Below are 144179 nucleotides of genomic sequence, written 5' to 3'. Positions count from 1 at the left end.
GACGGCTCTAAACAGAGTGCTTCCAGACCATACTACTTGCTGTAGTTTGGTCTGGCTTTGCGAGACTAGACAGTTCTTAACAAGATTTTAGTAGTTTCATCTTTTCCTGAGTAGTTTTCTTTGTTTAATGCAGGCCAATAATTTCACTCCACTGAAACAAAGTTACATCTTTTCCCAAACCACAGCATATGTCATCCTTATAGCAGATGACAAAATTACAGGAATTGATTTCTGTATTATAATTATAGAATATTTACACAAATAAATACTACAAAAAAATCAGAATGTTACATGTCAATAAAATAGAAAATAGAAAAATATGATAATTAATAAATAAAAATATGATCTATTAAGGCAAATTCTGATTTAATTTACTTTTGATAACCTAATAAAACTGGTATGTTATAAAATAAACAATTTCATGTGAAAGAATTGAAGTTCCCTCTAAAAAAATGTGCTGGTGTTTTGTTTCATTTTGGTAGTAGGAGGATTTCTTCCTTTTGAGCCAGAGAGCCTGAGAGACAATAAAAAATATTTGTTTCCCTTTTATCAGGCTAGGGTGAACAGATTTCTAAAATCTTTGCATATTTATACTACACTGTGTGCACAAGTATTAGACAAGTGAGTATTTTGGCCATATCATAATTTGTATGCATATTTTCCAACTTTAAGCTGTATACAATTGAGTGCTTATTCAATTTAAGCATACCAGGTGATGTGTATTTGCGTAATGAGTTAAGGTGTGGCCTAAGGAGTTCAACACTCTATATCAAGGTGTGCATAGTTATTAGGCAGTTTCTCTTTCTCTGGCAAAATGGGACAAAAAAGAGATTTAACGGACTCTGAAAAATCAAAAATTGCATAAAGTCTTTTAGAGGGATGGAACACTCTTGAAATTGCTAAGATATTGGGGCGTGACCACAGAACCATGAAACGTTTTGTTGCAAATAGCCAACAGGTTCGCAAGAAACATATTGAGAAAAAAATACGCAAATTAACTGCCAAAGATTTGGAGGCCCGTGGCTGGATCAGTAACGTACACAGAGCTCCACTTAGACTCAGACGGCAGCAAGGTTGAGGTGGGGTATTGGTATGTGCTGGTATTATTAAAGATGAGCTAGTTGGACCTTTTTGGGTTGAAAATGGCATTAAAATCACCTCCCAAACCTACAGACAGTTTTTAGAAGACACTTTCTTCAAGCAGTGGTACAGGTAAAAGTCTGCATATTTCAAGAAGACCATGATTTGTATGCAGGACAATGCTCCATCGCATACATCAAAGTACTCAACTGCATGGCTAGCCCGTAAAGGCCTTAAGGATGAAAAATTATGACATGGCCCCCTTCCTCACCTGACCTAAACCCTATTGAGTACCTGTGGGCCCTGCTTAAACAAGAGATTTACAGTGAAGGAAATCAGTACACCTCTCGGAACAGTGTCTGGGAGGCTGTGGTGGCTGCTGCACAAAAAGTTGATCGTCAACAGATCAAGAAACTGACAAACTCCATGAATGACAGTGTGACAGTTATCGAAAAGAAGGGTGGCTATATTGGTCACTGATTTTTTTTTACATGTCAGAAATGTTTATTTGTAAATGTTGAGTGGTTTTATCATTCTCACTTTAACAGATGCAAATAAATAAGTGAAATGGGAAAATGTTTATTTTTTCATTTAGTTGCATAATAATTCTGCACACTAATAGTTGCCTAATAATTCTGCAAATATATGTATTCACTTAAAAAAGACAAAACCTCACTTTTAATTTCTTAAACATTCAGGTTTAGGTTAATTTACATTTTGGATTGACCGAGAACACTGTAGTTGTTCAATAATAAATACATCCTCAAAAATACAACTTGCCTAATAATTGTGCAGACAGTGTACATAGGTTCCCAGAGTTCACTGAAACGTAATGTTTCCTCCAGTGAAATAATTATTTAAATAATTTTCCATCTTTTGAGTCTTTGATTAATATTTTTCTGGATTGCTTTTATTGGGATCATTCATTTAATAAAGACATATTACTTATACAGACTAACTTTCCATTGATGTGAAAGGTCACTCTCTTGTCCCCCACATACATACCTGCCAAACCATGCCCTTGCTGGCAGCCCTTCAACCCCCACCCCTGGCCTGCATTGTCTCTATTCAAAGTAGGCACTTCACACATTTTCTACAGCAACACTGGCAGTGAGTTGGACTTATGTTACAAGACTGTGATGCTGTGTCTCTCCCAGAGGCTGCATACATCTCCTTGCAAACATAAATATAGTGGATTTATTAAAAGAGGTATGGTAACAGTTGTATGCGCCAACATGTTTAAGCTAAACTTAGTTGGATATCTGGTTCCTTTAGTAACTTTATTTTAAGCCTAGAGTAGCTCCCTAAAAATATCCAGCCATGTAGGAAATCATTTATTTACCAACATAATCAATTGATGGATCCTTACAAGAGAAACATGTACAAATATGGAATTTACCTTTCAAATTCACTTTGAAGCCCATTAACCCTTCTAGTTTCACAAGGAATCCTATTGTGCTATCTACTCTGAAGATTTGGTTCCAGTTTAGGCGCCATTTTATGTTTTCCTCTGCATCCACTCTGATGCCCATAGTGAACAATCATCTATTCCCCCCATCTGTTGGGAATATATCCTACATGTTTTGGCAAAATAAAGGCATTTAGGTATTCAGACCTTCATAAGGATGGGCACTTTTCTACTTTTTCAGACTTCCCAAAAGGTTTTAATGTACCTACATCCCATTTATTTATGTACGTTCAAATTAGACATTGTGCCTCTTCTCTTTTTTCGTGTTATCCTTCTCTCTCTATAAACCAACCATGGGAAGACCTTCTGACCTTTAAACCCCATCAGAAATTGCTAATTTCTAAGATGTATGACAAACTCATGGCTCTGGAAAACAATTTGGCTGTCGAAGCTAAAAATGCTTGGGAGCGTGAGCCTGTGGTAAATTTGACAGATCAATAAGGTGGTACATAGTATAAGCTCATCTTCTCCTTGTGTCAGGCTGCATCTTATACAGTGTTAAAGTGTTACATAGAGTCCATTTCAGCAAATCTGAAATGTATCCAAATGGTGTGGACCAGTGTGACGTATGCCACGCCTCCTCATGTAAATTTAGTCATAATTTCGCTCCTCTGAAACAGAGTTACATCTTTTCCCAAACCACAGCATATGTCTTCTGACGTGGTTGTTTAGGAAATAAGAAGCTATTCACTCCATCAGTGAGAGTTGCACTCTTACAGTAAATGCAAAATTGCAGGAATTGTTTTTTGTATTACAATTATAGTATGTTTACAAAGATAAATACTACATTTGAAAATGTCACATATCAATAAAATATGAAATAAAATATAATAACATTTTGAATTATTGAGGCAAACTTCTGATTTAATTTATTTTTGTTTACCTAAAAAACTAACATGTTATAAAATAAACAATTTCATGTGAAATAATTTCACTCTCCTCAAAGAAAATAGTAAGATCTTTGTGTGAAGTAACTAAAATTGTTCAAACTGTATAAAATTTAAAAAAAAATAGTTTGCTGATTTTCCATCTTTTGAGTCTGTGATTAATATTGTTCTGGATTTGTTTTATTGGGATCATTCATTTAATAAAGACATATTACTTATACAGACTAACTTTCCATTGATGTTAAAGGTCACCCTTGTCCTCAACATGCATACCTGCCAAACCATGCTCTTGCTGACTGCCCCTCTACCCAACCCCCGGCCTGCATTGTCTCTATTCAAAGTAGACACTTCACACCTTTTTTCCAGCAACACCTTTAAACCTCACCAGAAATTGCTCATTTCTAAGATTTATGACAAACTCATGGCTCTGCAAAACAATTTGGCTGTCAAAACTAAAAATGCTTGGTAGCGTGAGCCTGGGGTAAATTTGACAGATCAATGATGGAATAAGCTGGTACATAGTATACGCTCATCTTCTCCTTGTGCCAGGCTGCAGCTTATATAGTTAAAGTGTTACATAGAGTCCATTTCAGCAAATCTAAAATCTATCCAAATGTTGTGGACCAGTGTGACAGATGCCACACCTCCTCATCTAAATTTAGTCATACGTTTTTTTATTGTCTCAGACTACATACATTCTGGACTGCCTTTTTATGATTTTTGGCGGGCAACAACTCCACATTTACTAGTTGCAATCAGAAATACTAGCTTTCACTTCCCTTCTGGCAAGACGTCATAGTTTACTTATGTGAAAATCTCCTTAACCCCCATTTATTTCTATCAGGCTTAAGGACGTTATGTTTTTCCTTAAATTAGAAAAAAATAAACAACAGTGAAAGGCTCTTCTAAAAAAGTCTCACAAAAATGGGAATAGATCTTTAAATTCTGTCTGTGGTCAGAAATAAGCTGCAGTGTATACATGTGTGTGTGTCAGAGAAGTGAACATTTTCTAAGGTATATTCTCCAAACTGAATAAACAAACTTTCCTCACAGGAAAATGTGATCCCTGGAACACTGTTTGAAGTTAGAAAGCTTCCTGAAAAGTTACTGTTTCACTGTTGTTTACAGCAGCAGGGCCCACAGTTTGGTTTACAAACATATTCTAGTTGGTTCCAGGTTCCTCAAAATAATATTGTTTTGATATGTGATGATAGAATTGAATCACATTTTATTATAAACATTGAACTTCACAAACATGTTTTAACTTCACCTAACAATATAAGATAGATAAAAGGATAAATAAAAGTTAAATGAAAAAATGAAAAAGATAGCTTGCCTTGTAACCTATAGAACATAATGTTGATTACAAAAAAAGCTTTGACTTCTAAACTTAAAGATGTAAAATACAAATTACTGGTTTTACTAGAAATTTCTCGCTAGACTCTCTTCACTCTTGCCGAGGTGACTACACATGGCTCTCCTCTTTCCTTGCCGCTGGAAGCTCAAACATGCACGTCACACCAGGAAATGGGCGTGCACTTAGACAGGAACAGCAAAAAGTACAATCTGACTGGCTGTTGAGTTTATTTCTGCTTTGGCTGTTTGGTAAATCCATATCAGGACTGTTTTTTTGTTTTGTTTTTCATATCAAGCATTTATGTCAAAAGCTTATCGTCATAATCAACGCAAGTTTTATCGCAATTAATAATTGTAATCAAATGATTGCCCAGCCCTACTCTACAGTATGACTTTAAAAGGTGTCCCTTTAATAAAGATCCTGTTTGCAGTATGTGAAATTATCATGATCTTAAAAGGAATCAAGATGTGGTCTTGCAAATATGAGATCTCCTGTCTCTGTAAAAACTTCTAGTCTGAGAGTAAAATATAAGAGACTTGTGACAGGTTGTCTTGAGATATGAGACGTGTCAGACTTTTGCTTTGTGATGCATTTTTGAAAATAAATAAATGTATTTCTTGATATTTACCTGCCCTCCACTCACTAAGGCAAGAGCCTGCAACACGTTCACATCAGGCAGTCAATCTCTAAAGAGCCTCGGCAGGGAAGAATAGCCTACAGTTAATGTAAAAAATAAAGTCACAAGCCAACTATAACGTTTGTGCATATTTTTTAATATATTCTCTGGTAAGTACTTTTATTTATTCATTTGTTAAGTAGAATTCATTTAGGCTTTTTATCTTATTTCCTTACTATTGCTTTGGTAAAGTTAACACTTATTTTCCATGCCAAACAAGCCCCTTTAAATGTAATAGAAATTGCATTGCAAAGGTAAAGAAAAAAGTGCCATTTTAACATTTGGGGCTTGAGGCTTTAGGGATTGTGCCTCAGTGACTCGGAGCAGGCGAGTGCTGTTTCTATCTGTGACAGCCTGTGTCACTCTCTGATCGTATGCAGTGTGGGGGATGGGTACCTGTGTCTGACGACGGTCGTTAGGCCTTCAACAACAACAGCTAACTTCAATAGCCAAGATGTTATGTTGAATTCAGAGTGACTGTGACATGGGTCATTCTCCTTCCGCTGTATTGGAGAAGATGCTTTGATACAAATTACATTTAAAATAGGTTGAGTGCAATCAACATTTAACTTTTGTTGGAAATCAAATCCTTTAATACAATATACTCAAAAAAGGATCTTAACAAGGTAGTAAACTTGGAAAAAATTTAAAATATGCAACTCTTCCTTGAAAGCTCTTTTAAGCAATAAAAGTCCACTGAAAAAGTTAAACTTTCATATATTCTAGATTCATGACACAAAGTAAAAAATGTGAGGCATTTCTTTTGTTTTAATTTGGATGGAACAAACATGGATTAAAAAAATCCAGTATCTCGCCGCAAATCAAATACAATGCGCTGTAATGTAGGGATCTCAAAGTGATCTGCACAAAACAATTTTGTTTTCCGGTAAATCTTTTAGTGCCAATGCTTACAGATCAGTCATTTAAGAGATGGCTACATAATACAAATGTAGCCTACTGAAATGCAACATGATTGGACTGTTGGAAATAAACAAATAGGCCTTCAGCTGGAAAAGTACAGGTTCTAAGCACCAGTTCTAAGCACCAGTTTGATGGAAATGTTGTGATGTTTGAAAGAGTTTTTGCGGAATAGTGAATGTAAATACATCAGGGAAGGGCTGACAGTGAATCGTGAGGGCAGCATATTCCATCGGTTCGTCTCTTCTCCACCATAAAAATATAATGTATTTAATTTAATTAGAAATGGTTCAGGTTAAATAAAGATAATACAAGCAGGAATATTTAACTGAATGAAATTGTAGTCCTTGATGTGGTACATGATCATAGAATAACTGTTGAAACAGCATGAATTCAGAGTGACAGCTGACTGAACCAAGGATGCAACTGAATAAGATAAACTTTTGTGCAACTGAATCATGGCTTAAGCAAGCCAGGATAACAGAAATATCCTAGGTAAATCTTATCTTGGTTTTGTGCAATAGGCCGCAGGAAGCACACAGTGAACTGCCAAACTGTAAACAATCATGGAAATATTCCATACTGCGATCTGTTTAGTGATTTGGTGCCATCAACAAAAAACTGTGTCATTTACATCTTTAGGCTATAAACTATGAGTCATTTAAATTTTTGAGAGAGATTAAGAGAGAGAGAGACACACAGAGAGAGAGAGAGAGATAGCGAGAGAGAGAGTAAAACTACTGCCTGATTATATAGAGTTCAAAATAATAAATAAATACATCTAGACCTATACATTAAAAAGAAAAACATCACATTATTGTTGTTTTATATTGTCTAAATATGTATGTCAATGTCACGTTTTGTGGCTTGTAGTCTACAATGTGAAACATTATTTTCACTGTATTTTTGCTGCTGGACGCACAGCTCACAAGAAGAATAGGCTGGAGCTGACACACTGTCAGATGTGTGTCGCGCCAAACCGACAAGGGACAGTTGGCCCATTATCGGTCGAACCTGTTACCATCAGAAGCAAAACACTCCGGTTAGACACTCCCCTCTCTTTCATCTGATCATTGAACACAGCGTTTTTACTCATCCTCACTATCAAATGTAATAGGCCTGAAGCCTATTGGCTCAGGGCTCCCGGTCAAACCAAAACTCATTTTCTTAATGATGGCAACAACAACACTTTCCCGTGATGTTAAGCTGACGGCGATTTATTAAAAAAGAAAAGAAGGAAAATGCACAGTGCTTCCTGCATTAGGGTCGGGTCCAGTGGCAGAGCAAGGACATTTTCATTGGGGTGGCTAGGATGGGGCCAGTGATAATTTTTGGGTGGCAAGCACAAGGGCTTCGGTTTCACTTCAACATAAGTGGGGGTCTGGGGGTAGTCCACCATAAAAAAATGTGCTTCAAACATACCATTTTGTGCATTCTGGTGAATTTGGCCGGACCCAACTCGGGTCCGGCCAAATTCACACCACAAACAAACTGCAGCAGCCTGAGAGATGCACACTGAGTTTGTTCAGGTGTACTAACACGGCAGGTGTGAATACGCCCTAGCATCTCTGCCCCATTTCAACTATGTCTCTACACTATCAGTAAAGCATAACAATGCCAAAAAAATTAAGAAATAATCCAGTTTGGTTTATTCCTCTTAAATTCATCCACGATGGAGTGTGAAAGTCGCACCATCCCAACCAACAGTGGACTTCAGTCATTAGATACAGTGGAAATGTGGACCTTTCTCTGTGATTGTGAAATAAACAAAATAAATATAGATTGAAGACACAAGAACACTGTCAAATTGATTGAAAACCTCTTCTTATAAAGATTATTAAAGGGAATCTTGAGGGACTGAATTACTCTAAAGGTCTAGGCCTCTAAAATGTTCTGATTGTAGAATTATAGTCTGATGATCAATCTGTTTTTGCAATTAATTAAAATACAAAGAACGTATCTTTCTCTTTTAACTTGTCACCCATAGTCTGACAGGAGAGAGTAGACAGAGAACCAAATTGGCAGCTGAACTGTCTTCACATACTGCAGGCTTTGGGTAGCTGTTCAGCCAGGTCTGAGATGGTCCAGAGACAATCTCCTTAACTCTCCGTTACATTTGGAGAATGTAGTACTGCAGGTAGGGTCAATTAGTATGACACACATAAGACATTTTAGACCACATTGACATTATTATTTCCCCTTAAGAATTATCCAGTTTGGCTTATTCCTTTTAAATTCATCCACGATGGAGTGTGAAAGTCGCACCATCCCAACCAAGAGTGGACTCCAGTCATTAGATACAGTGGAAGTGTGGACCTTTCTCTGTGATTGTGAAATAAACAAAATAAATATAGATTGAAGACACGAGTACACTGTCAAATTGATTGAAAACCTCTTCTTATAAAGATTAATAAAGGGAATTTTGAAAATAAAGAAATAATCCAGTTTGGTTTATTCCTTTTAAATTCATCCACGATGGAGTGTGAAAGTCGCACCATGCCAACCAACAGTGGACTCCAGTCATTAGATACAGTGGAAGTGTGGACCTTTCTCTGTGATTGTGAAATAAACAAAATAAATATAGATTGAAGACACAAGTACACTGTCAAATTGATTGAAAACCTCTTCTTATAAAGATTAGTAGTAAAGGGAATTTTGAGGGACTGGACTATTCTAAAGGTCTTGACCTATAAAATGTTCTGATAATAAATAATAGTCTGATGATCAATTTGTTTTTTGCAATGAATTAAAATACAAAGAACATACCTTTCTCTTTTAATCTGCCACACGAGTAGTCTGACAGTGGAGAGTAGACAGAGAATCACATTGGCAAGAAAATAAAGGATCTTACTGCTGATCTTTTTTCCCATGTTTGTTTATATCTATCTTTCGTCCTTTATAAAACTTTTATTAACACTTCAACTCAACATATATATTTAGTTTCAAAAACAAAATACAAATCTATTTTCAAGAGACTGGTGTCTTCAGTAAGTAGCCTGTCAACAGCTCTTCACAGCCTGAAAGACTCCCTGGGGCTCAGACAATAGAGGAGTGTTTAAACGACGTGTGTGAATGGGCCAGGCCAGGGCAGGCAGAGGCTGTCCCAGATATGAAATAAACACTCACACACTTCCAAGTCCCCTGTTAGCAAAAGTTATGAAAATTTACCAGAAGGTATTATACATGTTTTTAAGATGATTTAAAGCATGTCCAAGAGGGGACTTGAAAAATGTCCCCTGTTAGTTTTGGAGTCCACTGTTAGTGGATGTGTTACGATCTTAGGTTCCCTGTTGGATAGGTCGGCACACTCACACACACACACACACACACACACACACACACACACACACACACACACACACACACACACACACACACACACACACACACACACAGATATAAACTAAACCATTGTATCTCCTTTCATAAACGGGTCCTGAAGCACACAGCTCTTTCCTGCATCGGATACCTAGCGTCTGGATTCTAGAAATCAGTTTTTGCTGGCACAGGACCCTTCTGCCCACACAGCCCTCCAGCTCAGGATCAGGAACACACACACACACACACACACACACACACACACACACACACACACACACACACACACCACTCTATTACACAGACACACACTAATGTGCACATATAAAAACTAATTACTTTTTCTAAGTACACAAGGATCCAAAAACAGAAATAAGGAGGTGCACACATCTACTGACACACACTCCTTTTCTTGCCTGGATGATTCATGCCTTTTTTAGGTGCTAGTTGTTTTGGGTTACATTAATGCAGATGTTTCAAGAAGTGAGTTGGCTGGAGCAGGACCAAAAAAAGTGCCACGAGTATTTACCTGTGGCACTGCAAAGGCACCCAAACAGATTTGTAATATTTAAAGTAGAGCTGTCAAATTAACGCGTTAATTTCGATTAATTAATCACAGAAAAATAAACGCGATTAAAAAAATTAACGCAGATTAATCGCACTTCTATAATGCCCTTTGACCCGGTGCAAAAGTGGTGCGGAGCTGCACCATGGACATATGAGCTGCACCTGTAGCTTGCCGGCCCGGGCGCGCGGTTAAAAGGGAGAAAAGTGAAGAGAGAAGCAGGGGAAAGGGGCCGACTCGAGGGCTCTATGGATGGACGGTTTATGCGATGCTTCGGGCAAATAAGCATGAAGGTAGGAAGACATCTTACTTTATTCTCCGCAGTGTCTGTGCATTATTGATTTAGTGGGTGCAACAATGTAGGCTAGGTTCAAAACAGTAGGCCTATCTCTCAATCTTATTTTGTTTGCTAGCTGTCTCGCATTTAAACGGACACCCGCCCCATGTCTGTTTGTGTGTGTCAATATTTTTGCCTATGAGTACGAAAATGGTGAATGAATCGGCATAGGCTATGCCGAATCATCGGTGGCAGTGCAGCGCTGTCTGTTGTGGGAGATAGAAAGTCGTAATTTAGTCTGCTTGTTTTTTTGAGAAAATTTGGCGCTAGTTCATGTATAAAGCTGGCTGAGGGGAGGAGACAGAAGTTAAGAGAGACGGAGAGCGAGAGAGAGAGAGAGAGAAACAAACTGTAGCAGGCTATACAGCTGTTTATAAACAGGTATACAAGTGTCATAAAAGTATGCGATTCATTTAGATTAATTAATCACAGAGCCTGTAATTAATTAGATTAACTTTTTTAATCGCTTGACAGCCCTAATTTAAAGACTTCACGTTAATCAACAGCTGACAATTCAAAATAATTAGCACGGAACAATCAACGCCCATTAAACCTGGAAGTCTTGCTGTGCTGACTGTTGTTGACTGGCAACACAGGCTGGTTCAGATACTTTCACATTCCTTCTATCTTGCAGCATCAAGCATAAGATTGACAGCGCTGGAGTGATGTGAAACTGACAGAAGACTATACCCTAAGAATCCTCAGTAATAAGAACAAATAATAACACAACCATTGGAATAGGGGTTTTATCTTGTTTCAATTAATTGGATTTTTTAATTGAATTTTCCTGCCTACAAGTTACAGGGATCAAAAGCAGACTAACACAACACGGGATATCTCCTTTAAATGCTATTACCTTCCGGATGCAATTGACAAGTATATGTGCTTTTTACTGCTGGTCACATTAATAACAATCATGGCAGATTCAAATGTCCCTTTTCCTCCTTCTCTATCCTATTCTCTCAGCTTCCTGCAGTTTCCAATGCACTAATTACTGTGTTTTATGCTTACTTGCGTCATGCGGTCCAAAAATATAGCCTTTCTGGAAGCAATTATGCGAAAAAAAACAAAAGGACAAATGTCCTGTCAAACAAGTGGAGCTCCGTACAATGAAAGTGTAATTCTTCCCTCAAAAAGAAATAAGGGCATTTTTTTGTTTTTTTGTTTACTCCTCTGAGCTTATGTCCCTGAGCTCAGTTGTCTTAACAGTATTTAAAACCAAAAAAAATAATAATTTAACAAAATCCAGCGTTGAATACATGTCGGATGTACTTCAGGAAGTGGTAGGCACATACTAGTTATTCAGGGAAACTTGGTATTTGGTAGTCTGTGACGCACACATTTGAAGTGCACCCCGGCTAATTTTGTCTTTGTCAAACCCAATGTTGATGCTGCTGGTGCAGGTAATGAAAAGGATCGGTGGTTGATAGTAGTGCAGTTTTTTTTCTTCACAGACAGTATGCCCGCGGTGTAGGAAATTAGCTTGCATTTCATTTCCTAGGGCAACATCTTTTTTCATTTCTGGGGCCAATTTCAATGTTTGTGTATTATTCCAATGTATTATTCCGATTTATTTCCACCAGCACCAGCAAACACAATGAGACAACAATAGAAATACTTCATTTAAAATACGAAAGAGCAAAGGCTTTTGACTATACTCATTAATGAAACTAGAGAAAGATACATCATAGTGGGGGCGAAAAAATGCTTTTTTCTCTCACAAAAAAGTTAGCGTATTGTACTGCAGCCTGAAGAATCATTACGTTGCATTTTAAATAAGGCGTTGGACTATACCTTTCCCCTGGAAAAGCCCTGACTCTGCGTTACGTTTCAACCTCCTGTCAAAGATTCAACTGGTGTGTTTCAGAGGTTTCTGTGAAATGGAAGAACTTGTTAACTCAAGCACTGCAGGTTGAGGAAAAGAGAATACATCAAGAAAAATATATATATACTGTATATATATATAAATAAAGAAGTTTTTCTATATTTAATACAATGAAGTGCTGAGGCCCTTTTCTTAAACTTTTTCACTTCCTGTGCATACAAGACTATACCAGCAGTAATCCAAATATAACACTGGATTCTTACTTGCCAATACTCTGGCCCATACTGTAAATGAACCGTCTCCTTTATTGGACACAGACTTCTGGAAAACATCACTTACAAAGGAAGTAGAAGGTGTGCTGAAAGGTCCCCAATGCAAACACTGATAGAATTGCTTGATCGAAGCTAATGGGAACAGAATCTCTAACCTAGAAACACTTAAAGATGTTCCTTATCATTGCAGTGAGGACCATTTGGCTCGGCTTAAGCCAGGTGTGGCCACTGTTTTTCAGCTTGTGAGCTACTTTTAAAATGACCAAGTCAAAGTGAGCTACCACCTACTATTAGGGGTCAAAAGTCACGGTTCGGTACGTACCTCGGTTTTTAAGTCACGGTTCTGTTCTGTATGGTACGGTTCTCAGTTAAGAGGAAACATGTCTGCAGAATTGCAGCCTAAAGGTATTTTCCAGTATAGAAAAGAAAAAACTGCTGCATACAACCAAAGTCTCCAATAAATATCAGCGGAGTGAGAAAGATAGGCAGACAGACTTGCCCAAATTATTGCCTAGTTAAATGTCATTCACACATCCAGTGCCACGCTAGTACCTCCAATGTCCTGCTGGAGGAAAATAGTAGCCAGCAGAGAACCAGACCCTCCTAGGGGGGTCCGGGGGCATGCCCCCCCGGGAGATTTTTTTTCACCTTTTTAAAGTGAAATGCATGAATCTGGTGCACTTTGAGAGGAAAATTAAGAGGCTAAATATGAGGAATTTTGTGTGAACAAATAATTTGGAGACACTGGGTCTGATGAATTAGAAGCAATTGAAGAAGGACACATGGATTTTCCATAAAAATATTAATAAAAAATAAAAAAAATGCATGCAGGGTCCTCTGGGTTGGGCTTGGTGCTCTTTTTCTTTAACGAGACCTATTTCTCTGTAATATAATGAATGCATTTAAATGCAGTGAGAGGAATGAAGCAGAAGAACTCTTGTCCAGCTATGCCGTGATCTTAATATAAAAAACACAAACTCACATATTCATCCGCGCCCCCCTGCCATAACCCCGCGTTTGAAAATCACTGGCTTAAGCAATTCTAATTTAAAAGAGCAAGAAATATACACAAATGTATAGGTTTATCTTAAACGCAGACTTATAGAGTCATACAAAAAAAATCCTTCTCAATGATCACTTCTGCCCCACTAGAATATGTGGTGGTCTGTTTGTCTGAACAGTCTTCCTCTCTCTGGCTGTATTTTACATAGTAGAATTTGTCACAGTGTAGAAGCCTCTCCACTTCCTTGACTTGGATTAGCTGTGGTTAGCTCACTGGCTAACAAACTGATATGTACTGTATGTCAAATTAGAAAGTGGTGTCCTCTCTCCCTCCACCGAACGTCGGCGCATGCTCACACGGCTCGTTCGCTCTTTCATAGTAAAAATATATATATTTTTTTTTTTTTTTTTTTTTTTTTTTTTTAATTAAGAATGCCACGCGATCGACCCACACTAGTGGCCACCCCTGGCTTAAGCGAACACCAGTGATCTCCAATTCATGTAAAGAAGTAGGGGGGGTTTGCTAAACCCAAGTTCAAAAGAGCCACATGTTCCCTCCCAGAGTGAGATCCTGCTCTGTGGCCCACTGGTTAAATCTGGAAACAAAACCAGCTCCTGAGGTGGCAGACATCACACTGAGAAAAGCTGTTTTTGAATGAATGCTCTGAGGTAGAGAAACAATAGACATAAGGAGTTCCCATAGACAGACATGCACCTTCGCATATATCCAGGATTAGTAGAGGCTACAGCGGCCTAGGTGGCTAAATGACTGGTAAAAGGCCAGCGTTCCTTTTAAGCTGCAGCAGTGGGGATTCAAAGAACTTAATGTTGGATTAAAGCTGTAAAGCAATGATAATGAAAAAGAACCACCTTTTCCCTGAATAACTCTGCAGCAGCTACAGCTACACAAGCCCTTTAACTAATTATGAGTGAATTGATGCAGCACTTGCTGTTCCCCTAATCTGATGAGTGGCTAGTCATCCAACATGTTTAATGGTACAGAAGTTGCTGTGAAGTAGGGAAAGTTCACTGATGAGACCTCCAGGGAAGCTGCCTGGACGTTCAGACTGCTCCTCTACAGTTTTAACCAATTAAGCCTTTTTGGAGTATGCTAAGCTCAGTTTCTAATGATTTCATGTGGTGGGACTGTGCATAAATGCTGAAAATATAAAGTGAAAATGATACTAGACAGAGTAGGAAAGAAGTCCCTACAGGCAAAGTTTCCCCCAGGGACTTAGCACTCTCCTGGCTGCTTAGTGTCACCGCTCTGGGTGAAGGCACAGTTATACATGGCCTTCCTTGAATTATTTTAGCCTCTTAAAGCTTCTTTGGGACTGTGTTCATATCTTAGATTAGATCAAAATGCGCAAGTATTGCTAATAGATGACATTTGTACATGGTCAATTATTTGAACCTCCAAAACCTAAAATTACAGTTTTTATATACTGTATAGTGCGTGTCAGTCTGAAATGCACCTGTTCGAAGACGAATAAGTACATACCTGAATGCATCTATGCTCATCACTTGATATATTGTAGAAAGACTTGAGGTAGTTTCTTGTCCTTCAAGGCCACCGTAGCTCCTGTAATTTCTCAGAACGGGAGGGGTTAGCAAGGGTGTGTGGCCATCTAGAAACAAAATACAAATCACACAATGCACCTTTAAACTTGGTGATAAAGACCGATATTAAAATATACAGCAGAAAAGCAATTTGTTGTGAATCAAAAAATATATATAATAAAACCCCCAGCAAAAAATAAAAAAGCTATTCAATTATTTAAATTGTGTTCTGTTATTCTTGTCAAAAGAGGACTGCACATATCCTACAGTGATTCAGTTTTTATTGTTTGTGTGGCTCATTATTCAGGTATGTATGAATGAGTCAGTGTAATTATCACTGACTATAGTGTACAGGTCAAAGACCACATTCTCTAAAAGAATGGGAATGTTTTTTTCAACATAATACACAAACAACATGATATTCAATTCACACAAGCTCACTGAGTCATGTCTCTGACAAATGAAGGTCACTTTGACACACTAAAAGAATATTTTCATTGAGGAACGCTGTCTGCGGATTTAATAAGATACACATGAAAGCACAGTATAATCGCTTTGGTTTGCATCTGTGTTTTTTTAAAGGAGTGCTTTCTCTCTCTCTCTCTCTCACACACTCACACACACATAAATATAAAGCAGATTGTGTTAGAAGGTAACAACTGTCAAGTGTCCTGATAAGGAACATAGGAGGTGGATAATGTTTGACAGGATAGTTGTGATGATGGGTCAAAGGTCCAAGTCTTTTTTTCAGTCAGATCCACCTTCCCACTTCAAAGGGATCTCTACATGGTGAGTGTGTCTCTGAAAATACTCTCACTAAATACTTCAGTGGAGCTTTTACAACCTACAGCACTTTTCAACACATACATTAAATCTAAAACGCTTTCCAGTGCATTGGAGCCTCATCCTGTCATCACCATGGAATTGGCCTTCTACCCGGCGGTGGCGCTGATCTATTTTTTCCGAATGGTCCAAGTCACAAAGGACGACCGGGTGGAGCTGGATGACCGGGCGTCCCTGAACGTGTTCTTACTGTTTGTGCTAGCACAGCCACTGTGCCTGGTGCTGGGATCATACACGGGCATGGTCACCTACCTCATCACAGCTCTGGTCTCCTACAACTTCCTGCCTTGGAGGAGCGCAGAACACAACGCAAAGGCTGACGAATCAAAGAAGAAGACAAAGTGAGAACAAGGAATGTTGCTTACACAGTGTGGAGATGAAAAGACAGTGGTTTCCAACAGGTTGCAAAAGAGAAAGTTATTTATGTTAACAATAAGCGTTCAGTGTGATAATCTATTTCTATATTGAATAAATATGTGTTGCTACCTTTCTGAACCATGAAGTAGTCATTTAAACTGTTTCCAATAAAAGTGTTTTTCATCTGCGGTTGAAAAGAACCGTGTGAAAGGACATTAACCATGGACTTTCAGTCCTCCTCCACTGAGGACATGAGTCATATTATGAAGCCCAGTGCAGCAATACGGGTTTATTTAAGATAGAAATGGAAGCACCACTGTAGTTTCCATAACACTTAATAGCCAATGCCATAGCCTACCGGATGAACTGAAAAACAGAGGAGCACCAAATACAGAAGAAAAACAACAACAAAAAGCTATATAGAATTTGACCTATCTTATCCTATTGAACAGAGGCTGAGAATGGTATAGGCTATAGTGTTTTCAATTATTTTTGAGGTGTGGTTTTTCACAAGGTTGGTCTTGTGAAAACACACAAAGGCCGTTTTCTTGAGGTTACAAAATAATTGTGTTGATCTGGTACTGAGGAAACAACCGTTTGTTTTTCTTGTTATTATAAGAACACAAGCTTTGGTTTTCAGCTTAGTTTCTTGTTTTGTCTTTGTTTGAGATAAGGTATCTGCAAAAATGGGTTTGATTGTTATAAATAATAATAAGAAAACACCTTTTTTTCCTCGTGGATCACAAAATAACAGCATTAAAATATCATTGCAAGAATGGCGGTTCTCATATTCTGTTAAAAAGCATTCAATAGTGAAAAAAGGAAATAACCTTCTTTTCCCAAGATCACTAGATAACTAGTTCGCAATCACAGGGGAAGGAGGGTTTTTTTTCTCGATATCACAAAATAATGTAGGTGGCATTTAAACTGATGATCAAAAGCCTGGATGGACAATACGTCTTTTTTCTAATGAAGGGACATTACACTGGACTGTAAGGAGTTACACAGTAATATATGACAAATAAGTGCTGCCCCTTGTCATCCACACTGAATGCGTCACTGACTTTTTACTCGTCTAAAATGACTCATTCCTTTGGCCACCTGAACAGATAACCAGCTTGACGTGAATGTGACTGATCTCTGAATGAATGAAATGTTAAAACACATTATAAACATTCATGAACACTGCCAGCAAATCTCCCTCACACAAAAAAAAACCCCACAATCATTGCAAAGACGTTGGCATTGTGTTTTTTAATTATCCGCCCATGTTCATGACTGCGTTGTGTCCCTCTGATATGCTAGTGAGGAGGGAGAGCTTGTGTGCGTGTGCTGTGTAAAACCGGACTCAAAGAGAGAGGGTATAATAGGATTAGACCGAGCTATTTAGATGATAGTCGGAAGGCTTTGTTCAGTGACCATGCAGATGCTCCATCTGACAAATAGTGGGGATTTAGATTTTTTTTAAGCCGTCCATGACTTCCCTCAGCATTAAAATCCTCTCAGAGTTCATGTTTTGTATGAAATCATTTTTCCAAGACTGAATTTAGCTGTCTCTCACCGTGATGCTCCCATATTACTTAGAAGGGACTAGTAGGCTAAATAATTACAAGCACAAGCACTTTGTGAGAAGCATTCACTAGAAATGTTGTGGGGCTATTTCCACATTAGCTTCAATATTTTATTTCTGGGTTAGACCATTCTCTGATGACATGTTTAAGTGTCACTCTTCACATGTTTCTTCCATCTCTTATATATATAAGATGTATTGTGTGCACTATGTTCCCAGTTTACCTCGCCTATTTTTACTTCAGAGCTGCTTTCTGTACCCTCCATCATGTAAAAACAGCATAAATATTGCATCTATCCATCCCAATCCTTTTCTGCTCCAAATTATCAGTCAACTCAATGTATTTACCTTTACATGTACGACACTTTATAATAAGCCCATCAAGACCTTTGTATCTGTGAACAGTGTAATGTGGTGGGATCAACTGACACATTGGTTTCGACACCCCCTTTTTTTCTCACCAGCAAGAATAATGAATATAGGGCATTTACTATTCGCTCAGAGTATTTGGTTGAAAGTCCAATTGATTTTTGTCCTGACAGGAAGATTGATGGACTAGGACAGAGATTGATGGATCGGCAAAGTAAAAACAGATTTACTGGAGCGTTGTAGTCTTATCAAACATGGCGAAGACATCCAGTTGAACTTTCAGGAGTTTATCATACGGAGAGATAGCAGATGCAGTTGGCGTATGGCTGCAGGGTTTGTGTATGGATTTTCTTTCGATTGTGACTGGCATCTTCAAATGGTTGTTTGCCTCCTCTGGAGGCGGTAATGGCCGTCGTACATCACAATGCTTGAGCCTCCCGTCGATGCAGGGACAAGCGCTGCCCGACACAAGTTAATGATCAGGGTTCGCAAAGGACATGAAGATTGAAGATGTATGACTTTTGGGTCTGTATCTTTAGCCGTGAAGTAGAAATAAATACAACTGGAAGGGAAACATCCCCCCCATTTACAACCTGTTTATCCCTTTATCTTACACTCCTCGTCCATTGGCAAAGAAGAGTGTGATGTTTAAAATCCAAATTACATATGAAAGAAATCAATACGCAATACGATCTGATGTGGATTCATCACACCAGAAGACAGGCTGTTTTTAGCTCATTTATTTTCTTGAGGAACTCTTGGGTCCTTCATTAAATATTTACTTACATTATTTACAGAGAGATATTTTACACGGCTTGGTCGCAGCATGCACATTGTCAAATGAAAAAAAACTAAAAACTGTACACACATTTACACTTAATTAGGAGGGAGTTTAGTCCGTGCAATAAAAGGCACAAATGACCTTGGACCCTGCACTTTATGTCCCAGGAGTACATCATTCACACTGCGGCGTATTGCATTACCATGATGTGAGCTCAATACACCTGGATAGAACAAAACTACTGGACCGGCTGCAGAGAAGCAGTGTGTAAGAGTGTAATTCTCAGGCCAACAGCCAAAGCAGCAAAGTGCCCTCTCGATCAGCAGCCCTGTTTATTATGTCTAAATGCCATTCCCATCCCCTCAGAAGCCTGAGGCAAAGTTGAAAGTCTTTTCAGCCGTACTGATAAAGTGAGCAGAGACATTGTGTAACTTACAACAACAACCCAATTCTACTATCTGTAGGACAATGAACACACCACAGAATAAGTCGGTTACAGATTCAAGATATTGGTTGAATGGTCATTTGTTATCCTACATACACATTCTGTTCATGTAAGGCAGTTTAAGGCCTGTTGGCTGAGGCACAAGGCTGAAGCTGAGACACTGACTAGGCAATAGGTTGAATTTCCTAGCAGTGATAGATGGTTGGGCTAGGCTGGACTGGACTGGACTGGAAATACTTCAGGTGGTCAATCTGTTCTCTTGACCAAACAGACAGGTTACAGTCACTATACATTGGTTGTCTGTTGTTTGACTACTACAACTTGGTTCAATCTGTGCATTTGTTTTCAGCAAAAGGACCATTCTCTAAGCCCTGCCCCAAAACGTGATTGTCTGATCATAGTATGGTAATTTGTAACTAAGCCCCTGGCAAAGTTTGGATTATTTATATCTATATCTAATCTAATATATTAAGAGTTTTGAGGGTGATGTTTTTTTTAAGCTTTTCCAAAACCAAAACATAAGAGCAATCTTTTTATTTTTATTTAAGTGAAGCATAGTTTAAAAAAAGAAAACAGGCATAAATAACACCACCATTTCAGTAGTAGTCTGCGTAAGTTTAGTTCTATGTGAAACAGAGGGCGCGCTGTTCAAAAAATGACTGCTCATTTCGAGTGCCACTGTCATCCATGCGAGAACGGATGACGAGCTTGAAAGGCGTAGCAACTACAGTGTTACCATGTTAGGGCAGGGCTTATTGAATGGTCATTTCATACCAAGTCCCAAGGTGAGATCTGAAGGCATGCAGAATATATTGTTGTTTACTTCCATGTTTTTTTTTAAAACCACCACTGGGGAAAACCAAAGTAAGACATTTGACTGTTATCTTACATACTGTATCAGCACACATTAATATTGATTTCTAAACCTATTGTAGAGCTTGACAGAGGTGTCCTTTTCAGTACAATATCAGTGATTTAAGCCTCATTTGGGACTCATAACTCTTCGTAAACTAAGTCTAGAACTAGGCTTTATACATAAAAACACAGTATTCACAGCAGTGTTCATGAACCGAAAGTGTAGGTCATTTTCTAACTTGTAGAGATTCTTTCTGAGGCCAGCTGATGAGAAAGAAGTCAGTTAACCTTGACTAAATCTCCTCAGTTATATATATATAAAAAAAAAGGTATGACATCTATTTACACATTGTCAATTCATGTGCTGACATCGGAAGAATACAAGGCTCAGAACTCGGGAGACAACTTTGAGTGGGTGGGGCTGATCCAAGATCAGATAATCAATTTTACAGCTTCTGCCTGGCTGTAAAGCATTTTCCGAGCAAGCATCTTTTGTGAAGCACATCAACGCTTAAGAATCCAAACAAATCCTTTAGAGGATTCCAATAGCAAATCCATTCCGGTGTTATTGGCAATACAGGGAGAGGATGAATTGCCTACTGAATGTACAAGTTTAGTCCAATTAACCCATTACGTAGAAACCAGTAACATAATGCATCCTTCATCATTTAAACAAGCACACGGCACAAGAGAGCGCCTGAAGCTACAGTACAACATCTTCTCAAGCTAATAGTCGGAGTCCGGAGAAGGGAAAACGATAAAAAAAGAGATAAGGGCTGTCTACAATTAGCAATGTTATCACATTAAACACACCACAGAACTGGTGATCAGGGGTCAGTTTGGCTAATTAGCACAGATGAATACATAGTGGAGAGTGAAAGATCTTGTCTGATTCAAAGTCTTAATAAATACCAATGATGTCGTTATAGTTCATTTCCCTACCGAACCATGTTTTGTACCGCTGAATCCAGTTTAATGGACAAACTACTGTACAAATCACCTTATTCATACATATTTTAAACAAGTTATTATGGTCCAGGTGCAGGGCATTCTGCTTTGGGCAAGATGACATTTAAGTTGAGCACATTTTGTACAGAAAAGCACAGTACATGGATTATAAGTAAAGGGAATCAAATGCAAAAAGCAAAAACATGGAAATGATCTATTTTTACAAAAAGGACTGGTACAATGATAGTACCGTTTCTTTCTCAAGGTAAAGAGAAAAACTCTAAAACAAGGCATTTGGTCAATTCAAAGAGCTACCTCAATTCACAGGGTCAACTACTGATTAAAGTAAAGACTTATATCATCATTCTACATTTACCTGAGTTTCTAACTCCACCCCACCCAAATCATAAAACCAAACCCCATATCATTGCTTTTGGAGAATGGAAGCAGCTTCAAACTTATGGCAACATTAAACATATACTCCCTCTAAAAAAAGGGAGAATTTGCAGGAAGTACGCTGAAAATACAGGTTTATTTGGCCACACATGTTTGTGGATCTTTAATATAATAAGAAGTGAACTGAATTTAAGAAGTTATTACAGAGCTGAAGAAAACTCAACTGTGATATTGTGACACCAACAGTCACAAATTGTTTGTTTTTTATATCAAGCTTTCAAATCGTTTTGGAAGGTTGTGCCAATGCTTACTATTATATGGAATCAAAAGCGACTTGAAAAAAGATTATGGAACAGTCTTTTATGACTCGATTACTTTTACTACTGCGGCGTGTATGTATGGGCATATATGTGTGTGTGCAGGCGGAGTGCTGCAGTGCTGAGTTTGTTTCATTAAAGAGACACTAAATCATCACAGTGAGGGATGCCAGGACCTATCAGGCAAGATGGAGAACCGAAACAGCCACTGAAATCTGTTGTGAGTGGCCACGGCTAGTGCATAAGTGTGTGTTGCCCAAACACATAAACAGATTTGTACATCAGTGCACGGGTACGGGAAGTTTCTTCCCGCCTTTTAAAGTAGCAGCAAATGGTGGGTGGAAGAAAATTGGGATTTAACCAAGAAATTCCTCTCCGTTGTGACCTACTTTCACCCAAGTAATCTTGCCTGAAAAGCAGCCGGTGGAGCTGCAAAAAAATTCTAATTAAATTGGCTTCCCAGAGAAGTTCAGTGGCTGGGAATGAGGTGGACTCCTCGGTGAGGCTGATCAGGCTGACACAGTCACCAAACCTTTAAGATGAGAGTGGAGCAGAAAGCAGGCAGGGGTGAAATGCGTAGGGCTCCTATTACCATCTGTGTGGAGGATAAATGGCAGGTACGGTGGGATGGTTGAGATAATGATCCGTCACTTTGGCCTCAATGGAGCACCTAACTCACATACTGTCTAAGAAGTGCGTACTGCAGGTGTGTACTGTTTGGGTCATGTGCATCTGCAGGGGTGTTTCCTAGTTTTTTGCAGCAGTTAGCACTTCAGTAGTTAAACCCAGTCAGATTCCTCAGGCTGTGCCAGTGCTACCTCACTTGTGCAAGTGTGCTCGCCTTTTTGCAAGGTCAGCAGCTAGACCGTCCGATAGCTTGAAGGGCCACAGAGGACACATCCACACAGAGATGAAGAGCCAGGCCTTAAATAAAGAGCACCAGGTTTTTGGACACACAGAGACCCGTAAAAAATGTTCCCTCCCACCTCATGCCAAAATAACTGAGGTAGGGGAAAAAAATAAATTAACAAAAGTAATCTAAAAACTATTAACACGAATTGTGTAACACAAAAAAAAGGTTTCAGTGATAAACCGAGAGCGACTTGAAATGAAAGTGATTGGAGGACGTTTCCAAACAAAATGAAAATTTCCAGCTATGTTGAACCCAAGATCATAGTCTGTTGATCATCCGTTGTGATGAACATTGTGATGACCGTCCAAAGTGTTCAGTATCAGCACAGTCACAACGCTAATGAACACTTACAGTCCTGAATGGAAGAACAGAGCTCCCAGTTGTTAGTCGAAGTCCCTCTGGGATGTGTCAATCTCCCTGACTTTCAGACAACAGAAATAAACATGTCTAAGAGCAAATGTATCTCTCGCTGTTCCGCAAGGGTTTTTACCTTGGCGAAAGAAGCTGAAGGACACTTTTTTTTCTTCTTTTAATAACAGGCTGCGGTAGTTCTCAAGAGAGAAACTGTTGTGCCTGGAGCATCCACGGCCGGAAAGATGCGGCTTATCTAGTCCAAGTGGCATCACACCTTGAATGGCACTTTAAAATTGGCAGTAAAAAAAAATAAAAAATAAAAAAAAATCCAAAAAGGCAATTATTTTGGTTTGCCTCTGAATACATATTCTGCCTTGCCTTTGTCATTTTGCACCTTGGCAAAGAAGACAAACACCTTGATTGCCTTTGGAGACTGTGTTTTTCATCTCATTGCTAGAAGTGAGCAGGCCACAGATGTCGTGGCTGTAGTTTCAGCAGGATGGCGGACAAAGGACCCGACGTCACGTCGGTTGTCACCTCTTCCTCCACACCTTTGACGACCAGATCTTCACTGTCTTGTCGCTGGAGAGAAACGGAGAGAAAGAGGGGGTGGGATGATGAGCAGAGGAAAGCAAGGAAAACACAACAACAAAGGCATCAATCAGGCAGTCTTCCCTTTCAAAACAACCCCATTGTACATCAGACACAACCCCCAAAGAGACTGACTTCAAAGCACAAATCACGCAGGCAGGCACACACATGCGCACACAACACAGTTCATTAAAAGGCCTTTCTCCGTGGTGTGCTAAGTATATGAATCATACTCAGCAACAAGTCAAGCTAATCAACTTGCCAGCAACTCTTCTCCCAACTGACCAGGCAATTTCATTTTCACTTTGTTGCACATTCCCGCTTTGCTAGTCACAACACCTGGCACGGGACAGCACACACTCTTTCATTTACACTAGCTTAAGAACTTAGCAGTGCTCTTTGATTGGTGTTAGGGGACGCTAAATGTAAATTTTGAGATTTTCTTTCTAAAGCGAGAATGCTGTGAGTGTTTTGAAGAATACATGCAATACATATGCTTATGGATTTCTCGCTCAGAGTTAGATGAGAACATCAATACCACTTATGTCTGTACAAGAAATGAAAAAGCTATCTTGGCAGAGCATTAAGATTAAAGAACCTTGGGGGAACCCGAGGTGACAAGATCCAGCTGCCAAAAACTCACAAATTCACTTATAGTATCTCATTTGCGTCATCCGAACTACATCTGAAGTGTTCCAGGTTCTATGCTAAAGTAAAGCGTTTACTGGCTGTAGCCTTATACTGAATGGACAGCCATGGGAGTGGTATCGATCTTCTTATCCAACTCTTTATTGGACAGGAAATTAGGTTCATTTCTAAAATTGGTTACTAAGTCTTTTTTAAAAGGCCCAGCTAGGGACAGGCATCCGAATAATTGGCCTAAGCTATATGCTGTGGTGTGTGGCATTGGTGTATGCTACACAATTGTTCTATGTAAATAAACATTAAATAAGACATAATCAAATGTCAAATTATTATTTTAAGTAGAAGACATTAAAAAAAATATATATATTAAAAACAACCCAAAACATTATAGAAAATGAAACGTAAGATAGAAACAGCAAACAGAATAGTGCAGGTATCACCCAGGTTACCCAGCTAAAGCAAATGCAATAGCTAAGGGGGGGGGGGGTAAGAAACGAAGCATGGAATAGATAGAAGGTGGAAATGAGTGAAATAGAGAGTACCAGAGGATAGGGAGGGTTGGTGAGCGGAGAAGAGGCAAATCATGGGAGGCTGGTGGCTCGGCCCTTGATGGCCAGGACCCGTCGAGGGAGACACGGGGTCAAGCCTGGCACATAGCTCCACAGCTTCACCCTGCAGTCACTGGGATCCACCACAGGGAGGGGTGGAGGGGGAGGGGGGGGACAAGAGGAGAGGAGGAGGGCAAAGGGTTTAAGTTTGAGAGAACATTTTTGTCCACAGAAAAAAGATGACAGAAGGAAAACAGCAACACAGCCAGATATGAGATTAATAATGACGCGATGAAACGAGAGAGTGAGAAGACAGGAAGGAGAGAGAGAGAGAGAGAGAGAGAGAGAGAGAGTAGAAAAGTTACAGTAGTCAGCTCCAGTTAAGCCCACCAGTGGAATCTGAAGTGGAGAAAATGAACGCCGACGGACTGAAGAGGCTGCACAATGTGCCACTCAGAAAGTCAACAAGCATCATCCCTGTTCTGGAGCGGCGAAGAGCTCAGAAAAACAGGATTTAGTTTTGATCCTCTCTGAGCTAGACAAGGCCGACACGCACCTGTCCAATCATCAACAGCAAAAAACAATAAGCTCATCCATGGCACTCAGCTCCAAGCCCCCTTGTTCCCATTGATGAATTCAAATCATAAAAAGTTCATAAAAAAAAAATTGTTTGCTTTTATTTCAGGTTAACTCCTAAAACAGCTAGAAACTGTAGTTTTATGCAAACGTTACTCAAACAGTAGTAAACAGTGCTGCGGATTAGAGTAACTTGTAGCTAAACTCACTACACTTCCCTAGTTGCTTGCTCAAAACTGATTATCTGCAAAGGAAATCATTCTTTCCGCCCATTAATCTCTATGTGAAGAGAATGCCATTTCATTCATAAAATGAAAACCCTTGGATGGATACTTCTATTTTAAGACACAGTTTGAGTAATGCGGTTCATAACATTTTTCTTCTTACCTGGATGCAGTGAACACATGTCTTGCGTTGGCACATATGGCGTTGATGGGGCTGTCATGACCTTTGACCTCTCCGATGGGGGTAAAGTTGTCTACGTTCCACACCTTCAGCATGCCGCCCCGACAGCCGCTCAGCAGCATGGGCCGGCCGGGGACGTACGCCAGAGCGCAAACCCAGTCCTTATGGGCATTGGGGATTTGCTGTATAAAAGGTCAAGGCAGGGAGACATAATGTCAGAGAAATGCAGTTATTTTACATGAAACATACAACAACACATAATAAGTCGCTGTGGAAGGGTGACAGAGGTATGTGAGTCATTGCGTTCCTAAAATAACAGTAGAAAAACATGAATGTTCATTTGAAATGAGCCATCCTCAATAAGGCAGTATATTTCTTAAGCGGATAACGCACATTGTTGCTAGGCAACATACAAGTGAGGCTTGAGACTTACCGCTGCTGTATTTAGCCTCAACCTACCGTAGTTATTCTTAGCTCATGTATCTTTATGTTCAGTATTTTTGCACTGGCTTCAAACGTGATTCATGAACTGAGAATGGATCTGTCTGCCTTGGGTTTACTGAGATAATAACACTGGCATATGCTGCTATTTCATAAAGCAACAAGAGAAAAGTGACCAACTAAGGCTAAAAACAAGTGTTTCAATTGTCTTCATTCTAAATTGCAGAGGAGGTATTTGCCAAAGTGTGAGGGTTGATTTATTAGTTACTTGCCCCTTTAGGTTTTTGTGTACAGATACATTTTAGGTCACGCTATTATTGTATCTGTAACTCAACACGACAAAACGTAACACACGGACAAAACGCATCACACTTTCTATCAAAGGTTTTTGAGCTAGATAGAAAATTGACGAACACAGTGAACCCTGTTTATGATGAAGCATCACTGCAGAAGTGAGATGTATACATCATCAGTCTGAACACCGCCTTCAAATCACAGACTGTATAGCTTAAAATACAGAATACATGTGCAAAAAGCCGTTTGAATTCAAGCAAACTTTAGGTATCACACCTAAACATTGGGTTTCGCCATTGTTGTTTTGTTTTTGTTTGCCTCAACCCAACTGGGCTGCAGATGAATTTCCCTCTAAACATGGAACACAACTCTTTCCAGTTGTGTGTGTGTATGTGTGTTTTTTGTGCTGCTGTCATTATTTGTTATATTTATGTTGCATTTAGAGATTAGCCTTATTACACCGGTCCGCTAATAGCATTTATTTCCACTGTAGCTACCATCAGATTGTTCTTCAGGTTATCCACATTAATTGAAGTTACCTCTTTTTTTCTTTTCTCATTTGCGGGCAAGAAAAAAACAAACAGTATTATTTTACTGTGAAGGGGATTATATCAGGAAACAGAGCTCCAAATAGGTTTTAATGTTAAGTGACTCCCACTGAACAATAGTCCACACTGAGATCATTTACTGTGAGTGACATTATCGAATCTAATCAAAATGGCTATAACTTGCAATGTAATCCACTCAACATAGACATAATTTTAATTTAACCTAATTGGGTGCAGACATAAATGTAATTGCTTTGTGTAAACAACGGTGTGTATTGAAATACAGCATGACTCAGTAGCTCTCAATAATGTGTGATTCACAATAGAACAAAAATAAGTACTATTTGAGACTGGACTGGTACAATCCATTTAGAAGCAGAAACAGTAATCTGTTGCCACTAATAGATACAGATGGACACCCAGCAGAGCTTTCTGCTGCTGTAACATCTTGGAGGTGTGAATGTCCTTTAGAAGAAAACAGATGCTTTTAGCTAGTGTGTGTTTGTGTGTGTGTGTGTGTGTGTGTGTGTGTGTGTGTGTGTGTGTGTGTGTGTGTGTGTGTGTGTGTGTGTGTGTGTGTGTGTGTGTGTGTGTGTTTGGCCTCCCTGTTTGCCACATACAAATTAGAAATCCCTCTTTTAAACAAAAGGAAAATGGAGGAAGCCTTGGGAATTTGTCTGCCTCGCTATCTGTAACAACTTTACAGCAGTGGGTACAATAATGTGCAAATGATTTCCAACATCTAATAGAGCGCTACACCACCCTGCAGTAATGGTTGCGCAATGACGTTGACAAACCATTAAAACACATACACTTGAAATTGTTTGCAGGAGGTATAAAAATATATCAAGCAACTGGGAATCACTAAACTACAGGGTTGGGTAATTATGAACAAATTGCAACGCATAAGAATAACAATGGTGTAAGCATTTTACCAGAGGGGTCAGAGCTCGGCAGCTATCCTGAGGGAGTTTCAGAGTCCACAGTAATATATTTTATTATACCCTAAGCCACAATTTGTACCTATTTACATAATGAGACAAGAGATTGCAAAGTGGATTGTGTTGCCTGCTTCACAAAATGAGGTTAAGGTCGAATGCCACAGACCACAGCCCTGACTGAGATTGAATTCAGCCTTTGAATGAAAGTAATAACATCTTTCGGATTTGTTTTCCCTGTTCTCCGGATAAACAAAGGCTAAACAGAACTTATGCTAACGACTTGAGAAAGTGCTGCTACATTTGCATAGTACTGAGATGGACATAATTAAGCCACATCCAGCCACACAAGGTGCATTTGAATGAATTAACAACATATGCAAGCAACAGAGGATACACAAGATGCACTTCAGAAGTCAACACATGCAACCAAACACACTTATCTTTTTACAAACTGGTTTTAGGCCCTTTGGTCCTGATGGATGTTTCCAAATTTCATGAATGAAAATCTTAGTTTAGTGCTGAGATATTAAACCCTGCTTACATTTGAATAGTTGTTTGCTTCTATCTACTGTCTGCAATAAACAAATGGTTATTATTATTTTTTTTTTTAAATATTTAGTTCTTCGTTTATTATCTTAAAACATGTATTCCATTTAATGTTTGAAAACTCAAACATGTCTTCAAATTGTTGTTTTTTTCCCATTGGTTGCAGTTGTTTAACAGTTATTACAGGCTGAGATATCTCAACAAATATTGAGTTGACTGCCATTATCTGGTCTTGCTTTATCATACCAATACCAAACTAATGACCCATCAGCCTCAAGCAAACGTTGTCCTGTTTAGGTGGCCAATAAAAAAAATGAAACACGTGAACTAAGATGATGAACATGATAAACAGTATACCTGCTAAACATCAGCATGTTCACATGTCATAGTGAGTATGTTAGCATTCTGGCATTAACCGGTGCCTAAGTACACCCTCACAGAGCTCCTAGCATGGCTATGGAATCTGGCTTGAAAAGTTACTTACCTATCAGTTGATTTTCAAAATACTCTACTCCACACTAGTAGCAACAGCCCTTCAAGTGTTCCACCCTCACTGACAAGAAGCATTTTTCCCAAAATAATCTCCAAAAGCCTTTTTATACTGCGCTGGCACTCTATCTTCCACACTTTCACCTTATGGAAAGAAAACTTTTGCTAATAAAATTACAAGGGTCAAGAGATGAGGAATGAACAGCCAGAGAACCATGGACTCTGTTGTTGTTTCTAGCTGCAGGCTCGGCACATAGTGTCAGGAGCTGCACTGAAGCACACTTGGGGTTTTAAACGGATGTATTGAATTCATTCCACACAAATATAAAAGAATTCTGCATTTTGCTTAAAGCGGCAACGAGTAACTTTTAAATATCTTTTAAACAGCCTCATGTTTCCTCTCATAATCATAAATTACCTTTAACAGCAAACGAGACCATCAGTGCAAAGAAAGACGTTTTTATATAGTTTTTATTACTGCATTTGATCTGGTCGTACACCTAGTCCGATTTTCGGTTCACACGTGCATGCTCTATGGTCACATATCCGTATTGGTCACAGATTTCAGTGTGGCGCAGTTACGCGATTTGAGAAGCCTATCCCTCCAGGTGAGGGAAGGGGAGCGGGAGCCTTGTTTGAGACAGTTGTTTGTCGTCATAATGACCGATAACGGGGCTGAACCATAAAAGAAAAAAAAGAAAATGCAATGAAGAAAAGCGAAAAGGGAGAGTGATAGTCGGGCGGGAGGGCGTTGCCAAGCAACGTATACACAATTTCACGGCGGTAGCCTACTAAAACAAAGTTTACTTTGCCTCACCAGCATCATCAGATGACCATTATTCATCTGAAATAGTCATTATTTACAACATAAACACATTACCTCATCGTGATCCATACTAACTAACTGCCATCTCTCGTTCATTCGCTTTGTGTGGGGACACGGACTCGTTCAGCTCCGTGAGAGGTGACAATGCATCAACTCATTGCAATCAGGTGTGTTTAGCACTTACTGGCATTAGTTGATGCTGTGTCACCCATAGACTCACGGAGCCGAAAAGAGTCCGGTGCCCTCACACTTTGCTTTCAACACACGGACACGCACCATATTGCTTCCTGATTATTTGAATCTGAACGCCCTGCACGAGCTAGAAAACAGCTTCACGACAGCTGGCGTCGTAATAATACTACCGCTTTTGTTCAAAGGTGTCGCCAACGTGCCGACTTACTCGTAGTGGCTTTAACTCTACCCTGCTGACCTCACATACTGAGTAGCATAGAAAACATACAGCTCATATTTGAAATAGGCCTTGACTCTGCCCTCCATCAATAAAGCAAATCGTATAAAAGAAACACACACACTTTACATGCAGACACACAGACACACACAGACACACACAGACACACACACACACCTGAGTGAGCTCCTGCTGCTCCAGATCCCATTTTTTGATGCCGTTGTCTCTGGACCCGCTGAACAGCATATCTCCCTGTACAGCCAAACACTCGATGCCGTCGTAATGGGGCGGCTCAAAGTTATGAGCTGGGCCTACATTACCCAGAGTCCCCTCTGTCACGTCAAATACCTGAGGAGAGAAGAGGAAGCAGGAGACTGTAAGATATGTGTCTGCATCTGTGTCACTCAGGTGTATGTGTGTGTGTGTGTGTGTGTGTGTGTGTGTGTGTGTGTGTGTGTGTGTGTGTGTGTGCGTGTGTGAGTAAATGAGAGAGAGAGAGAAAGAGAGGCAAACCTTGACATAATGGTCTTTGGAGCCAGTGATCACTTGGTCTTTTCCCATCAGAGACTGTCCCACCGTCAGACACATGACAGAGCCGATGTGGCCCGTCAGCTTACCCATCGCTTGCAACCTATACTCAACACACACACACACACACACACACACACACACACACACACACACACACACACACACACACACACACACACACACACACACACACACACACACACACACACACACACACACACACACACACACACACACACACACACACACACACACACACACACACACACACACACACACACACACACAAAGGAGGAGATATACATTACTTTTACAATTTGATTACCAAGGTGCCACTGAGTTTTCACTGAGTTCAATCACTTTCTGTCTCAAGGGTAAAACTGCGGAGACAGAGCAATGCCATAGGCAGAGACGAAACTGAAGAAATGGTAAATACATTCATTTTTCATTTCTGGGGGTTGTTATGCATCATTTAAAAAGGTCTGAGCCCCTCAGCACACTGTCTGGTCCATCCTGTTTTTCTCAAGAACCATTAAAATAGGATCATAATGGGTGGCTCGTAAAAATAAAAAAGAGAGAAAAACATGTTCAAGCACACAACTAATAGCATGAGTGCAAAGTTGCTGTACGCTTTTTCCTCTGACAGCCATTTTAAATCTCTTCATTCAGACACCATTATGTGTCATCGTGGGTGATTGGATGAGTAGTTAGGTGAATATATGGAAGAATGTGCCAAACGTACCTGTTGAGGTCCCACATGCGAACAATGTTTCCAGTAGCGGCGTAGAGCACAGAGCCCGACGGGTTGAGGGCGATCTGGTTGATCTGACACTCACCCTGTGCAAAGGTTATTGTGCGGGTGGTGGTGCCCGCACACACATCGCCTGAGACCACCTGGCCCGATGAACTGTGTGTGTTTTGGTTGGGAGGGGGGGGGGGGATAAAATGGAGGAACACGAGGAAGAGAAATAAATGGGAGAAACAAGGACCATTTTGTCAGTTGTCATTTACCTCTAGATGACATCTACATCAAATACGTCTTTGTTCATTTGTCACTTTTCTGCGACTGATATCACACCGCTGAACAGAAAAAAATGGACATCCATTATATAAAAATATACTTAGAGAGGAAACTTACGTAAGCGTGCGGACACACTTGGCAGAGTCACGGATGTCCCACACCTTGATGTAAGAGGTGGAGACAGAGAAGACCAGACAAGACGAAGGACAATATTTGACGGACACCACGTTGTTGGGGTGGCCTTTCAGGGTGACGATCTCCTGGCCTGTCACCAGGTTCCACATCTTACAGGTACGATCTGGAAGGAAGAGGAGAGAAGGGGGAGTTCAAATACTGTGCACAACCAAAAGCACAATTTGGGTTATTTAGTACATGCCTTGTTGTCATTAATCTCAATTTGATACATGTATAAAACCAATTTCTAAAGGAATAATTTAGATCTAGAATAGTTTAAAACCTGGAAATAGGCGAAAACAACTAGCCTGGCTCCAGTTGGCTTTAAAAATCATGTCATATATATAGTTTATATGTTTATATATCTATATATCTATTTAACTGACTCCTGGAACAGCCTACAACATCAAATTAAAATAAATACACTCGTAACTGTTAACCAATTTAAAGTTATTATTTTGAATCAGCCCCACTCCACTTGTAACTGTTTTAATTAGGCTATTGTTCTGCTTTATTCAATTGATCTGAATGTTTTAATTGTTGTTGTCTCTTTGTAAGCTTGTTGTGTATTCTAATTGTATATTGTGTATCTGTAATTTGTCTCGACGTCATTGTAAAAGAGGGTAACCCTCAATTGATCTTTCGAGAATAAATAAAGGAAAATGAAATATCTAATATATCCACATCTACATCTATTTAAGCTCAACTTTTAGATTGCTGTGTACAGGTTGGAGGAATAGTTGGTCCTTTTTGGTAAACGTACTTATTTTCATTCTTCCAAGAAGAGAAGATCAATAGGCTACTACTATCATGCCTGTACGCTAAAATAATGAAGATGCGTTCAGTATCCAGTTAGTTCAACTTAATCCAGTTAGTTCAACTTAGCATAAAGACAGGCAACAGCTGGTCTGGTTCTGAAAGGTAAAAAAGTGTCTGCCTGCATACCTCTTAAGCTCTCTAAATGAGCACATTATAATTGTCTTTCTAAACGTGACAAACTGTACTGTTACCTTTGTTTCCCCCGTCTCCTGTCTCTATGCTAAGCTAAGCACCTCTCAATACCATCTACATATTTGACAGAGGTGTGTGGAGTGGTGTCAAGCATATGTATCTCACTCTTGGAAATAGAGCAAGTCATCATGTTATTTAGTTTGACCTAAAAAATGTACACAAGCTTTTATAAATTACATACGTAATGCTATAGAGTATATATACTATAAATTATTAAAAGCAGAAGCCATTATGGCCATAAAGTGAAATGGAACTTTACATTAAGCACTTTAGAGTACAGTTATTGGCATGTGTACCTTTGGATCCAGTAAATAGCAGCTCATCTGTAGCGTCCACACACAGGACCGGCTTGGAATGGCCCTCTGCTACAGAGACACTCTGCAGGGGAGCCGTCCGCCCCCCCTTCACACCCCCGATGGGATTGATCACACCCCTAAGGATCACACAACACACGTACACGGTCACAGCCTCTTCAATATAAATCAGACGGGCTGATTTCTTTTTTAGATTTCTACAGATGTGTGCACTTTTTTTAAAAAAAAGCAGGCTGATCACAAACATGCTCACAGAAACACAAAAATATGCTACTTTCATTGAAACAGACACAATACAAAACCTCATACCTCATACCAACCTCACTCTCCTAAAATAAATGATGCACATTAGCAATCGCAACACACAAACACAAAGACACACACACACACACACACACACACACACACACACACACACACACACACACACACACACACACACACACACACACACACACACACACACACACACACACACACACACACACACACACACACACACACACACACACACACACACACACACACACACACACACACTTCCTGTTGGTTTTCTGATCCCACCTGCTCCCCCGCCCTCTCCCTCCTTTTTGTTGTGGAGGAGCCCAATTAAGGCACTGCAACAGTTAGAGCAGCTTTTCAATTCAAGCTGTATTTATATCTCCTCTCTCACATACACAGCATCTTTTAAACCATGTGGAATCTCTCCAGCTTAACCTCTGTTCAATCCCCCCCTCTCTCTGTGTCCCACTGACAGGCCAGAGTCCCAGAGTGCCTGGAGAGCAGTCAGCAGAGTGAGACAGAGCATGGCACAGGGTGAGAAAAAGCAGGAGGAATGTGGGAAAATTGGTCCCTGGTGGGCTTCCTAATAACACCAGTGGTGCATAGTGTGAGTGTGAATATGTGTGTGTGAGAGAGAGAGAGAGAGAGTGGGATAGAGAGCAAAGCAGTGTGGGAAGGCATGATGATGTGAAGGGGGTAGGAGGGAATCTGTGAATACACACACACACACACACGACTCGGGACAGGTTGGTTTCTCAACAGACCGAGTTAGCGGAATACAGAAGGGTGTGCCTGAAACTTGTCAAAGATGGCCACATGCTCCTCCTCTGTGCCTGCACGTCTGCTATACTTCCCAGCGTGAGAACACCTCCACAAGTACACACGTCAAAATCAAAAATTAAACACTAAACCACGCTTTCAGTGAATCTTTTTTTTTTTGCAGTGCATAAAAATGCCAAACAAACTCAAAAACTGTCAATCATCAGCCAGCGAAAAAAATTAAAATAATGATGATTGCATGCATTTCTGCCAAGACTCGTGAAAGGCAATAGGGAACCGACTTGCACAGAAGAAGCTCAAAAAACAATTCTCATCAATAGCCTGGAAAACAGACCACACAGAAGCCTGCAACTCAAAAATGTAAACAGCACAACGTCCTGAGAAGTCATGCAGCATCCATTTCCCCCGCCTATCACGTGGGGGCTGATTCTCAGTTGAGCACCTCCACAGCCAATCGCCTTCCAGGGGGCACAGGAAAAATAGGGTACGTGGTGGGACATGTGGGTGAGTGGAGAGATGTAATAAGCCAGATAATCAGCTTCTATTCCTCTGCAGAAGCTATACCTTGCTATGATGGCCGCTGTATAGAGTGTTCACAGCATTACATACAATGTGTTCCACCTTCTCATTTTATAATTACTTCTATTAAAATGATCTTTTTAATAAATGTTGGATAAAAGGAAAGATGATTCAAAAAATAAAACAATAGGATAACAATTTGAGGTGCAGTTTCATTTGAATGAACCTTCTCACTCTGAAGGCTGTTAACCCTATCATGTTGTGGGAGTAAAGTCTGAACTTCCATCCTCATTGGTTAGAAAAGCAAAGGTATTATAACCCAAACCTTAATACTTGGAGCCACTCCACTTAACAAAGCGGCCTTGTTTACCTGCCTGGAAACCATTATGTTGCATTATTATTCTGGATACCTTCTTTGTGGTTAAAAGTTCTCTATGAGAACATCCTGCATATGGTATACTATTGCTTAATGCAGCACTCTATTTTATTTTAACAACATGGCTCTGATCCAAATGGCAGAGAGTGTTCCCAGTCTATCAGCTGAAGATATCATAGTGTGCTGTCATGCACTATATAAAGGCTGCTAATGGATGTTGCAGGGCCAAGCACCATGAGACCAGTGGACTAATGAAAACATGGGAGTTAGATCAGCATGTGCTCTCTCTGCAGTACACAGAAACACATAGAGAAGAGAGGTATTGAGAGGTGCATCCATTTGAATGGGTGTGTGCGTGATAAAGAAAGAAATAGAAAGGATTGTCAGTAAGGGGAGATTATTATTTTTTAAATCATAGTTACGTCACGTCATTCTATTCCATTTTCTTTAAGGACATGTATCTCTATCCATACAGCAGTCTTCACTGGAAACCAATCCATGACATATCTAAGAAGTTAGTGATCATGCTTGTCTCACAAGTGGTTTATCAAAATGTCAGGTGGTTACTTAAGTTTCTCGATATAATATTTGCACATTTTGAAATCCTCCACCCCCCCGCCCCCTTGCAGCCTGTAGAAAAGTGGTATGGTTCATTCAGGCACTGGTGGGGGCGCAAGCAACACCACAGAGAAACACAGACATCACACGGGTGGGCGAAGCCGGCGGGTCAAGCAGTTAACCGCATGTGGTTAAAACATGCACCACAACGACCTCACCCACAGAGTGAGTGGGGAGGGGGGAAAGGGAGGGTGGAGGAGAGAGGCACTTGACTGACTACTGGTGGAGACGAGATGACGCCAGGTGAGTTCACAGGCAAAAAAATGGGAAGAACAAGAGAGAGACATAAAGACAGTTCCTCTACCTGAGCACCTCGGAGAGCGAGGAGTCGCTGTCATCCGACCTGGAGGCAGAAGAGGAAGCAGGAGAGGAGAGGAGGGAGGGGGGATATAGGGCGGGAAGAGGAAAGGGTTAACGCTAAGGAAAGACAGAAGGGTTACTGGCAAAGGGTTAAAAGGGAGAAGTGACTGAAGGACGGGTTTTTAGATACAAGGCAGTGAGCAAACTGGCAGGACAGTTCAGTCAAACAATAGAGCTTGTCCAGTGATTATCAGGTAGTTCGTTTGGGATTATTTATTTTTTTATCTCCCCCAAAGATAACCACTGTGCAGGCTGTATTCCTTGACCTGACTGTCTGCAGATGTTTTCCTTGGTTAACCATGTTTACTGGAGGTACACCCACACTAAGCAATAGTTGGTTTAGTTGACTTTTCACTCATATCAGTGTGAGGGCCAACATTAAAAAGGTTTAAAGAAATAGTTTGACATTTTGGGAAACGCTATTATTCCTTTCTTCACGAGTAAGAAGAGAAAATTGACACCACTCTTACGTCGGCCCGTTAGCTTATCTTAGCATGACTAATGGAAACGGGTTGAAACCTGGCCTGGATTGGACCAAAGGTGACAAAAAAGCTCACCAATTTACAATTGTACACACGACAATGTGATGAGCTAAAACCACAACCTGTCATTTTACACAATTGTTAACCGATAAACCAAAGAAATTCTTGTTAATCAGTGAGCTTTAGTGGTGCTGATAGGTGGTTTACGTCAACTTTGGACAAAACTGGGTTAGCTGCTTTTCCTTATTTCTAGTCCTACATGCTAAGCTAAGTTAGCTGTAGCTTCATAATTAGCGTAAATAGCATACATGAGTGGTGTCAATCTTTTCAAAGATCTCTCCGAAAAAAAGTGAATACTCTTTTTTCCCCCAGAAAGGTGAAACTATTAACGCCAACAAGGCAGAAAAAAGTAACTGAAAGAAAAAACTGGAGGGAACACTGATGCCAGTATAGTCATACACAGAGGTCAGATAACTACATGTTACAATTTCTAACCCTTTTTTTTTGTTCTTATCCTCAATGTGTGACCCTGATGCCAGTGTCCACTCCCACGTCTACTCTTTTCAGCCATATTAGGGGAGTTAGTACGGACAAGAACATAGGGGAACTCAAACAGGGTTAACAGGAGGGAAAATCCAGAATGGAGGATAAGGCTGTCAATCAAACCACAGGGGAGCCCACTCAAAGCTATGGAGGAAAGAAAAAAATATTCCAGACCACACCAATGGTACCACTGGTATGAGTGTAAAAGTGCAATAAAAGTGTTATTGTATTGTAAATATTTCATAGCCTGAGGTTCATCACCATGAGAGCCTGTCCTTTATACTTATGAGCATGAAATAATCCAACAAAGAGGTTCTGGATATGCCTGGAGGGAGCAAGTATTAAAAGGTGACAGAAATGCCATTTCTTGGTATTTATTGCCTTTCACACCCGTGGCTATTAGCATATATATGGTACTATTCGCCTCAAAATCCCACCACAAAATCCTTTTTTAAATGCATTGTTTTTGGAGGATGCGAATTATGCAAAGAAAAGGATCTGGGATTCATCCAGCATAACAAAAGAAAAGGATCAGTTGAAAAACAGAAGCAGACTGCATCCATAGTCACAATCACCAAAACGTGTTATTGCATTTTAATAGTTTATTTTTTTAACTCGCAGAGATGTACTTGAAAACATCACTATCTTCATTTATTTGCACAGCAGACAGCTTCTCATTTGACACCAAATTACAAAGATATCCCACAGATGATTCGTATTAGCTTTTCTAATGATTTCGTCTCAAATAAGCTTCATTTTGATTTGCATGTACGTACGCTTGTGAGGATGAATTCAGTGTCACAGTTAGGTCAGTGTGAGTAATGTCAGGACAATGAAACCATACAAACTGAAAATGAGGGTTTAAAATGTTGGAAAAACATTTAGCTTGGTAAACAAAACATTAACGCCACCCACACCTCATTTTAAACGAGAGTGCAAATGACAAAATGATGTTAACACCTTCCATCGCATTGCAAGAATGCGAATGCTCCACTCAACAACAGATAAAAAAAAATGTAATTCCTATGTATAATGCTCTATAGGGGAAGGCTTCTCCCATGGGAACTACACACACGACCAGAGACATAAATATCCTCCCACACTGTCACCCTGAGCTAGGGGTGTAACGGTACACAAAAGTCACGGTTCGGTTCTGTATGGTACGGTTCTTAGTTAAGAGGAAAATTGCAAAAAAAAAAAAAAAAACTGCGTGGAGAATTAACTACAATTGCAGCCTATAGGTAATTTTCAGTATAGAAAAGAAAATACTGCTGCAAAATAACAGCAGTCTCCAATAAAAAAATACTTCTCAAATAAAAGTTCCGCTACTCAATAAAAACAAGCTTATACATTTTGCATATTTACGCCATCATGACGCTATTCACGCCACAAATACTTATTGCGGTACGGTGCAGTTCGGTACGGTACGGCCTCTGCGGTTCGGTACAAATACCTGTATTGTGACACCCTTACCCTGAGCCTATTCAACATGGCTACCAATAAAAACAGCAGCAGGGAAAGAAGACGAGCAGTCGTATCATTTACCTACCCCTTGCTCCAGATAATGAGAACCCACAGGCTCCGACACACCAATAATCACACAAACAGAACACACACGCAAATACGACACCCTAAATCTTTTCACACAGCAAACCTCGCTAACAATTAGGGGTCAATAAAGCAGAGAAATGTTCCGGATTAATGAAGATTATAAAACAAACAAGTCCGGGGCAGAGTCCAACGCTGACGGAAATTAACTGCTGGCATTTGTCAAAGTGGAGAGCTGGAATTGATTGTGCGCAGGAAGCAGGGGGAAAAGTGTGGCTGCTCATTCCAGACTTGGCCCCCCTTCACAGCTGACATTAACATGCATCTCATTTTTACAAGAGCTGGACTACACACACATTATGCGTCGGGGGCGTATATCAATCAGTCTTTCACCTCTGAGCATGAAAACAAACATTTAGAAATAAAAATGCCAATTCCACACTACAGCTAACTACATGCCCCCCCCAAAAAATTTGAAACAAATTCCCTGTGACAGAGTGTCAACCAAGCAGGAGAATTTGAGAAAAGATTAATTGCGGAGCTGCTCCTGTAAATCATCGTCACTCACAACGCTTCATCTAAAAAACACACACATCATGGTACCACGTCCTGCTTTAGTCCTCCCCAACCACAACTGCCAGACAGAGCGTTTCTACAAAAAGGGATGTAACAATCTGTGTTGCATCAGTCCTGATTTGCATCGGTTTCCTGGTAAGTCTTATAAATGGGGCTGCACACAAACTGCAGTAACACCTTGCTTTTGTGTTGATAAGTGTTTGCGAAATGCAGCCTGTGAATGTGGTTTGGATGATCAGATCTTTTAGATGCCTCTTGAGCTAAATTAACACCTTGATCAGTGAAGGTTTTCACCATTTGCCCCACCCCCCAGGGAAACTGCAATAATGCCAGATAAAAAGGGTCTTCAGTGTGGTTTTCATCTGAAGACTAAATGCAGTCAGAATAGCACACCCATGGGAGGCACATTTACAACACTGCAGACAAAAGCTGTTCTTTTCCTCTCAAAAGACTTGACCCTCAGCCTATCTTAAGGGCCAGGAGAAGACATTGAACCATGGTAGAGAAGGAACGGATCAAGGTGAGACTAAATTGATCAGATGAATGTGAGGACAAAAAGGCCTGTGTGAGCCTCTGCATGTATATGTATCCTGTGTGTGTGTGTGTGTGTGTGTGTGTGTGTGTGTGTGTGTGTGTGTGTGTGTGTGTGTGTGTGTGTGTGTGTGTGTGTGTGTGTGTGTGTGTGTGTGTGTGTGTGTGTGTGTGTGTGTGTGTGTGTGTGTGTGTGTGTGTGTGTGTGCGTGTGTGTTTGTGTGTATGTGTGGTGTGTGTGTGTGTGCGCGCATATGAGGTGTACCCACTTGTCTAGAGCAGAACCTTGGGTTTGGTTGCTGGTGAGCCTTGAGAAGACGTTGCGGTCGTTCCTGGTCCTCAGAGGCGGGGAGGAGGGTGGTGTGTAGCCGTCAGTGGGCCTGATAAATGGCCAGGAGGGGGATGAGAAAGGGTTAGGATAGGAAAGGACAAAAAGCGTTAAGAGGGAAGGGGTTCAAAACATTTAACACAGTAAAACATTTTTTATTGATTCGCCAACAAAATAGCATGGAATTAGAGCACCGCTGTGCATGTACCTGTATGTGCGGTCGTAAGATTTCCTCCTCGTTATAGGGGAGGTGTCATAACCCCGAGATTGCCTGGGACTGAGACACACACGCACACAAGCACACGCACAAGCACACACACATACACAAACTTAGCAAAGCTTTCATGGGAGTGCAAAATATGATACACGCCTGTGTAAACAGTTGGGAGTCTTTAATGAGCGAAGGGTTTTATGCAGTTTAACATCATTTCTAATAGAATAACGGCAACTGGCAGACTCATTTCTATTAAATATCAACCAGGCTTCTCATCCCGGAGGGCTGATGCAAATGATATTGATTCCCTTCCCCGTAGCGGTTTTATAACATAAACATTCAAGACCTTCAACGAGTTTCCAGTGGTTGTCTGCTCATGAAATGTGCAGTAGGAAATAGACAACTTTGTCTCTGTTATGAGATGTTGTTTTCTCTTTTTGTTATATTTTTGATAACCTACACAGTGTGTTTAGTTACGGTCATGCAACTATCTCTCTCTATTTCTGTCCAGCTTCTTTATGTAACTAAGTATCTAATATATATATATATATATATATATATATATATATATATATAAATATAAAAAATGCTCCCTTTCAAATTATTCTATTCACTCAATGACTGGGCTATTCATCCTGCTCAAGGGCACTTTGGCGAAGGAAACTCTGTATACGTTGCGATTCAAAGTGCTTAAGGGAGCAAGTCTAACCTGTTAGCTAATAGTAATTGTCAAATTGTTGAAATAGTTAGCTGAAAGTGATGGGGAAATAGTAACAAAGTAGTATTGATAGAGGGTTTACATACAGCATGTGGCTAAAAGTAATGTGAAAATTATTGTTGTGTTGGGCCGACTTGAGCTTATCTGACACACTGCTGGGCAACAAAAAAAGTTGGTAACCCCTGCTATAGAGGGTGTAAAATACAATGCTCCTCCATCAGAAAACGCTGCCGTCATTATTGCTTGTGAGGTGTTATAATATAATTCAACATGGCTAAAGGATAACAAATCCATAATTCCCTCTTTTCCTGGTGACATTTACAGGACATGGCCTTGCCCAAATTGACATCATTGACTTACAAGGTGTGTCCCCTGATAGGTAAGCTGTTGGTGCGTGAGGCCCGGTCCCTGTGGTAGGTGTCTCTCAGGGCCACACTGAGGCCCAGGCTGGCTGTCCCTAGGCACAGGCCATCCTCCTGGATGTCCGTGAGTGAGGCCAGAGACTTGGTGATGTACTGCTGCTTGCTGCCCGCCGAAGAGGGGTCCAGAGTGGGACCAAGATACTCTGCAGACACCGCCTTCATCTGAGCAGAGAGACGAGGCTCTATCTGGTGGGGGGGGGGGGAGAATGTGCAAAGTTTGTGTTACAGAGGACCATAGAGGGGAGAATGAAGTGAGAAAGAAGGGGCACATTTGGGATAAGGAAACAACTGGGACATATAATGAAGATAATGATGGATTTGAATCAGGGCACAAGAGGAAATTAACATAGAGCCTAAAAACGTCACATAGCAGCGAGTAGAGAGAATGAAAGAAGTAAGAAAAAAGCGTGCTAGAAACTAGAAAGCTGCTATTGTTGGGTCGAACAAAGACTTGGTAGGGGAAAAACATAACGAAAAAAAGCAATAAAGAACAGAGGGCATATTTGTAAGTGAATAAGAGGAATTGGTGTCAAATCAGGAGTTCATTCTCTGAATATTGAACCAGGCTAGAGGAAGAGGAAGCATGTTTTAAGTGTATGCTCATACTGCCCCCTCATGGTTCCAAACAAGAATGACAGCTGCTCTGACACAGACTGTGGCATCTGTGCTAAATAGAGTGCAAGGGTCACAATCACGTCAGCAAACATATTAACGTCAACTAACAGACAAAACCCCTGCATACTAAATCGCATACGCTTTCTTTTTTCTATTCTACATACTACATCTGACCATAAAAAGAATCCAGTTAGGATGCAGTAGGCAAAACACTTGGGACATACTTTTACGTATTTATTAACATTGCGCCTTGATCTTGCCTCTTGCTTCTATATCCGTCGCATCCCTGTTTGTTTTCATATGGAGGCTCCGGCGATGAGACATCACTTCTGGTGCGTACTGGATAGTGGGTCAGAATCGCCCAAAATAGGGCCATCCTACAACGTTTTTCTACAATACTAAATAGTAGATAGTATGGGTATTGGAACGCAGCCCACCTCTTTTTTTCCGAGTGCTGACACAAAAATATAAAAATATATATAGAGAAAAATATGGAAGTAAAGTGTAAACATCTTGTTTGAAAAAAAAAACATCTTTAAAACACAGCTAAATAACAACTTAGCATTTCAACAACACATTTCAGCTGTACCTTTATATGGAAGTCATCTTGGCTGTTGGATTCTTTCATTTGAGTCACACTGCAAAATGAGAGTTAAGAAACAAGGGACAAATGAGACATGGAGTAGGCCTACATCTTCTTTATATGCAAGTTTTTAACGGTAAAGAAACACTGTTTTCTTACAATTATTCCAACTATAGCAGATTGTAGTACACATTTAAAAAAAGAAAATCCATTTAAGAGGAGGAAGTTGGTGCATGGAGAATGTTGTGTGGGCGTGCAGACTTAAGTCTCACCTGCTGTCGGAGGCTTGGCTGAATTCAGAAGGCTCCTCGTCGGTGCTTGCGTAACCGTTTTCTGGAAGCAAATAAAACGTAAGACTTTTCAGCCCCCTAGCATACTGCACATACACTGCCACTTAGTACTTTTCAGTGTGCCACAACCTACTCCACTACCAAATCTTCCACTGCCTTTACAATTTTGTTATATTCACGTTAATAAAAAGATGGCACGAATGGAAAAAAAAGGGAACTTACTAGTCAACCGAGATATTCTAAAATGTAATGTAAAACACAACTTTATTTGGTACGGTACTTAGAGGCGTACTGTGTGGTTTACTGAAATGCATTATAGTTAAGCACAATAACAACAGCCTTTTAAACTCTATATATGATGTTATACCACAATGAAGCTAACATGTCGACAGAGAGGTTTTAGCACGTAGCATTATAGTGTAGAAATTCTTACACAGAGGTGAAAACACAAACCAAACCAAAACAAAGCTCCACTTTACCCTGCTGCACATTGTGGATGAGAGCCTGGAGGCCTGGGATGTATTCGGCCTTTTCCCGCAGAGCATCCAGGATGATGTGATTGTGGGACGAGCCAATCACGTCGGCCTGTCTCAGCTGACCCTCCAGCAGTCTGATCTGAGTCTCCTTCTGAGCCACCTGTAAACTCTGCACACACAGGGACACAATGAGCAGGATTCACACACACACACACACACACACACACACAAACACCAGGTATTACTGGCATGTGAGTATTAACAGAACGACTATTGTCTATGAAATAATATCTAATTTTGGATCTGTTTACAAGACATACACCCATGATTACATTTGGCAGTACAACTAGATGCCAATAGATGGCACTGCAACCTTTATTTAACAGCAGCTGCACTTCACTCACTTTCATTAGTAAGTCCAGGACATTTTGTGACATCAATAAAAATATAAATGATATGATCACATTTTTTGCTGGTAGAATAATATTATTTTACATAAACTTGAAATGATGAATGAAATGGACTTTTGTGCATTTTTTCTGCAATGGTTTTGACAGGTTAAACACCTCCAAGAGTAATTATTTGAGTAGTTTTAACACTTATAGACTGAATTTTTCTACACCTACAAAAGCCACCAATGGACCTTTTCATGGTTTAGAGGCCCTGTATTGTGACTCACTTTGTCTATGGAAGCCTTGAGGAAGTGGTCCAGCAGGTGGCGCGCTTCAGCCAGAGAGCAGGAGCTGATCACCACTGACGTGTCCACCGAGTCCAGCTCATCCTGTAGCAAAAACACAATCCTAGGCGTTACTACAGACCGACTGTCACTTCTGACTGCAGGGAAGCAAGCATTGGGGTGTGTGTGTGTGTGTCTGTCTGTCTGTCTGTCTGTCTGTCTGTCTGTCTGTTCATACCTTGGTCTCTTCAATCTGTACAATGGTAGCCTGGCAGTCAGACAGGCTGTCATTGATGTAGTCTATATTGGCGTTCAGCACCTCAACCTCCTCGCCAATTTCTTGAAGGAGGCGGTCCTCTGCTTCTGGCCCCTCCCCCTCCGCCATTAGTACCTCCCTCTTGTGTGAGAGCGATTCCTGATGAACCGTCAGCTCCTCTCGCTTCTGACTCGACAAACACACAGAGCGAAGAAAAAAAGAAAAAAAAAAAGTCAGGGCTAAATTTACAAAACATAATCTCAAAAATGTCAAAAAAATTGGCTGCCACTCCTACTTTGATAAGGCGATCCATGTCTGCTTCCACGTTAGCGATTGTCATTCTCTGCATCACTATGTCCATAATGCGACGCTCGAGGGCTTGCCACTTCTGACGGGCTGACTTGGAGAAACTGCTGGTTCTGCCTGCCACTCCGGTGTTGCCCAGGCCTGCCGGCTTACGCTGCAACTTCTTCCTGTTGCTAGGAAGGGACGAGGAGAGGAGAGGTGTTAGTAACCGTAACCGTAACATATTAACCCATCCAGTCATTATGGAGTAACATTATCCTTCATTAGGGGTTTGTGTATGTGGCCACATGAGGAAAATATCCATCTCTTCAGCTGCTAAATGCTCCCATATGTTCACCAGCTAGTTACTCACTGTGTCTGTCTGCTTTTTGGTGCTGAGCAGGTAGTAAACAGTAGGGCTTTTAGAGCTTTTTTTCAGTGGAAACAGATGCCCTAGCGCACCCATAAACAACCATTTAAGAGCTGTGAGACTGCACCAAAAGCCCAAGGGCTAAACAATGAGCTGAAACTATAAAGCTCCGTCAAGTTTAAGGGAGATTCGGGTGATAATTCTCTCTAGGTACGTTTACCTTGAAGGACCATCCATTCACATTGACCCATTGTTCTCACTTTGTTTGATCCATTGTTATTTTAAAAGTATCAATGTCATCCTGTTGAAAAGGCACAAGGCGTTACCCATAATCTCTTACCTAATGACCCTGGTTCCATCCATGCTCCCTTCGCTCTCTCCCAGGTATCCAAACACGTTGTTTTTGTTGTTCCACTGTCTGACCAGGCCGCTCACGCTCCTCCCCGTCTCTGGTTCAGAGCCGCTGGCCGTGGTGCTGGCCGACAGCTCTGCCCCGGAGTCTGTGACCGAGGTGGCGTTGTTCCAGCGGGCGACGCGGCCGGCCACGCGGTCCGACATGGGCTTGGCCATGCGCCGCAGGGCCGTCACCTCCTGGGTCTTCCTACGCAACACCAGCTCCTGCTGCCGCTTCTGGGACTCCAGCGCTCGGATCTGGTACTGATAGAAGAGAGGGGAGAGAAACACTACGTTAATATGTTTAGCCTAAAAGATGCCCTATGCAGTTTCGGATGAGGGGGGACTTGTTTGCGTTTTCAGAGCCTGCAGTTGGTTTACAAAACACATTTTCTCAACGTGTAATTATTTGTATAGAACGATTCTATTATCTAAATCAAAAATAAATGTATGTGAGGCACCTGGCACTAAATGTAGGACTAGAACACTTAGAGACTTCCAGTGAGAAAAGTTTGTTTATTCAGTTATGAGAATGTATCTTTGAAAATGTTCACTCTCTGACACACCAAAAGTTAGATAGTGCACCTTTAAAAGGTGAAGTTAGCCATTCTGGAGAACGCCTGTTGTCAAATTTAATTTAGTCAAAATCAGTGAATATAACGCTCTGTGCACTGAAAAAAATGACTGGTGTTAAAGCTGGGGTATGTAATTTCTGATTGGTCAAAGTTAACATGAGCTGTACACTTTGACCAATCAGAGCGAGGCTCCGATTCTCTGTTCGTATTGGCTGTTGGGACTGTCCATTCACTTTGGCACGACTTTGTTGGTGTAGAGTGTGTCGGGGAGGGACCAAAGAGAACAAGTGGAGCGGTTGAGGTATTTGGATTTGAATCTCTATCCCAACTGCCATTGTCTCCCCAAATCCTCCACCCCAGCTTTAATATCAAGCCTAGGCTCTGTTAACTGTTATGTATTCAAAAGGTATGTAAACAAAGGAGTCCACCATAGCTACTAGAGCCTAGGTTGTGGATTAACACTGTGCACACAGTATGAACATGTAGGGGATCGTGAGAATATATTCACTCATTTTGAAAAAAAGTGATTGGAATACAATAATTCTCCAGAATCGCTGACCTCACTTTTAAATATAACCCTAACTGAACCCCTAAGTAACAGGATTACAAATGAGGTCTATGGTATGACAGTGTACATTTTCCATGTTTATTTACAAGTCCCCTCCTACAGTGAAAACAAATAAAGATGGGCATTAATACATAATAAATGCAATGAGTGCACTTTTTCGTACATTATGCATGAATCAGGTTTTCAATTTGCCATGTAGACAAACAGATGGAGGCCACGCCAACTCACCAGCGTGAATCATTCCTTAAATACAGTTGTTAAATCCGGATTTTGGAGCCTGTTGACAACAGCTTTAACTAGATTAAACAGGCTCTGTTACTCATACTGTCTCACCTAGCTCTCCCACTTTCTCAATAATTCTATTTCTGCTTGAGACGTTTAAAGGCAGCTGAAATATCAGAGCAATTAGTAAAGATTTTTCTGACCATAGTCGTATTAACTTTAGTTCACAGGGAGGATTTTTGCCAAATCAAAACCTCATACCTCTTGTCGTCTCTGTTCCTTCTTGAGCTGGGCGATCTCACGGTTCCTCTTGGCCTCCACCATCCTCCTCCGCTGCTGCTCCTCCTTCATCTGCTTCATCAGTGTCACCTGGAGAACAGCACAGAGGTCATGACTCCATGACAGGCCCTAAGCTGGACCACGTTTCCCTACTCTAGAACTATCTCTTTCCCCTTACCTTGGCTTTCTTCATGTCGTTGACCTCTATCTGGAGCTTCTTCAGCTCCCGTTCGTACCTCCCCTGGTTCTTGAGGAGACGCGCGTGCTCCTTCTGCGCTGCCTGTAGCTTCAGCAGGTCTCGGTTCATCTCCTTCAGACGTTTCTCGTAGTCCTGCTTCACCCGGGCGGCTTTCTCCTCTGTGAAGTTCTCCATGGACACTGCCGAAGCCATACGAGGGTGTTAATGACCTTTTTCTGAGGATGCTTTGTGTATGTATTTTGTGTGTTTTCTATTTTCAGTGTATATTGTGTTAAGGGCCACCTCCAAAAATTTGAATATTCATCTCAAGTCAAATGGCTTTTATCCATGTAATAAACCCCCTACTTATTAATGAACTCGATGAGGTCAAATCTAAATGTGTGAACTACAAATCCCACGATGCCTAGTAAACTCACTGAGGTTCTGCAGCACGCGGTCCCTCTCCAGCTGAGTGTCTCGGATCTTGTTCTGCAGCAGAATGAGCTTCGCCTCGTACTGCAGCTTGAGCATCAGCAGCCGTCGCTGGCTGTTCTCCAGCTCGTCTATCAGCTTCTGCTTGATCTCGATCTCGCACGTCAGATCGGCCAGGTCCGCCTGGAAGTTGGCTGTAGGTGTTACAAAAGCGAGATGTAGGTAAAGTAGAACATGACTGGGGCTGCTGCGTTCCAATAGCCATACTTTCAGCTATTTAAGTATGGTAGAAAAAAAGATTTAGGATGTCCCAATTATTGTGCTCAGATTTAGTATGTTTAAAAAGTATTATTATTATGGTCAGATGTAGTATGTAGAAATAGAAAAAAGAAGGAGTATGCGATTTGGAATGCAGGGATAACCACGCTAGCAGCTCTATGAGGTTGCACTTTGGCAGAGCAATAATACTAACAACAAAGTACTATTAAGGCTGATGGGGAAATGAATGTTATCCAAGTATATTGTCAGAAATGACAACTGCCATTAAGACCAGATGATGGCGCTAGAGAAAAGGTCAGGAATCTTCTCCCAATGCGTCTGCTAGATGTTGAGACATTTCACTGGGTAAGTCAAAGCTTTTACCAGCAGGTGGCACTACAGGAAAAGTCAAAGGATCCATTATAAAGTAGCACAACACAATATGAAATGGGAAAAGGTTTGCTCTTATGAAGGGTGGGACTAAAACTCTAAACTACTCTACTATGTATATGATATGGCACCGTCTATCAAAATATTTTTACTATTTTTTCTGTATAATTATTCAAGCGATCCTTCTAATTAGATTTTCTTTATCTATAACTATAATTTGTATTTATTTTGTATTTTATTTCGCACATTGTCTAGTATGTCTTGCTGTATGTGCTCAGTGTATGTCTTGCCTGCCTGTATTAATTAATACAAATAAAATAGGTCAAAGGATCACCACAGTCATTGGGATTCATCCTCTCGGTATCATAAACATCTGCGGGGAAATTCCATGGCAATCCATTCAATGGTTGTTGAGATATTTCAGTAGTGGACAGACACATTGACTGAACACACAGGGACACAAAGGTTGTTTTAGCAGTGGAGTAGGCGAGGTACCTTTCTCATCAGAGTCCGAGTCTGAATCCACCAGGCTCTCGTCACTGTCAAACTCCTCATCAAACTCCTCCTCCTCCTCTCTGCCCTCTTCCTCATCCTCCCCTTCGTCTTCATCACAACCACTCTCCTCCTGCAGCGGAGACATGATGTCCTACACGCAAAAAAATAAAATAATACACAGATATATCAGACATTTTGTTCTGCTTGTTTTTATTTTTTGAAATCCTTGCCGAGTGCTGTGCAGACACACGTGGGAGCCTTAGTTACCTCGGCGTAATTGTCGTCCGAATCGATCTCTCCGTTCTGTCCGTTTTGACGACTCTGCCCGTTGTCTCCGTTCTCCAGAGTGTGCAGTTTCACTCGTTTCTTGAGACCTTTCTCCAAATCCGGACTACGTTAAGGTAAAAAAACACATGATGGAGTCACAAAAAGACACATATAAAGACTGATATTTTACATATACTTAGTAGAGGACATAACATATTCTGATTTTGATGTATTTTATGCCCCTGTAAAGCACTTTGAACAGCCTTGTGTCTGAACTGTGCTATATGAATAAACTTGCCTTGCCTTGCATTACTCGTAGTATTATGCGTTTGTGTACGTGTATGTACAGTATGTGCTTTTTGTCTATTACAAACACTCCATGTAAATACTATGTCAACCACTCCTCACCACGAAGAAGGCTTTGGGAGCGCTGCCAAGGGATGCACTCATGGCAAAAAAAAATCAAACTCCGAAGTCATTAGCAAAGTCTTCTTCAGCTCATCTCCCTCTCATCATACCCTTTTAGCGCTTTACGTTTTAGTGCCAATTTCATTCTCCCCTTTCGCTCCTTCTTTTACAACCACCCATCCCATCTCTAAAATCCCATCCACCTCCATGTCTAGCCCATTAGACCTCAATTAGCCTCTCACAGGCTGTGTGCTCGTCACTCCCATGACCCACTGGCCGACTGAATTAGACCTTTTTGAGTCCAAGCCAGAGTTACAACTCTGCTCTGGCTGCATCCCAAACCCTTTTCAGAAGCTGGCCGTCCCAAAGCCCTAATCGACTTGCAGTGTGGCTCTTAAGCTAGTGGAGAGAAGAGAGAGTGTATGGGCATGAACAATACGTTACCCATGCTCTATTGGCTTTTAAAAATTAATTGACTAGGGCTTTACAGAGGGAGCAATGAGAAATGTAAGACCAAGCTGAGATGTTTGTATATATAAGGGTCCATGAGAGATTTCCTGGATCTTATGGTGACTTATGTTCTGATTTGTATTGATACTGTATTATGTTTTGGGGAATCAGCAGCATGTAAATAATGTTGTAAGATCTCATCTAAGTGTCTTTGCCCTTCCTCACCTCATCCTCCTCTGCCTCCTCTCCTTCTTCTTCAGCCTCTCGATGTCCATCTTGGCGCGGCGCAACACGTCAGTCATCTCGGCCTCCATGGAGAGAGGAGCAGGAGAGGAGCCCATTGGGTGGCCAGGCACCGGGCTGAGGGAGGAGGGAGGGAAGGCAGAGCGCGAGGAGAGACGGGCCGACTGCCGACGCAACGACTCGTTCATGGCCTCGCTCTCCAGCAGCTTGGATCTGACAAGGGGAGGGAGACAGAGACAGAAAAAGACCAATGAGATATCTTCATTCGTAGAATTTTTTGTCTGGTTGTTTTTTTTTTTTTAGAAAGGGAGAGTGAAATTAGAAAAACAGCATTCAAATGAGCTAATCAAAGCTGCCGTTTTTTTTCAGATTTCCCAGTCACTTTTGAAAGGGGAAAAAAACCCGGCTGCAGCCTTGCTTGGTCTGGTAGGACCAGTAGCATAGCTTTTTTAAGCTAACTTTAGCAAACTTAAAAAGATATATATTCTGTGTAACTGACATTACTGAGTCAGTTCACTAACGTCATGACTACCTGAGCTATATTTGACTATGAAATACTATTATATACTTCTATACCAAGCATAACCCATTACCAGTAATTGTCACATAACTGCTGTTTAGCTAATCTTACATGATTTTCCATATAAAAGGTAGACCTTGCAGCAGAAAAATTATAATGTTAAAGTGGAAGTACAGAAAATTCAACTAAACACAAACGCATTCAATTTTGGGAAATACTTAGACCTACAAACAGAGGCCAGGCTAGCTGTTTCCACTTGCTTCAAATCTTTATGCTAAGCTTAGCTAACCAGCAGCTGGCTTTCAGCTACGTTTGTCAATGTTGTGCTGCCCAAGTTTCATGTTTGATGATATTAGTGAGGTTTCTGTTCAATGGCGGTAAATGAAGGCATCCTAGAAGGTCTGGAGCTCTTACCTGAGTTCTTCAACTTCTCGGATGTAGTTCTGGATCAAAGCTCCAATCTCCTCATTGCCCTCACCTACAGGTCAAGGGTACAAGGAGGCTCAGATCAAAAAAACACATATTGAATGAGGTAAACTGAAAAGACACAGTTCATGCATTGTTTTGAACATTCAAAGTATTGGGACATCTCCCTGCCGTACTTGACTTGGTCAGCAGTGCGTTGACTTCATTGGCGAGCAGATGTGTTACGCGGGTGTTGAGGTGGTCGATGGTCTCCTGCATGGCCTTCACCCTGAGGCGCAGTGTGTCACTCTCTCTCTGCAGCATGGCGTTCTCCGTATACAGGTCGCTGTAGCCGTCTGACCCGTCCTCACATGCCACACGCTTCCCCTGCACGGAGAAAGAGACAGACAGTGTCAATTACAATGACCCTGAACACCACAAGCATTTATCACCTGTCGACCAAATTTTGAATATCTCCTCACAATCCACTACCTGTCCATACTGTGTGTGCGCTTAAAATAAGCGTGCACCTTAGCTAGCTACATGCCAGTTTACAGAGCCAGTGCATTTACAATGGATTCAGCATTAGCGCACGCACACACACACACACACACACACACACACACACACACACACACACACACACACACACACACACACACACACACACACACACACACACACACACACACACACACACACACACACACACACACACACACACACACACACACACACACACACACACACACACTTCGTATTCAAGAATTCACTTTCCTCAAGTAACCGTGGTAACCCCTCCTTAATCGGATAATAGACTTGACAAACCTTGCTAAATGATTGTGTGTAGCCCTGGAGGTCAATGCTGATGAAAGAGGCAAGACTCTTTGCAGACTTTTCCACCCTAATTCTTGTCACATTTTCTTGTGTCATCGACCCCCATTCTGGGATAATGCTCCATATTAGGTCCTCCTTAAGTAAATTTCATTACACAGAGCACATACGGAGCCTCTCAGCACGAGCGCATTCAGCGACAGGATCAATTTATCTCTGGATCACCTTGTTAAATGCTGACGTTGCAACCGATTAATCTTCCTCATACTCAGGCACTATAGTAAAAAGGCATAAATGGATGTGTGTTCCAGCAGCCAGAGATCTTTAATTCGATATAGTGATCAGCTTCGGCTACACGGCATTGCCTCCTGCTTTTCTCACTGTGCCCTATCCTATACCACATTGTCCTTAACTCCCCATTAGTGTTGTCTTTTTTCTTCTCCTTCTGCTCAGCTACTATTCTCCATTTCATTCATCATGTCACCCCATTAACCCCTTTCTTAAGGCCTCATTGCATTAGTTATACCAACAGTCCTCTCTCTGTGTGTGTGTGTGTGTGTGTGTGTGTGTGTGTGTGTGTGTGTGTGTGTGTGTGTGTGTGTGTGTGTGTGTGTGTGTGTGTGTGTGTGTGTGTGTGTGTGTGTGTGTGTGTGTTTGTGTGTGTTTTTCGTCCCTTCCTGCCACTTTTTCCTTTTCTCATGTCTTCCCCCACAGCCTTATCTTTATATCTGAGCTCCTTCCTTTTCTTTATTTTTTTCTAAATCTTTTTTTTCTTTCTTCCATGTCTCCCCCTCACACCCTCACAAGGTTTGCCTGCTTCCTTATCACAAGTACCACCCCCTTCCTTCCCAATCTCTATCTCTCTCTCTCTCTCTCTCTCTCTCTCTCTCTCTCTCACCGCCTTGTACTCCATCAGTTCCATCTGAAGCCGGGCTATCTCTGCCCGCATGGCGCTGATTTGCTGGCTGGTCTTGTCCTGGTTCACCACCACCTTGTTCTTGATGTTGCGGGCTCGGTTGGCGTACTTCAGCGTGTTCAGCGTCTCCATGAAGTCCCGGTCGGACGGACTGATGCACGCGATCATCACCGTGCGACTGCAGACCAAGGAAGGCATAGATAGGGGGTTAAATGGTATGTACAGAGGAAGAATGTTGAGGTTGTGAGAAAAAATGCCTTGGTGTTTTTGATGAGGATGACAGGAGCTTTGTTGATATTCAGGTATAAAATGTATAAATTGTCTTCTGTGATTGTGTCCGAGTGATCGCTTTGGAAGAACTTCTTTAGACAACCGTCATTAACGTAACCAGAGCATTGGGTCTACAGTTAATGATTATTTTCTTGATTAGAATTTTTTCTTATGAAATGTCAGAAAATAAATGTATTATCCATCCACCATTCAAAAAAAAGAAAGACGCTGGAGCGAACAGATTTTTGCAATTGTGCTGGGGAAATTTTTGAATTAAAAACAGAAATGTTAATCAAATGTCCAATAGTGGCCTATTCATTTTCCATCAATAAACTGTTGCTAATACATTATTAAATATTGGACTACTTTTCCCTTTGTGGAGCAAGCTTTTTAATATTCCGTAATATTCAGATTATTCCAGTTAGTTAATCATTTGAGTTGTAATATTTTTCTACCTTATACATCATTGCATGATCATTATGTGTATAAAATGTTGTATAAAATGTATGTACAGTGTACCTGTTGCCTCCTAGAGAGTCCTGTAGCAGACGAGTGAGTTTGGAGTCTCTGTAAGGGACATGCCCTCCCTTCTTAGCCTGGTCTCCTAAAGCACTGATAACATTTCCCAGAGCCAGCTGCAATACACACACACACACACACACACACACACACACACACACACACACACACACACACACACACACACAAAAAGACGAAGAACTTGAGCACAAAATATTATTTACTTACACCCAAATACAAGCAGAAACCATGGAAGAGCTGATGTATGTATGCTTTGCCATTTCCTTTGTCTACATGTTTCTCATCACCACACCCACATATGGACCCTCACACAGACATGTTTTATTTTCTATCCGTCTCACCAGTCCACAGTTAATGGAGATTCCCTCGCGGGCTCTCTCTCCTGTGGCTCCAGTGCGTTTCAGCCTCTCAGACCCGGCCAGGTCCACAAAGTGGAACTTGGCCATCAGCGTCTCAAACTCTGGCTGTGCGATGGGGCTGGAGTCCACGCCGTTCAACTCTCCATTCTCTCTGTTCTCTCCGTTCTCTCCTCCTCCGTTCTGCTTAGGGAAGGTGGACAAAAAAACAACAACAACTTAGAATGAGCTCAAGACTTGGAGGGTCTTACTTTAAAAAGATGCTACGAGGAACTTTTAAATATTTCTGAAACAGTCTAATTTTTCCTCTGATGATCATAAATGACAACAAACGAGACCATCAGTGCGAAGAAGGCTATTTTTATAGTATTTCTTGATGCATTTGTCATGGGTACGCTCACCCAGGAACTACAACTGGCGTAGTAAAAACACTATAGCTTTTGTCTAAAGGGGGTTCAAGAATTAAAACCAAACTGAAAGTTCCTCGGAGCACCTTTAAATTAGCTATTTATTCTATAACCTATTAATGCTACTCTGACTGAAGTATCACATTAATCTAATTTATTAGTGCTTTTCCCTTTTCAATTTATTTTTTATTTCTCAACCCCTCCACTAAAAAATAAAAAAGCCCAATCTCACCATATGCGGCTGCGGACAGACTCTCATCTGACAGAGGTGGATGGTGAAGATGGCGTGCGAGCGGGAGCTTGTGGCGTTCATCTGTGTGCTGGCTGTGGTCCGGGACAGAGCGCCCAGCTTCAGACACTGCAGCAGCTGCAGCGCAGACACAAAACAAGAGAACACTTGGTTATGGTCATGAAAAACAGATGCGAACAAAACCAAATAATAACAGTTGACACCATGCTATTTTGTTTGATCACCGCCCATGATTTCTGAAAGCCAAGTAGACACGTAGGAAACCACTCATTTGCTTGCCTTCAAAACGTTACACAAAGGCTCCTTTAATGCCTCTGGAAACCTGGTAAAATAAATAAAACTGGTTTCCTTACTTAAATAGTAAAAACTGATATATGATATCAAAGTTGGGTGCCTCAATACGCTTCTGCTTTGAGTGTGTGCATCTTTCTCTTATTTCTGCCTAATCTCTACTGATGCATTCTCCTTTTTACTCCCAGCTTGACTCCATGTCTCTGTCCAAACTCCATCACCACAGAGCTTCTATCTCCTCCTTTGCACTGTTTTGACAATGTCTATCCTCCCTCCCATGGGATTGCAAGGGATTGATTTTTGGGGAATTCAAAGTACCTCTCCCAAAAATTATCACCATTCTTCTCTGTCCTTTCTGCTAAAATGTCATTATCGCCCTGTGTCTTTCACCCAGAGAAGTGTCTTCTCTCAGCCAGTGCTTACTGTAGCCCTCCCCACCTGCCACCTCAGTTAACCCTCTTTGTCGCTGGCTCGACACATTTTACCACCAGCAGACGTTCTACCTCCTGCCCTCTTGATCTCCTCTCATCCTCTCATTTTTTTTCCGATACAACCATTTCAGATCTGGTTCCCTCATCCTTGAAAGCTATTTCTCACTCCTGGCATCTGGCAACCTTTTAAGACGCGACCCCTAAAATATCACCCACACAAAATAGGCTCATGGGTTTAACCAGTCTGGCTTAAAGGGCCGCACATTAGCGCCAAGTCTCCCTTATTATCCTCGACCTATTTGTTGTTTTGGACGGCTGACCACCAGATGGTTCTTGCCAGATTTCTTTTTTCTTTTTTTTGGGGACTGGATATCTCTGGCAGCATCCTTGCTCTGCCTCAACCAGTTCATTCTTCATTCACATCTTCACAGTAAACACTTCTTTTTTAACTACATGGTCACTTTACGGTCACAGACAAACGTATCATAGCATTTATGATATGTGTTTTGCACTCCTTTAAACACTTGTTGGTTTCTTATCGGGGTTGAGCTTTTTGCATGACATTTAAGACAAGCGGCGTGAATTTATTAGGAAAGGCTGCATACTTTTTAAAGTTGCTGGACTGAAGTGTAACGCATTGTGTTAAAGGTGAAGTAAGCGGTTTATTTATGTTAATATAAGTGTTAAATCGCTCTTTATTCATACAGTGATCATTTACATAATGTGCACGCTTCATAAAGCCGATCTCTCAGTCAGCTGCTTTGCATGTTATCGGCAAATAAACTTATTGGAGTATCCCGACATTTTTATCCAATCAGAAGAGAGAACGCTGCAAAAAACCGACACTCGTCTCACTCATATATAGTATATACAACACTCCATGGTCTCACTGCCGGTGCACGCCAGAGCAACAGATGGGTGAATGTGTATGCGCCTACAATGGCGGAGCAGGTAAAAATCCTTCCCAATGTCTGTTTTGATGGTTTTTATCATGTTTTATCACACTTATGGATCTGAGATGTGCATTAATGTGGTGACGTAGGGACGAGCGAGGGGACTGCTAACTGCAGTAACTGACAGGAAGTTAGCTAAAAGAACCATTCCGCTTACAGCACCTTTAAGGTTGTTTTCGTGAAAATCTAAGCAACAATAAGCTCAGAAAAAAAAGTACTGGGTTAGAATAATTATCGTATATGATACAGACCAAGCCAAGGCAGTGCAGAAGAGTAAAAAGCTTTCAATTGAAAACATTTTTTAATTAACATTTATAAATGTTATGACCTTTATGACCGAGACATAATAGCAGAATGACCTTACAATGTATAATACATAAACTAGTAGATATTAAAAGAGTAAGGGAGTGGGAATAATGACTGTAGATGATGCACACACACACACACACACACACACACACACACACACACACACACACACACACACACACACACACACACACACACACACACACACACACACACACACACACACACACACACACACACACACACACACACACACACACACACACACACACACACACACACACACACACACACACACACACACACACACACACACACACACACACCTCTTCCTCTGACTGCACCAGTCTGGATGTGACTCCGCTGGTGTAGATGCTGCCACTGGCGTCCTCGTGGATCTTGATGTTGGACTTCCTGCTCCGACTCTCTAGATCTCTGGATCCGTCAAACAAGTCCAGGATCTCTTCGTTGTACAACTGTGGTCAAGAGAAGGCAATGCAGACACATATGCATCATTATACAATTTACACTGACGCCCAACAGTGCCACAATATGCTGTTTAATCTTCTATGATGTGACGTTATGAAATTAAACTGCAAATGTTTTTAGAATGACGTAGTAAACCCTAATATTCATCAGCTCCCCATGTTTCTTATTTACACACAGTTCAAAAGAATTGACCTTTCAGAAACCAACAGGGGCCAAGGGCCACAGAGGTCAGCTGAAAGCTCAGCTGTTTCCACCTACTGCCACACACACACACACACACACACACACCCATCTGTTTACCAACAACAGATAACCTTTTGACCTGAGAATGGACACTAATAACAGAGAGGAGGACAGAAAAGAAACAAAGAAAGACGGAAGAGAAGAAGAAAATAATAGTTTTTTTAAATAGAATAGGTGATCAGTGATTAGACAATAGATAATAAGACCATAAGAAATCCGATCACACACACACACTAACATTCAGTTGTCAGTCCCCTGAACATTTGCCTGGCAGCCAGAAACCTCTGCACAAAATAATTACTTGTCATATCATCTCATTGCTCATACACAAGCATCCCTCCCTTCCTCCCTCCCTCCCTCTTATCCATGGTCTACCCCACAGTGATGAGCAATAATGTCTGAGGTAATGGCCGACATTAATCAAGACCAACAAAGCCCCACGTAGACATTCCTGCCCATCTGTCATTGGCTTGTCCCTTCCTGTTTATGGAAGACAGAGGGGGCTGATCCTCTCTCGTCTCCAGGTTTGCTCCCATCTGGTTAGAGTTAATATCCATCCCCAGAACGCGCGCGCACACACGCACACACACACACACACACGCACACACACACGCACACACACACACACACGCACGCACACACGCGCACACACACACACACACGTACACATACACACACACGCACACATGTGGCACATTTGTAAGCAAGAACATCAATATTGCACTGTTAAAATGTGAGATCAAGCAGGCCTGTGTTAAAGCGTGGTTGTCCACGTGCTCTACATCCATCCATCCATCCATCCACAGACGTGTGCATCATGTGTGCTTTCCCCCACCTCCAGAAACTGTGCGCTGACTTTAAACTCTGGTGGCTGGCTGCCGGCCTCCTGTGCGCGCGCCCTCCTGTCCTGGATGCCCTCAAACAGCTGGTGGACAGCCCGCGGGATGATGCCCTGCTCCAGCTGGCCAAGGTTCACATCGAAGCCTGTCCCCATAGTGTGGGTCTTCCCCGAGCCCGTCTGAAGAAAAAAAAACACACACATTTCACACACAACATCATACATTTATGTACAGTCACCTGCCTGTCACATGCATGTATTGGCGGTCAATTCAACTTTGATTACATGTAGGTTTAGGTGGTACAGTCTTTTGCCGTGCAAATTTTTATTGACTAATTTTTAGGTCTTTATCTTCAGATAAATATAAAAAACATGATGATCCAAAAACACCTATTGAAGTCTGGATTAAATGCCCAATGGGACAGACTTCACAGTGTTTCAAATGTCAAAAAGGTATTATGCTTGGATGATACATGGATCTTGAGCACCATAATTAAAAAAATTCAATTCAAATACAACCATGTATCATTTGCAAACAAAATAGAGAATAACTTAAAACAACTATTCCTATTTGAAAAAAAAACTGACAAATAACTAAAGCCTTGGTGTCATACCTGACCATAAGCGAACACGGTGGCGTTGTAGCCCTCCAGGCAGCCCTCGATGAGCTTGTACACACAGGCCTGGTAGATGCTCTGCTGCTCCGACTCGATGTCAAACACAAAGTCGTAGGTGAAGGCCTTGTCCTTTCCCAGGAGCACTTGCGGTTCTCCCGGTGTGACCAGCGTGCAAACATGGCAGCCCTCTATCTTCTCCTTGGCCATCTGAGGACGAATCCTAGGAGGAGAGAAGAAGAAGAGTAGAGAGGACAGTCAGTGAAGAGATAAAAACCATTGTATGGTCATGAATCTAAAATGTCAAACGGTTGTCACTGCAGAACTCAGAAGACAGGCCCACTGATTGTGCTGAATATGTCTTAAGGGTTCTATGCACGGTTTATATTAAGCATGACAATCCACAGGCTACACACTAGGGCTGGGTGAGCCATATTGATCATTATTTCACCATCAATTTCCCTGATGTAAAATATGACAAATGTTTCGATGAAAGTTGGATATAATTAACCCAACCATACACCACAAGAGGGGGGCACTAATGAACCGAATGCAGAAAAAGAACAGCCACTCATGTCGCAGGAATAGAGATAGGCTCGGTTGATGGGCGTGTATAGTTGGAGCGGAATAAGAGTACATGAAAATTAAGTGAATGAGGAAAAAGCCATCGTCGACATGAGGAAAGATCACTCAACTTCAGTATAGTGGAGAGAAATGTTGGTTGTTTACCATCGACGAAAAAGAGAGAGAGAGCAGGGTGCACTGCAAACTGTAAGAGTTTAGCAAGAGGAATGTGGAGCAGACTTGTTCAGACACAACTTTGCAGTGTGTGGAACTAAACAGAAATGTGTAGGAAGGAAGAGAAACGACCCTGAGGACAAAGCACAAACATACATACATACAACAACAGCAGCAGCACACTTGTTAGTGCTGCAGATTTAGAAAAATCAGAGGAATACGAGGAAAATGAGTAAAGAAATAGGCAGAAAACCAACAGTTGGGGAGAGAAACTAGTGCACGTACAGCCAGCGGTGATGAGAACGCAGACTGTGGCTGATAAGGCATTATCACATCCGCTTTTTTTAATCCTGCAGTGCTGACTGAGGACTCGAGAGGTGCCGCATGCAGACAGGTAATTCATTGCAGTTAATTGCTTTTCACCTGATAAAATAATCCCTGATGATTAGACAACGCTGTCCAAAGTAAAGCAGACACTGTGCTGTGACCGCACCTGATTATCTTTGAATACAGTGACAGAATGAGGGCCGGGTATTTTAAAATTTAGGACGATTTGAACTTGTTTGCAGGCGTGGCAGCCCGCAGGCCAGCGAGACGGTTGATTAGTGGAGATGTGACACTTTTTAATTGTATATGTGCCGCAGCGCTGATTTAATGCGAGGGGACTATTTAACATAGTTCAAAATAAAATGGAAGGTATAAATGTAGCCTAGCCTTCGCATTCAGCAATATACAAACAGAAGATTTGTCACCTAGTGCAGTGTTAATCTTGGGGCTTTCAGAGGTAGGCTACAATATGGACACAGCGGGGAGGTAATCACTTTAAGCTGCGGGAAAAGCCATGAGACAGCAGAATCCCAACAACACAGGGTGGGTCCTCCTCTCCACATGTTAACCCCCCCGCCCCCCCACTGGTTCTATCTTGAGGGGGATGCAAATCAACCACCCCCGCACACAAGGACAGCACCAGACACTGCCTATGGGATGCTGCAACAAAGACACACACACACTATACAGAGAAATCCCAAACCACATTCAGCTGCTCCAGGGATAATGGGCACACCGCACACACACAGTTAACTCCAGAAACAAATACTGTACACAGTTCAAAAAGAACCTACTGTACTATCTTCAGTTCACACATGGCTCCTCTGAAGCATGCATTAAGAACCACACCTACCGCTAACACTCACAATAATCCCTCACAGCACGTCGTCGTCGTGGTGCCACACACACACACACACACACACACACACACACACACACACACACACACACACACACACACACACACACACACACACACACACACACACACACACACACACACACACACACACACACACACACACACACACACACACACACTTTTTTTTTGGCCCTCTTTCAGGCCTCGGGGCTTCATTGAAGAGAGTCTTCCAGGAAGGAATTAAAGACATAAGAATAGTCCATTTCGGCAGCAGCGACACTAAATCCAGCCCTCTTTTATTATGACCCAAAGTGTGACAAAGAAAGTGGCTAGCAGGCAGAGAAGTCCCTTTTATGACTGGTGGAGGTGACCTTGATAATGAGACCAATGGATCATAAACCACGGCTGCCATATAAGTGCTGATTAAGCCACTTATTAACATAAAGTGGAGAAGGCAGAGGAAGAGTGTCCAGACCTAAAAGAGGCTATTCACTCAGAATCTCTAGCTTTGAGATGAAAAATGTTTTAGCAATCTTCAGTCCTTACTAGCCTATTAAAATACTGGGGAAGATCCCTTACAGTCACAAAGAACATCAGGCAATACTATCTGAATTTAAATGTGTATTTCTGATTCTACTTTGCCTGGACTGAAATTGCCTTTTATTTTGAATAATTTGGTTTACAACTAAATGGAATTCATGTCATAATAATGTTTTAACTTGGTCCTACATGGATTATCAAGTGTCCTAAACACAACACAATATGGAAAGACCTCACAATAATAAAAAGGATTGTTGCTTTTCCATGACCAAACATGTGTCTATAGACTTTCATTTCGGTGGCTGAATTCAGGAGAGTCTTGAGAAGCTCGGCATAAAAAAAAAAAAACACACACACCCAAACGCAGACAATGAGACACAAAAATCAACAATGACAGCCTGTCTGTTGTCCACAGGGAGAGAAAAAATGGAACAGCTATAAATAATCAATCCTCATACACAAACACACACACACACACCCAATGTGGCTCAGCTGGATGAACATTCAAGCCAGCTACCCAACAAAAGATGGGATCCATAATATTGATCAGAACAGAAAACATAACACACACACACCGATCCAAAACGCACACTCATTACAGGACCTTTAGCAGCTAAAAATAGCCCATAACACCACGATTAAATGTCTGCATGAGACAGAGGGGTAGAGCCAAAGACAGAGAAGCAGATTGTGGATCCCTGATGCGACAAATTAAGCCGTATATCTCTTCTCATCTTTGCACGCTAACAGAAACATGGTTTAACTACCCTGGGGGGTAAACAAAGTCTCTAAACAAGGTATCAAATACACACACACACACCTCAACTTTTGGGACTTTTTTGGGAATGTACAATTCGAACATTGCACCTTCACTCATTACTCAAATATTTTGGCAAATCCAAAACACACAAAGTCAGAAACTCATTACCCACAGGCTCTTGAGGGATTATACTTATTACAATCATTATCAGAACCAATAGCGCCAATTAGCACAAGCCTCATAAACAAACTAAAACACAATCAAACACACATGCACAAATGCAAATTCCCACATATAGACAAACACACACACACACAAAAAGCAACCGCCTTATCAAAACCCCAATAGCAGCATTGATGCATGACTTGCGGGAATGTGGGTGAGGTAAATCTGCAACGTGAGGGCGGCAGCGGACCTCAAGGTAGTGATGGCTTATGGTAGCATTAGGGCAGGGCTGTACGCTTATTTTTTTAGGTGGTAGCACTGGTGCTAGCAAGCCAAAAAAATCAGTAGCACAAAAATAAATTTGGTAGCACAGAAGTATGTTCGAAAACTTGCATAACCTTAACCCTTGCATTTCGCTCTAATTACCTTTGAGGCTGTCATCTTGGTCTAATTTGAGATTCACAATTAATATTATATCCTAGTGTGTGCAGTAATAATTGTAGAAAAATTAATAGGGTTGCACTGATTGCAATTTAGACAAAAGAATCTAACCTGCCAATTGCAATTTTTTGCTGATTCAGAATTATTTCTCCCCATAAGAATATAAAAATAATATCTGTATCTATATATTTTTTTGTATATATAATTATTATATTAATAATAATAACAAAAATAGAAAATGTCCTTCTGTTAATTAAAACCAAACTTTAAAACATTAAACATAGCTTGTTAAATGAATAAGTATACATATTGGTAAAATTTAGGATAAATTAAATTGGTTGTTGTGAATGTGCTGAGAGTAGTTCTTCAGTGGCTTATTTCAAACTCTCTGCACCTGAATGAGTTGCCTTTGTAGCTAGAGCACTGCAAGCTGAAGCGCTAACTTCCTGTTTTACCGGCTTCAGAATAAAAGTCAACTCATGTTTGGCTAGTAACAGGCTTTTAATGTGAAGGCGCACAGGAAATGTTCTGCTTGCACACGCGCTAACTTAACTGCGGTAATGTAAAGAGCCGTCTCCTTCCGGTTATATCGCCGCACAAGCACAGATCCAGAGCGCACATCTTTCACCAGCCAAAGACTACATTTACCCGCATTTGGAGATAGTTATTGAAGAGCCCTCTAAGAAGTGTTGTGCATCTGCTCATTAGCACTAGTGCGAGTGGACTTGTATTCATCATCGCACGTGATCAATTCCAGTAGCAAATGCGATCAGAACTGTCGCACTGTACAGCCCTGCATTAGGGGCTTGCATGGAAGACATTAGCAGTGGGAGGTTGGATAAATGTGATTCAATGTGATCTAGCTGTAATAGAAAGAATAACCAGCCCTTGTGTATAACAGCCTCAATTCTGAACTTATTGAACACACAGTATAATTCAAACTGGAAGTCATGTCGATGAAAATGGACAAATTAAAATGTTGTTTCTGAAAAGGATTTCATGTTGCATTTCTTGCCATACAGTAAAAAAGCTGTTTCCTAATATGAAGGAACCATGTCATTAGTGCCACAATATTTTCACTATGGCTGGACAAACTCTAACACACTATGAATGCACACTATGAATGCTAACAGAAAAAAGAAAGGCTGGTTTCCAGTTTGTTTTTTCCTTCAGCTGGCACATTTTAGGAGGGTCCAGTTTCCTTGGGAACCGCACACACTGCTCAGGGACTTCTAATGTGCAACGACTGCATGTGTGTGTGAGCTACTGTTTGTGGCTACACCAGCGCAACACAATGGTATTGGTGTGCAAATGTCAAAATGCTAATATCCCATCATATGCCAATTATACAGCAATCCTAACCTGAAACTCAACTGCTGACCTGTCATCAAATCACAATCCAGAAAATAGCCTGGACCGAATGCCAAGTCTGTTACCAACAAGCCCAGAGTACCAATAAAATCAGCCTGCTGTGACCGCTGCCAGTAAGGCCTCTGTGTGTGTGTGTGTGTGTGTGTGTGTGTGTGTGTGTGTGTGTGTGTGTGTGTGTGTGTGTGTGTGTGTGTGTGTGTGTGTGTGTGTGTGTGTGTGTGTGTGTGTGTGTGTGTGTGTGTTCATGCCCACTCAACCTTCAAAGAACAGGCCGGTGATAGTCAAAGAGCTCATTTCCCTAATGTAAACACTTCAGTAAAGACACAGTTCACACACACACACACACACTCATAAAGAGAGAGAGAGAGTTAATCGTATTCTCTTGAGCTGCGAGTGTTTCAAAGCTCCGTTGTCTCTCCTCTGGCACAGAGCCAGTGGAGGAAGCTATAGTTGCTGTGTCCATGTTCCCATCTACACTCTGTCCCCTCTATCAGGACAACATCTAAAACTCTCATCAAGAGTTTCTCAATCAGGGACTATTCCATCTCGCCCAATGTTATTTGTTATCTTTATCAGCTTAATCACCGCTGAGCAGGCAAGCTTCATTTGACTCTTCTTTTGTTTAATCGTGCCCTTGTCCTCCGCCTCACACTCACTCACTGCCACCTCATTTTGCCCCCCCACACTTTGTTGCCAGTGAAAACAGACCATCGGGACAAAAGCTTGAATGGCAGAGAGGGGCCTGTTCCATTTCCTTTTTTCTCCTCCTGATAACAGCAGCGACTAGTAATAATCGCCAATGTGGACTCTTCCTTACAGCCTCACTTCCCCTACCTCCCCTTTGTTTTTTTCGAAACGATCAAATATTCATAATGAGAAAAAGCATATCCATCATTTGGTTTTAGACGGACACACAATGCAGCACGTCTGCACCTTAGCAACTGTTTTAAATGCAAACACACACAGAAACACACACAGTCATCCCCCCTCCGCCCCTCACACAGCAGATCCAATGACTGTTGACAGAGAGCTCGACAGTCAGGTCTGCCACACACAGGCAAGGTTGTGCTGACAGGTGGAGAATAACAGGAAGATACAGTAGAAAACTTCATATACACAGTAAAGCCTGTATAGGGAGGCAGTGAATTAGAATTGATTTTGTGTTTAAGGAATGGGGTTGTAAGAGGCAGGGAGTGCACTGATCTCAGATCATTGTCTAAGGCCCCAGAGATCCTCCCATTCATGAGGATCAGCGAGACCAAACGGACCTCCAGATAGATGAAGACAACAGCCAAGCCTTTTCTCTTTCCTTCCCACGCACTGGCCCACATTATACTGTACCTCTCAGTTACATTTTATCCAAACAAAGCCGCTCACACACTCGGGCTGATTCATGTCACACACACTAACACACACACACACACACACACACACACACACACACACACACACACAACCACAACCACACACACATCTGTGTGGGGCAGACGAGTGAAATCAAGCAGAACTCAGTTGATGGGAGTGTGTCTGCAAACAAAAGCATTAAAAGCCGCACTAAACATTAACAATCGTTAAAATCACCATGTCTAATGTGGAAAGGGTGGCCTCCAAGAGACAAACTCACAAATCATTATCTCCCTCCTCAGCAGGCTTCCCCAAGGCGACGCAGCATTTTACTGTTTTCCCACTTATTGTTTTGGTTTTTTACGGCCTTAGACTTAACGGTTGGTTCAGACTGGAAGGTATAGGCAGCTGTTTTGCAGTGAAAAACCTCTTATAGATCCTGTATGCACACTAGGCAAGGCAAGGCAAGGCAAGTTTATTTATATAGCACAATTCAGACACAAGGCCACTCAAAGTGCACTAATGAACAAACAGTATGAATCATTTAGCAGCTTGAAAGACTGAAGTTTCTTGCAGGAGTTGGTTGAGACCAATAGTGAAATAAAAGAGATGTGTGTGTGTGTGTGTGTGTGTGTGTGTGTGTGTGTGTGTGTGTGTGTGTGTGTGTGTGTGTGTGTGTGTGTGTGTGTGTGTGTGTGTGTGTGTGTGTGTGTGTGTGTGTGTGTGTGTGTGTGTGTGTGTGTGTGTGTGTGTGTGTGTGTGTGTGTGTGTGTGTGTGTGTGTGTGTTTGTATTGGACTTACATTCTCCAGGTGGTCAGAAGGTGATATGTCAATGCTGTGTAGGGTTTTTTTTTTTTTTTTTCTTCCGGACAATTACACACAATACACAATTTTCTCTTTGCATATTCATACATATTACTTTGTGTTATCGTCCGAAGGATTCATCTTGTTATGCTGCTGCCCAAGTGGCCAAATCATAATCAGCTTTAAATATGGAACGATCATGACTGAAATGCATGGAATTTCAACAAAATTAGCAAGTTCTGCATGAACATAAAACACTGATTGCTTCATCTAGGGCTCAAAGGAATAAATTAAACAAAACCGTTTTGGATTTCAAAATCTTTCTGGATTAACATGTAGCTGCACTGCGTCTTTACCGTAAAACAAAAAGCTGATGCCTATACACTCCCCTCTCTTCTCCAAATGACCTGACAAAGTAAGAGGTGTTTACACTATACATAGTCCTGTTGTCATCCTGCTCTATAGTAACTATTCAGCAGAGATTAGTGTTACACCTGTCAACCAATTGAATCCACAGTGGCCCTGAAACAATATTGTTTAAACCGCTCAATTTGGTCATCTAGAAGTTGGCAAACGGGAGGATGTCATGTTCTTTGTGAACTATCATCAAATAAATGGATGCCATCCTCATAGTCATGTTGAATTATTACACTAAATAACATTAACTGGGTTTGAAAATGAAAGGAAGAAAAGATTTTAAAAATAAGAGAAAAAAAGTTGTTTCCCCTCTCATTTGGAGCTTGTCTTTGCCTGTAGGTGGTTTTTACAAAGCGCTTCAGGATGCACCCCTGCTGGCTTCCCTGCTCCACAGCCCCTCAACACTGTCATCTGTTTGGGGTGTTGGCTCCACACACACAAACACACAGCAGGCTGGATTTCTAATAAAAACATAAAGGCACTTTGCTATGAAGTAAAATGCTCACTGAGAAACGGAATGCCTCCAGTCCATTCATCAAAAAAAAGTCACAAATTGATCCTTAAAATGAACAAGCATATGAAATTGTTTATTGAACTGTGGCCAAACTCAAAGCTGAGCATATTTATAAGCACCCAGTTACCAAGTGCTTTTTATAATGAGAACTCCTCTGCATGTTATTTGACTTCTGTTTAACCTATGTTATATAGCCTACACTACAGTCTATGTGTTTAACCAAACATAACATTATAGAATACAAGCCAGCCACACACCTGAAAAAAAAATTAATACAATCAATCCCAGTCTTGTAGATGTATTTACTGAGTATCTTTCCCTTTCTGAAAGAGATTAATGTAATGCTACCAGCCATAGAGAGGTTACATAAACAGGAGCACCGTGTCTCCATCTGGGTCTGTTTGCTTGAACCATACCTCAGATTAGTGCTTTGTCACTGTCAGAGTTCAGATTAGGATTAACCCTGAGTGACACAGCAGTGTGTGTGTGTGTGTGTGTGTGTGTGTGTGTGTGTGTGTGTGTGTGTGTGTGTGTGTGTGTGTGTGTGTGTGTGTGTGTGTGTGTGTGTGTGTACACCGCAGACAGGGAGACAGACTAGTTATTCAGTTATGAAAATTTAAATTTTCCCTTTTTTCCCCCTCATAAATAGAGAGAAACTGAAAAATGTTGAATGTTATCACGATAAGCATTCATAAAAGAGGGTGTGTGAAGTCCTTGTAAGCCTTTCAGTCACATGGTGAATAAAAATGAATGTCATTTAGACACGATTAGGAAAAGGGACAGGTCCAGCCATATGTTCAAATGAGCTAAACTGAATTTGCCGAGAGGAACCCAGCTGCACTCTTATCACTAATGTCAATGTGAGCATGTCTTAGCCATGTTCCCATAGCAACCGGGACAAGATAACTCAGCAGATAAAAGACGTTTACAAGCGTGGGAAAAGATACTTTCAAAATACAAGTCTATTTTCCAAATGGAAAAATAAGAGTAACACTTCCTTCTGGAAATGACACCCAAAGTGGATGAATTCAAAGAGGAAAACAAACACAAAGACAGGGAGAAAGGAAGAAGAATAAAGTAAAAATAAATGACAGAAAAGTAGGGGATGACATGCAACAAAAAGGTCCATGGCCAGACTCAAACCATGTGAGCATCTTGGACCAATCAGCAGACACTCCTTTATTATATTGCCTTGTAGCAACTAGCATCTTATGTTAAAGTATAACAAGCCAGGGAGCTTGAAGTACATGGGAACTGAGTTGACATCATTTTGGAGTCAACAGTTCAATTCAACAGGCATGTGTGTTATTCCTTCATATTCCTTGTATCTCTGTGGAAAGTGTGAGCGTGAGGGTGTATTTGGGAAGCGTCCCGACAACACTTGATAACAGCCTTTGTCACACTGACTGTACACCTGATAAAAACTCCTCTCACACTTATCTGACCATTTATTGTTCAAACGTCTTTAAAGAGTCAAACAAAACAGGAGGAGAGAGGGAACAACGGAACATTCGAAGGGAAGAATGAGAACAAGATCATAAGACAGGCGGAGATACAATGGCAATGCATGAAGATGGTCGAATGTTTGACATGAAAAGCCCTGGGAACTCAGGAAATTGGCTCAACCCATTTTGGGCCGTGCGCTCTGGGCATATCAGTGACCGCGAAATGAAATGAGAGAAGCCCCCTGAGGTGAAGGGATGGATGGAGGCCAGGCAGACCAGTGGCTGCTAAGGTCAAAACTGGGGGAAAAAAAGTTTAATAAAAGGAACAGAAGAGGCAATAATAAATGTGTAAATTTGTTTCAAGCTCAACTGATCATTGGATTGCCCAATTAATTAGTTCACAAGAAAGCTTTGAATCCGATCTTTGGTGTGCTGTTTACAGAATGTTTTACTGTATCTCAATAATGATATGCAGGGAAATCTATCTTCAGTCTGGACCAAGGCGAAAAACAAACATATCAACCATTCAACCATTCTAGCATGTTCTAGCACATCTAAAAAAGATGTTTATGTATTCACAATAATGGATAATAATATATAATAATAAAAAATAATGACCATTTTAATGAATATTTAAAGTAAACAGTGTTTTGCATCCCAATTAGTCGATGCAGTTGTCGACTAATTAGATTTCCAATTACAATTCCTCTTCAGCACACAAGTCCCTGACCCAAATAAATTCTGTACTAACGAAGAGCTTCTCATATCTTACAGCTTTCATTACTTCAAGCCTACTCATCAAAGAGTTACTGTGGGACCCTTTATAGGCACGAGCACCACAATGTAGCTGAAAGGCACCATTTCTGATTATTGAGCTACAGTAGGCATTTTTGTCCAGCGGCCCATTTAATCAGTGCTCCCATTGATTTCCTGGATCAGCTTTACAGCGATTCCGCACATAAAACCATCAACTGTCTCTCTCTCTCTCCAATCTACTCTCCAAACTCTCTGCCACTCGCAACACCACAATCCAGCAAAGACACCTTCTCCCCGATTGTTGATTGCAATGCTCTTACAGTAATCAGTTAAGTATTCTGTGTATTTAGTGAAAAAACAACACACACGCCGCTCCCATAATGGGTTATGGAATAAGGCCATTCATTACAAAATCTGTTTCTCACTCTCCGTCTCTCCAATTCTCCACACGGGCCCGACTTCACAGCAGGCTAACAGGCTGGTAGCCAGACACACGTACAGACACACGTACAGACACACACACACACACACACACACACACACACACACACACACACACACACACACACACACACACACACACACACACACACACACACACACACACACACACACACACACACACACACACACACACACACACACACACACACACACACACACACACACACACACACACACACACACACACACACACACACACACACAAGAAGATGGCAGAAAATAAGTAATTGGCACCTCACAGTGCCTTGTCCCTGCCAAGGTCATGTTAGCTATATGAATAACATAATCTGAAATCAAATACAAGTGAATGATGGTTGAGAAATGGCATTCGGCGAACCTTGAACAGGATTTTTTTTTTAATAAAGAGAGGGACTAGTGGACATAAAGGCAGCTGGGTTCAGAGAGTAAACAGCAGGCTCAGGTGGCGGCACTGGAAGAGAATACACTAATGAGGAACACTTGGACAAATCGAGGCAGTGATGCATTAAGTGAATGAAGGGGACAGGCCCATTATAAGCATGTGTGTGCAGAGGGAAGTGGGACAGTCGTCACAAGAGGTGGGCGCTTGGCGTGGACAGCTGGCTTGCCCAGGTGGTGGCAGGCAGCCGCTGAGTGGACACTTTCTGCAGCTCCCATGTGGAAACTGTCTTTCACCTACATGTGCTGATTCTCCCAGAGCGGCATGCCTGGTGCAATTTTTAAACATGTCCAAAAGGCCACTCTTATGACAACATACTCTGGGTAAGAAAATTACATAATGTGGGGCATCATCCACACATATTCTTTTATTTGGACGATAAGTAGATCCACAGATAGACAATCGTAAACTACTTTGATAAGTAATTTCTCAAGTCAAGCATTCACCAGTTTCAGTTTTGTAGACCCGATGGCAGACATCAGCAGGCACCACATTTCGCAGATGTGATGATGTATTATCATTACGGGGACAATATATAAGCACTGAATGTACAAGTGTGATGTTGGGCTTGGTGAAAATCATGGGTATTATTCATTCATTTCTGATACAGACACACAAGTGATTAATCAGTTAATCAAAAATAATTTAGACATGAATCAGTAATGAAAGAAGACGTTGGTGGCAGCCCTACTGAAATAATTTGTTTAAACTACACTCCACGTCCTAAAAGAAATACCAATGCCATCAAGTTTCCTATCCATTAAATTGGTGTTTGTCCAATGAAACAATGAAAAGTATATTGTAGTAGCATGGAGAACAATAGTTGAAAACAAACACATAAAAACAACCACTCCATCTATTGAGGGTATTCTCCACTTCCTGGATTAGGCTGAAAAAGGCCTTTTCACACCCTTATCCGATGCTGGACTAGCAGTCCATTCACCGGCAAACTCAGACATACAATACATGCGAGCCCCTGTTCATAGCCTTTGTATTGACCTTATCTATCGAGCTAACCTCGCAGAACGGCAGGCCCTGTAGCTCGAGGCAATGCTGCCGATTGGTAACAGGGGGATATGGGAGATCAGAGCTCACATGCACTGTGCTCATTGGTTTGACTGGTTGTGCTAGCATGCGCTGGAGCACAAATGAGCAAATTGGTTCATCGACGTTAACATTAACTGAGCCAGACTTGGAGGACAGGGCTGTCCTACATTGTGTGTAAAGGGCTAGGTCAGCTGTTCAACAAAGATCGAACTCTCAACTGAGCTGTAACCCCCCTCACCATCTCCGTTTTTAGAATGTATCGACTTTTATCGTGAGTTTAAGGTTTGTCTCAATACACGACTGTGGCCTCAGTGCTTTCTTCTCCTTTATTGTCTCTTCAATGACAAGAGAGATCAACCTACATGTATGGTGACAACAAACCAGCACAGTGAAAAGAGTGAGGAGTCGAAGACGAGAATTCAGAGTGGGTTTCTGTAGGACACTGCAGGACACTCCAGGGTCTCAGATGTCACATTTTCATGCTGATAACATCAGGTAAAGTGGGACAGGGCTTTGTGGGAAGCTCAGTGAGGCTACGCGTGAAACTGGGATACATACAACAAACGTTTGTCTCTAGGCTTTAAAAACTGAGCCATAGTAGATTAGATGTATTTGCTGTCTGGGTGTACCTGCCCTCAGGTTTTTCACACGCCTCCTACTTAAAGGCCTACTTCACCGGTGGGAATATGAAGGTGTATTGAATTCTGAGATCCTATGTAGTATACATGTGCAAATAAAATTGAAATTGGTTCATCCTAGCCTGAGAAAAGGCAGATTTATGGTCTCACTGTCTAACCCTACATTTCTCTTACTGTGACATCACAGTAAGAGAAATGTAGGGTTAGACAGTCGGAGATTGTTAATTTGCCTGAATACAAAAATATAAACACTATTTCAAATAGATAATAGTGCACTAACTGAGGTATTATTGGATTACTCACTGTAAAACCAGTGCAATTGAAATGTATTCTGAGCATAGTGATCATCACAACGTGTAAGTAAACTGTGCCACACAGTAAGAAACTAACTAACTGCTCACCACTGTGAAAGACTAGTAACCATCACTCAAGTTCAGATGAGCATCTCTCATTGGTACGAGGACAAATCAGTCTGCATGATCGGAGACGATTCTGGGTCAATCCCCACCCCACTTCCTCACCCCCCCTCGTCTGATCTGTCTGCTGCTCCATGGGGGGAGGTGGAGACATGCGAAAGAATCAAATTAGCTTCCTTTACTACAATTTCATGACAGACGGCCTTGGCAAGGTCAGGGGGGGTGCTGCTAGCCTATTTACGCTCTATGCCAATTAACTTCAACCAGCATCGGCCATCAGAATAACATTTGTGTTGTTTTATGGATTCTGAATCCATTTTAGATAAAGTGCTGCACCACACCATAACCACAATTCACCATATTTTCATGAAGGGCCACCATGTGAATATGTATAATCTGGAGTGTGTTAGGGATACACTCAACTAACAGACCATACAACACTATGATCCAGTGTGGCACTTATTATGGTGGGGGCACTTGGGAGAGCCGGTAGGGAGTTCATAAAAAAAGATCAAAAGGAAAGTGGCAACAGGAAGCAGTCCCTAATAGAGCCAATGTGGTTTTGTTCACATTTGGCTTTCAATTATCCTGGGTTTAGTGCCCCTCTTCCGGAAAAAGCAAGTTATCTGATAGTTTAGATGGACAAGCCTTGAGAGACTTACAAAATACACAAACTGCAGCACCCACAAACGTGCAAAAAAGATACCAGGGATCACACATTATTTGTTTGCTCTGGTGGCATATTTCAAGAGTATAAAAATGTTGTAAGTCAAATGACATACAGCTACCGAAACCTGTAGCTGTGTACACCTTTTTTCCCCCCACACAGACAGTATACACACGCTGCTGAGCTGCAAAATGCTACCATGACTCTGTTTGTCTGTCCACCTCCCTGGCGTGCTGGTAAGCAGCCCCAGCCTCCCACTCTGTCATACAGTGTTTAGCATGAGTGCTAATGCAGCCAGCCATCGCGTCTGGCCGTTTGTCTGACTGTAGGTATGTGAGCGTAGCCAACTAGCTCATCCGTCAGGGACATGCACATACACATGTAGTCTACTTGCAAGTCCATGCAGAAATGTAGAAAATGGGCTATGACCAAGGAATTACAAAAACATTTTTTTTCTTTCTAATAAACGTTGAAGCAGGCAAGATAATGAGCTAAATTGGGCTAATGTTACTTTAATACCACAAAGGGTGTTTTAGGCTAGCATATCCTACTTTCCTATCTGGGCAGAATTTAAGTTGTCTGAATTTGCTTCCTGGAGGTTTCAGAGTTAAAGTTCATATAAGTGATATTTTGTATGGATTTGCTCAGGTATCTATTTTTTCCACTTATCTGTATTTCTGTGTGGTTGCAAAGAGTTGGCTACACAACCTGTGAATATTTCTTAATGACTCTTAACCTTCTGGGTATTTCCAGGCACTTTTCTTCCACTAATTGCTTTTATGACCACTAAAGACACTTCCTGAACCAGTCTAAACAATTCACAAGTTAAATGCACTGTGCTAATTATCAGAACCACATGACATAGTAATGAGTTGACATGAGAAAAACCTGCTGACATGGGGCTGACCTCCTCATTACATGTGTGATGTTCATTGGGAAATTAGCTTCCTTTGCCACGCTGGATTAGCCAAAAGTGTATATTTTACTGAGAACAGCCTAGCCAGTGTTCTACAATGTTCTATTTCTTGTTGTGGCAATGAAAAACTAAATTCTCAATTTTGAGTAATTCATTTTTGAAGAAAGCATGAGTCAACCACCTACCTACTCCGCAAGCAGCACTTTTGAGCTAATGCTAACTTCAGCATGCTAACATGCTCACAATGACAACATTAAAAGGAGCTGTAAGAGGAATGGTTCTTTTAGCTAACTTCCTGTCAGTTACTGCAGTTAGCAGTCCCCTCGCTCGTCCCTACGTCACCACATTAATACACTGAGGACTTCGAGCAGCAAGTTATATAGCATCATCTCAGATCCATAAGTGTGATAAAACATGATAAAAACCATCAAAACAGACATTGGGAAGGATTTGTACCTGCTCCGCCATTGTAGGCGCATAAACATTCACCCATGTGTCGCTCTGAAGTGCACCGGCAGTGAGGCCATGAGTGAAACGGGTGCGGACGGGTGTCGGTTTGTAGCGTTCTCTCTTGTGATTGGATAACATTTTGGGATACTACATATAGTTTAATTGCTTATTACATGCAGAGCAGCTGACTAAGAGATTGGCTTTATGAAACCCGTACATCGTGTAAGTGATTACTGTATGACTAAAGAGCGATTTAACACTTATATTAATATAAATAAACCGCTCACTTCACCTTTAAGCTGTAGTTATAATGTTCAGCAAGTATAATGTTATCGTGGTAACCATTTTAGTTTAGAGTGTTGGTATGCTAAATATTTAAGCACTAAAGTCAATGTACAGCTAGCTAAGTCTGAGGGGTATGTCAGTGGTTTTGCAGGTGTTTAGTCATTAAGGGTTGCAAAAAATGTAAATGTATGTTGAATTTCAGTTCATCGGTTGTTATTTTGTGCTGAATTCTGCCGTTTTTAAAGCCTCACACACACTGCTGTCATCTCTCTCCATTCACACACAACAACACAAAACAAACTCAGAGGCATGTCCAGCAGCGATTAAGCTACTTAGCACTGAAGGTGATTATAGGCCAGCTGGTCAGACACACACACACACACACACACACATCTTCATATCTTCACAGCCGGCAGTGGCATTAGCTCTACTGAAAACATACACACAAACACATCTTTTGTCTTAGTCCATAATATCTACACTTCCTCACAGAGCATTAATCCTATTTCCTTGCCCAGGAAAGGCACAACAGAGTCTAAAGTGTATTCAGTTAAATGTAACTCAGATGAAAAAAAAACTTTATGAATATGAATTTATCCAATTTCAGATACACACAGAGGCAGAAAGAGCACACCGACTGCTGACCTGCTTACAGTGTGCAACGCTTCATTAGACATTTGAGCGGCAGGCTGAGTAAGACCTGTGTGGATGTGTTTTTTCAATACATTTCCAAATAAGCACAACACAGATCAAATGAGTTATAAGACCGTAAAGGAGGAAGGGGAAGTATTGAATTTAACACTCCTATCAACTGCTTACTGGTCATGTTAAATTTCTAGTTCTAAAAAAAAGCAGAAGAGAATATAACTTTGGATTGTTTAGAAAAGAGCATTCAACATTGATACAGAGAAGTAGATTGACTCTGTGCAGTCTAGACACAACACCTGAGGGCCTCCGTCTCTCTGCCTCTTCCTCCCTCCGCGGGAATATGTCAAGCACATGCAGCTGTGCCCAAATTATTCATACACACACACAGACGCTCGTACGCACCCATGCACACACACACACACGTACACACGCACGCATGCACGCACACCACACACAAAGTGATTGGATGTTGGGCTAAGAGAGGGCACATTTGCACGCTACAGTAGCCCTTTTGACAACCGAGGACACGCTTGCTCCTTTTTCTCCTCACTCCCATGTCCACCCCCAGACCCATCCACCCGCCCACCCCTTCTTCTGTCTCTTTACCTCTTTGAATTCTTCTCTGCATTTGTTATGTGTTGAATTGCAGGAAGCAAGCAGTTTATAAAACAAGGGCGACATCAGAAACTGACTTTCTTTCCCCGCTTCCCATCTACCGGGGCCCTTCTGAAAACATAGCCTGTACTTCTTCTTTTTCATCCCCATTCACCCTCTGATTTCTCTGCCCTTGGGCCAGTGTGTCTTTATCAGTGCGCGTGTGTGAGTGCAAGCTCAGCACAGAGCACAAAGACCTGCAGTGACATCAGACTCATTCACACTGTGTCCTCTGTGCTCTCCCGAGAGGTGCTCTGTTTAAAAAAGGGCCTCTGCTATGCCTCAGCCCCCCTCCAACACACACACACACACACACATTTCTAAGTGACCACTACAATGTCAACACACACACATAGGATACATGGTTTATCAAACTATGCGAACCACAGAAATGTATTTAACTCTGACCAAAATGCTAAAGAATGATGAAATTGGTCCTATTCTGTGTAAAAATACTTTCTCTGTGTCCAAGCACCATGAATTATAACTCATGTTTAGAAGGCCAACTCCAGCTGACTTATGATGAGACCCTGATAACAGGAAAATGCAAATGTTCAGACTGAAGGGCCTTTCATCCCCTCACTGAATTCAAATAGATGAATTCAAATAAATACAGTGTGTGTGTGTGTGTGTGTGTGTGTGTGTGTGTGTGTGTGTGTGTGTGTGTGTGTGTGTGTGTGTGTGTGTGTGTGTGTGTGTGTGTGTGTGTGTGTGTGTGTGTGTGTGTGTGTGTGTGTGTGTGTGTGTGTGTGTGTGTGTGTGTGTGTATGAGTATTTGTATGTGTGTGTGTTTTTGGTGTCTGTGTGTGTGTATGTGTGCACGTGCAAGTGCAAGAGTGGGCGATTTGGAGGTGGAAGGGGGGGGGGGGGGGAGCTGGTGAAATTCCAGCATTTTGGTCACAGTGTCAAGCTTTATTTTGCTCAAAGTGCAGACAAGCTTGAGCGAGAGAGAAAAAGTAAAAAAAGGATGAGGCAAACATTCAGAAGGAAGTCTGAGATTGTGTGTTGTCGCTTAGCACGCTCTTGGATCACTGCATTTTCCATTTCTTGGCCAGAAACAACAGGCCTTTTTGTTGTCAAAAAAGAACAGATAATGGGTTCAACTGATTTTACCTCTCAGGCTATAGAGCATTTGACTGATTGCTTGCGGGTTCGTAAACAAAATGACACAGAGGCTTTTTTTCTTTCAGGTCAACACTCTCACCGAGGATTGGGCTTATAACTGAATCATTTCAGCAAACTCATCAGAGGCTCACAAAGCAGGAAGTGAACAGGAAGTCTGGATAGTCCAACGGCAGCTTTACAGGAAGTCATTCTGCAACAGCAGCACACCATTTGGGACTGCTGATGCACTTGACAGGGAGAAGTTCATCAATGGAGCAGTTGCACCACTGAGTTTATTGCCAAAGCCCCATGCCAGCTCCCCCATTCGACTGATCTTTTGATTTAAATACACTAAGCTTCTGTTGAGATACATTACACCCTATCAGGATCAATACACTCAGCAAAGAAGCACCACCCTTTTACTGATATAGGCTCATCTCAGTAGAAATGGCAAACAGCTGTGTTGTCACTGTGTGTCACGTTTGTGTTGTTTGGAAAAACCTGAATTATGAAAGGGAGCTGAGCAGACCTCCCTAACCTCTGTGTCCTGCAGCAAACCTCTTTCAGCTCTCGTCACAGTCTGTGTCTCAATGAGCCTATAGAGCCTGATTACGCAACAGTGATTGCTGGTAGAAAACAGGGGATGAACTAAACACTCTCACTCTTTTCTAAGCCCATTACTGTCCTGAAATGCACATCAGTCATTTGGTCTAAACATGGGCCCACATAATGTTCCCTTCAACTTTCAAATGTCACGCCGGAGGTTTCTTGAGGACTCTGGCAGCTACATTCATTGACACAGAAGTGTGAAGTCTAAAAGGTCTGAAGGGCAACAATACAAACAGTCATGTGACCGGCAGGCCAGCGTGAGGAGGAAGTGATGCACGGCTGTGGACGGCCAACCTGGGCGTGTGCTCTGTCATGTTTCCTGCTCCTCTTTCCTCGGTTGAGGCCAAATTGCTGATTGGAAGCAACTGCAGTAGTCGACTCCCATCAACAAAGCCAACCTGCTTTCACTTTCCTGCACTGTGAATCTGCTATAGGCAGAGGGGGGGTAGAGGTCGGGTCTGAATGTTGAGACATAGTGTAATGAATGTGGTCAGGAGGAGATTACATTGCAGCATCACCATGTGTGACGAGTACATTCTATAGGCCGATATACCCCAATCGCACAAACAAACACACGCACATTTTCCCACCAGCATTTGTAAAAGGCAAACCCCCAAGGGAGAGGTGTGTAAAGCAGACAGAGCCTGTGTGGCCGACAGCTAGCACACACAGGAAGCAGGCGAGACTGGTAGCCTACACAGGACATAAGTCCAACAACAAAACGCCACCTTCTTTTTTCTTTTTTTTAACGGCCATTTAAAGCCTTTGTGTATCAGCTGTGAGGGGCCTCTTCCGCAGTTGTATTCCACCACTCCCCATGTTGTTTCGAAAATCTTTGTTTTGGTCACGTGGTGGCAAATGTCTGAGGCTGAAACTTTAGTGTTGGACTGGTTGATAAAAAAACGTTTGTCAGAGGACCAGAGAGATCGAAGATGCTCCTTTCTCTCAGCTGAGCTCCCATCGCCTTACAGCCAAAATGCTCAGCGTCATAACTGTCCAGAACACCTCGGTTTTTTCCACGTGTGGTCTGAACGAACACTGAGTATTCTGTGCTCTATTGGCAGACGAATCAGCTTTATGTTGCTGTTATCATCCTAAACCACAAGCGCATGACAACACAGGACCTGGGGGGGGGGGGGGGGGGGGGGGGGATCGATGAAAAATGATTCCTCGGTTCATTTTATTGGCGACAGACACAAGAGATCGCCACAGAGAGGGAAAGCCTGGCAGGGGAGTGTGTTAAGGTGAGAACATCAAGCGGCAGTATAGTCACAAGGTCAAAGATCACACAACAGCACTAAAGCAGCTTTGTCTTTGTGTCTATTTATACACAGTGGTCGACGCTGACGAGGCAGTTTGGCGGAAGGCGAGAGTCGCTCGTCTGTCTGTATGAGTAAGAGGCAGAGGTGCAGAGAGAGAAACAGCAAGAGAGAGAGAAAGAGATCCATATGCAAAATGGAAATACACACACACCGCTCGTAGCTCACATGTCAACTTTCACCCGGCGTACATGCATACACACAAAAGCTGAATTATTGACATTTATATTAGCAAATGCACGCCCAGAGCCAGGCGGACATAAAGCCGTCAATCTGGGGCAAACGCAGCCCTCAACGCAAGATAAAACGAGTGGAGGAGGTGGCACACTCCACACATGTCTGCGTGTGAAGGTTTTAATGGGAGAGAATGATGAGATGTGGGAGTTTTCTCGTCCTTATAGCAGGTTTGCATCCGACCAAGCTCATGTTGTAAGTGAAAGCAGCTGTATAAAAGAGGAAACGTCTGAGCCCAAAGCAATTTAACGACGGCTACTTATGCAGGGAGTGACCTTACGTGCATCTTGTTTGACCTGACTGCAATGCAGTGTGTGTCTGTGTTATCAACCTCCGGCAGTAAGGTCTGAATGCAGGTTTGTAGGTCACAGCACTGGTTGAAAGGACATTGTCTGGGGAAGGCAGTGCAGACATTCAGGAAATGGATGATGGCTACTGAGACTGTGTGTGTGTGTGTGTGTGTGTGTGTGTGTGTGTGTGTGTGTGTGTGTGTGTGTGTGTGTGTGTGTGTGTGTGTGTGTGTGTGTGTGTGTGTGTGTGTGTGTGTGTGTGTGTGTGTGTGTGTGTGTGTGTGTGTCCTCAACACAACCTCATTGCCCTCCAAAACACAGAGGCCTCAGCTCAATGCGGCGTGCCCGAGGGCTGCGCAGCATGGGAGCAATTAAACATCCTCTCTTATCAGCGGCCGACTTTTTCTCATGGAAGAGAAGAAAAAAAAGAAATGTAATCATCGGCAGTCGACTCTCTACGGCAGGAAGTTATCCTTCTCCGCATGGCGTGTTTATTTGTGGGCGTCCCATTTCCTGTCAAACACACAAGAAACTTTTTGGTGGCACAGCGTGTAGCCTGAATGCACAGATCACTTAGCTCGCCCACCAGCATAGTCGTGTAATTACACAGACGGTTTAATTACAAAGGGGAGTTCTCTCTAATAAAACTAACTTGAAGGTGCTGTTGTGATGAGATTGCTCTCTGTGTTGATTTGACCATTTTCTCTGCAGATTCAGTAGGTGAGAACAATGAAAATATGCTCTCACACACACACACTGCTGCTGCTGCTGATCGTGTCAACATTGCATTGTCGAACAAGATATAGAGACACCTGAACACACAGGCCTACAAGACATGCGGTGTGCGTAAAGATGTATGTCACCTTCTCTCATTCAGTTGACAGGCCCTCCAGACTTTCTAATCAATAACCTCATTGAGCAGCAGCCACCAGCTGTCTCTGTGCCTCTCCTTTTCTCACCTACTTTTTTTTTACCTCTTTGTTTTGCTGACAGCACCACCCACCCCACTTCCTGTTCCTGTCCTGGCTGTACACAGGCACAAAGGAGATTCACTCACAGCTGATTGACAAGTGACTCTGAAACGTCCCCTGGGGGGAAGGGGGGGGGGGGCTCATCGGTTGTAAGGTTCCTCTTAAGAGCCAACCCCCCCAAACCTCAACCCCCACTAAGTTCAATCAACGCTTCCCAAACTGGGGTTGGAGGACCTCAAAGGGGTCTTTGCTGAAGAATAGTTACATTTAAGCTGTTACTTTGCTGCAGTCACGTTACATTTGCACAATAAGACAGGATAAAAGGATGCCATTGTTTTCAATAGGACTCTTAAGTGAGACTGGGTGGTATCCATTAGCTGATATGACTGCTTCTGGGAGGGTCTGAGTTAAAGGGCATTCGGTATGTCAGACCAACGCCTAAGCACCACACACACACTGCAAAATGAGCATGCTTACAGGCGCAGCGCCAATCACACACAAGTCATGCCTTCCGGTTTCAGAGGCCCCTCAGTGCCATCGCAATGCACATTTATGATCTACTTAAATCAGCATTATGTCCTGGCACGCACAATCGATTGGATGCTAATACCTCCCTGATACCAATCCAATTGGCTGCTGTGTTGCTTAAGCTTTTGGATGCATTTCCAACAAAGGCAGTGGAATGACACAGATCTGAAAGGAGAGCATCTCTTTGTGCTCGATTCCTGATCATCTAAAAAAATAAAACGTGAGGAGTTCAGGTTGGGGTGAGACTGCAGGTAGGCCTAGTCAGTTGCATGAGGGGATAATAATATTTAAAAAAATTGCTTTGGAGTGAAACGCCCATTCTCCTCTCTGCACCTGCAGCTGCCCTTGTCACCTCACGCTATGTTAAATGCTGAATAAAATCCGCTGCTTCACAAGGAACGGACTAAAGCTGTAGAGAACTTATGCCACCCCTAGGCTACATGAACACACAATCATGCGGAGATAGCGTGGTGCAGGCACATGCTTTGCCTTATCAATACTGTGTAGAACACCACCCCATGTTTCCAACAAGACAAGGTCTCTTCTGCAGCTGTATAACCAACTGTATCTCACAATGAACCGAGAAAGCAATGAATCTGGGGTAAAACAAATAAGACTAAAAGGTGTGAAGGACGCATTTCATTGGTCGCCAGGAGACACAGACACAGACAATGTGGTAGACCTGCTAAGGTCTGCAGATTACCAGCAGACAGGCGTCGGACACTTACCTCAATGCAACCTTCACGGAGCAGTCACCCTGGCTCGCCATGATCGCTTTCGAGGTCTGCCGAAGAGATGTGTTGTATTTCGGCTCTGTGTTGGGGGGTTTTCAGTGGTGCTGCTGCGGCGGCTCTGGGTGTCTCAGGTCAGCGGGAGCAGCCGTCAAGACCTGCGGGTGGTGAGCTGCCTCCTCGGGACTCCTCCTGTCTGCTTCCCCTCCGCCGTGGCGCTCATTTCTGGCTCGCCGGTGTTTAGTGACATCGCAGTGTTTCACCCGCTTCTTTTTTCTATCTTTCCGCGGTCTGTCCAGGTCGCTACATCCTGTTTGAAGAGCGTGTGGTGTGTGTATGAGAAGCAGATGACTGAGCGCTCCTCAGAAAGCACACCGCTGCCTGCTCTGCTCTGAGAGAGACGAGATCACGTTGACTGAGCGCTGAGGCTGTAAACTGGAGGGGCAAATGCTGCCTTCAGGGGATGTCGGAAATATTGGTGTCGCCTATTGGAGCGTTCATGCCTATCCAAAATCAATACTTCGCAGTTCCCTCCCACAAATAAAATAGTAGGGAAAATGGTAAATAATATCAATTTGCCTCACTCAACTTGTTATTCAGATTATTAACTGATTCTAAAAGACACAATGCTGGCCTCAGCTGATGAGTTAGTATGCAAAACATCCCCAAAACAAATAGCCTGGTCTAGCCTATGGGCACATAGCCTACTGTAATGGCATAGGTAGAATAAGTATTATTTTTTTCAGAACAGATTTGAAATGAAATATAATATCTGCATATGTTTTAAATAGCCTTGTGAAAAATCACTTGAAAATGAAAAGGTGTTGTTTATTTTATTCCAAAGTCAAAGGTCTAAGTCAGATGTAGGCCTATTTCTATAGCACATTTAAAAACAACATCAGTTGAAATGCTGTACAAGATACAATAATAAACAACATATTAGATAGGCCTACATGAAAAAAAAAACACTTAGGAGTGTCAAAAGCTCAACTTCCGTGGAATAGCCTAGGAGCAGGTCAGGCCGTCTTGTTGCATCTCCATGTGCAGTAGCACAGAACGGAAAAAGTTAAAGGCCATAGGCCTATGTGTTTTTATAGTTTAAAGTGTCCTAGGGAAATGCACCTGTTGGAAGACGAAGAAGTACTACATCTCTTTATTAGTCCAGCAGATAGGTGCAATATATGAAGGAATTGAGCTTTTTTTATACAAACATGAGCTTTGGCACACTGTTAGAACATGCCCTAAGGAAGATGTTTGGCTATAGGGCCATCGACAATTTCTCCCATGGTTGCCATTGGCTGTTATAGTATCGGTAGCTTGGGTTGTATAGCACCTAGGATCTTGATTATGGTGTCTAATCCTACATTTTTAAGGATGAAAAAAGCAGTGGTGCTATTTAAAACATGCTAGAAAGTACCCAACTTCATATATATGGCATTCAGGGAACAAAATTATGGTAAAACCTTCAAATATTAGCAGAGTCAAGCTTATTTTCATGAATTACATAATCAGTTCATGAGTTGTGTGCAGACCTTATATGCTTACAAGTAAATATCTATTTCAAAGCCTGACCAATACATCACTTTAGCCTGTTTGAGTGATGTAATTGCTATTTTATCCATGTAACCCACTCTGAGTAAGTCAACATTGCTCTAGGTTCCGTAGGAGCTAAGTGATATACACTGCGTTCCAAATTATAATGCAAATGAGATTTTCCCAGATTTTCCTAAATAGTCGATGCAAATCACAGTCAGTATAATTTTCAAGTCATCAACCGTTAGAGTATATTTCAAATTTTATTGAACAAACCTCCCAATAATAAAAGTATTTTTTTCAAAAATAAAAAACTCCAAATGCACTGTTCCAAATTATTATGCACAAGAGAGTTTCAAAACATTTTATAGGTTGTAAACAACTAAAAACGGTCATTTGTTGAATTTGCAGCATTAGGAGGTCATATTTAGTGAAATCAAAAGCTATTTCAATCAAAAGCATCTTAACAGGCCAAGTTACATGTTAACATAGGACCCCTTCTTTGATATCACCTTCACAATTCTTGCATCCATTGAACTTGTGAGTTTTTGGAGAGTTTCTGCTTGAATATCTTTGCAGGATGCCAGAATAGCCTCCCATAGCTGCTGTTTTGATGTGAACTGCCTCCCAACCTCATAGATCTTTTGCTTGAGGATGCTCCAAAGGTTCTCAATAGGGTTGAGGTCAGGGGAAGATGGGGGCCACGGCCACACCATGAGTTTCTCTCCTTTTATGCCCATAGCAGCCAATGACACAGAGGTATTCTTTGCTGCATGAGATGGTGCATTGTCATGCATGACGATGATTTTACTACGGAAGTCACGGTTCTTCTTTTTGTACCACGGAAGAAAGTGGTCAGTCAGAAATTCTACATACTTTGCCGAGGTCATTTTCACACCGTCACGGACCCTGAAGGTGCCAACCAGCTCTCTCCCCATGATTCCGGCCCAAAATATGACTCCGCCACCTCCTGTCTGCCATCGCAGCCTTGTTGGGACATTGTGGCCATTCACCAACCATCCACTACTCCATCCATCCGGACCATCCAGGGTTGCACGGCACTCATCAGTAAACACGACTGTTTGAAGATGAGTCTTCATGTATTCCTGAGCCCACTGCAACTGTTTCAGCTTGTGATCATTGTTTAGGGGTGGCCGAATAGTAGGTTTATGCACAACTGCAAACTTCTGGATCCTACACCTTGAGGTTTGCGGGACTCCAGAGGCACCAGAAGCTTCAAATACCTGTCTGCTGCTTTATGATGGCATTTTAGCAGCTGCTCTCCTATTCCGATGAATTTGTCTGGCAGAAACCTTCCTCATATTACCTTTATCCGAACGAACCCGTCTGTGCTCTGAATCAGCCACAAATCTCTTCACAGCATGATGATCACATTTAAGTTTTCGTGAAATATCGAATGTTTTCATACCTTGTCCAAGGTATTGCACTATTTGACGCTTTTCGGCAGCAGAGAGATCCTTTTTCTTTCCCATATTGCTTGAAACATGCAGGCCTGCTTAATAATGTGGAACGTCCTTGTTAAGTAGATTTCCTTTGATTGGGCTTACTTAGCAAACTGATTATCACAGGTGTCTGAGATTGATTTCAATGATCCAAAGCGCCCTGAAACACAATACCATCCATGAGTTTAAATGAAATACAAAAAATTAAATGTTTATGACACTTAATTCCAATTTGCATAATAATTTGGAACACAGCGTAAACAGTTACCACAGTGAAAGTACCAGGCAAGGTCATTTGCAAGCAGTAACTTTTACTCACATAAAGTTGAAGGTAACACTCAAAACACATCATTTGAACATACAAAATTGGCCTAATTCTACTTGTACAAGAATGAGATATGCTAAACTACATACGAACATATCTGGCATTCAGGGAATAAAATCACAATAAAACCATCAACACATTTATAATTATTTCTGAAAACACAGTCCACCACAGTGGCAATGTCCACTGCACCCCTTTTTGCATCCACAGCAGAGGAGTTTGCGACAGGCCTGGGTCGCTCCTGGTAGTTTTAGGAGATCAGGGGCCTAACGAAGACTTCAAGGAAAGAATGAGCTTCGGGATAAGGGATTATTAAAAAAAAAAAGGGTACTTCTGTGTCTCCAAATTATTCCAGAAAATAGTACTAAATAGCTCACATAGGACGCAGCTGATTTAGCTTTAGTTTTCTTCTCAAAGTGCACAAGATTGATGAATTTTACTTTAAAAGGTTCAAATTTTTCTGCTCCCCCGGACCCCCCTAGAAGGGCCAGGGTCCCAATCACAGTCTACCAAATTCCTTTGGGAAACACTATGGGCCGGTTTCGCAGACATGGATTAAGCCTAGTTCTGGACTAAATTGTACTTTCAATGGACAAACTCCATTCAAAATTCCATTTTGTCCAGGACTAGTCTTAATCCATGTCTGTGAAACTGGCCCTATGTGTTTTTGGGTATTAAAAGTCATTAGGCCAGGGGGGGATTTTGTACAAGTAACCTTAAAATGATTTGGTCATTCATCGATAGAATATATTGTGCCCTTTTTTTGCACTGAGCACCTGCTCCCCAAAACGTCTGTGCACGCCACTGCTATCCATGCACAGAGGTCAAATAAACTGAGGAACAAAGGGCTGTTTTGTTTATTTAACTGCACTTTATGTGATAACACAATCATACGAGGAGTCCCTGAAAGCAGCATTATCGCATTTGATTGCCACGTAATTCGGCCAACTGTCGTTTTAGTCCCGCCTTTATTGAACATGATAGGCAAATCCGCGGGCTCGTCGTACCCCGCCCAGCAGCACACCCACAGTGGAGATTAGAAACCTATAGCCTAGAGCAGACCGACATCTGAGGCCCGTTAAACTCATGGTTAAACTGCCATAAACAGAGGGAGACTGTTCCCATGACGGAAAGGAGGGGCCATAGCCTTTGACACCTTGAGGTCAAAGGTTGAAAGCATTGCACAGGTTATTATGTTATTCTAGCATGAGATGGAGTTCATTTGCTCTGGATGGGAAGTTACACTCTGCTCACTTCCCTCTCTTGCTGAGTCATATTTCTTTAAAAGAGGAAATTAAAATCCTTTCTCTCAGTCAAACAGACATGATGCTTTGTACTGTTCGGGATCAATTTCTCTGTACAAACTGTTCTCTCTTTGTGCTGCATCTATAAAACCCTAGGCCTATGTTTCGTCTAACTCACTGCTCAATGTTGATACAGCCAGCTTTCTGTTGGACTACACTTTAAATAATCTATGCAAAGTGTACCACATGACCATTGAAGCTATAGCCTTGCTGTCAGTGTTGCTGGCAGAGTTGCATAGGGACCTATACTGGCAGGATGCAAATCTATCCTGCGCTGAGGAAAATCCAAATTTTCCAAATCCTCATCCTCCCCGTCATCAATGAGTCACCTCCAAAACTGACAAACAGATTCCCAATGACGGACATGTCTGCACAGTTATTTCCCAACATAACACAAACGCAGACACAGCTATGTTGACTATATTTCACATCTCCAAAAACATACGACTTTACGTATGACCACGGAGATACCAACTAAACCAGCCGTGCAGTGTTGAACAAGAAACATTGTTTTCTGTGTCCAAATGCAGAACAAGGTCCCTGCACAGCCACAGACGACAATCACTTTTATGTAATGAAACACATTCCGGCTGCCAATGGTTGCATGGACTATAAACCAATTTTGTGTGAGCAGAGGAGCTTATGACTCTCTCTGTGTGTGTTTGTTTATGTGTGTGTGTGTGTGTGTGTGTGTGTGTGTGTGTGTGTGTGTGTGTGTGTGTGTGTGTGTGTGTGTGTGTGTGTGTGTGTGTGTGTGTGTGTGTGTGTGTGTGTGTTGTCCCGGGGACCAGGTGGCGATGTTAGTGCTGCACACACAGGCTACAGTACGTTCCCCCAGGAAGCATTGCTGGATTCCACACCAGATTACCCTCCAGTTATGGGGATAAAGCCAAAATCCTGCTAGATCTGCTGGGACCCAGCCACCGGGCCCTGCAACTGGGACATCGAAAAACACACAAACACTCACTCACTATTCAGACAAACGGTTTCATAATTACTGCACTGTTATCCTAAGCATGTGTTAGAAGTCCCTTTCATTCCTCAGGCCTGTTTATAGTTTTTAAAACCACTCTTGATTTGTTCCCTGTGCGCCACCACCTCCTCAGCACTTTACAGTGTAAAAAGCATATTTCGTAACCGTACATGTGTGCAAAATAAAGCCCTGAAGATATTTGAATATTGCAATTGCCAAACTGCAGCATAATCCCTATATTTAGGGCTACGTGTAGTCAAAATAGCAGCACCCTAATTACATAAGAGGCGTTCAAATACAATCACGACTGCCGCCCCCGGGGATCTGTCAGTCACGGTGAAGTTGGCAATTCACTCTCCCACTTGGATTTTGGCACTTTTTTCTTTATCCAGCAACACACACACACACATTAAAACACACACACACACACACACAGTCATAAATCTTGACGGATGGATGTGATTATACACCCTGACCTGAAAAGAAGAAGATGACTCATAACTTTAATCTACCGCAATATTTATGAAGCTATTTTTCAAACGTTGGAATGTATTATTTTGAAATAAAATGTATATAACTGCCACACTTGATGGAAAATGATTTAAGAGACACTGATCATCGTCGACTGCCAAATTGCTACCCTATAAAGGCCTACATTATGTTGTGTAACATCTATAGCCTATCAGCCCATGTGTATTAAATTAAAGAAGTAAGATGCATTAAATGCCACTGAATGCTCTGTGTTCAAGGCATCACGTTGCCTCTTACAGTGTGAAAGAGGAGAAAGGAGGCAGAGAGAGAGAGAGAGGGAGATGGAAGATGAGACTGCACACATAATGTGTTCTCCATCCTTATTCTTTGATGTTTCTATAATCCCTCACAGGCGTTTTTCTATATTTGGCTTTGAAGCTCTACCAAATAATCCCCCATTCTTTACCGTAACAAAACTGTTTGAATTGGCCAGGATTACGCAAAGGCACTTTGGGGCGAAATCACCGGCTGCCTGGGAAAGAGGTGCGATCCCCTGAATGTCATTATGCACAGTTGTTTCACGTTTGCTTTCCTCCATTTTTCTTTGGCAATGGGAATAGGCCTACATGGCAGAGTCTAGGTGTGTGTAATTTAAGTGTGTGCGCAGATGTTAAATGGTGTCTGTGCGCTCACGTTTCTTTTGCATGTGTGCGACAGATTTATGTGGTTCAGATTTATGCGCGTCAGCTGCAGTGGGGTAAAGGAGAGCAGGTCCTTGCCAGTTCTTGGCAGTGCCAGACCCCCCGTAGTGCTTTGTCCCATCACCCTCCACAGCTCGCCTGTCACAAGTCCTAGTAAAAGCACGGCTTTACGAGCTGAGTGATATTAAAATTGACATATACCACAATATCTTTGATTTACAATGCACAATGTATGACTTCTGAATTAGTTATTTGTTTCCTTGCCAAGAGTTTGATGTAAACACCCATCTCATATCTGTCTGTCAAATGTTTCGGCCTGTTGGCTTAGCTTAGCATAAAGACTGGAAACAAGTGGGAACAGCTAGCCCGGCCCTGTCCCAATGTCACAAAAGAGACAGAGCGCAGGGTCAGCCATACTACCGCACCCCTCGAGTAGTTTGGGGTTAGGTGTCTTGCTCAAGGACACAATGGTAAAGATGGTGGGCACCGTACATGTAACACCAACCACCACTAATTTTACAAATAACACCCTCCTGTCCGGTGCCGGGGATGGAACCAGCGACCTCATGGTTACTGGTCGGCCATCCTACCACTTTATAACCTATCTCAAATCTGATGCAGTCTAATACAACAGTCCTGCAATAAACCCAACCTTCAAGAAGGTTATGATTTCCTGTTTAAGGTTGTTTTAAAAGTTTTGAGTCAACATGATCATTTTGGAGGATGTGGTTCGTGGTGCTGTCAAACTGTATTGCCTTACACTAGGAGGTGGTTCTATTATTTAGCCGACCCTCTTCGATATAACTGGGGTGTAGTTTAGAAGTGCATTTAGGCATATTTTGTTACCCTCTGACTAAGTCAAGATGGATGTTTCCCCTGATTTCCATTATTTATGCTACACTGAGCTGACCAGCTGCTGGGTGTGGCCTTTTCATTAGCAACATATACAAGAATGGAATACATGCCCTTTTCCTGCAGTTGGCCTAACACCAATTCATTCAGTTAAGAGGTTGTATCACTTACGACAAGAAGCACAATTACAATTTGATAAAATGAAGTTTAATATCAATTCACTAATATTGTATCACTGTTTCTCCCAGGTTTGTCACATTTTGCGCTCAACATATTAATAAATGGGATACCACGAGGATTCTTGTATGTGTCCCCATAGAAGAGAATGTGTGTAGACCATAGACTACACATACTCTCACACACACACTCAGCGAGGGATAGTACAGTGATAAGCGATCGGTAACGAGTCATTAATATGATCCCCTGTAGAGGAGACCTACATTCCTGCTCTCATCCTCCAGGGCACGTGCTGACCCACACTTTGCCCGGTTCCTGCCCATGCTCTGGTGCTTCCTGCTGGGCTGTGAGCGAGTGAGCGGTGGCTGGAGGTTGGAGGGTGGAGGATGGCTCATAGTGGCTGCTGCAGCCTCGGGGTGTTTCAGAGAGGTAGTAGTGACACTCATTCACTGAGTTACTGCTGCATCACAGGGCAAGAGGAGGAGGTCAACAAGGAGAGGAAGCTATTTGGTCGCCTGCCCCAAATCCTCGTAGTAGCATGCTTTGAGGCTACTCACACTTTCACAAAAGACTAATAGGGTCCATATGTGAAATCTGAGCCCCCACAGATCCACTAACCGGCTTCCCCCATGACAACAATGTGTACACACATTATTTCAGGTTGGATCACATTAGGCCCTACCCAAAACACCGTGAATGCATGAGTGAAACATTTTAAAAAGAATCCACTTTGTGAAATAATACATCTAATCATAATTTGAAACTCAATCCATTTTAAGTGGGACCACAGGCTACTCATAACAGTGCACTGCAATTAAATGAGTGTAATTAACTAATTATTTCACATGCTCAACTTCTCCGTCATCCTGCCCCATCACCACCATACCCTTTCATCTCTCAGAGGGCATCCTGCACCTTGTTTCTATGGAAACAGCCTCTGGAGAAGGCAGGCGGAAAAGGGACAGGAAGAGATGCTGAAATGGCAGAAAAGACTCTTTGTGCTCTCACAGCATCTCAGAGCAATTAGGCCCAAAGAGGCTTTAAAGGGTTAATCCCACACATCTTCAACTTTAGGCCAAATGGAAGATACTCATGAATTCCCCTTGAAGCCATAGGGCAAGAGGCTTATAGATAACTTTTACTGGGACACAGTCTTTTTTCTTTTCCAACCATTCTGTGCACAGTTTCTGTTAGAAGAGAAGAGTGTTTCTGTAAAGTAAAAATTTTTTTTTTTCTATCTACATCGACTGCATGTAAACAGACCAGTGTCATTGGGGGCTTGCACATGATTTGCTCTCTTTTTAATGTGATGGATCATTATAGTTGATTTATCCACTCAGAGAGCTGCCATCAACATGTTTGATCCCATTATGCATTCATGGGACAAACTCAGGCATGCACACATGCACGCACACAATACCACACAACACAACACAACACACATGAGCAAGGAAATCATAAAATCTCAAGCTCTTTCTTGCCTACAAGCAGCGCACAAGGACACACACACACACACACACACACACACACACACACACACACACACACACACACACACACACACACACACACACACACACACACACACACACACACACACACACACACACACACACACACACACACACACACACACACCATTCTGTATGGGAAAATTGGATTGCCCATCCAGAATAACTTGATTATAAACAACCTCACTGTCACTCTGGGGTGGTATCACTTAATAAAGCTAAGTGCATTGACACGCTAGTGCCCACACAACATGCACACATAACATGCAGACATGCCACTGCAGATCTATATATCAACCCATTACATGTACCAGATTAACAGTCGGAAAGAAAATATGAACTTAAAAAGATTGCACAAACATCACAGGCACACTTCTGGAAAAAACAAATATGGATCGTGGCTCTGAGAAGACATTCAGTCAGCAGTTTGTGGATTTAAGTATTGGCTAATCAGGATCTGTAAGCTACCATAAGGTCATATATGTCCGAGTGAGGCACGTGAAAGGACTTCTCTATGTAAATATATTCATGTGCTGTCGCAGTGTATGGGGAACAAACACAGAACACAAAACACAACACTTTGGCTGCCTATGAAATTCACACGACTGAAAAACATTTAATTTTCGAACCCTTTTGTCCGACATAATCACTCATTGTTGCCGATATAAAAGCAACAGATGTGAGACATTGTGATTTTTTTCTCCATAACCAATGATATTTATGAACTTGATAAGAGGAATATTTAGGCATTTTACTCAAGTCATTTTCCCTCATAATACAATCCTTAAGTATAATTTCTCAGGCAGCTCTTCAATGTGTAACTATTTCAAATCTTGTTTTGCAACCGAACCTGCATAAGTAAATCAAATTCTGAATATTTCTTCCATCACTCTTAACGTGAGGAAACATCACAACCATATCAGTAATGTAGTGATACCAAAGCTCTATAGCTCCATCTAGTGTTAGAATGTAAGACATATGGGGAGATAATACAGAACACCACAGTCTCTTCATTTGCCGAGCTGCAATGACTTAGTTCCCTAATTCCCATCTCAAGGAGTAACATAACGTAACTAACCCTAACCCCATCTATCTAGAATATTTGTGTTAAAGAATAAATGAGGAAATATTAATAATATTATCCTACTCCGGGGTCACTAAATGTGTTTAGCTAAGACTGCTGAGGCCTCACCTTCTTTTGGTTGAATTTCAAAATGTATTTTCAAACACAAAGCTTGTGACGGTGTATTTGGGGAAAGGTAGTGTTTGTGCAAGGTGAAAGTGGTTTGTGTGCATGCCTAAACAGCACCTCATATAATTTGGCTGGAGTTGTGGCACCACATCTCTTGCCTCTGAATTGCAATTCAATTGTATACAATGTTATATTAAAGGACAAATTCAAAAAAGTGTATTATTTAATGTAACTTTTGCAATTGAATATATACAACTTGAAGTGATTAAACACCATGCCCTTCGTGAAAAGGGAAAGGGAGATAATAACCTTGCTTGCCACCAGCTGGAGTGGCTCCACTGTGTTTCTCTCGCCTGCAGATCTTTTGACCATTAATCATTCATTATCAGGAGAGGAAACTCTGAGGCAGAGGGGACAAATGGGCCAATCGCTTTAAACACACCGGAGGACGTTTACTGCTGCTATGGTACCCAGCAGAAAGTCAGTGTATGGAGAGTTAGCTGCTGTGGTGCTAGTTGTAACCTAATGTTAGGAGTCACTTCTTGTCATATTTAGCCTGCTCCAGCACTTGGAAAAGAGGGATTCACAGACTGTGGCAACAGGCGTAGGCTATTTTACAGGAAAGTTAATACTGCTATCTGTTCACTTTTTAAAGGTTCAGATATTTTTATTTTAAACAATTTTTATTTATTTTTTTACCCCCTTCTAATTCCACCTTGAGAAGTCCACCCTCTCGCCATCATGCTCCCGGCTCAAGAAGCGGCCAAAATCTACCACACCAACTACGTGCGTAACGCCCGGGCCATGGGCGTGCTGTGGACGGTTTTCACCATCACCTTCGCCGTCATCACCACGGTGGTGTTCATCCAGCCGTACTGGATCGGGGATAGCGTGCACACGCCGCAGGCCGGCTACTTCGGCCTCTTCCACTACTGCATCGGGAACGCGCTCACCTCGGAGCTCACGTGCAAAGGGAGCCCGCTGGACTTCAGCTCCATCCCGTCCGGAGCCTTCAAGACGGCCATGTTCTTTGTGGGCATCTCCATGCTGCTGATCGTGGCCAGCATCGTCTGCTTCAGCCTCTTCTTCTTCTGCAACGCCGGCAGCGTCTACAAGATCTGCGCCTGGATGCAGCTGGCCTCCAGTGAGCACCTGTCCTGTGTGACTCATAGGCCTTTCACACCAAAATGAACCAAGAGTCAGTTCCAGGCTGGTGTTGGGGTCAGTTCAAAACTGGTTACAGCCTTATCCCAGTTATGAACCGGTTGGTTTCACATCGACCGGAGACAGCCATGGAGCCGGCAAGAGAGCAACGTCATGACGTCACTGTAAACGTGTGTGTACGTCACCCGACGCCGCTGCTCTTGTGGCTAACGCTAAAGCTACCGCTAGCTTTAAGCACAACAACAGCGGCGAATACGTCTTATTTTTACACTTGTTGGCTCTCGCTTTGCTTTCTTAAGCAAACAGGACCCATACAGCGTATTCTCGCCGGTCAATTTGATCGCTACGTTCGGTAATTATGTTATGTTTACGTCTCGTAGTAGCGGTGTTTTTAAATATGGCGGGCATGAGGTTTGAGTTGCTCTGGTTGGTCAGGATAATCCCTCCCCCAACCGTTCGCGCAAGCAGTTCTTATCAAACCCTGCTCAATCCTGGGGTATGAGTTCCCCCGGTTTTTACGGCCCGGAGCAGGCTCTCTGGCGGTGTGAAACCAAAACACTGGCTCTAACTCCGAACAAGCCCAGAACTAGCTCCGATTTTGCGGCGGTGTGAAAGGCCTATTAATGTTTGTGGCTGCCTGCTGCATCATGGAGAGGTTCAGGTTCCCTAAAAGAAGCGGCTGATAGGTGTTGTAATCCATATTAAACGTAGGACTACATTCATAGCAAAACATAGTTCATATAGGCTACAAAAAAAATGCAGAAACAAAACTACACACAAATACACAATCTCTGCTACTGTAGACACTTGGCCTACACACTTTTATTTCCCAGCAATTATACACAGATAAAAAAAGGCCTAATGCACAAATATATTTCTACCAAGTTCCTTTTGAAAAAATCAGATAGATTCCCTACCCTGTAGGCCTACCTTTAAGTTAAAGGCCTACTTCACCGGTTTGAATATGAAGGTGTATTGAATTCTGAGATCCTATGTAGTATAAATGTGCAAAAAAAATTGAAATTGGTTCATCCTAGCCTGAGAAAAGGCAGAAAGAGTGTTTTTTTTAACCCTATATTAATCTTACTGTGACATCACAGTAAGATAAATATAGGGTTAAAAAAAAAAACTTACTTTGTAAATATTACTGTGATTTCTCCTACTGTGACATCACAGTAATATTTACAAAGTCATTTTTTTTTAACCCTATATTTATCTTACTGTGATGTCACAGTAAGATTAATATAGGGTTAAAAAAAAAAACTCTTTCTGCCTTTTCTCAGGCTAGGATGAACCAATTTAAAAATGTTTTGCACATTTATACTACATAGGATCTCAGAATTCAATACACCTTCATATTCAAACCGGTGAAGTAGGCCTTTAAGTAGCAGATAGGCTACTACAATGTAGAAATACATTAATATACAGTAAGTCTTGCATTGAACATTTGACTGTCAAATAGTTTATTTTTAACTAAAAAGTGTTGAGTTGTGTAGTGTTCAGTGTTTGCAAATTTAAAGGACTAGAAAGTATAGCTAAACAATTAGTAATTACAGTATTTACCTCTGAATTAAAGTGGGGTTTGTTGAAATATGAAGAACCATGAAATGGACTTGAGTCAATGTACTTAGTTACTTTCCTCCAGTGGATAGAAGGAAACATCAGTAAACGAAACCTATGGGTCGTTATGCAAAGATAAAAGATTTTGGACTCATACAGAAATACAAAACAACTCCCACACTATAGAATATCAATGAAAGACCAAGTCTAGAAATAAAGAGGCACACATTTCAGTACAACATAAGTAGGTTGCCACACACACAGGCCCACAGACAGAAGTGAAACGTAACCCGTCTATGAAACATGAAGCAGCTTGTCAACAGATGTAGCTGCAAGTGAAAGCAAGAGCCATGAGATTAACCCGGAGGTTTGATGTTACACTTTCTCCTCTCCCTCTTTATATCCCTCAAAGCGTGCCGTTCTCCATCTGTGTGTGTGTGTGTGTGTGTGTGTGTGTGTGTGTGTGCACGCGCTCAGATAAATGCCAGACTTTTACCTTCTGTATATTGAGCCTCTAACTTAATGAGTCATATCCATGTTTGGATATTACACACATAATAATTTATTTAAAAATCCAGGCTACCCTCTTAATTAGTCCAAAAGGTTTACTTTGGGCTCAGAACACAGGAGTTTCATATAGTATTTTGCATCTATTTTTTGAAAGTCAGTCAAGTTATTAAGGATAGTTGTTAGAGGGGACTATGGGCGACATTAACCAATGGTATATGAGCTGTTAAAAAGGTTCTATCATACACCTCTAATAGAATAATTGAGTACTAATTGTTTCCGGTGGCACCAACATCTAACTTCCTGTTGTGTTAATAAGCTGATGAGAAGTTTTAATGATCATCTGTCTTGAGAAATGAGACGGAGACTTGACTAAGTGAGCATGAGAACTTGAGGATGTGAGTGTGTGTCACAGTGAATGTGAGACCAGTGTGTGTTTGTGTTGATCTAGTGGCCATGCATGCTGAGGTGGTGGGCAGTGCTGGGCAGGCTGTCTGCAGTCAATAATGGATGAACAAGTTGCTCTTTCTGGAGTTGAGATGGTCTGTAGTTGCTAGGCGACCTACCCGTGTGTGTGTGTGTGTGTGTGTGTGTGTGTGTGTGTGTGTGTGTGTGTGAGATCTCTTTCTCTTATCAGTAAAAGTCCTGCTTAGAGAAATGTTATGAAAGTAAAATGGAAACTGTGCCTAAAGTAAAACACTTATATGCTGTTATACAGAGCCGGCCCGAGGCATAAGCGAACTAAGCGGCCGCTTAGGGCCCCCGACTGCCTGGGGGGCCCCCTAAAAAAAAAAAAAAAAAAAATTTTTTTTTTTTTTTTTTTTTTTTTTAGTTTGTGTGTTTGATATTAACATCATACTATGCAAATGTGAGTTGTCATACAAAAAAAGGAATAAAATGTTTTGGTCTAGATAATTAATAGCCTAAAAATGTAATCAGTTCATCTGGGAGGAAATCCGAAATTATCTGATCATGTCACGTTCACATCCATGCACAGTGTGTATTGAGTTTATTTAAAAACAATTGGAAATGGGGCTGCCCTCAGTTGCCCATGCACTGTGTATAGTCTATAGCCTATGTCAGCCTTGTCTGTGGAAAAAAAGATACAGTAGCTGGACAACAGAGTTCTTCTGCTTCGTTCCTCACACTGCATTTAAATGCATTCACTATATTACAGAGAAATATGTCCCGTAAAAGAAAAAGAGCTCCAAGCCCAACCCATAATATTTTATTTTATATTAATATTTTTATGGAAAATCCATGTGTCCTTCTTCAATAGCTTCTAATTCATCTGACCCAGTGTCTCCAAATTATTTGTTCAAACAAAATTTCTCAGATTTAGCCTCTTAATTTTCCTCTCAAAGTGCACCAGATTCATAGCCTGGCATTCCCAGACCTGCCACTAGGCGCTGGCAAATTAAATTTGCTGCGCGTGTTGGTCTGGAGACGCTCCGTTGAAGCTTATCAAGACTACCAGAAATCTGGTATAACGTTTCAATTGGTTCTATCTAATATGGGCGCGCCAGAGCCCTTTATATGGTGCTCTGGGGAGGACGTAACCGGATGACGACAGTGACGTGCATGCGACGTCGAAGCTGTGATAGTAAACATCAAAGATGGCTGCGGATATGTTGTGTGAGTTTGAGACTGCTTTGGCCTCGACCCTTAACGAATTGGAAGACGGGACTCATAGCTTTCACTAGCAAGTAAGTGGAATGTTCTGTTTTGCCGACCGACAACGGCAAACGTTTAATTGAACAGTTTAACAGCTGTTCGCTAAACGAACGGGGCTTACGTCACTTGTGCATCGCTCTGATTGGTTGTAGTGCTATCCAACTGCGTGCAGTGGCATTTGAAATGCACGAGTAGGAGCCGCCCCTAGAGTTGGAAATTACTATTGATCGTCGCCAGACCCTCTATCGTTCAAGATATCAGGGTCAGGATTTCCAGGCTACCAGATTCATGCATTTCACTTTAAAAAGGTTAAAAAAATCTCCCGGGGGGGCATACCCCCGGACCCCCCTAGGAGGGTCTGAATCTCGGCTGTCTAATACTTTCGCACAGCCGCACAGTGGAGGCACTAGCGGAAAACACTGGGTGTGTGAATGATATTTAACAAAGATCTATAGTTTCAGCAGCGCTAACATTGGAGAGGGGCCCCCTAATCATATTTCGCTTAGGGCCCCCTGAAGGCTTGGGCCGGCTCTGCTGTTATATATTAGAGTATATCATTAGATTATTATTATGTTTGTATTCAGTGTAACTGTAGGCTATTTGGTTGACACACAACTCATACTTTTCTTATATCTTTTTACAGGATTGCAACTAATGATTATTTTCTCCATTAATGGATTTTTTTTTTTTTTTTTAAATCGATGCATGTGATAAGCCTGAACCATGACATGTCTGTTGATTTTAATGTAATGATTTTGAACTAACATAAAGTACAAACTCTCTCCCCTGTTTAGGCACATGCATGGTGATTGGCTGCATGATCTATCCGGACGGCTGGGACTCGGACGAGGTGAAGCGCATGTGTGGCCAGCGGACCGACAAATACACACTGGGCAACTGCACTGTGCGCTGGGCCTACATACTGGCTATCATCAGCATCATGGACTCACTCAGCCTCTCCTTCCTGGCCTTCAGCCTGGGCAACCGGCAGGACAATCTGCTGCCGGAGAACTTCAAGGTGGATGAGAAAGGTAATAATACCAGATCGACCGATTTGGATTTACTGGGGCTTAGCTACAGACACAAAGCTATGTCAGTGCCTCAACTAACAAGGACATCTCCTCTTTGCTTTAATGTTTTTTACTCCATTACAGATAACGCCTAGCGCCTAGACACCCAGTGGACAACGGAGGGAAGAGGTGGATGAGACTTTTACCAGGAGTTCTGTTGACTGAGGGATTCAAGTGTATAAAGAACCAATATGGAGAAGCTCCTTGTTTGCTTCAAGAGAAATGACATGAATGATTAAGAGACTGTCCTGAGTGACATCATAAACATGTGTACTACAGTGTCAGACAGTATTCAGCAGAACACAACATTTTAGCTTTATTTTAAAAACAGGTCATTTGACATGCAAACTAATAAACGTTTTGTATTCAAGGAGAATTTTGTCTGATTTTGGTTGAACCTCATATTTGAATATGTTCCTAATAGTAAATAATATGGATGTAGCATCAGGGCTGACCTCAGTTATTCACACGGCATCCAATAATCCTGGTTTGTGCGCGTCGCCATTTTGTGAGATTTTTACTCCGCCTCACGCCGGGGGAGGGAGATAGCTGACGTATACCTCCGAGGCAAAGTTAGGGACAACGGGCGGAGAGCTGTCACTCAAGAGATCGCGCCAATACATTTTAACCTCCAAAAGAATAAAAACTAGCATGGTCCAAAAAAATTCACCCCCCTCAGTGTTGTCATGGAGATATGACCTAAACATACAGACTAAAATGGTTTTGTGGACCAGGCTGTAAATAGGTTTAATAAGACTTTGAAAACAGCCTGTGAGTCAAAGAAAAATTGCTCAGTCTTGGTACCACCCCCAGTGGCACTTCCGGGTTACTACAATTTTGGTCACTTCCTTATTGGATGCCGGTAAAATTTGCTGAGGTTGGGGATTGGTTCCTAACAGTCCTCAGGATAAACTTATTTTGGTGCAGGAACTGGAAACACTGCAATCAAACAACTTGTTAGATTTTGAAAAATGTTTATTCTTATTATTCTTACATAAGCAAATATTCAAATTAAGATGGAAGACATGGACAGAAGGAGAGTAAACTTTGTACAAAAAAACAAGCAAAATGTTTTAAGGGGATTTCAAAGCGTTATTACAGCATTTGTTTTTAGTACAATCTATTGTTTTTCATATCCAACACCTCCATGTGCAGCGGAAACAATTGAAACAATGTTTTACTTTTCATACCACTGCAGAGCAGCTATACATTCTTTGAGGCATTCCCATTAAAAAAAAAAAATGCTCACACCTTTCAACTTGCAGTTTCATCTAGAAATGAGGCAAAACTTCTGCTGAAGAGAGGGAGAGAATAAAGGCCAACTCTTTGGTACAATGTACTGTACTGCACACAGGACATGGATCCACTTAGTTTGATTTGACTGTTTATGTAGGAAATGATTCATAAAGCCTTTTTTTTTTAACAGGCCAAACGTTATTCAGGTATGAATCAGCATAAGGTTGTCTTCTGCTGTTTAATATTATTCACATTATATTGGGCCAAGTGCTTTTTTTTTAAAAGACAACATAAGGTAATGCTGACACTAACAGTTACACTAGAAAAATCTGCGATTGCCCAGTTGAGTCAAAAATACTTTGATTTCTGACGAGTGTCTCTCCGGACTTGAAATGTATGTACGTGACATGTTTACTTTCTAATCACGACATTCAGCCTGTATACAAATGTACAAAAGTTTTGTGTTTTTCTAAAGGATAAAGCTGTGAGCATTACGAAGTTATCGATTTGGAGCACTTAGCACACATTTGGCAGCCAAAAGGGCGTAAAAGCTGGAATGGCCAACATTACTTACTGGCTAAGTTGGCCTTCGATGACATGAATGATGAATGGTTTTGATGGAAAGTTTAAGTTTCTGATAAAATCCTGCCCTAATGCATTGTAGACAAGTGCAACTTCTTAAACCCTAGAGTCCTTTATCTATAGCTAAAAAAGAAAGAAAGATCTGGAGTCAGAAAAGACAGAGAGAGAGAGAGAGAGGGGGGCAAGGTCATTAAGTCCTATGCAGCCAGTAAAAAAAAAAGTTATAAATACAGGGAGAAGACCAAAAGTTCCTTCTATCACCAGTGTAATCCAAAATAGGACAAAGACTCTGTAACAGTCTCTTTTTATTGTATTTATGAAAGTGTGTGTGACAGCCATGAAAGGAGATGCAGTCACCGGGGTCTTGTGGATATGAACATGTATCGTGTACTGGATCTTCAAACCTTATTTCTTCTTTCACAATGTGGAGGGTGGAAGTGTGCATGCGTGGCCTCTAGCATGTGAGCCACGGATGGGAGAGGCACTGGGCCGCCGTGGCCCTCCTTTCAGGCACTAGGTCCAGCATGGGCAGCAGGAAGCTGCTGAAGGTGTGGGCCTCGTCTTTGGACCACTCGTACTTTTCTGCCAACACGTCACCTAAACCCCACGGCTTCAGCTTGGTGATGTGACGTAGGTCTCCTGAGAAGAACATATATCAGTTAATAATATTAATATCACATCGGATTTGTATAGCGCTTTTACAAATGCTCAAAGACACTTCACAATAGCAGTTAGATAATACAAAACGAAAAAGTTTAAAAATTACAGTGTGCGTTAGTGTTTTATACGTAGGATAGTTTTATATATTTCATCTGAAACAGTGTCCATCGATGGAAAACATTCACCGCGTCTCCTCTTTGGACTTGGAATGGCTGCACTTAAAAGTCATTTGCGAGTTCTGTCCTCAAACTGAGCAGATGGCTGTTCCCTCGAGCCACCATGTGCTCAAGTCTGAAATAGTAACACTTTTGCACCAAATACAAGGAAGCGTATTTTAAAGAATGAACCGGATTTTTGGCTACAACTGACAGCAGGGCGGGCGTGTTTACCTTTCTTGGTGAAGAACTCCTTGGAGTATTTGCCCGCCAAGATCAGCTTCCGAGGAACTTTACCTAGCAGCTCGATGATGAGCGCGATGTGATCTAGGGGGAGGCAGAGAAACACACCAACACAGCTGATGAAACATCGCAACGGACGGCACAAGTACCCGACTCCAGCCTGCCTTGTTTTATAGGAATGATCTAGTGAAGGACATATAGTTAGAAACCTGATGTCGGACTTTGTAGGGAAGCAGACACTCACCTTCATCTCTGCAGTAGTCTTCTCCAGAATGAGGTTCAAACAGATAATCTCCTGTGGCAAGCTCAAAGGCCTGAGGGGAAGAAAAAAACCCTTATGAACTCAATAACTTGTGGACAGGCAGCTTTAATACAAGTCCAATAAAATAGTCAATGAGCTTATTTTTTTAATTTTTTCATTTAATAACACTTTCGAGCCAGTGTTAATGATGACGATTTCCTAAAGTTGTAAAATTACTCCAAGGGTGTGAGACTGTGTGTGTGTGTGTGTGTGAGTGTGTGATGTGAGTGTGTGTGTTTTACCATGCATGCTGTGCTCCAGATGTCTGCTGGCGTACTGTAGCCGGCTCCCGTCAGCACCTCAAGAGAACGATACTGCCGCGTCTGGATGTCGTCTGTGAAATGTTTGTGCTGCCAGAAGAAAAAAAGAAATGCTTAAAAACGCTGAGGCGCAGTGTAACAACTAGGCTGGTGTTTACAAACTGCAGAGTCGTACTAGAAATATAAAAAGTGCTAATAAATGTGTATCTTCACTCACCACCCAGCAGGCGTTGCCCAGGTCAGCGATCTTAACCTGCACTTTGTCAGCATTGAGAGGCTCCAACGGGTTGACTAACATGTTTCCTAAGGCTCCTGTTGGACAGAGGAGAGGGAAGAATGGCTTAAACATTTTTGACATATAGGAAGTGACTGATGAATTCTAAGCAGGCAGAATGCTCACAACCGCCCAAAGTCATCCACACAACTGGGAATAAAACTCCAAGTATCTTGTTATAAAAGACATGAGAACCCTTTACAACCCATCTTTGATGATGAGTTCAAACTCAAGATCTGACACCAGTTAGAGCTAAACCAGAGCATGTTGCAGTGATGTAGAAAAAAACTATAGCAATTACTATATACCGGGTTGCATGGGAGTTAAATATTGCTAAATATACTTTCAACTCTGATATGCAGTCAAGTGTAAAAACATACTACATATTTTACAGCAAAACAAACTGATTTGGTGACCAGAATACTCAATATAAGCTGTATCTGGCGTCAGCAAAGTGCTGGAACCACCACATCAGAGTATATACACAACAGTATCATCATACGGTTATAAAAATGGAACTAACCTTCCTGGCTTTCTTCTTCTTCCTCCTCCTCTCCTTTCTTGGTCTCCCCCTGAGTATCCATCTCTTCCTCTTTCTTCTCCTCTTTGAGCTCTACGGTTACAGAGTCTGGGCTGACGGAGGCGGGCGGTTGCTGCGGGTCGGTGTCTGTGTCCGCGGGTGAACCGTTACAGGTCTGCTGCTGCTGCTCTTCTTCTTCTTCTTCTTCTTTGTTACTTGTTGTGTCCTGGCTGTCTGTGCTGCTCTGCGGTAGGTTGTTGGCGTTCTGTTGGTCCTCCAGCTCCTCTGGCGTGTGATTGGTCCCCTGTAGCTCTGGGCTGCTCGGGCTCTCCGGTGTGGAGGTGCGGCCGTTGCAGTTCATCTCCATCCTGTTCTCCTCCTTCTTCTTCTCTGCCTCCTCGTCCTTCCTCCGCTCGTTCACCTCTGGCGTCTGCTGGGGCGGCTCGTCAGCAGTCGAGTCTGTGGGAATGAGTAGACAGTTCGGTTTATTCGATTCAGTAAAAAAGAAAAAGGTGCACTATGTTACTTTTGGGTGTTTCAGAGAAGTGGACATCTTGTAAGTTATATTCTCATAACTGAAAAAAAAAATTTAAAGTATTTCCTCCTGGGAAAATTGGAACACTGAAGTTACATAGCAGCCTTTAAAGACAGGTCACTGTGTTTACAGCAGCACGGCCCAAAGTTTTGTTTACAGACATATTCTAGTCTTACATTTGGTTCCAGGAGCTTCAATCTAATTTTGGTTTGATTTATTATGATAGAATCATTCAAAACGAAGTATTACATGTAGGGAAAATATGTTTTGTAAACTAACTGCAGGCGCCGCACATGTAAACCCCCTCCTCTAAAAGTGCATAGTAGACTATTCAATTCATTTTCTGATACTGACAACTTGAGTTATTATAGTTCTACTATATATACTACCGTTGGCGTTCTCTTGTAGAACGCCATATGATTTAAAGAAAGAAACTAAACAGTTGTTCCACCTGTGACAGTATGGCTGGCGATGTCTTGCAGCGTGGCAGACATGACGAGGGCAGCTGAGGAAGATGACTCTTCGGTGGTCTCGGTTGTTGTCGTCTCTTCATCATCATCATCCTCCTCTTCCTCTCCTCCTTCAGGCGTGGCTCCGGCCTCCATCTCCTGGATCCTCTTCTCCAGCAGCTCTGCTTGCTTCTTTTGCTTCTTCTTCATCTTCTTCTTTTTGTTCTTTGACATTTTGGCCATCTTGGGGAAAGAAAACAAAGGAAGGGGTATTGACTCTAAATGTCATTTCTGAGTCCTCATGACAGTAAATTGATCAAAGTAAAAAATACTTACTGGTTTGGGTGCTGGGGCCGTGCTCACTGTAGGAAGCAGAAAAATAAGAAATCAGAGGATTACATTAGCGAATGACGTATGTGGCATATCCTCGGCTTCTCTATAATTAGTATTCTGTTCAGGATCAAGCAATCCAGTGGTGACTCATAAGAGCTCTGTGTGACTATACGTTTAGAAACCTCTGCACACTTGTCAAAACCCTTGAGTTTCTGAAGGCAATCTTAGGTCCGATTGAAAAAACATAACCAAACCCATTTAAGTTGTATCAGTTAGTTGTATTCATGGAAATAATTGACAGATAAAGGATAATGTTATCTATTTAAGGTAGTGACCTGCAGAACCCGAGGGAGGCGCAGCGCCGGTTTTCTGCCACTGTGTAGCTTCGGCAGCCATTTTCTTGATGTAGGGCTCGTTGACCGTCAGCAGGATGTTCTCCGGTTTGATGTCTGTGTGGATGATCTTGCACTTGGTGTGGAGATAGTCTAAACCCTGCAGGACCTGCGGTGCACAAAGGGATCAGAATGAAGGGTGTTCCTGGTCAAAGTGATTTATCATGAATATAAGACTTACTTTAAAAAGACAGTTTCTATGTGGCTCTACAGTACCTGTCGTATGATGCTTTTAACACAAGGTAGGGGCAGGCCTTGATAATTGGACTTGATGATCCATTTCAGAAGGTGATATCCCAGCACCTCAAATACCATGCACACATCTGGAGAAAATACAAAGTCAAGGACAAATGCAACACAACTTCTGGAATTACTTTTAAATGTGAGTTTTCTCAATCTACATTGGACAAAAACATGTATAATGTACATACTCTTAAAGTGTCCGATTATAAAGAGAGCTCCTATTATAACTATTTAATTATCTTTTCACTCTGTGTGATGCCTTTCGGTTTTTCATGACTCACTCACTGTGCAAATGTTTTGTTAGAGAGATTGTTATTTGGGGGTTGCTTTAACTGGTCAAAAGTTAACTTAAATGTCCAAAGGACACCAAGGGCATGTTGCCTGTATACACAGCTGTAGGCTGAGAGCGTGAGAGAGGCAGGGATGGAGCAAGTGTCGGTGCATCAGCTAGCTGACGTCAGATGAACATCTGTGAACCACCAATAGCACTGCCAAGTGTGAATCTGGGGGTGTAATAAAATAGACTGCAATTTCACTGGCACTAAGATTGTTATTTGTCATTGCTGTTTGCTTTCAGACTCAATATTTCTAGTATAACTCTGTTGCTGTGCTGCTAAAGCCTTCACAGAAAGAAAGCAGTGGCACACCTTCGACAATGTTAATTGTTGCCAGGCACAGTTTGTGAGCACCATTTTTTTTAGGACATTCAATTTCGTACATTTTTATATAAACTGTAAAAGGTTGTTTTGGCTCCGTTTATGAACAAGGCTCCTTAACAAGAAATTCTCAACAAAGGATACGAGTGCCGTTTACGCCGGAAATTTTAAAGTCGTCTAGAAGCTGCACCACTTTCTCTCTGCTGGGGTCTTCGGGATCTGTGTTTCGCACCTGGAAAACACAAAGTTCACAGGTTGTGAAACTTATGAGCACAGGAATAACTGAAGTAAGAGCCAGTGTGAAAATATGTTTGTTATGATGACTGTGCGACTTACAGATTTGAGCAGCTTGATCTCGTCCAGAGCCGTCTCTGTGTAATGTTCAGCACTTTTCACAACTTTCATGGCCACAAAGCGCTTCTCCCTGAAAACACAAGCACAAACTCCAAGATTTAAATTGTCACAACCATATTTTAATGTGTCAAATATTATCAGTGACAGTGACTTCTCAGTGCATAATATATCCAAAAAAAGGCCTCAGATTTTTACTAGAAACTATAACCGGTATGTATTACAGGTCCATGTCCTATAAATATAATAGATTTAAATATAATATATTTATAGGTAGCAGCCCAGCTGAAATTCCTGGTCCTCCTGTGGACCATTATATACTTTTTAATGCACCAGTACTGTCTAGATATCTGGCTAATATCATATCCACACAGAATTTTTATACATTTTATTTTATGTATTTGATAAAGTATAACGAAAGCTGGTATGTAGCAAATCCACTTGTGATTCATTAGCTCTACAAATGTGTACATCTCTGTCTAAATGTACCATTGCTTAGTTTGTGAACAAACTTACTGGATGTCCCAGGCCAGCCACACAGTAGAAAAGTGTCCCCAACCCAGCTTACGGATCACATGGTACCGCCCGGTGAACAGATCTCCAATCTTCACATGGTGGTAGCCACCTGGACAAAGAAAGATGCAGATACGCTCAGACAATATTGTCATTATTGTATGTTGCTGTGTTGAGTGTCTGTGTATTCACATGACTAGAATCATGTTTTATAAAATCTTATATGTGTGTCGCTTAAATCAATGATAATACTTTATTGTGTACTAATATGTTTTATTGGCTTTGATATCGTGAGGTGGGTCTTACCCTTGCAGTAGTCGTTGGGGTCCTCCTGTTCATCGTCATCAGAGCCCAGGATCTCCTCCTCCTGCTCTGGGAGAGGAGAGTCTGCCTGACCCGGCTGAGAACCGCCTCCACGACCATGAGGCTCTGGTCTGAGGGAGGGGGGAGACAGAGAGAGAGAGAGAGAGAGGGAGAGAGACAGAGACAGAGGCAGAGAGAGAGAGAGATGGTTAGGGAGCAAATACATTGAAAAGACAGACACGAGTGTAAAGGATAGGAAGGAAGAAAAGAAGAACAGCGGGAGAGAGTGGGAAAAGGGGTGAAAGATCAGATCTGCTTTTTTTTTTTAAATATACAAAGCGAGAAGCGTGTGTTGTCTAAGCAGAATCCTAAACTACAAAGCGCTGCAGGAATCCCTGTAAGCAAATATCAGAGGCTGGTTTAATATATCTGGAATGACTCAACAGTGGTGTCAGCACAAAAGAGGGAACTTTAAAACACAACAATAAATGCTTTTAACGCTATGGAGAGGGACTATAGTCTTACAATGAAACCACTGGGACATTAATACAGAAATGTAATATAGAATTGGACGCTGAAACAGACTATTTGCATGCCAAAACTAAGAGGAAATATCAGGACAACCAATGTTAAACAATATTACTCCTTCAACCGAGAACTAATATCATTAAAGATGAATTGTATTGTTACTCGGCTAATAACTGAAGAATAACTGATGATGCAACAATGCTTAAATGAGCATGCTGTGTTGTGGGACTCTTAACATGGTGGGGATAAATTATTAAAGCCAATCCTCCAGTTGTTCATATAGGACAGCTCATTGGAGAGACACACACACACACACACACGCACACAAAATCAAACCAGTAAAACTAGATTTCCCTGCAGATGGTGAAGGTGCAGCATGTTACTTTGAGCAGTGCTGGAGAGCATCCAGCTCCATAAACTATTACCTGGGAGCACTGCACACTCTACCAGTGTGTGTTAATACAGCATCATTATCATCATCATTATTATCTCTCCATGTATCTGTGATATATATTAAGTAATTAAGCTGTTTTTGGATAAACCAATAGGATAAAGCAAATAGCTTTTGGTTTGCTATGCCGGTTGTACTCTTATCGCTGTCCATGGTGCTGAAAGAAGACACTGCACTGTCCCTCTCACTGAATCCAAACCAAATGGTAACAAACATCATATACCACAGATGAATAAGATCCACACCCCACACTAACAACTACAGAAAGATGCTGTCATCCTTTGATAAGGCAATCAGTCTAATTTTAAGATTACGTTACAATAATGCATTGACATGCATCATTCCCAAAAGTTCTAATTTTCAACATTAATTGAGTGGCATGGCCAGATGGACCATCATACAGTCCTCCCTAACCCTAATAACCACAAAATGCATTTAGGGGAATGGGTATCAATACCAAAACTATACTTTTTACAATAACTTTCTATGCTGAAAAAAAAAAAAAAAAAAAACAGTAAACACTGCATGGTGTTGAGGAGGATTTGGAGTTAATCAAAGCAAATTAAATCCATGTTAAATCTAAATTAAGCTATGGTAGGGTATAAGCAGCTGACTGTGTATCAGCCTCTAAAGAAAACTGCAATTATCGTCATTGCTTCTAAAATTGTAAATTGATGTCAGAGGAGGCAAATAATGATGTATTTGATTGCTTTAGTTACAGATACCTTGTTGCTATCTGCCGGACCAAACAGTGTTTAAGTCATTAGGATTAGCATGCTGAGCTAATCAGCATATTGGCTTTAATAAGTAGAAGGACCTCTTTGGATGAACCCCAGCAAGAAAAAAAAAGGAAGCTTACAAAGTTGTGTCATACTCAGCAACCTGCAGAGTTCAACTGTTTGTTACAGTTCCTGAGGGGGGAAGAGGCAATTAATGATGTTTGAGCTCAAGGGATTAATTAACACTCATTAGATCATTATTTGGACAACAGAGGCAAGTAGATCGAATTTAATTAAGGGTTTTTGCTTGGAGGCTAACTTCTTTTGAAGCAGAACACAATGTCAATGTCAGCCTCCAAAAGAAGAGAAAGGCTGAGACCAAAATACTTTTGATTTAGTGATCGTGCTTCTTCATAGTCAACCATCTGCTGTGATATTTTTTCTCTGGGAGGTTTTTACTAGAAGAAAAATGTGTCGGTGGAGTTGGCATGCTCACAATTTCCCATTCGATCAGAATGTTTACTAAAATACATTTACTGGGCCTCCCTATAATTTAAGTGATAAGACCCAAAACGTCTTACTTATTTTTGTAGGAATAAAAATGTATATTTCTTGTATTCATAAACTAAAGCATTGCAACAATAACAAACTTATGTGCTGCCTCCAGTCTTAAACTCTGGGCCTGACTGTGATTGTGGCTTAAGCCATTTTGATGAAGAACTTTGTCAGCCAACACACCGTTGGCAAAAGAAAAATACCACATTTGTTCATTTACTCGCATGCACGCAACAATGTACACGTTTTGGAAATGGTCCAAAAAAAATGGGTCAATCTCCTCTCATCCCTACCGCTTCAAGGTGAAAGAAAATACTCCATTGACTCTTCTACCTGCTGTATCTCAAATACCAAAGACAAACACACACTTTAGTGTAAGTACAACTGCAATGCACAATAAGAAACAGTGGGCTTAGGCTTGGCTTCAGTAGAATGTTAATTTTGTTCACAGTTAAAAGTTGTAAAAACATTTGTTGAGGACACTTCTCCTCAACCTGAATTCATTTGTTCATTTCTCTGTGGCCCCTGCAGCCTTGACACCTCTGTGGCCTTACGAATGACAGAGAATGGTGGATAAATATAAATTAGCTTAAAAATACCTTTAGCTTAAGCTAAAAAAAGAACCATGGACCTTTGCTGATCCCAGGACGAGGGCTAGATCTAAATATAGCAGACAAATTGAACCCAGAGAGCAGGAAAAGAGGAACAGGACGGTGGAGGTTAGAGGAACAATGTCTACATGAGATAAATATAAAGCAAAACATGTATGACGTAAACAGGACATTAGAACCCATCAAGAGCCTTCACACATTTAATGCCAGAAGACAGCAGATGGTCGTGACTTTAAAGATCATGCGTGCAAGTTTTTTTATTTATTTTTTTCACTGCGACAGTAGGACCGAGACCAAAGTCAATGTCCTCTAATCGCCCGAAAACGTGAACAAAAGGACAGTCCTTGAAGTATCCTCAACGACTTCTAGAAACACAGCATCAAGACAACCTCTAACTGTCTGTGGTTCCCACAAAAATCCACCCCCCCCCCCCCCCCACACACACACACACACACACAAACACACCTGATCTTACCTGGAAGAAGCACGTATGCCCATGGGATGTGACGGGACGAAGGGAGGACAACACAGTACAAGTGTTAAAAAGATAAATAAAAAAAGAGCGATAAGAGGACCAAAGCGATACGGATGAAGTGAAAGTAGTGGCGGAGGAGGCAACAGCGTTCACTGCTAATAACGGAAAAGCAGAGATTGAAGAGGGTGGCTAAGAGTGAGAAGAAGGGCAAGAGAATAGTGGTGGGAAGACTAGCACAGATAGAAGAGGAGGGAGAGAGACAGAAGAGAAATGTAGAGGCTCTGCTGCAGGCTGAGTCCTGGAGCCGAGGCACCACTGCACACTTGCTGACTCCCTCTCTCTCCCACTCTGTCTCTCTCTCTCTCTCTCTCTGCCTGACCGAGAACTCTCCTTGGCTGTCGTCAGCATCATGCCCGGCCCCCTCCACTGACAGCTGAGAAATGATTGGGTGATGCAGTCCAGCACTGCATTGCAGGTGAGGGACGGCATCAGCTCCCCCCCCCCCTAATTTTTCGTCTGACCAAAACAACACCATCACTCACTCCACCTCCACCACCACCCTCTGTCTGTCCATCATCATCAAACACACCCCCATCTCCCTGTCTCATACACCTGCCATTACAACAGTGTCTTACTCAGTTTGTTTTTCACCGGAATAGCAATTCTCCTCTGATTGTTTGTTTGTTGTATACGCATTATGCACCAGCAGCCTCTGCAGGGTTTGCTGTACTTGCTAGAAGGCTCATGTTTAAGCGTTTCTGCATCACACTCTCAGTGTGCAAATCCCATAAATAGATATAGGAGAGCAGGAGACCTACACCGAGAAATGGTTTTCTTTGCCATTTGTCAATATCATCCCATGCTAGAGACAATTAAGTCAAATCAATTTACAATTCTGAAAAACAGTGCATTTAGATTTTGTAAACAACCCCCCCTCCCCCAGCCACTGGAGGCATGTGCCCAAATGTCAAACCACCCTCTTAAAAAGGCATAATCAGCAGCGGCTGTGTATTAACACCGTATACTTTTCAACACACACACACACACACACACACACACACACACACACACACACACACACACACACACAGGATGTTGAGTAGATATTCCCTGATTGTGTCAAAGAGTGTTTTGGGTTACAATGACTGATGATGATGATGAGTATGCCATTCATTAAATCACTATCATGGCTTCATTGAAAAAGGGATTCACTTTTTTTTTTTAAGATTAATTTTAACTACGATAGCTTTCAAACGGCCTCATGTTTCCTCTGATAATCATAAATGACCTTTAACAGCAAACGAGACCACCAGTGCAAAGAAAGAAGTTTTTATATAGTTTTTATTACTGATTTTGGTCTGGTCGCACACCCAGTCCGATTTTCGGTTCGCACGTGCAGGCTCTATGGTCACATATCCGTATTGGTCGCAGATTTCAGTGTGGCGCAGCAACGGGATTTGAGAAGCCTATCCCTCCAGGTGAGGGAAGGGGAGCGGGAGCCTTGTTTGAGAGTTATTTGTCATCATAATGACTGATAACGGGGCTGAACCATCAAAGAAAAAAAAGAGAATGCAATGAAGAAAAGCTAAAAGGGAGAGTGATATAGGCTACGGGCGGGACGAGGGCGTTGCCAAGCAACGCGTATACAATTTCACGGGAGCGAACTAGACTGCAGTGTTTATTCCTAAATGAATGAGCGGTAGCCTACTAAAACAAAGTTTGCTTTGCTTCACCATCATCAGATAACCATTATCTGAAATAGTCATTCTTTACATCAACAACACAAACACATACCTCATCGTGATCCATACTAACTGCCGTCTCTCGTTCATTCGCTTTCTGTGAGGACACGTAATCTTTCAGCTCCGTGGGAGAGAGAGTAGTTAGGTGACACTGCTGCATCAACTCATTGCAATCAGGTGTGTGGCATTGACTGGCATTAGTTGATGCAGTGTCAAAACCACTCTCACAGAGCCGAAAAGAGTCCGTGCCCTCACACTTTCAACACACGGACATGCACTATATTGCGCCCTTCTCAGTTCACACTCGCACGCCTGGCACGAGCTAGAAAACAGCTTTGCGACAGCGGGCGTCGTAAAAATACTACCGCTTTTGTCCAAAGGGGCCGCCAACGGACCATGTTACTAGTAGTGGCTTTAAGGTAAAGTTGAATTATCACCTCCTCGTCCAGGGCAAGTTTTGAACACACCCCGAATACTTTCAGAGGATCAAGTACCAACCTGAGCATGTTAGTCATTCATGCTTTTGTCAGCAATGTGTCATTAAATCAATCTTATTATTAGCATATCTGAGGTTTTCCCATGCTAGCAGTTGTGCCAGACGGTTATGTTGGTCTGCTGATAAGTACGCACATGAAACATTTGTAGACTTGTTTATTATCTAATTCACTTTGGTGTTACGAAGGTCATTTAAGAAAGACAAATTGGATAAGATAGATCGCGATCAATATATTAAAACAGTGCAGCTATTTGACCTCAGATAACATTTTTGAATTGTAACTAGTCATGATTAATTCATTCCTGTGACTAAGTTTTGTATGAAAAAAAAAATCAAAACATCATTTTGCAAGCTCTGCCTGCAAAATATACAAAGACCTCCAATGTCCAGTGTCACTGTCAAGCAATATTTAATATAGTGTTATACCTTATCTTTTTAATCCTACACTAATTTAAAAAAATACATGTAAATCTTAATTCATTGTACATATCTGAAAACAAACCTGATTTAATGGTGGAAAAATCTGAATAACTACGGTATGTTGCTCAGAAGTTTCCTCACAGTACAGCACAATCTGATGACGAATCCAGGTGACTTTTTTTAACAAAGTAGCTGCAGCTTGTTTGCTAGCTTTAAAACACAGCATGTGAGAAAAGATTACATGTTAGACAATACACCTTTTCAGACATTTCTAAAAATTGCAAAAAAAACATTATATTCACTTTAAAAAAGGGACCATGCTCTCTCCCAGACCAGCGTCTGCTCTGAAAACAGTCGAAAGATATCAAGTGCATACTCACTCCAACAACGGACCCCACTACCAAAATCTGATGGCCCCTGCTTTGCTTCAAGAAACCAGGTCAACATTCTTTTTGAATGCCTTTGACCACTTTTATAAATGGAGCTGAAACCGTCTTGTTACACAAAAGAGCCTCACAAATGGTCAGATTAACTGCAGCCTGGGTCTCATATTTCTATGGGACAGTGCCAATGAATGAGGGCTGCAATCTAACCACTTGACATCTCCATCTCTCTTGAAGTGACATATGCCTTGTTTCCACCAAGCAGTGCGGCATGGTTCGGCACAGCCCGCTTTTATTTGCTTTTCCACTGTCAAAAGTTGGGTAGGGTCCCAAAAAAAGCGAGCTGAGGGTGCCATAAGGGTGGAGCTACACACTGCAGTCCGTTAATTGGTCCACACAACCATTTCCGCGTTAAACCGCCGTGTCTTGTCACCTTGGCAAGATTGAAAAGTCTTGTGTTTAGCAAAGAAATTACGGCGTACAGCTCTGTTGATGGTGTAGAATGTTTTTCCTCTTCATGGAGTTTATCAGCCGGCTAGACTGTGTCCCACTGCTACGATGTCACCATACATACCGACCCGAGTCGCACTGCTCAGTGGAAACAAGGCTAAAGTGTGTCGGTGTCTTCAGAGGGGTATACTACGAAGCAAGATTAAGGGCTGAGCGAGGTCTTGAGTCTAAAGCCAGAGTTTTCAGTATCACGAAAGGTGGCTCTCTTTCTACCTGGCTAGATCACCGTGGTAACAGAGGCTGCACGGCTAACCTGCCCAGACCAGTTTTTGTTCCAGAGTTGCCCTTTAAGGAAACTACACCTTTTGAAATTCCGCGGACCTGACTATATTGTCTGAGCGATACTTCTCACTGAGTAAACTAGTTAAATCAGTAAGTTAATGAACGAAACGAAGCCGTGACATAAGGCTTACATTAGAGTGAACTGTAAATTCGCGATGCGGCTTTTTGCCACATGCATAGTTATTGATGCAGAAAATGTAAAATAGCCAAGACCTAATGTATGCAGCGCCACTCTATGCTCTCACCTGGCGATCTACACACACTGGCTCTTAATGAAGCGTTCTATAAAATCACATGTTGCAACATTATATCGCTGCAGACTCGCAGGTTAAGCTTCTCACAGTAGATTCATATTTGTCCGGAAAATACAGAATACAGGTTTTGTATCTAAGCTATTTATAGTAATGGTATTTATAAGATGCAAATAAAGGGCTATTAGCCTAAATCAAAATCGTATTAATTTCGATGTGGCTCAAAACTAAAGTGATTTTCCACATAGGATATGCTATTCATTAGGGGACAGTGTCAGACTTAAATCAGATTCTTAAGTGTAGGATTATCAACTAGGCTAAATGGCAGGGGTTGACACTAAGGTTTCAAATGCACTTGCCCATAGGGCAAGTACAGGTAATGTTTTACTTGCCCGAATGTTGTGTTCACTTGCCCAAAAAAACTGTTAAACAATGATATATACAGTATAGGCTAATTGAATTATACATTTTAGCGATCTCTTGTCTCTTAAATGCAAACACTGCTTACTAGTCTCATCCTGACCACATAAAACGAACAACAATTCATATAAGCCTATATATCATGACATCACACACTACACCAAGCGCTTGGTCCTGCTGCAGCATCGTGAAAGGACCTCTTTTTGCCATGCACCTTGCCCAGGGGCTCAGAAAACTCAGTCTAGCTCAGAGTCAAGCTGAATGTTAGCTTCCACAGAACAATTTTACTTATTTAAAACGGTCACATTGCCAAAAAGTGATCGTGTGGCATAAAATGATTAAAGTCCACCATGTTAAAGCTATTGCCCAGTTATACTGTAAGTAAGAGGGGGATCATTCATTTCTATTCATATTGATACCATTATAAAGACTCCACAATCCAAATCTTTATCGATACCTTTCTATTATTTTGTTTAAAGAGAACTGGTATTATTGCTTTAATTGCTTATATGATGAGCAGAGCTCAGGATAGGACTTTAAGCAGGTCATAATTCCATATTTAGGCCTACTATTTAGTTTATATTGCTAGGAAAACAATTTTTTTACCCAAACTGTAGGCTATTATTCAAGCTTCCCGCGAAAAACTAAAATTTCTTATTTTCTTGATGTTACATTTGAACACATCATGATGTCATTTTATTGACCTGTGCCTAATAATCATTTTACTGAGCCGACCTGAACACATCACATTTGCGTTTGCGATTTTTTTTAGCTAACTAGGTCTTATCCTGCAGATTTTAATATGGATTTAAAAACTATCCGATTTTTTAACTGCGGGACTTGCTACAGTCTCTCGTTTGTTGATCACCGCTGCATTGAATGAATGATGAGACGGTGCGGAGCCCGTCTGCAGCGGCAGCGGCTCAGCAGACAAGTTTTTTTTTTTTTTTGGAGACGGAGCGGGTTGAAGGAGTTTCTTCAAGACAGTCGAAGGTAAAACACTTTTACAGTCCGTGATGCGGTCCAGTGATGGAATAATACGCTGAAGTAGGCCTAATTAGATGAAGATGACCCGACTCGATATTTAAAATGATATAATGTGACCTAGCCTACTGGACTCCATAACCGTATCGATAAGCTCAAACGTTATTGATTTCTGGGTTTTGAATATAGCGGAACCAGGTCCGTAGGATAGAGCCGGCCTTCGGAACGTAGACAGCGAAACTGCGCGCACACAGGCTGTGTGTGTAGTGTGTGTGTGTGTGTGTGTGTGTGTGTGTGTGTGTGTGAGAGAGAGAGATAGAGAGATCGAGTGCGAAAGAGCGACCGTGATGCTGCTGGCTGCCGCGCGCAGCTGCTCAATTGCGAATATAGCCGATCTATTTTGTGTTAGTTAGCGGGAAAAAAAATGTTTTGCAGACTGTAAAACACATGAATACATAGCCTAGACTACAGACAAACCCTCTAAAATCCACTTGCCCGTCCGGGCAACCAAGAAGCAATCTCAACTTGCCCAAACATTATTTTCAGTTGCCCCGGGCAAGCGGGCAACCGTTAGTGTCAACCACTGCTAAATGGTGTACTGTTTAAATCCGAGTTAAACCTTTAATTGCTTTATAATGTCACGTTACGCACTGCGAGAACGATCTGTAAAATAAATTAATCAATTCAGTAGCCCAATTTTCTGACAACATTCCACTCTCTCCTTATTTGCAGTAAGAGTTTTTTGGCATAGCTGTTTTCTGCTGTTCTGTGATCATTCAGACTGACAAACTCTTCCTCTTGAGTGAAGTCAGCGATGCACTTTTTTTTTTTTTTACTCAGCTGCTCGCAATCAGTCCGTTTGTGTAAAGTTAGCGGCACAAGGTCAGTCCATTCTGTGCGGAAGCAGAGTCAAATGACGGGTAAAACGCCCCCTTTCATGGGGACGCGCACAGAGCCTGAAGCCGAAACCCACGTTCAACATAAGAGGTTGATAACTTCCTTCGTGATACCGGTTAGTTCTGAGCGAGGGTTGTGTTATGTTGAACCAGATCAAAAAAAAGAGAGCCGGGCTCTGTTGAGTTTGCTTTGTAGTATACCCCTCTGGTCTCTCCTGGCTGTATTGTTTCCTCCTATCCATCTCTATCAGGTTTGTACAGCAATATAAACACAGGACAGGGGGAGCTATTGGGGATGGAGTGTGACCAAACCAGGCAGCACAATGAAAGAGCAGCACTGGGGAACTGTGCTGAGGGTGCCATGTCCACTAAGTATAAATTATCATACTCCTCTAGCACTTAGGGAGGAGTCAGAGATTCTGGAGAATGCTTTTTGTCAGGATCAGTGCATATCTCTTCATAATCAGCTACCTGTCCTGTGTGCAAAAAATAAAAAAATAATTTGATTGTTAAAACACAGCCTAAGCTCTAAACGGGCAAGTTCCTTGATACGGTGGACCCCCGTTGTTAACGTAACCTTTATTTACAAACCAGTTTACAAAGCATAGGCTGTGTATTCACACTAGATATCTTCCAGCACACACACACACACACACACACACACACACACACACACACACACACACACACACACACACACACACACACACACACACACACACACACACACACACACACACACACACACACACACACACACACACACACACACACACACACACACACACGTAGTTGATTGTGAGGAGATATTCACCGATTGAAAAAAGTGATTTTGACAACAAGCTTCCTCCAGAATCGCTGACTCCACCTTTAAACAACTGATCAAAGTAGGCATGTGTCATGCAATTGAATCCCTCTCAAACAGTTTCATTTTCACATTAGATGGCATATTGGTGACTTGTTAACATACAGTATATATGCAATGCTGCCATGGAGAATAATAGCATCTAAACAGTGTTTCATGTTAAGCACTGTCTGTGTAAAATGTACCTGTCAATAAAGGAGACAGAAGGAGAGGACACACACTATAGCTGTGTATGCTACATAACTATTAAAAAAGCTGCAGGTTTTGCTAGTTCACCAAAACAAATCTCCCTCTACAAGAACTGAAGGAAGCCAACATCTTCATGGTAGCGATCAACTTTACAACCAACACACACATTAATACATTTCTGCCACTGACGGGAAGAAGGGGTAGTTAGTGGTCAACCTCCAGGGGGTGGACAGAGAGCAAGAGACAGAAAAACAGGGGGGGGGTGCAGTATGTAGTGGGCTACAGATGAGAAAAGATTTGATGGGTTATGTAATGAACTGCAGCTATGGCTGCAAGAGAAGAGGAGAGAGATAAAAGCAAAACACAAAAGAGAACAACTGTGCTGGCATATACTCTGTTCTGGCACACACAGTCCTAAAATAACACCTGGGGCACAGCAAGCCAAAGAACAAGTAGTTACATGGCTGACGTGACGCAGAGAAAATTATATTGTAAAGAAAAAGATAAGTTTAGTAAAAAAAAATAAGGTGGGTGATAAAAGGCTCTATTCACAATCTGGCAGCGGCAATCCACCAGGGACATGATCAGTGCGGCTCTCGCTCACTCCGCAGGTATTCAGGTACCTCGCAGCACAACAACAGTCAGCATCTGCTCCTTAATGAGAAATAGATCGGCCCGTCAATAAGTCAGCCCAATAGTGTGTAAACTGCTGTACACACACACACGCACGCACGCACGCATGCCAATAACCCTGCTATGCTGCAAAACCCCCATCGTCACAGATTTCAACAATCAGTGCACGCACGAGCTAAAAGCTGAGTACCACAGCTCTTCCCTTCAACCTGGCCTCCGCTTCTATCGAAGGCAAAACAAGAGACTTCACGCACTATACTCACTTGCATGCGAGACCGCTGGCCAGCTTCACCACAGCTGTATTGATGGAGACGATCCAGTCCAGCAGCCACATGACCCAGAGGATGCTCGGCTACAGCTACGTTACACAATTCTATGCTCAACTGAACTTGGCAAAAAAACAAAAAATAAGTGAGTGGCACATTGGACCAGGTCTCCTCTCTCTCTCTCTCTCTCTCTCTCTTTCTCTCTTCTGGCTCTTCCACTGAGCATAGGTTGCTGCGTAATCTCAGCACAACAGCCACAACACAGCAGCTGACACCAGAGAGTGGGTGGGGAAGAATGTGATGGTGCGAGGAGAGAGAGAGAGAGAGAGAGATTGACTTATGCTTTGATGCTCACCACTTGCTTGATGGCTATCGACAGAAATGATGCATTTTCAATTGCAGCCTCGCTGTCACTGCTGATGGTGAGTATGGTCATCATTTAAGTGTTGATGTAATTGTCAATGACTGTCACATGCAGTATCTCGCAAAAGTGAGTACACCCCTCACATTTCTTCAAATATTTCATTATATCTTTTCATGGGACAACACTGAACTAATGACACTTTGATACAATGTAAAGTAGTCAGTGTACAGCTTGTATAACAGTGTAAATTTACTGTTCCCTCAAAATAACTCGACACACAGTCATTAATGTCTAAACTGCTGGCAACAAAAGTGAGTACACCCCTGAGTGAAAATGTCCAAAGTGGGCCCAAAGTGTCAATATTGTGTGTGGCCACCATTATTTTACAGCACTGCCTTAACCCTCTTGGGCATGGAGTTCACCAGAGCTTCACAGGTTGCCACTGGAATCCTCTTCCACCCATTCATGACATCACGGAGCTGGTGGATATTAGAGAACGTGCGCTCCTCCACCTTCCGTTTGAGGATGCCCCAAAGATGCTCAATAGGGTTTAGGTCTGGAGACATGCTTGGCCAGTCCATCACATTTACCATCTGCTTCTTCAGCCAGGCAGTGGTCGTTTGGAGGTGTGTTTGGAGTCGTAATCCTATTGCAATACGGCACTGCCCAGTTTACGAAGGGAGGGGGATCATGCTCTGCTTCAGTATGGCACACAGTACATGTTGGCCATTCAGTGAACTGTACCTCTCCCGTGCTGGCAGCACTCATGCAGCCCTAGACCATGACACTCATGGTCTTACTGCACCACGACCACCATGCTTGCCTGTAGGCAAGACACTTGTCTTTGTACTCCTCACCTGGTTGCCGCCCCACAACCTTGACACCATCTGAACCAAATGGGTTTATCTTGGTCTTATCAGACCACAGGACATGGTTGCAGTAATCCATGTCCATAGTCTGCTTGTCTTCAGCAAACTGTTTGTGGGCTTTCTTTTGCATCATCTTTAGAAGAGGCTTCCTTCTGGGACAACAGCCATGCAGACCAATTTTATACAGTGTGTGGCGTATGTCTGAGCACTGACAGGCGGACCCCCTACCCCTTCAAGCCTTGCAGCAATGGTGGCAGTATTCATAGGTCTATTTTCCAGGGCCAACCTCTGGGTATGACGCTGAGCATGTGCTCGTAGTTCTCCACATGCGTTGATGCTCCAAGTCTGGGGTTTTCAAACTGTCCCTGCGTTACAAATTGCATACTCTTTTTTCTATTCTATATATTACCTCACCATAAAAAAATTATTGGTTAGTAGGCATACAATTGGGACATACTTTTACTTATTTATTTTATCATAACATTGTGCCTTGATCTTGCCTCTTGCTTTTATATCACACACACACACACACACACACACACACACACACACTTCGCAGGGCTATGTTTCCTAACATTTGTGACTGTCAGTTCAAATTTTGTGAAAATAAAAACACAATCAGAATATTAAAAATATTCAGAATAACCTGGCGGGACAGGTATTATTTCTGGAGACGATTAAGGCATTACTCGGCAGCTGAGCCCGACCGAGGCCGGGGAGGGAGGTTGGAAGGGGCAAACAACCCACTCGTTGCACTCTGCGTTCTGAAACTTGACCGGAGACTTGACATGTTCAGTCTTTGGGGACTCCTTGCAACGGCATCAGCAACGGTGCAACTGTCAGTCTACACTGCTGCAACTCACCCCTGCGACGTTCTAAAACCGTTTTGTGTCGTCGCGAATCTTTGGTGTAGACGGGCCTTCAGAGCCAAAGGACTAACTATGAAACAAAAGTCATGAGGACATTAAGATACTTGAGTTTCCCAGTGACATACTTTCATGGGATATCATTATCTCCAACATCAATTGTGAATAAAGTTCCATAAATCCGGTAGACATCTTAGGAAAAAAGATGCCACTAATAACTCAAGGACTCTCATGATATAGCTATTATATATTTCCACAAGTGTTTTCTTCATATTCAGTAGGTGTCTGAAGCCCTTTGACAAAAGCTCATAGAAATGTCATCAATAACTGTTCATTTCTTCCCTTTTTTATACTTCGAATTAATCGTCTGTACTTGGTTCAAAACGTTAGTTTTGAAAAGTTGAAAAAATGGTTTTGCCAAAGATGTCTAAAATTAAGAGTACTGCTCTTCAGTGGGCTTTGCATTTTGGATCGATGCTTATCCATTCTAGTAATAGACCACTTAAGAGCTGAGGGAAAGACAAAGTACATACGTAATAATAAGCAATGCGACAACTGCTGGAGAAGAAACTTGTTCATTGGGCTGTAGTTCAAATGTTACCTACCTCTTGAACGCAGCCCAACCCTGGCCTTATTAAACCAGATTTGGTTTAAATTGTTGGCCTCTTGTAAGACTTGTAAACAGGTGACTGACAACATTCAAATTAATTATGACTCGGCAGCAGTGTAAGTATATTTGTTAACTACACTTTTATGTGACTGCGACAAATGCTTTTTGGCAGATGTGCAAGATCTTGCAGACATATCTCATCTAAATTAACTCAATAACAGATAATAGGGTGCTGTTTGATTAGCTTCATTGCCACAGCATATTCAGCAACACTGGTTCGTGAATGTTGAAAGGCCCATTTGCATTATTGATGTGGCTTTTTAATTGAACCATCCTGGTGTCTTGATACATTTGCATTGGTTGCAAAACTTCAGATGATTTACATAGTACATCATGTGTAATAAATAAAATGTCCTTTTATAGCAGGAAGGTCAAATCAAGTCCAATTTGAAAAAAACATTGATCATTTTGCAAAATGGCTCCTATAACAGCATATCAAGACACCTAAACTACTTGGCAGCTTGTCTGAATGACTGCCTGGCCTAACCATCCATAATAAACTACTGGAGTGTTCAATTGTCAAAAGTGCCTATCATCTCTTAAACGATAAACCATAACAGGTCACATACTTAATTCACCAAAAGCTTTGGCTTAACAACACACACACACACACGATGTAAAGTGGGACAAAGTAGGATTTTGACTAATTGTTGACATAGTTCACAGCCAGCCAGGTGAGGTAAATACAGCTGAGCAGTTTGCATGAGTGAAACCTCCTGCATTGTGTTTCCAGATTGAGAGGATCAAAGAATAAACCGTGATAATATGGAAACTTACTTTTTACCGGGTTTCCTGGGCTTCCTCTTCTTCCTTGCTTGCATTGCGAGTACTAAAACGTATATAGAAAGAGAGGGAGAGAGATGCTGTTACAGGTGTTGTAGGTTTAACACTAAACTCAAAAACAAACACGACACGGTGTCTTTCGTCAAAACTGTAATTGCCATTTATTTCTATTTTGTATTTAAATATAAACAAGGTAGTTTCGGGTGTAGCAACTGTGAGCGGCTAGCAGGTAACATGTCAGGAGTATCAGCCTTTCAGAAAGCGAAGTAAACCGGCCTTGGCGGTGTGTTCCCCTATACCAGGGGCATTTAAGTTAGCTGCTAACAGTAACGTGGTGCCTTTTCACTGCATTATTCATACGTGGTGTTGTCCATTATCATTTTGAGTCCTGGTAAATGTGTCCATAGTTTGGGGACACCGTGGCTTATATAATGTATTTTAACTCTAGCCAGGATAAAAGTTTTGGCGCACACTAGTCCACGCTCAGATGCTAGTCTGAAGGCTACAGCTAGCATACTGATACCACACATACTCGCACAGCAGAGCGCATGGTCTACTTTTACTTTTCAGCTGTTTCGCAGCTCGTCACAGTCAGTCTCTTCAATAAAGATGGGTGTCTTTTTTTACCAGAAGCGTGTCTTGAATAAAGGCATGTGTGTACAAGTACTTGGTGTAAAATGCATTTAGGAGTAGTAGTTATAACGTTACCTTTTCTTTCCATGCTGATAGCCAGTCAGGAGAAATGCTGCGTTCATGTACTGTTGGAAATATCGGAACTCTAAAGTGCGCGAAAATGAACGAGCTGTGGGGGGGCGGAGTGTACAGGAGCTGCCAACTGCGTATTGTATCTTATGGCGAATGCATGACATATTTCAACACTAATACCAATTGTTTTCTTATACGTAATTGTGCAACTGTAAAAGGGTCCATGTTAGTTCATGGCTGGGATTACCTGTCAAAGAGCCAGGGGGAAAGCTTTGCTGTTAGGGCCCTATACTGGACCCCCCTACTACTGCCACCTGCATTATGCACCCTGTCGCCTCCAATTTACGATTAGGTTACTATTAAATCCACTGCAACCAATAGGCTACTCTTGAGCAATTAAATTGTGTGGGTTTTTTTGTGTGGTAATTTTACGCTCCAAAACATGCTCCATGTTAGTACAATGTATAGGTGCATCTCGTAGGCTATTATTAGAATATCATGGAAAAGCAAAATTGTTTCTGTTATTTAATTGAAAAAGTAAAAGTTCCATATATTCTACATTTGTTAGACATAAAGTAAAATATCTCTCTCCCTTTTTTGTTTAATGTTGCAGATTACGGTTTACAGCTCATGAAAATCTCAAATTCAACATCTCAAAATATTAGAATAGGCTATTCTGTATGGCCAATCAAAAAAAGGATTCATAATCCAGAAATGTCGACCTTCTGAAAAGTAAATTATTTTATCAACTCAATGCTTGGTCAGGGGGGGGGGGGGGGGTCCATTTGCATGAATTATTGCATTAATGCGGCATGTTATGGAGACGATCAGCCTGTGGCACTGCTGAGGTAAGATACCATGGTGCCCCAAATCATCACTGATCCAAATGAAATTTTGCATTCGATCTGGAAATCAAGGTCCTAGAGTGTGGAGGAAGAGTGGAGAGGCACAACATCTTGAAGTCCACTGTCAAGTTTCAACAGTCAGTGATGATTTTGGGGTTCAATGTCATCTGCTGGTGTTGGTCTAATGTGTTTTATCAAGTCAGCGCAGCCGTCTACCAGGAGATTTAGGGTTGGATTTTGAGCACTTCATGTTTCTGTCTGTTGACAAGCTTCATGGAGATGCCGATTTCCCTTTTCCAGTAAGACTTGGCACCTGCCCACACTGCCAAAACCACTAGTAATTGGTTGGCTGACCATGGTATTACTGAGCTTGATTGGCCATGTAACCCTCCTGATATGAAACCCATAGAGAATCTATGGAGTATTGTCAAGAGGAAGATGAGACACACCAGATAACAATACAGATGAGCTGATGCAATAATTCATGCAAAGTAAGATATCAGACCACGTATTGAGTGGATGAATGAACATTCTTTTCAGAAGGATGACATTTCTATATTATGCATCCTTTTTTTGATTGGCCCTATGGACGTTTCTAATATTTTGAGATGCAGGATTTTCATAAGCGGTAATTCACGAAATTAAACTAAAAAGCCCTGAAATATATCATTTTATGTCTATAACTTTTTGAATTAAATTAAAGAAAATAATGAGCTCTTCAATGATATTCTAATAATATGAAATGCACCTGTACACTCGCGGGACAGTTTATTAGGAACACCTGACCTTGCCACAAATGGGTTGAATCCCCTTTGGCCATGCACTGCCTTAATTTGTGGCATACTTCTATTATTGGATGGAATTCTGCATACCTTGGTTGGAATGAGAGGTTATTTGAGCTACTGTTGCATTTCTATCATCTCAAACCAGTCTGTCAGTTCTCCTCTGACCTCTGACATCAGCAAGGCTTCGTCCACACAACTGCCGCTCACTGGCTATATTGTCTTTTTCGGACCATTCTCTGTAAACCCTAAAGATGGTTGTTCGTGAAAATCCTTATAGTCTGGAATCTAATCCAGTATTACATAATTTTCACTTACCATGAGTATTTTTAAAACTCATGGCATATTCTTCTGCCACAAATGGTGTTCCATACACCAAGACGTCGGTCGATAACATATTGGAGAAAGGAGCCAATGTGGGCCCTGATTAACAGAGGACTGTTTGTGCATTTAAGATCCATAATGTGTTTCTATTGTTTTAATTCCATCTGTACAGTTAGCAGAGTCTTATGAATTGATATTGCACTATAAATATTTATAGAGTTTTATTTTGATTTAGACTATAATCTTTATTTCTGTTATGTTTCACTAGCTTTCAGACAGGTTACCTGCGCTGTGCTGCCTCCCAGTGGCGGCAAACTGACAGCTAAAACTCACAACAACATACTTTTACAGGTTTGAAAAATAGTAGCCTTTATTTTCTAATGGTAGTATTTACAGGTAGCGTGGGGTGCTGTTGGGGTACATGTGGCAAAGAACATGGTGAAAAGATATGATCACATCTCAGGCAAAGAAAGCATAACCAATAAACACATTAAAGCTGGGGTGGAGGATTTGGGGAGAAAATGGCAGTTGGGATAGAGATTCAAATTCAAATACCTCAACCACTCCAGTTGTTCTCTTTGGTCCCTCCCCTATGGTCCCTCCCTGACACGCTCTACACCAACAAAGTCGCGCCAAAGTGAATGGACAGTCTCAACAGCCAATAAGAACAGAGAATCGGAGCCTCGCTCCGATTGGTCAAAGTGTACAGCTCATGATAACCTTGACCAATCAGAAATCATATAACCCAGCTTTAACTAATAACATTGGGATATGGACAAGATAAATAATCTTTGTTTATGCAGTATTTTAAAAAACTACAAAGTATGAGGCTTCAGCATCGCCCTTCAGCATCCAGTGAGTAAACATACACTCTTTCCCACAGACATGTGCCCTGCTAAATTATTCAAATGAATGACAAGTATAGTTCTCGCATTACACCAAAAACAATCAATATAATAGAATCACAGAATAACTTCAAATCTTGATTTAAAACACAAAGAATAAAATAATACATTAGAAAAACACTACGTGAAAACAAGCAGATTTAAAATGAAATTGTGAAGACACTGATATTGTTTGGTTGACATTACTAAAGCAACTGTGGATACATCACATACAAATCATGTGACCTGACCCACCTTTGAAGTAAACACCGGAAACTAAGCATCTGTTAATAAAATGTTGACGTCCTTGTAATACATATTTTGCTTTTATTTCTGCAAGTTTTCACAATTGAAAACAGTTTTTGAAAAAAGGATCCTTTTGGAGGGCAGTACTGCCAGGACAAATAAGATAAATAAATGTTAAAAGAACTCAAAGAAACTGAAAAAAGAAACAAAATGAGCAGAGTTTCTTGAATGGATTTAAAACGATGTGGTTGTTTGTGTCATCTTAATAACATTGTTGGCTCTGACACACAAGCTGCGACTGCAGTCACAGCGGCTTAACTGACACTTAAGATTATTGATGATACATTTGATTTCTGATACCGTCATAAATAATAAAAAAGAACCTTAAATTCTGACAAATAATATTCTCTTTTACATCGATATACAAACAACATAACAAAAGATCATAAATACAGGGCCGACTGGCACCCACAACATTCAATAAACATTAATAGTACTGTGGTTTATAAATGCGATATGATTAAAGTACATTGTCAGCTGATGTTGGTGGGGAAACACCACATTTCAATAAATTAAAAAGCCAAATTTGGCTAAATCATGCGCAAGTGGTACTGTAGGTTGTGATAATAGTGACTGAAACAGTCTTCTGAAATGACAGCTCAGAAGTGGCAAAAGACAAATGGATATAGGGGAAAGGAGTGGAAACTAAACAAATGTTAAGCAGGCGAAATGGATACATAAGCCACGCCACGCCAACTCAAATTGGTTAAAAAGGGACACAGACTTCAAATCCAACAATAAGAAATATGAAGCCTTGATTTTGCCATGTAAAGGAGAATGTTTTTAACCTATCCTACACATGGGTGTATATATGCCATTTAAGGCTAAAACTCTAGTAATAAAATTCATACTGTCAAAGGGGTCGGCTGAGGTGTGACCTAGTGATTGTGATACTACACAAATACGGTAGCTGTTTTGGCGGAAGTACATATGTACAAATACTATTTGTCATATTTACACAGTTCTGTGCCCTGATAGAAATAACATTTCATTTTAATGTGTGGAGGAGAGATAAACCTTAGACACACCAAAGTCTTGAACTTTTCAAACAAACTTTTGTCCTATAATATTTAATATTATTGCTAAAGTAGTACAATTCTACAAAATACGTATTAGCAGTACAACTTCTGGGATTTTCTCTAAAGATACTGACGTTTCATTTCTAATATTTTCTGACTCGATGAGGGCGTCAATATAAACAATAAATGTCTGAGGTAAAAACTCATTCAAATATATGGAGAGTCTGAGTCTGCCTCAGCGCGTGGGGTATGCAGAGTAACAAAAACAGCGAGGTGGGGGACGGAAGGAAACGGGATGTCAAAGTTTTATCCCTGAAATCGCAAAGTCCCCCGGAGATGAATGACGGCAGGCACTTGAACGTCATAGTTGTGCGCATGTGTGAGGAAAAGAGGGTGGATAGTCACGAGAGAATGATAGTCCTTAAAGAGTGTTTTCTTGAAAAACTAAAAAGATGGAAGAAAAGCCGCCTCCTCGTCCTCAGGATTCCATCTCGTCTCCGTCGTACGGCGTTGGCTCAAAGCTGAGCACTTCCTCATAGGTTAACCCTGAGAGACAAGAGGATATTTACCGATTATAATCTCAACCCTTCTTCGATTGCATGACACAACCCTACATCAAGTTTTAGCCCCAGGCATCCATAATGTTCTTAGTAATAACTTACTCTTCCATTCCTCAATCTCCAGCTCGCGGCTTTCAAAGCTCTGGTCGTAGGGCTCTGCTTCGGGCTCGTCGTCTGGGTCGTGGTACTGGGCAAAGTATGGGTGAGCCAGAGCCTCGGAGGCCGTGATCCGCTTGTCTGTGTCCAGCACCAGCATCTTCTCCAGCAAGTCCACCGCTAGTACACAGCAAGGGGATAACAATGATGAGCATGTGAAAACTAGCACTCAACTAAAAAAACAAAATATTCTTCAGTGAAAAAAAAAAAAAAAAAAAACTTTTTACCACTAGAGGGAATCATTGAGCCAGGACTAAGTGTTAACCACCAGGGATCATACTGAAAAGGGAACTTACCAAGAGGGTTGGCACCAATAAACACATCAGCAAAGTTCCTCTTGGGCATTTGGGGAAGAGAGTTAATGTAGTTCCTCGCCTGTGAGAGAAAAGATGAACAAAACAGCAAAACTGTTAAAAGATCTTAAAGAAGTGCAGTGGTCAAACAGATGCACTTTATCATGTTACAGCTTTAAATGCTAAATCTTTTGACATACTTAACCATTTATTGTGCAAAATATTTGATTTCAATTCCATCTGGTAAGGCATGCTTCAAACACTGTAACCCAGATCACACATATGACATCAAACACCGTGCCCTAATTCAGAATCAATGCATTAGCACAGATAGCTCCTGGGAATGCATTGGCAAAGCACTCTGTGAAAGCCTTGCCGAGACAAGCACAGTGAGTCAGAGAGGGAAACGGGGAGTGAAGTGGAGTGAGGGCAGACAACGCAGGAGATAATCAGGGCAAACAGTATCGCTCTGTAAACATGAGTATGGGTATCAGCTGGTGCATCGATTCTAGCTGGGAGGAGAAGAGGAGTAGAGCCGGGGCACGTGGGAAAATGTGTCTCACCTCATGGCTGGGCATCCTGCTTATGAGGGAGGCCGGGGGCGTCCCCGTCAGGCGCATTATCTGCTGCAGCTGGTTTATATCTATGGCTTCCGAGTCAAGGGTCAACATAACATGAGAGGTCAGCATTTAAAAAAAAAGGGTGGGTGGAGTAGTTTGTGAAGGGAGGGGACGGACGCACGTGCGCATGCACGCACACACACACACACACACACACACACTCAGGATCAAGGGGCATAAGACAACATTCACCTGACTTTAACCAAAATGAAGTATCCAGATACTTTTGGACAATAACATAGTGCTGCATTAGAGGCCCGTTACTCTATTGTCGTGTCTTGACAATAGAAGACTGTTGCAGTTCAAAGTACATGCTAGAAAGTGGTAATCAAAGTGCCAACAAAGCCATTAAGAAAGCACACACAATTCCAGGACAGCTCAGAAGTAGTAGCAGTAACACAATAATAGACCGTCTAACTCTTTCCAATGCAGCACGGAGGCAACAGGCAGGAGGGGCAGAGCAATAGAACCGGGGCCTTCGACACTCACAGACTCGGAAGAGATTTTCATCAAGAGCTCGGGCCCCGGGGTTCAGACGAGCCTCATTATAAGCTTCAACTCAGGGGTGTCCAAACTACGGCCCGCGGGCCCGCTTTTTATTGGCCCGCGGCCGATTTTAAAGATATAATGTAATATGGCCCTTTACATTTTTAAATAATTTAAATGCACTCATATTACAGAGAAATATGTCCCAAAAAAGAAAAAGAGCTCCAAGCCCATCCCAGGGGACCCTGCATAACATTTTATTTTAAATTAATATTATTATGGAAAATCCATGTGTCCTTCTCCAATAGCTTCTAATTCATCTGACACAGTGTCTCCATTTTTTTCATACAAAATTATTCAGCCTCTTAATTTCCCTCTCAAAGTGCACCAGATTCATGCATTTCACTTTAAAAACTTAAAAAAATCTCCCGGGGGGCATACCCCCGGACCACCCTTGGAGGGTCGGGATCTCGGCTGGCTACTATTTTCACCCAGCTGGACATTGGACGCAAAAGCAGAAAACACTGGGTGTATCAATGGCATTTAACAAGAGGGGGAATGTATCTGTTTAATGTGCAAGTAAAGTGTTGCCGTGAAGAAGGATTACAATTTATGAAAACACTATGAAACTAAACATCAGAGCAGCTACATGTCCTGATAAATGTGTTATTTTTGCAAAGTGGCCCGGCCCTTCGTAGATTTTTCTGTATGTGGCCCTCAGTGAAAAAAGTTTGGACACCCCTGCTTCAACTGATCAATGTCTACCACTCTCACATGAAGGAAAACAGGAGGGAAGGAGGGTGGTGGAGGAGGCTGAAAAATATTATTTTGTTTCCATAAGAAGTGGCGGGGAAAAGTCAGCCCACATATTAACATCTCAGATGTGTACAAATTATGTGACGCATAATTTATAGTTAGTGGTTACAACATTGTTTGTTGAATAAAGATTTGAAAGAACAAGAATCCAAAACTGATAAAATGTTAAAACCCTGAAAATATGTATTACTCTTGTTTTAGCTTGTGCTGGTTAATCTGGCAAAACATGCCATGCGATTGGGGACTGTTGCAAGTTCTCCAGGGGGAAAAAGGCTAAATGTAAGTATTATGGCTAATGCTATTGATCGCTTTAGTTATCGTTATTTTATTTCGTTAAAATCAATGCTCATTCCCAGTCCCATCTCAAGTGATTTGTTGATTTAGGCGAGCTTATTTTCCAAACTAAATAAAGTGAAGTCACCAGATAAAATTAATGTAAAAAGTATTGAAACAAAACTAAAAAAGGCACATATGGTATATATTGTGCATTCTGAGCTTTTTGCTTGGTCTATCAGATTTCCTCCCACCTGCAGCCTCTATAAAACATGTGCAAACGCAACCTTTCATTAAGACAGACAAACTGGCAGAGACCAGATAAGACTATTGTCCTCTGCATATTTCACTGTGCTTCATACGTGGGTAGCTCCCCCACCTACCTAGGAGATTTAGATTAGCTAAGAATACACACAAACCCACACTCCATGGCTTAATTCATCCTTCAGAGCAGGAATTGCAAACGCATTATACAACAACTAGCACAGGGTTTTGATCAGAACTCAGTAGTGTGTACCAACATCTGTATTTGAAGGTATGTGTGTGTGTTTGTGTGTGTAGTTACACCGGATCTTCCTCTGTGTTTGTATTATAACATTGTTATGTGTTGCTGCTGTGCATGGGAAACTATGTGGGAGGGAAACAGGAAGGTGTACTGTATCTGTGAGAAGCAGTGGAGACAACAGTGGGCAGCGCTGAGTCATAGAACACAGGGGCCTCTAACTCCCATCACACGTGCACACACACACACACACACACACACCCACACCCACTACACACCTCAGCTTTGGGTAAGCTTGACCTGAATAGAATTATAAACACTGTGGTCTTAGCTTTTGTGAGAGCATCGTATGCAGGTAAAAATTGATTGCATGCAACTAACCTTTAAATCTAATCACAAGTATATATTACAAGCACAAATAAAATATGCATCCATCTAATGCTTCCACAGCTACCAAAGACCTACAGTACAGGAGCCATTGTATCTTTGCTTGCCATTAACAGTGGTGAAAGGATACGGTCCGTGCCAGGGAAGAGTGTCCGTCCAGTGAGAAGTTCGGCCATGATGCAGCCCACCGACCAGATATCCACTGTGACATGTGGAAAAGAAAAGACGTGCAGCATAGTGAATCATTAAGAATGAGACACAACTTCTGTTTTATATTCAGTTACATTCATTTCATTATCAATGTTGACCAAGCTCAAACATTTTAAAAACACTTCATGATGCAGGCTAATAAGGCTGCCCATGGGACTTATACTGGGGATTTACCAGTAAATTGTATTTGTAATGTTCCCGTTACAAGGCTTGTTAAAATAAATGGCAATTTTAACAATTCAGCAATCTTTTTTTTTCTTTCCAGATTCTCTTGAACATACAGCGTTGGGCTGTGATTTCCATCATTGTTACTGTATCTGGCTATTTTCTGCTGTGCATCTGCTATGATTTTTATTTTTTATTTTAGTACAGAAGATGACGCAATAAATAAAAAAAAGGAAACATTTTTACCAACACCAAAAAAACTGTGTGCGACAACTGCTCGGGGTGCTTTGGCCAGCGTTGCACCTTGTCTTTAAGTTGCATCATCCAGGAAATTGAAAAGCTGGCCTAGTTTCTCTATAATGGCCCTTAGGTAACACATTCTTAACACACATTGTTGCTAAAGAAAAAGCTAAATATAAATATCTATCTGTCTCTGGCTAAATTATGGTTTTATATAATATTACCTGTGAATTGCAACAACCTTAGACAACAGCAAGCTATTTCAATACAGTTTAAATATTGTGCAATTGCACTTGTTACATTCAGTTGCGGACCAAAGACTTGATGATTAAATCTGTGAGCGTACCCGTCATGTTGTAGTGCATCCAGTTGAGCATGATCTCCGGGGCTCGGTACCACCGGGTTGCTACGTAGCCAGTCATTTCATCATCTGTGTGCCGTGCCAGACCAAAGTCCAGGATCTGACGGAAAAGAAGGGATTTGTTTTTATGGACAGTAACGTAAAACAAGTACGATTAAAAAAACCAGAATGCAAACTATTGAGCTCTGCAATGATTATTTAAAATCATTCACGGTGAACCTGGTTCCACCTTTCTCACCTTGAGCTCACAGTCTTCATTAACGGCCAGATTACTGGGCTTCAAGTCCTGAGGAGACAAGCGGCAAGAGAGAAAAGTAAAGAAAAGATAAAGAAGAAAGAGATATTCTGCTATCCGTCCCCCGCCGCTGTTCGTTAATCAAACATCACATAGGTCATGTGGTAGTATATATTGTTTGGCGTTCTGATAATAAATAAGAATGACTTTGTTACTGACTTCAGAACTCAAGTGTATAAAAGGCAAGACGCCAAGTTGAAACTTACTCTGTGGATGATATCTGCAGAATGGATGTACTATAAAGGGGGAAAGAACAAAATAATGACGATTAAACTATTATAGTTTACTGTGTGTGTGCATGTGTGTTACACCATGTGATACAGATACAGACAGGCTAGTGCAAGTTCTGACAACCATTTCCCTATTACTTTATTATGTTCTGCTATATTTAAGCATGCAGTGGTCAAACTGGTCCAATGCCAAAACAAAATAACATAACAGGGTACAGGTAAGTAGGGAAATTCCTTAAAATAATAGCAGAAATAAATAGGACAATTCTCATTCAGTGGGCCATGAGTTTAACAAACAGATATAAAATGATAGTATTACATACTATACATTCTACTGATCTACAGGGAGTAAAGGTGCCTGAAGTGTTGATCTAAATTCCTGTGTTTCACTGGGAGCGTGAACTGACCTTTAAGCCTCTGAGGATCTGGTAGATTAGGAACTGGACGTGGTCATCAGTTAACTTCTGACACTTGACGATGTTGTTGAGGTCTGCACCCATTAGGTGAGTCACCAAGTACCTGCAAAACCATACATGACAAAACAGGAGGCCAGTCAGAGACCACATCTTTACATCTGCAGGTCTGTCTTAAATCTTATCATTTCTTACTGCGTTGTTATAGTTTGTGAGGTGCTTTTTACTGTGAAAAAATGCAATTAAATATGTTTTATTACTATTTGCAAGAATGACTTCATGAAAAATCTAGTTAACTTACAAGTTGTTTGCATTGCTGCTCTGTATTACTTGCCTACATTAAACATATGCACTGTAAGAAAGGGAAATACATGTATATGAAGAGCAGGAAAAGGACAATGGTTAAATTGTTTAGCTTGTTTTTTTTTTAAAGATAGTGTTGTGTTTGTACAGCCAACAGCGTAGCCAAAGAAGGCCAACTTATAGTAGAATTGCATGTTTGAAGTCTCTGAATGGTATTTATGAATGAATACATTAATATTTTCTTTTATTAATTTGTCGTGCATATACAGTATATAATGCAAGCCCACTTGGACTTCCCATACATTTTTAATCAGACCAAAAGTAGGGTGCACAAATACATTTTCAAACAACAAAGACAGTCTAACAATTCAACAGTTCACTATCAAATCCTCAGACCATCTTGACTACAGCAATGAAAAAAATCTGAATAAATACTGAGTTGTTGACAAACTTCATCTGCTCGATCTGACCTCATTCTACAAGAGACCAGTTACTGATTGGCCCCTGAAGGTGTGCATGCATCTGCTTCTCTGCCATGGCAATAGGACTGATTTCACAATGTTTTTGTCTTTATTACTGGTCGCATGAAAAGGGAAGTGTCACATCTTTATTGAGCAACGTCCGTCCTGGGTGTTTGTGTTTGGATGTGTGCTCGTAGCTTTAAGCTTCATCTCACATTTCCACACATGTGCAACATGGGGATTCAAGGACACCGATAGAGTATTCTGTGCACATACACACACACACATTGCACCCCCAGAGACGGCCAGATGGCTGTTGCCATGGAGACAAGGCTGTATAGCTCATGTGTCCACCCAACAGTCACCTTGGTAGAACTCGTAACTCGCTGGACTCTCATGAAGGCATAAACTGCAGGATTGTGGTTGACTTGTGACTGTAGTTTCACTACCGTGTTAATCTTGGCATAATCTGCTGATGAGGGATTCCATTGTGAGCGAAGGGAGGCAGAGGAAGACACTATAAAAACACCAAGGAGCATGAGTAGACAGGGGTGTGGGAGTGAGAAAAGAAGTGTGACTTACACATCATTGAATTCCTCCAAGCTCGTCCCCGGTGTGAAAACGTCCAACAGACCAATCACCTGAAGATGAAAAAAAAAAAAAAAAAAAAAAGGTCAAAGGTCAGAAAACATTTACAAAATGAATTTCTGACAAAATGGACACATGCACAAAAAAAATCATACATTTGAATATATCGAAACGTATGACTGAAATGCAAAAGCATGTTTGGTTTCCTTCATGATAACACACTCATCAGGAGGCACTGGACATTTCTACCGCATGTTGATATTATCCTGTCCTGCAATATCTGAAGTTTCTAACAAGCAGGCAAGTCTTTCCTTGCTACACTTCTCCACTTCTCAAGGACTAATGCTAACTTTTATATGTAACGTGTGTGACGTACACTCCATTATCACTGCTTACTGGTTTTGTAACCAAGTTGTTTAATGTCATAAGTGGCGCCCAAAACAACCACAACAGATATGATTTCAGAGGAAGCAGCAGCGAATATTATCTGGTAAAGTTTACACATCAAACTGATGGGCAAGGCACCACTAGTGTGTTAATGTTGTGTCTAAAGTGTGAAAAAAGGAAACCATAGATTAAAGATACCCAAAGCAATGAGCCATACTGGACTGAGTTACATTTAACTGGTTTCACATGCTTGTTCCAACAGTAGCCTGTTTCTAATACACTTTTTTATTTTCTGATGTTGTGAGCATTTTTGTGTCCTTCGATATTACAAGAGCTTTGGAGATGTGATAGATTATAGTGCTGTTTGCAAGATGTTGAATTAAATGGAGAAGTTTCTTTCAGATTGCATGGCAGTAAAACCAAAAGATACTGTATGAAAGTATGATAGGCTACACATATACTGTATATACACCCATGCCATGTATGTACATAACAGACTTGTTTTCAAGAGTTTTCCGCTTTAAGACAGAGACAAAGAAGAGAAAGAGAACAAAGACAGAACACATACAGGAGGAGAATGTGTGATGTGTGTGTTTCTTTGTATCTAGAGTACATGTATGCACATGTATTTGCATGCATTCGTAACACACTGACAGAGAGCAGCCCCTAGTGCCAACCCTGCCCCCCCCCCCTCCCCTGAGAGAAGGGAGGGGGTGGATAGGTATTGTAAGCACACAGTAGGAGCCCGCCCACACAGGGCACAAACCCGCAGCTTATTGGTGGGCTGGCACCACAACAAACAGCTGATTGGTCGACCCAAGCTTTCCAAAATGAAAACCCAGGGAGTCTCCTGGCAACAGCCGCGTGAGCAAAACACAGAATCCCTCTCTATGTAAAGGATAGGTAGCTTTTACAACACTTTGTTGATTTAAGATTAAAAAAAAGAGCACAGCTTTATGCAATACTCCCTGTTATGATGAAACCCAACCTGGCATCAACATTGCCATTCAAGTCAGTTCCAACAAGCTTTTCGGGAACTGTGATATAAGCAGTGATTCTGTATAATCTTATATAATCCTGGCCCCATGTAAAACCTGTTTGTCTCATAAATGCACAGAGCTATTTTACCAGTTGCACCAGTTGGGTACAACACTAATTCCCAAACTGCTAAACAAGAGTTAATGACATAAAAAAGGACCATATCATCAGCAGGATCCAGGAACAGTCATGTAAAATAATACATACGCCCAATTCACTTTAGAGAAACTTTGAGACTTGCCACACTTCCTAAAAAGCAGCACTTCTTCAGTTCCTTTTTTCCCCCTCTTTGCATGTGTCATCTAATATTGCTGTTGTTCACAGGTTGATGAAATTGTAGAAAGCATCAGCCTATAGTGTCATTTGTCTGTTAGCTATCTACATTACAATGGCAGATAGGAAACGACAGAGTGAACTCTTTACAGCCCAAACTTCCCCTTTCCCCCTAAACTAAAGAAGAAGACCATAAAAAACACCAAGGCACCAAGTGATACTTCTAGACTTACACCATTCATGGCATGAACCAAAGATGCGCAGCAACAAAATTAGACAAAAAAAAAAGAAGGCGACGGGGCTATTTGGTGCACCATAGCAGCATAGCTTTTATGACTGACAGCGACCACAATCTCCCCCTCTTGCTTGAAGCCCGTATGCTCAAGTGTGTGTACTTCAATCTCACACAGGATGCCAACACTAGAAACCACTTTTTACGCTTCATAACATGTTGTTGCGATTGGAATAAATGCAACAATATAGTTCAACTCCTGTGGTTGTGGGCATCTGCAGTCAGCTGTGGGGAGTGAGTGCCTTTAAAATGGGATTGTGTTTACCTGTCTTCACAAAAAACGGGAAAAAATTGAACTTTTCTGACAACAAAAGGTTCTTACAGAGCACAGGCAGTGTATTATGTACACAGTACGGTAAGGTAGTGGATCGTGACGAGATATTCACTGATTTTGACAGAAAATTATTTTTGACAACAAGCATTCTCCAGAGAATCACTGACTCCACCTTAAATGTAACACCTTGGACACGCCCCTGCAGTAATCTTTACATGAGCTGTCGTCAAACAAGACTGCGCTCTGCCACTACACGTGTTTTATTGATTTCAGTCTCCAGTTTTAGCTCCCCATCAGCTACAATGTCATGTGGGTCTCTATCCATACACATATATTCTTAAGGGCACACCTAGCACCAGCAAGGATAGAGCCAGCATAACAATGTAAGCAGTGGGGAGTAGTGTTTGCTTCCACAAGCTAGTAATTACTGTGCAAACACTATGTGCACAACCTTGCCAGCAAACGTATGCGATCCATGCTTAAGAGCTAAACTTACAGGACAATGCAAACACACACACACACACAAACAGGAGTGAGGCCCTAGCCTGAGGTCTGAGGGTGGAGGTGAGGGTATTTATGCAGGTTTGGTTACAACAGGTGACTTACATTCTCATGCTTCATGTGTTTGAGCAGCCGCAGCTCTCTGTAGGTTCTCTTTGCATGGATGATGGACTGGAAGGGCCTGGACAACTTCTTCACGGCTATCTTCAGACCCGTCTTCACATCGAACGATGAGCTGAAAAAGAGACAGAAAGTGTTTTATAATGGTGATTAAAGGTGCACTATGCGGTTTCAAGGGAGGAGCCTAAAGTTAGTTTACACATATGTTCTTTACCTGTAATTCTTACTATTAGAATAATTCTATTGTCATAAATCAAAAACACAATTATTTTGAGGCACCTGGAAACTAAGACTAGAATTAGGTTGTAAAACAAAACTGTGGGCCTTGCTGCTGTAAACAACAACAACAGTGAAACAGTAACTTTTTCAGGTAGCTTTCTAACTTCAAAACAGTATTCCAGGGGTCCGATGATCCTGTGAGGAAAGTTTGCTTATTCAGTTATGAAAATATAGATTAGAAAATGTTCACTTCTCTGCCACACCCAAAGTTACATAGTGCACCTGTAACTGTAAAAAGCAGGACACATTACACCAGGCCTATGCAAATTCTCAGATACACAGCTCAAACTTTTCCCTCGATTTATCGGAGAATGAGATGTTTCAGTAGACCGTGTGTAGGTGGCCTTAACCCAGCAAACAAAGCAAATAATTACATAACAACATAAGAGCTTATTGGTTTGGCTTCTTATTACACTCTGCAGCCTACAGCTGTATGGGGGAACATGACCGAACACGTTGACGGATATTGGCTGCATTGTGAACACAAGAGTGAAATGATGCACAAGTTGTTAAATGGAAAAAGAACTAGTAGGACAAGTCAATATTTGCTTTAAAAAAAAAAAGAAATCACAGTGAGTTCTTTTTTTTATAACGATGCTGTGATACATTCCAAGAGGTTGGTACAATAAATGTCACTCCATCTATTAAAAGATAATTATGGTCCAGCACTAATAATGCATTATTCTCAAGGTATTATAAACAACTTTATAAAAAAAAAAGTAATAAACTAAACAAAGCAGATTATAGCATTTTTTTTACTCAAGTGCCAGCACCTGCGCTGCGATTCTGCTGGAGCTGTTCCCTTGAGAGTGCATGGCCGTGTTCGCCTTAGTCATCATTCATTTGTCTCATGTCATTGTAATTGTGTAACAGAACGCATCATTGTCACTGTAGAAAGCCAGTGCAAAAAAAAAGAATGAAAGAAAGAACAAACAGGTGTGGCAGAGAGAAAACAAAGAAAGGGCAACATAAAAGCAGCTGCTGTAAAATAAGCAAGCACTGTGTTGGGTAAAAACTGCAGAATAAATTCTACGGATAGATAGTAAGTAACCATCCTTTTCCTGGGATAAAAAAGGATTGATCAAGCCTATTTCACACTGTAAAAAGAAAAAAGAAAAAAGAAAAAGACACTCGTCCACAGAGGGACATACTGACATTGTGCGGGTGGTAGAAAAGAGAGGCAGATGGGCCTCGCCTACCCAAGAAGCGTGACATTGCTGTATTTCCTGCATCTGTGAGAGAGCACAACCCACTTACAATAAACCACATTCCTTCCAGGTCAGTCACTGGAGCTGCACCGCAAATTGATGATTGCAAAATCATCAGTCAAGGGGGCGGGAAAGAAAAGCACTCAGATTTTGCCGACAAGTATTGTTTCCTCTTATTGTGGTGGAAACAGATGGGGGTGGGAGGAGGGGGGGGCTGCAGGGAGAGTTAGAACTCATTGATATAGTGATGCTAGCTACTAAAAAGACCTGAACTAGTGACCCAGTCTGAAGCTGTGCAGTGGCCTATCAGGTAAGAGATTAGTTCAAGGCCATGTCAACTCTACTCATAATTTTTTCCCAAACTGATAAGAGAGATTTGAAATGTCAACCTTCTAACCACACCCGATTGGGAATTAAGCACAACTGGTTTTGGTGCGTATCGCAGCCAATCGTAGTCAAAATAAATCTGGGGGCGAGGGCACAAAGTTATTGTCCTTGGTGCCACGCGTCGATAATAAAAGCATTAAGATAAGCAGTGTTTCTTCCAGTAAGTCAGACAGAGATAAACTACCACACCCAATGTACTCTATGTTCCAGTCTTGCAGAGCAACTTGTGTGCTTGCGTTTCACTCGTGAGGGAACATCCATACTTCAGTAAACAGTAAACACAGAGTATACCGAAGCTAAAATGACAAAACAAAGTCATGTGCATCCTGAGGTCTTTTTAAAAAAACGGCTGCTAATCGGCTGGACAAACAAGCAGCTCTAAGCATACACCGTCCAATTAGTCTGCAATAAATGGAAGTGCAATAACAAATGGCCATAAAGATGTGGGCTGTAAAAAAAAAAAAAAAACACCAGCCTAATGAGACCAAGATCACATGGAAGGAGGGAACACCAGTTCTATGTTGGCAGACAGACATACAAACATACAGAGAGAGCAGACAGGAAAATGTGTACTGCAAAAGACTTGTTTATTTAGAGTGAGTGACCATCCTCTTGCCACCAATCCATTTTGTTAGAAGTAAGGTTCTTAAAAGATTTAAGGTAAAAAAAAGCATAAAAAGGTCATCCTATTTTGATGACATAACTTGCCCTTTCTTCACCAAAAGTGTGATGCATCAGCATTTCCTGTGCAACTTTGAGTAAAGACAAGAGTGTCATTAGTGATGTTAATCTCTACCATGTCTAATCCACACATTACCATGTACATACAATTCCTTATCGCAGTCTGGCATCACATGTAGCCACCACTTTACAATACTGGTTCTATTGACACACAAGTTATGAGCCCCGTGGCTTAATTCTGTGTGATGAAACATAGCTGTTACCGTAAGAATATACTATTTTAACACTAAAATATACTGCATCTGTAAAATAATCAGCATCTCTCTACTTTCACAAAAACCCAGGAAATATTTTTTTTCAAACTATCTAGGTATCAGTATGTTGAATCTGATGTTCAAGAGCAGCAGCACGGGGAGAACATGTAAGATAACCTAAGTCAGCACTTGATTTATAAAAGGAGATGAATATGAGCACAACCTGTTGCAGGAGTATTTACAGTACTGCTCAGATGCATCCTCCATACACAAGTGAAACAAGAGTGGAGATAGTAACCCACCCTGGCTGGCTGCCATGCCATCTAACCTGTAAATAGTGACAGAAACAACACTCCTAGTGGATACTTTGGTTGTTGTTTCAAATGTAATATTCTGACTATTCGTCCGCCATTAATGGCAGCCTTAATTATTAATGGACACAAAAATATCAATCTGTCCATACAATTCATTTCAGTCATAAATGTAAAAGGTAGACACTACCAGCAATGTGGGCCTATAGTTATAAAGAGATTTTATTTAATCGGTTTATAGCAGGTACTACAGGAATGAGACACAGGAGTCATGTATAATCCAAAGCACGTATAACAGGTTTTTTGATGAGTGTATTTTAGATTCTAAACAGTGTGCCCTTCCACATTCCCTTTGTCATCATCAAGGTATTAGTGTGACAATTCTTCAACAATGAATTATTTATGAATCTGGTCTGTGTTAAAAGGAAACAGCTTACTGTGGTTATTACAACGTCAGTGAGAGTAAGACAACCTGTTTAGTATAACAGCAATAACCTCACCTCATTTCAGCAAAACCACTTTAATTAAAATGTAATGGGGCATAAAAACGCACTCATCTTCCTTCTTACCTACTCTGCTAACCAAGCAATGGATGAGAGAAAATAACTCAACTGCCCCTCCTCCATCCCGGAGATAAACTAGCTCCCAGGACTAATGAGGCCCTAAGGGGAGTTCTCTTAAATGGTGGGGTCAGCAATTCTGGAGAATTCTTCTTGTCAAAATCACATTTTGTCCAAATCAGTAAATAACTCGCAATCCATTACTTCTCCGTACTGTGTGTGTGCGCACTGATTTTTTTTCTTTTTCTTAACAGAGCCTATGCTGTGTATTAATTAACACCAGATTTTGAGGAGATCTTCGCTGACTTGGACAAAAAGTGATTTTGACAACAAGCGTTCACCAGAATCTCTGGCTCCGCCTTTCACTTTAAACAGGAATAAGAAGAATAAGTCTTAGATTATCTACCTTACATGCATTTTTTTTAATGTTTGGATTTGTTAGGCTCTGCTTTTATAGGAGACTTGTGGGGCTATTTACATTAAGAACTGAGACATGCATTTTTAAGTGCATACTAAAAATATATCAATAGGATTGCATGATGTTTGTATGCCGAGAGGTTTAGGGGCCCAAAAACCCTGATCCATGACTTTACACCCAAATGAATGGGTTTACTCTTCTGAAGCCACACGTGCATTCAGCCATGCACCTCACGAGGCTGAATGCACGAGCTGAAGTCATGTTAAATTGCTGGTTTGAAACGTAGGCCTGCTGTTTGTTTGCAGAGCTGACAAGTCAGTGCACACTTCTCTTGGGTTAAAACAAAGTGAGTCAGCGAGAACTATCCACTAAAGTGCCTTTTCTCACCACTGCACGTTATCACACAATCTTTTCTTAAGCCGCAAAATCTCTACTGCTACATGTTGTCTGTAAAGAGACAGCATGACAATTGTGAAATTTTGGTTTCAAGCTGTGGCAAACTGATGAAGAAATGTTTGTGTTGCTGGGTGATAAAACCAATACAGGAGACTGAAATGCTGGACCGAAAACAAGTTCAATCACTTTCATGGCACGTTCAAAATACAAGGCATTTATAAATATACAAAAAGGTAGGCATAGGCAGTAATCAAATCTAGCTGCTGGGTCTGTGCAAGAACATCTATCATTTTCTAAATTTGCCTCAAGTATTTGTCTAAACAAATCATGGCAGCTTTAAATGTCATTGTATATTGAAAATAAGAAAACATCCAGAGAGCAACAACAGATGTGTTCCTACATGCAGTTGCACGTTCTCATGATCAATAACAGATTTTGATGATTTCTGTGCTGCTTGTAAAGAAGGGTATGTTGTTGTAAAGCCATGCATTGGGCGACTATTTTCACTCCAGATTTGCATGACAGTTAATCTAAAATTTCCTTTCAATTAAAAAAAAAAAATGCTCCAAATGTTCCGCAACAAATGTTTTGCTGGTCTGTGAATATCTCATGCAAAAGCAGCAGGTGGGGGTATTTCTGGCATTTCATTTTAATTATTAATAATAATAATTTAGCCTTAATTCATTTTCCAGCACTGAGCTGAAAATGAGCCATTGATATGCATGCACACCCTGAGGGGTTTGCAGGAGTTTCATGCCCCTTTTTTCTGCTGAGCTAAGAAACCTAAAGTGAAAAACACGAGGCACTCAGCAGCAGCAGCACATCCCAGCCAGCAGCATTCTCTGTAAACGCTTACTTTTCACACTGACCCTGGATCTGCTCCAAGTCTGACTTTTAAGAAATAGAACAAAGGTCACACATCAGGAGAAAGTGGTATTGGGGTTTCTGTTTTTCTTGGAAGTCTTGTGACAAGTTGATGTGAGTACAAACCCCACATAATACATGCTTTCCATATTTGTGAGTTGGTGGCTGAATACAAGCTTAGTGCATGAGGAACGTCATGGCAGCAACAACAAAGACTTCCCCCGGGCTGAGCCACTGAGAGCCTGGTGTACAGCTGACCAACAGCCGCAACATACGTACATGCTGGAGTATAGGTGCTGTGAGGTTATTTATACTGTTCAGATACCTTCTGAAGAGCTGTAATGACTCCCTGCTGTTTGGACCACTTCGCATTAAGGATTTATTGTAGGAATTCAAAAGGCTTTGTGAACATATGACGTTTCAAAGAGATACCGAACCGACAACAGCTCCTTGCGCGGGCTGGTGATGTAATCGAACACAGAGGAAAACACTGGGGAATTTCCTACAAAAGGCATCTACAAAGTAGCCGCCAGTAAGACACATTGATGCAGATGGGGTTTCTTATTGGGGGTGGGAATCTTTGGGAATCCTTTTTATGAGTGCCACTGCAACTAAGCATTGGAGAGTAAACAGGCACGGATTCTTAAGAGCAAAATCGGCTTGTTAACTCCAGCTGCTTTGGCAGCTGAGATGGTAGGGAGGTTGCTCCCCAACAGATTTTTGACTAGTGAGGCTGCAACAGGACACACCCACATTTGGACATTAGGGTCGTTTCTTTTCCAAAGTTCTAAGTTTAGTCTACACAAGGAAAAAGAGTCAGCTTTTGTATACATTTCTCCTCTGTAGAACATGTGGAGATTCGGGACATCATGTGATTGTGCATGTTATGCCTATGAGCCTTATCATTACTCCACAATATCCATACAAGGATTCAACTGATCCCCTTACCGTTGCCTATAGATATGGATATTTTGGGTTTGAGCCACGCCCATTCTGGGAAATACTGTCACCCTGAATTCACAGTCCACAATAATACTAGTCATAATAATAATTGTTATTCCTATGAATATTTGTTTGAATCCTCAGTTTTTTTTATTCCCACCTAGAGTTGGATGAGGTCATAGCTACTCAAACACCTCATATCAGGCTCAGTATCTGAAGGTAGCAACCTGCTCAGAAATGATAACAAGCTTCATTCTTAACATTTTATTTTTCTAATGGTTCTTATACATTTCTCCGTGAGAATCCCTGATGGTTCAAATGTGGTCTTAATCTTGCATGTTATTAAAATCACTACACGAGTTCTAAAAATCTTTTTCTTGTCAACATTCTTCAATACTGTGAGCTACCACTCTGTTTGGCATTTGTGAACTGGTTTTTGTATAATGTAAAAATTGTGATATGTAAAATTGTAAATTAAAGTTATTAACCAGCGAGAATAGATAACCATACATTAACATTTCCAGCACTCTGGGACTGATTAAAGTGTATATTGTTATGTTTGTACACCTCACATTATTTAATCATCAATAGATTTCTGCATTGAAGACACTGAATGTTGAAACCTCACTGGTTTTCCCTTACAAGATGAGGTCATGCTTTAGCATCTATACACCACAGTAATAGTCTATTACACACACACTTAACATCTGAAGTGGTGTGAAAGTAGGCTCACAACTAGCAGTAAAGTTA

General features: G+C 41.5%; 4 protein-coding genes across 5 annotated transcripts in view; 1 reads left to right on the top strand and 3 right to left on the bottom strand.

Moving 5' to 3' along the window:
- Window positions 1-25230: 25230 nt before the first annotated feature.
- kif21b (kinesin family member 21B) lies at window positions 25231-82347 on the bottom strand (the record flags this gene model as incomplete). 2 transcript variants are annotated; one of them, XM_080026381.1, is made up of 34 exons in its annotated part: window positions 25231-25330; window positions 26161-26360; window positions 30850-31020; window positions 31186-31303; window positions 31946-32110; window positions 32342-32522; window positions 33706-33842; window positions 36603-36641; window positions 40608-40718; window positions 40875-40943; window positions 41959-42206; window positions 43225-43273; window positions 43491-43551; window positions 43988-44153; window positions 44664-44765; window positions 44899-45102; window positions 45212-45395; window positions 45912-46228; window positions 47591-47698; window positions 47787-47986; window positions 48224-48412; window positions 49362-49512; window positions 49629-49752; window positions 50712-50942; window positions 51664-51727; window positions 51852-52041; window positions 53387-53582; window positions 54194-54309; window positions 54556-54756; window positions 55210-55344; window positions 57538-57687; window positions 58779-58961; window positions 59396-59618; window positions 82307-82347. In XM_080026381.1, the coding sequence occupies 34 exons, from the start codon at window positions 82345-82347 to the stop codon at window positions 25231-25233; spliced, it is 5124 nt and encodes a 1707-aa protein (XP_079882507.1). The 2 variants fall into 2 exon arrangements, with proteins under 2 accessions (XP_079882507.1, XP_079882508.1); XM_080026382.1 differs by having other exon boundaries at window positions 54556-54753.
- An 11205-nt stretch (window positions 82348-93552) lies between these two features.
- lhfpl5a (LHFPL tetraspan subfamily member 5a) lies at window positions 93553-98881 on the top strand (the record flags this gene model as incomplete). The annotated part of the gene is made up of 3 exons (XM_080026622.1): window positions 93553-93955; window positions 98511-98747; window positions 98871-98881. 3 exons carry the CDS (start codon window positions 93553-93555, stop codon window positions 98879-98881), a joined length of 651 nt encoding a protein of 216 aa, XP_079882748.1.
- An 895-nt stretch (window positions 98882-99776) lies between these two features.
- Window positions 99777-122784, bottom strand: srpk1b (SRSF protein kinase 1b). Its single transcript, XM_080026895.1, has 16 exons — window positions 122729-122784; window positions 122015-122066; window positions 106796-106923; window positions 106493-106601; window positions 105962-106049; window positions 105770-105857; window positions 104943-105049; window positions 104670-104835; window positions 104338-104363; window positions 104004-104244; window positions 103021-103476; window positions 102441-102535; window positions 102206-102313; window positions 101907-101976; window positions 101654-101746; window positions 99777-101243 (listed from the first exon to the last, which is right to left on the bottom strand). Exons 1-16 carry the CDS (start codon window positions 122739-122741, stop codon window positions 101059-101061), a joined length of 2025 nt encoding a protein of 674 aa, XP_079883021.1. The 5' UTR covers window positions 122742-122784; the 3' UTR covers window positions 99777-101058.
- A 2261-nt stretch (window positions 122785-125045) lies between these two features.
- The window catches only part of mapk14b (mitogen-activated protein kinase 14b), a 20513-nt gene continuing 1379 nt past the window's right edge, over window positions 125046-144179 (bottom strand). Inside the window, exons 2-12 of the mRNA XM_080026832.1 lie at window positions 137115-137244; window positions 134239-134297; window positions 132887-132998; window positions 132456-132485; window positions 132193-132240; window positions 131940-132054; window positions 131109-131180; window positions 128458-128537; window positions 127898-127976; window positions 127548-127721; window positions 125046-127431 (exon numbers count right to left, since the gene is read on the bottom strand). Coding sequence (XP_079882958.1) covers window positions 127364-127431; window positions 127548-127721; window positions 127898-127976; window positions 128458-128537; window positions 131109-131180; window positions 131940-132054; window positions 132193-132240; window positions 132456-132485; window positions 132887-132998; window positions 134239-134297; window positions 137115-137244 — 967 coding nt within the window. The 3' untranslated portion in view covers window positions 125046-127363. The remainder of the gene's footprint in view (window positions 127432-127547; window positions 127722-127897; window positions 127977-128457; window positions 128538-131108; window positions 131181-131939; window positions 132055-132192; window positions 132241-132455; window positions 132486-132886; window positions 132999-134238; window positions 134298-137114; window positions 137245-144179) is intronic.

This window comes from Ammodytes marinus (assembly GCF_949987685.1).
Source record: "Ammodytes marinus genome assembly, chromosome: 4".
In the NCBI taxonomy this organism is placed as follows: Eukaryota; Metazoa; Chordata; class Actinopteri; order Uranoscopiformes; family Ammodytidae; genus Ammodytes; species Ammodytes marinus.
Note: the sequence above shows the minus strand (reverse complement) of the source record. Positions and strands in the feature narration are given on the sequence as shown.

Excerpts from the sequence above, each read along its gene's own strand:
- srpk1b (XM_080026895.1), bottom strand. Across the intron at positions 106,602-106,795 it reads CCCCAACGACTACTGCAAGG|GTGGCTACCACCATGTGAAG; the intron begins GTAAGACCCACC and ends TTCTTTGTCCAG. Across the intron at positions 101,244-101,653 it reads GGAGTTCTTCACCAAGAAAG|GAGACCTACGTCACATCACC; the intron begins GTAAACACGCCC and ends TGTTCTTCTCAG.